Genomic DNA, 111634 nt, shown 5'->3' with positions numbered 1-111634 from the left:
GGTTCTTGTCATCAATCTTCCTCTGGACTAGGAGCTTCTCAGTGCAGGGACCTCAAGCCCAAAGGACACGTGCTCCTGGCTCCACTTTCTTGGTGGTATGATGTCCCCCTGTCTCTCTGCTGGCTTCTCTCGTTTATACCTCAAATGAGATTGGCTTAGGACAGTATCTAATCTTACAGATTGAGTCTTGCCTCATCAACATAACTGCCACTAATCCCATCTCTTTAACAACGTAGAGATAGGATTTACAACACACATGAAAATCACATCAGATGACAAAATGATGGACAATCACACAATACTAGGAATCATGGCCTAGCCAAATTGATACACATATTTTTGGGTGACACAATTCAATCGATGACACCAATTAATTCTTTGGAATCTTTGAAAGTGTAGACATGTGCTAATAATTTAAAAGAAACCTCACCCCCATTACCAGGCTAAGGAGTTTGGACTTCATCCATGGGTCATATGGAGTTAGGAAGCAGGTGAGAGGCAGAGTCAGATCTGTGCACAGAAACATCACTATGGAAGTAATGTGGGGGAAAAACTTGGGGGCAGGAGGAAGGACTAAAAGCAAGGAGGTCAGTGAGGAGAGTACTCACAGATCCAGGTCAAAGATAATGAAGACTGGGGACTTGAGTGACTGGAAGGAGTTTGGAAATGCTGCGATGAGAAATGAAACAGAAAAATAGGAACACAGTGTGAAGTTCCACTGAATCCTTGGCAGAGTGATTCTGTACATCGAAAGGTGTGCTGACCTTCTGTCTCCTGCTCACATGTAGATCCTCCATGTTTGTGATAGCCATCAGACTTCCCTGTTCGCTAACAAAGTTGGATGTTCAAACTTTGGAAGTCTCATTTCTTTTTTTTTTTTTTGAATTTTTATTCTGCTTTAAGTGAAAATTTAGAAATCAAGTCAGTCTTACATACAAAAATTTATATACACCTTGCTGTATACTCCTAATTGCTCACTCCTTCCCTCCACTCTCTTTTCATGTCTATTCCACCAGCCTCTGACCCCCCTGCTCTCTCATCTCCCCTCCAGATAGAAGATGCCAACATAGTTTCATGTATCTACTTGATCCAAAAAGCTCATTCTTCACAAGCATCATTTTCTATCCCATTGTCCAGTCCAATCCCTGTCTGAAGAGTTGGCTTTGGGAATGGTTCCTGTCTTGGGGTAACAGAAGGTCTGGGACCATGACCACTGGAGTCCTTCTAGTCTCAGTCAGACCATTAAGTCTGGTCTTTTTATTAGAATTTGGGGTCTGCATCCCACTGCTCTCCTGCTCCCTCAGGGGTTCTCTGTTGTGTTCCCTGTTAGGGCAGTCATTGGTGGTAGCCAGGCACCATCTAGTTCTTCTGGTTTCAGGCTGATGTATTCTCTGGTTTATGGGGACCTTTCTGTCTCATCGGCTCATAATTACCGTGTCTTTGGTGTACTTCATTCACCTTTGCTCCAGGTGGGTTGAGACAAATTGATGCATCTTAGGTGGTCACTGGCAAGCTTTTAAGACCCCAGACACCACTCTCCAAAGCGGGATGCAGAATATTTTCTTAATAGATTTTACTATGCCAATTGACTGAGATGTCTCCTGAGCCAATGGTCCCCAAACCCCCTCCCCTGCTACGCTGGCTTTTGAAGCATTCAGTTTATTCAGGAAACTGCTTTTGGTTTACTCCAGTTGTGCTGACCTCTCCTTTATCATGTGTTGTCTTTCCCTTCATCTAAAGTAGTTCTTATCTACTATCTAATTATTGAATACCCCCTCCCTCTCTTCCTCCCTCCTCCCTCTCAAAACCATCAAAGAATATATTCTTCTCTGTTTAAACTATTTCTCAAGTTCTTATAATAGTGATCTCATACAATATTTGTCCTTTTGCAACTGACTAATTTCACTCAGCATAACACCTCCCAGATTCCTTCATGTTATAAAATGTTTCATGGATTCATCACTGTGATGCATAGTATTCCATTGTGTGACTATACCATAATTTATTTATCCATTCACCCGTTGATGGGCACCTTGGTTCCTTCCATCTTTTTGCTATTGTAAACAGAGCTGCAATGAACATGGGTGTACATATGTTTGTGTAAAGGCTGTTACTTCTCTAGGATATATTTCAAGGAGTGGGGTTGCTGGATCAAATGGTAGTTCCATTTCTAGCTTTTCAAGGAAGCACCAAATCGATTTCCAAAGTGTTTGTACCATTTTACATTCCCCCCAGCAGTGTATAAGTGTTCTAGTCTCTCCACAGCCTCTCCAACATTTATTATTTTGTGTTTTTTGGATTAATGCCACCCTTGTTGGAGTGAGATAGAATCTTATTGTAGTTTTTTTGATTTGCATTTCTCTAATGGCTAATGATTGTGAGCATTTCCTCATGTATCTGTTCGCTACCTGAATGTGTTCTTTAGTGAAGTGTCTGTTCATATCCTTTGCCCAATTTTTAATGGGGTTGTCTTTTTGTAGTTGAGTTTTTGCAGTATCATGTAGATTTTAGAGATCAGGCGCTGATTGGAAATGTCATAGCTGAAAACTTTTTCCCAGTCTGTAGGTAATCTTTTTACTCTTTTGGTGAAGTCTTTGGATGAGCATAGGTGTATGATTTTTAGGAGCTCCCAGTTATCTAGTTTCTCTTCTGCATTGTTAGTAATGTTTTGTATACTGTTTATGCCATGTATTAGGGCTCCTAACATTGTCCCTGTTTTTTCTTCCATGATCTTTATCATTTTAGACTTTATATTTAGGTCTTTGATCCATTTTGAGTTAGTTTTTGTGCATGGTGTGAGGTATGGGTCTTGTTTCATTTTTTTGCAGATGGATATCCAGTTATGCCAGCACCATGTGTTAAAAAGACTGTCTTTTCCCCATTGAACTGATTTGGGGTTTTTGTCAAATATCAGCTGCTCATTTGTGGATGGGTTTATGTCTTGATTCTCAATTCTGTTCCATTGGTCTATGTATCTGTTGTTGTACCAGTACCAGGCTGTTTTGACTACTGTGGCAGTATAATAGGTTCTAAAATCAGGTAGAGTGAGGCCTGCCACTTTGTTCTCTCTCTCTCTTTTTTTTTTAATAATAATTTATTTGTTGTTGTTAGGAAATATACACAGCAAAGCACACACCAATTCAACATGGAGTCTCATTTTAGACATCTGAGTAGGTAAAACTCTGTCAGGTTGTTGTTAGGTGCAGACGAGTTGGTTCCAACTCATAGCCACCCTATGTACCACAGAATGAAACATTGCCCTGTCCTGTGCCGTGCTCACAATTTTGTTATGCTTGAGCCCACTGTTGCAGTCACTGTGTCAGTCCATCTCGTTGAGGGTTCTCCTCTTTTCCACTGACCCTGTACTCTACCAAGCATTATTTCCTTCTCCAGAGACTGATCCCTCTGACAACTTGTCCAAAGTACGTAATATGTAGTCTTGCCATCCTTGCTTCTAAGGAGCATTCTGGTTGTGCTTCTTCCAAGACAGATTTGTTCGTTCTTTTAGCAGTCCATGGTATATTCAATATTCTTCACCGACACCACAATTGAAAGGTGTCAATTATTCTGTCTTCTTTATTCATTGTCTTTCACATGTATATGATGTGACTGAAATTACCATGGCTTGGGTCAAGCGTACCTTAGCCTTCAAGGCAACATCTTTGCTTTTCAAAACTTAAAAGAAGTCCTTTGCAGCAGATTTGCCCAATGCAATGCATCTTTGATTTCCTGACTGCTGCTTCCATGGTTATTGATTGTGGATCCAGGTAATATAAATCCTTGACAATTTCAATCTTTTCTCCCTTTATTAGGATGTTGCTTATTGGCCCACTTGTGAGGATTTTTGTTTTATGTTGAGGTGCAATCCATGCTGAAGGCTGTGGTCTTTGATCTTCATCAGTGAGTGCTTCAAGTCCTCTTCAGCAAGCAAGGTTGTGACATCAGCATAACGCAGGTTGTTAATGAGTCTTCCTCCAATCCTGATACTCCATTCTTCTTCATATAATCAAGCTTCTTGGATTGTTTGCTCAGCATACAGATTGAATAAGTATGGTGAAAGGATACAACCCTGACACACACCTTTCCTGACTTTAAACCACGAAGTATCCACTTGTTCTATCCAGACAACTGCCTCTTGATCTATGTACAGATTCCTCATGAGCACAATTTTAAGTGTTCTGGAATTCCCATTCTTTGCAATGTTATCCATAATTTGTTATGATCCACACCTTTGCATAATCAATAAAACACAGGTAAACATCCTTCTGGTATTCTCTGCTATCAGCCAGGATCCACCTGACATCAGCAATATCCCTGGTTCCATGTCCTCCTCTGAATCCAGCCTGAATTTCTGGCAGTTCCCTGTAGATATACTGCTGCAGCTGCTTTTAAATGATCTTCAGCAAAATTTTGCTTGCATGTGATATTAAAGATATTGTTCCATAATTTCCACATTCAGTTGGATCACCTTTCTTGGGAAGAGGCATAAATATAGATCTCTTCAAGTCAGTTGGCCAGCTGGCTGTCTTCCAAATCTATTGGCATAGATTAGTAAGCACTTCCAGGGCTGCATCAGTTCGATGAAACATCTCAATTGATATTCCATCAATTCCTGGAGCCTTGTTTTTCACCAATGCCTTTAGTGCAGCTTGGACTTCTTCCTTCAGTACCATTGATTCCTGATCATATGCTACCTCTTAAAATGGCTGACCATAGACCAATTCTTTTTGGTATAATGACTCTGTATATTCGTTCAATCTTCTTTTGATGCTTCCTGCATCATTTAATATTTTCCCCATAGACCTTCACTATTGCAACTCGAGGCCTGAATTTTTTCTTCAGTTCTTTCAGCTTGAGAAATATAGAGTGTGTTCTTCCCTTTTGGTTGTCTGTCTCCAGGTCTTCACACATGTCATTATAATACTTTGTCTTCTCAAGCTGCTCTTTGAAATCTTCCTTTCGCTTTAGCTGCTTGACCTTCAAGAGCAAGTTTCAGAGCCTCTTCTGACATCCATTTTGGTCTTTTCTTTCTTCCCTGTCTTTTCAAAGACCTCTTGCTTTCTTCATGTATGATGTCCTTGACGTCATTCCACAACTCGTCTGGTCTTCGGTCATTAGTGTTTAACGCATCAAATCTATTCTTGAGATGGTCTCTGAATTCAGGTGGGATATACTGAAGGTCAGACTTTGGCTCTCATGGACTTGTTCTAATTTTCTTCAGTTTCAACTTGAACTTGCATATGAGCAATGGATGGTCTGTTCCATTTGGCCCCTGGCCTTGTTCTGACTAATATTGAGCTTTTCCATCATCTTTGCACAGATGTAGTTGATTTGATTCCTGAGTATTCCATCTGGGGAGGTCCATGTATATAGTTGCTGTTTATATTTACAAATGAAGAAATTGTTGGGCTTGCAAAATTCTATCATGGGCTCTCCAGCATCGTTTGTATCACCAAGGCCATCTTTTCCAACTACCAATCCTTCTTCTTTATTTCCAGCTTTCACATTCCAATCACCAGTAATTATCAATGCATCTTGATTGCATGTTTGATCAATTTAGACTGCAGAAGCTGGTAAAAATCAATTTCTTCATCTTTGGCCTTAGTGGTTGATGCATAAATTTGAATAATAGTAGTATTAACTGGTATTCTTTGTAGGCATATGGATATTATCCTATCACTGACAGCACTGTACTTCAGGATAGATCTTGAAACATTCTTTTTGACGATAACTGCAATGCCATTCCTCTTCAAGCTGTCATTCCTGCCATAGTAGACCATATGCTTGTCTGATTCAAAATGGCCAATACCAGTCCATTTCAGCTCCCTAATGGCTAGGAAATTGATGTTTATGCATTCCATTTCATTTTTGACGATTTCCAATTTTTCTAGATTCATACTTCGTACATTCCACGCTCCAATTATTAGTGGATGTTTGCAACTGTTTCTTCTCATTTTGAGTCATGCCACATTAGCAAATGAAGGTCCCAAAAGCTTTACTTCATCCACATCATTAAGCTCGACTCTACTTTGAGGAGGCAGCTCTTCCCCAGTTGTCTTTCAAGTGCCTTCAAATCTGGGGGGCTCATCTTCCAGCACTATATCAGACAATGTTCTCCTGTTATTCGTTAGGTTTTCCCTGGCTAATTCTTTTCAGAAATAGACTGCTGGATCCTTCTTCCTAGTCTGTCTTAGTCTGGAAGCTCAGCTGAAACCTGTCCACCAAGGGTGACCCTGCTGGTATCTGAATACCGGTGACATAGCTTCCAGCATCACAGCAACACACCAGCCCCCACAGTACGATGAACTGACAGACACATGGGTGAGGTAAAACTCTAGAACAGAAGTATTGCATGACATTATAGCTTTATTATCTGAAAGGTCAAAATACAATTGCATTTATTATGAAGCATTTTAAAGACTGATCCCATTGCAATAACCGTATGTTCATACTCTACTTAAGACTACAGAACTTTCATGTGCATGCATTACATATCGTATGGATATATGAACAATATATGGAGAAAACAGCATGCCCGGCCTATGGAGATGGATGCCTGGGATATACAGGCTCGGTCTTCCTGGTGAGTAGTAATCATTCAGACTAATCTGCCCATCCATTCTGGTTTGCACGTTTTGGTTTCTATTTCAAATTTCAGGCCTCGGGACACCTTCCTGGTATTTAACCCCCACAGGTGCATTGAGCTTGGGCAGGACAGAGAATTCTATTCCTAAAAATGAAATCAGCAGTATGTGCATCTAGAGCTCCCTGAACAATAATCTGTGCTTTTGCTGGCTGCAGGTTTTGCCCTCTCATGGAGTTATCCCCTCGTTCTCTCCCATCCCCTTCTCAGGAGCGCTCGGCAAGCATTCGGACAGGTCAGCCCACGAGGAGCTCAGTGCTGAGGTGAAGGGTGTCCAAACACAGACAAGAGCTGTTTATGCTTCTAAACAATCTCTCTCCCCACTGAACCCAGAGTTTAGTGGAAGCCGCAGAGTGAGCGGGGACTGTAATAACCTTTTGTCACACTCTGTCCTTCAGGATTCCCCAAAATAACAACAAGGCAGCGCACTTTAATTAAAATGATGTTGTTAGGTGCCCAACAGGCCTTATCAGTAACTTGTTACCAGTTGCAGTCAAGTGGATTCTGACACATGGTGACCACATGTGTGTCGGAGTAGAATCCTGCACCACAGGATTTACAATGGCTGAGTTTTTGGAAGGAGATCATCAGGGCTTTCTTCCGAGGTACCTCTTGGTGGACTCTAACCTCCAACCTTTCAGTTAGCAGCCAAGTGCATTAACTATTTATACCACTCAGGGACTATCAGTAATTACCATTTACATAAAACAATTATCAAAATATATCAGAGTAAAAATTTTTTTTAATGCCCTGGAAAACCTAGTATCTTAAATAATTAAACAGATACAAAGTCCATTGATTGTTCTAAAGTCCTACTTAAAAAAAAACCCAAACCTGTTGCCATCAAGTCAATTTCGGCTCATAGCAACCCTATAGGACAGAGTAGAAATGCCCCCACAGGGTTTCCAAGGCTGTAAATCTTTACAGAAGCAGACTGCTACATCCTTCTTCTGTGGAGCGGCTGGTGGGTTCAAACTGCTGGCTTTTCGGTTAGCAGCTGAGACCTTTAATCACTGTGCCACCAGGACTCCTTAAAGTCCTACTAAGTGCCTTTAATTTCTAACAAGCAGACCAGGAGCTTGAAGGCAGAAGATTCTGCCCTGTCAACAGGTTTATCTCCTCCATATTTAACTCAGGCCACAACTATCTTTGCTACCTTCATCAGAGAGCTCAAGGACCGGCATGCAGTGTTCTAAGTTCAAAGGGACAGGCGGCAGGGAGTATAGGGAGATGTAGAAACACCACCAGTCACATCCAGGAAAGAAAGAAAGAAAGAAGCAGGCATTTTAAGGGCAGGCAGGCGTGGGGAGCAGGGATGGTGTTGATCCTACAGGAATCTCCTAAACTAATGCACAAGGAGGAGGTTTGATTATCTAAAAATGTAAAAACATCTGAACAATGAAGGGTAACAAGACTGAAATATAAAGAAAGCAGCAGTGAGTGAAATGACTATTATAAGTAAAAGGACTAAAAACTTACTATTGAGAATATGCTAAACGTGACGCAAATTTTAAACTCAGCAGTGACACTGATGTGCTACTGAGAGGGTACTCAAAGGCAGAGCACAGCAAGCACTGTTACTTCACTAAAACACAAGGAAAGTCCGGGCGGCACCCATAATAGACTCCAGAAAGACGTGAGAGATAGAAGCATAGTTTTCATTGGGCAGGACTCCCCGGGTCTGTGTTGAAGATTCCTGAACTCATCTGTGTTCCTAATGTCTGGGATGTTTGTCAAAAGAAACCAGCATCTCTGCCTATGCGAACTGAAAAAGCCATCTCATTATCTTTGAATGAGATCAAAATACGAGGACACGCAGACAAGGAAATATAGATGGGAAAAGTTTAGCTTCACAATGATTACAGCAACACAAACAACAATGAGGTGTCATTAAATATACCCCATAAATTGACCGAATCATGTTTATGGCAATATACAGCTGATTGTCAGTGGATATGGACAAAGGACTCAGATATCTCTGACGATACTGGAAATCAGCTGAGCCTTTCTGGGGTGCAGCTGTGCGGTATGTGACAATAACCATAAAACTCTGACCCAGTGACTCCACTTTTGGAAATAGCTCCAAGGAGATAGCCCAAAGGTGGGAAAGGAAAACTGTGTACAAAGCCGTTTTTTGCAGTTGCTCTCTATACCAGGAGAGCACTTAAAACCAACCTCTCAACTAAAGGATGCCTTAGCAAACCAGAGCACGCAAGGCACACTGCGGGGCTCTGGGAGGCCAGCCCAAGTGTTACCACCGCAAACGATGTTCATGCACGGCTGTATACATGAAATAAGGGTGAAAGCAAAGGGAGAACATGATAGAATGAATATATGACCTGCAACTAGAAGAAAATGTGTATAGGTTCATACAGATGAATATCAGGAATGAATTACGAATGCTCTAAATAATAATGTCTAGAACTCTAGGAATTTCTTTGTTGTTGATATTATAAAGTTGCGCAATACAAATTTTAAATTAAAAAAATTTTTAATTTTTTAATTAAAAAGTGTTCTAAGGGACACTTAGAACTATCTATAGACACTGAGACGCACCCATGGTGAATACTATGGGTCCACAGCAGGTTAGTTCAGGACAAGGTTTCTGAATCTTGGTACTGTTGACATTTTGGACCAAATAATCCTTTGTTGCAGAGGGGGCTGCTGTTTACTGTAGGATATTTAGCAGCATCCCTGGCCTCTACCCATTAGATGCCAATAGCACTCCCACCCCCAGTCCTGACGATCAAAAATGTGCCCAGACATTGCCAAATATCTGGGGGTGGGGGCAAAAATCACCCCAACTGAGAACCGATGGTGTGGGTAATGAAGAGCCACCAGTCTTCCACCTGTGGGTAGTGGACAGGAAAGTTGTGAGGCCTGAGGGAGCCAGAGAGCGTGTGCCCCTTCTAAAGGGGACAGCGACTACTCAGCTGGATATCCGGAGTGGCATATCCTGTTTTAAAAAAGAAAAAAATCATCAGCAGTTAATTCAAATTTAAAAGAATCTGTGAGCCAATGTGGTGCAGTCAGAGCATCATTTCTGTGGACTAGTTCAGGGGCCAGCAAACTGTTTCTGTAAAGAACCAGAAAGTAAACATTTTAGGCTTTGCAGGATACTGTCTCCATTACAACTACTCAACTTTGCCTTTGTGGGGAAAACAGCCATAGGTGATACCTAAATGATGAGCATGGCTGTGTTCCCATAAAACTTTATTTATGGACACTGAAGTTTGAATTTCATTTAATTTTCACGTCACAAAATATTCTTCTTTTGATTTTGTTTTCAACCACTTAAAAACGTAAAAATCATTCTTAGCTCACTGGACGTACAAAGGCAGGCTGTGGGCCAGGTTTGGCCTGTTGGTTGCACTGTGCCGATCCCCAGCTGGAACGCGCCAGCAGCAGCAGCAGCAGCAACAGCTACGGGCATGGTGGAAAGGGGGACTAATCAAACCCAGGGTGGCCCGACAGACCCGCACTGGCTCTCCCCATGCACAGGGAGGGGCAGCAGGGGGTCCCTGCTGGACTGTCTCTCCTTTGTCACCTCCCCATCTCTTACCACTTCTGAAACTGACGGAGTGTTTTCACACTGCTGCCTCCTAAGAAACCAGCTATTTAAAAAAAAAATCCATTGCCATCGAGTCAATTCCAACTCAAAGTGACCCTACTGGAGTAATATGAAGCTACAGTCTTTTTTTTTTTTTTAAGCCACAGATTGATTTTTCTGTCATTCCATTTAAATTTTCTAGTATTAGTGTAAAAGAGGAGTCTCTGGGTGGTGCAAATGGTTAACACACTCAGCTGCTAACCAAAAGATTGGCAGTTCAAGTCTACCCAGAGGTACCTCGCAAGAAAGTCCTGGTGATCTAAAAAAAAAAAAAGTCCAAGAACTCAGCAACTGAAACCTTGTGGAGCACAGTTCTATTCTGACACACGGGGCGTCGCCATGATTTGAAGTTGACTTGATAGCAACCGGTTTTCAATTGTCAAGGAAAGGCCATTAATACATCCCTAACCTAGCTGTTTGCATTGTTCCCAGAGTCCCAGAAAACATCTTTAACAGGAACTTTATCCATTTTTATGACCTCGCTAAAACACATTTTCCTGTTTCCTGTGACCTCAAACCATCTCTTTGACAGTAAACACAGATAAAAAAAGCACAGGGGACCTTCTTCAGAAGCAGCCCAGGGCACCAGGAGTGGGGCCGTCAGGGACACAGTTCCAGGAGCAGAAGGTCACCGGTGGCTTTGGAGCCCTCAGGCCTGTGTCTTGTGCATATGCTCTGGGAACGAAGCGTGTGACCCACAGAATGAGGTCCTGGGATTCCAGGAAAACTGTCCCTGTTGTGGGCAGGAAACGCTGATTCCCAGGAAAATACCACGGGTCCCATCTGGAACAAAACACAGCATGCTGATTTTCTTACCTCTCAAAATAGCAATAGTAAATATGGAAAGTGACAGAGAGAGGCTGGTGGGAAGGAGAGCAAGGAATGAAAAGAAACAAGAAAAAACAAAAAAGGCAAGAAGCTGCTGGGAGTGATGGGAAAAAAGAGGTGGAAAGGAGGCAAGAAGGGAAGTGAGAAAGGGAAGCAGAGACGAGACCAAGCCTGGCAAGGAGTGTGGCCTTTGCAACATCTCAATGAATACACTTCAGGAATTAACAAGTGAGAAGGTGGGGCAGGTGAGAACCAGGAGAAACAGCTTCACCTAAGGAACCCACTCACAGGAGTTATTTGGGACCCCTCTCTTCCCCAGCCATCAAATTCTTGGATTTTGAGTTAGTCTCCTACAGGTGTGAGACAGGTAATATTGGGAGGAGTATTCCAGGTGTTCCCTTCCCCACACGCCTCGCACGGAACTTGAGAAGAACCCTGTCAGGGATTGAACTGTGCCCCCCAAATATATGTGTCAACCTGGGTAGACCATGATACCCAGTATTGTGTGTAACTGTTCACTGTTTTGTCATCAGATGTGATTTTCCTAAATGTGGTAAATCCTACCTCTACGATTTAGTTTTTTTTTTTTATGATGTTAATGAGGTGGGACAAGTGGCAGTTATGTCAATGAGGCAGGACTCAATCTACAAGATTAGGTTGTGTATTAATTCAAACTCTTTTGAGATATAAAAGAGAGAAGCAGCAGAGAGACATGGGGACCTCACACCACTACGAAAGTAGAGCCAGAAGCACGCGTCCTTTGGGGTTCCTGCGCTGAGAAGCTCCTAGACCAGAGGGAAGATTGATAATAAGGGCCGTCTCCCAGAGCTGACAGAGACAGAAAGTCTTCACCTGGAGCTGGCACCTTGAATTCTGACTTCTAGCCTTCTAGACTAGAATAAATTTCTGTTCTTTAAAGCCATTCACTTGTGGTACCTCTGTTACAGCAGCACTAGATGGCTAAGACAATCTCCCAGCTGGAGGTAAGCAGGAGGGTCAAGTTTTGGAAGGGAATGAGAGAACAGATGTGGGCATACCTGTACCTTTGGCTAGAACCTCCCTTTAATAAAGTTCACAAATCCAAAGGTAGGGGTAGACAAGGCCCCGTCTGGAACTAAGAGTCTGTGCCCCAGTCACAACAGTGGGGGACGGAGGAAGTATGGGAACAGATAAATCCTGCTGGCAGCATGGGTATCTGGTGTTCCCTTTGGTTTGGTCCGTTTCGACTCCCAGGCTTGGGTGTAAGACAGAGGGTCAGCAAGGACTGACTTAGAGTCCTGTTACCCAATGTCCGGCTGGGCCTCCTTCATCCCTTCCTCATCAGCAGTCAGTGCGCGGTCAACTAGGGGCAAAGAGTCCAGAGTGGGCCGGAGGGGCACAGGAGGTGCTGCAGACACTGAGATTTAACGAGGACTGGGGTCCTGGTGGCACAGTGGTTAAGTGCTCAGCTGCTAACCTAAAGGTCGGTGGTTCGAACTCCCCAGCTGCTCCCGGGAGAACGATGTGGCAGTCTGCTTCAGTAAAGATCACAGCCTTGGAAACTCTATGGAGCAGTTCTACTCTTTCCAACTATGAGTCAGACTCAACAGCAATGGGTTTGGTTTTTTGTGTTTTTTTTTTTTCATTTAGATGAATTAAAGTGAACCCCTGTAACTATGAATGTTAGCCTTTATGGGGAAATACAGATTTTCTTTGCAGATGTTATCAGTTAAGTCAATGACACACCAAGTAGGGTGGGTCCTAATCCCTTCTGAATAGTGTCTTATAAAAAAAAAAGGACAGACACAGAAACAGTGACATGGGAAAAACAGACCCCATGTGACCCCGGAGGCAGATGTATCCATAAGCAGCAAAGGAACACCAAGAATTGCTGGCAGCCACCAGAAACCAGGAGAGAAGTATGGAGCAGTTCCTCTCTCAGACTCCCAGGAAGAATCAATACAGTCATACCCTAATTTGTAGCTCCACAAACTGTGAGGAAAAAAAAAAAAAGGTCTTTAAAGCCATGTATTTTGTGGTATTTTGTAGTCCCTGAGTGATGCGAGTAGTTTGCAATTGACTACTACCCTAAAGGCTTGAACCCACCTGGCAGTGCGGCAGAAGAAAGGCCTGGCAACCTGCTTCCATAAAGATAATAAAACCACACTTGTTGCCACTGAGTCAACTCCAGCTCAAAGCAACCCTACAGGACAGAGTAGCACTGCCCCACAGGGTTTCCAAGGCTGTGATTTTTACTGAAGCAGACTGTCATCTTTCTCCCATGGAGCAGCTGATGGGTTTGAACCACTGACCTTTTAGTTAGCAGCCAAGTGCTTATCCATTGTGCCACCAGGGCTCCTCCCCAAGGAGGGTAGGGAGGGCCAAAGTTCTGACAGAGTCATCCAAAGCAACAGAGGAATCACCAAAGTGGACTGAGGTTACCTCAAAATATCAGGGGCTTGGGCTAGAGATTAAGTTTAAATATAGGAAAATAAAGTGATGTCCGAGTTGGTGGCTTGTGAAGTTCATGCCTGCTCCACAAGTATTGACTTTTCAAAGCTTTCCTGGGAATAACACCATTGGCCTTCCTGGCTGGCAAAATGTTGGGCATACTGCTTCCCTGGGCTGCTCACTCATTGCCTCCCGTCCCCCTGATCTCACCAGGCTCCCAATGACCTCCTCCAGGGCCATACAGGGATACAGGGATACAGCTACACACCAGGAAGTCACCTGGCATTGTCATGGTCAGGGTGCAACCCTGGTGCCAGCCACACAGTTCCCCATGTCTCTGCAGCAAATGCTGCCATCGGCACTTGGGCTACATGCTCTGTGCCAAGCTGGGTGGAGGAGGAGGGGTCCTCATGTTGTAACAGCGAAGTTGCTAGCACAGCATGTTCTCAGGCCCTGCTGAGCTACTTCTGGGAAGAGGCCTGGTAAGGGTGTATTCAGTAAGCATTCCAGGGCTCTGAGCCAAGGCGAGGGGCCAGGATCCCTGTATAAAAAGGTTCTGCAGTGTTTGGTGCTTTTCTGCTCCCAGGCTTGGATGTAAGATAGAGGGGCAAGGAAGGCTCCCGGCAACTGTTACCAGGGCTGGTGGAATGGCCTGGAGAGTAGGGTGGACCTGGGACCTAGAGTCCTGTTACCCAATGCCCTGCCTCGGGCCACCTTCATTCCTTGATTCATCAGCAGTCAGTGTGCAGTAAACTAGGGGTGAAGACTCCTGCTGGGGGGTGGGGGAGAGGTTGCCGCAGACACTGAGATTTAATGAGGGTTCTCATTAATGAAGAAATCCCTGGGTGGCTCAAATGGTTAAGCGCTCGACTACTAGCCCAAAGGTCGGCGGTTCCAACCTTACCCAGAGGCACCTTGAAAGACGGGCCTGGTGATCTGCTTTCAAAAGGTCACTGCCTAGAAAACCCTACGGATCAGTGCTACTCTGCACGTGTGGGGTCACCATGAGTCGGATTCAACTTGATGACAACTAACAACAACTCATGAATGAGGCACCTCAGTCACACCATCCGGAAGGCCCCCTCCACGTCCCCAGCCTCTACATTGAGAGTGAGATTTCAGGGCTGCCACAAGAGAAACCCAGAACCCAGAGAAGGCCAGAGTGAAGGGAGAGATTGTCCACTCCCACCAGACCAGCCAAGTGCCAATTAAACAGCTGTCTTTTGGCAACAGGAAATGTTAACCTTCTTTCCTTGAACTCTGAGGAACAGCCCCAGCAAAGGCTGTGACCATGACCCATTTCCTAGGGAAAGCCAGGTATATCCACGTCAAGGGCCCATTGGGCACAGAACCTGGGCCTGTCCTTTGACACTGATCTGTCCGAAGGCCTCAACGAGAGCTTGTTATCTGAAATAAATTGGTTTCCTCTACAAAGCCCTTTTTCTTCCAGCACAAAGTTACACATCTGTACCAACCAAGCTCAACTGGCAGCTCAGGGGCATGAGAGACTTTCTTTAACATGCAGAATGGGGAGGGGACCAAGGAAGGGCTTCTTGTCAAATCTTGATATCATCTCTCATCAAGAGTCATCTACACTGAAATGGACCGGGACTCATGTCATGGAGGCATTTAAAGTTCTCCCTTGGTTTGGTCTGGATGTTTTTCAGACATAAGAAATTCTCTTGTTGTCACTGAATTTTTCAAGTATGGATTTGATGCTCCTTCATCACAGAAATGGTCTGGCCCCAAACTCTGATCAAAGAGAAGTTGCTCTTTGGCTTCCAAGCAGGTCTCTTTTGGCATTCCCACACACAGGATTTGGGATTTTATGGGTAGAATTTTGGCTGAAATCAGGGACTCTTGGAAGCCCTTTACCAGGGGACAAGAAGGCATGTAGAGGGAGGTCACATATTCATTCTTTTCCCCTCCAACAATGTCTTTCTGATGCTTCAGAGGTTCTTCTGTGGAAACTTCTTCCAGAAAATTCTCAAAGCTCACCACCAACTTGTCAATAAGGTCACTAGGGGCATAACATGGTTTTAGAATCCCATTTTCTTCTGTGTTCACAGAGTTATCAAACTGAACCTTCTTCAGATTTAGCTTATTCTGGAAAAAGAAAAAGGGACACCCGAAATGGTCATTCAGGGGTTACATATAATGTAACCGAAAGGTCATTAGACTATGGACACCAAATACCCACACCTCCAGTATAGCCCCACCACCACCACCACCACATTCCTTCCAGATACTAGAAGTGGTGACCAGTCACCTCCGCATGACTTTCCATAAGAGCTTGACAAAAGTGGCCCATTTTCTGAGAAACAGCATGCTGTTTTCAAACAATTTTTTCTTCTGGAGAGCTCAGGGCTATATCCACACAATCCTATGTTCACAAAATTTCAGGTAAGTTGGGTACATCAAAATGTTGCACGGGGCAGTGTCTTTGTTATCTCTGTGTCCTCAGGTCTTAGCCTAGTATCTGGCATACAGTGGGTGATCAATAAGTGCTTGCTATAGAGGGCAGACCTACAAGTTATTCAAAACTGCATTTTAGCCATCAGACAACACTGGGCCTATGAATTCATTTACTCTCTTAATAACTTGTAAAAAGTAGGAAAACATAAGACAGATAAAGGAGAGGAGAAAATAGAAATAAAACTCATTGTAACAAAAAATGTCCACATTAAAAAACATTTCTCAGGTGAAAAGGGGCTAATATTAAAAATTTCTTTATTGGAGGGCAGCCCAAGATGGTGGTATAGTCAGACACCTTATAACATCCCTCTTAAAACAAAGAACTGAGAAAACAAGTGAATCGGATATAGATGACAACTTTGGAACCCCGAGCAGCAAAGGCAAGGCTGAAGAATTTGACTGAGTGCCAAGTGGAAGGAAAGACTGTACAAAAACTGAATTACAGATCGCCGGCACCCTACCAGCTGGACTTGCACAGCATGACCATACTGAGACAAAGCAAGCAGCGTTCCTAGTTGAAGATCTGATCACCTGGCACAGCCAAGCAGCAGTGACTCTGCAGCCACATCCAGAGCCAGGAAGGAGTGCTCCCCACCCTGTGAAAGTTAAGTGCACTCCCCTCACCCAATGTACCCACTCCAGCCCTCTGTGCTGAGGCCCACAGACCTGCGCTGTTCCCCCCACTCTCCTCATGCACCCTCCCTACAAGCAATCATGGTCTGGTGGCACCCACCATTGCCCTGACCGCTAAGCTGAGGGTGCACAGACCAGCGGCACCCTCCTCTTCACTCAGCCCCTCGTGCCAAGGACCTACAGACTTACACACTAACCTCTCCTCCCAACCACCAGCACCAGGGGCCCAAGGAATGGTGGCTCCCACTTTTTCACCTAGCCATATGCACTGGGGGCCTATGGACTGGCAGATCCCCTCTTCTGCCCACCCAACAGCAACACCCATTTTACCCATTGCCGTCGAACTGATTCCAACTCATAGAGACCCTATAGGACAGAGTAGAACGGTTTCCAAGGAGCGCCTGGTAGATTCAAACTGCTGACCTTTTGGTTAGCAGCCGTAGTTCTTAACCACTGTGCCACCAGGATTTCCCCCAATAGCAGTGGGGGCCTGCAATCTGATGGCACCTGCTTCTCTACTCAGCCACCTGTGCTAGGAACCCGTGGATGGGTGGTGGCCCCTCTTCTGCCCACCCACCCACACCAGGAGCTTATGGTCCAGTAGTGCCCCCTTTCCTGCCCACCCAACCACGCCAGGGGCCTGCAGACTGGCGGCGCCCACTCCTAAGCCCAGCCACCTGTGCCGGGGCCTGAGAACCCACAGCATCCTCCTCTCCACCTGGCCACCAGCACTGTGGGCCCAGAGACCGGCAGCACCTCCTCTTCTGCCCAGCCAACTGCACTGGGGACTTGAGGACCAGAGATGACAGCTCATTTATGTGCAGTCACCCCCACTGGGGGATGGTGGCTAGTGGAACATGCTGCTCTGTCCAGCCACTGGTGCTGGGAACCCACAAAGTGGAGACACTCGCTCCTACACCCACACAGCCACCAGTGCATCCTACTCCCTCCAGCCACCTGCACTGGGGGCTCAAGGACTGGTGACACACCCTCCCCTGCCTCATGCTCTAGTGGACCGGGGCACTCCCTTCAAGAAAGTGCCTCTGGACTGGTGGCATCCCACTTGCCTCGCCCCTCACACCATTCCCTGTAACTAGAAGCTTGGACCTGCTCCAACTACCCCATGCAGCCCTGACCACCTGAGTTCATCAGTGAGAGTTTCTGTATCACCCACCCGATGACCGACAACTTGGAGACCCTCGCCTTGACCATTTGGCAACTGGCAGTGTGCACATACAAAACCCAACATAGCAAACAGTGAGAATGCTCCCTGAACCCACACAAAGGCGACCAGCTAGACAGACACATCATCTCACTAGCAATGCCATCTACATTCTATAAGTTGCCCTATAAGACCAGCAAACAACCATGCTCACATACCCAACTACTGCCCCACTGACCCAGAGACAGGTGGTAAGAGCTCCAGGGAGGCCACGCTAGGGACCAGAGTAGCACACATGCCCTGCCAACTTGGATATATCAAAGCAAAACAAAAGAAAAAATTAGGATGCAACAAACAAACATACAATAAATAAATAAATATAATAGCACCTTAATGCCTCGGACACAACAGACAGTAACAAATCACACAAAAAGGTAGGACAAGATGGCCCCAGCAAGGTCTTAAATGCTAACAAGCGGCCATCTAAGATGCATCAATTGGTCTCAACCCACCTGGAGCAAAGGAGAATGAAGAACACCAAGGCCACACGACAACTAAGAGCCCAAGAGACAGAAAGGGCCACATGAACCAGAGACCTACATCATCCTGAGACCAGAAGAACTAGTTGGTGCCCAGCCACAATCGATGACTGCCCTGACAGGGAGCAGAGCAGAGGACCCCTGAGGGAGCAGGAGATCAGTGGGATACAGACCCCAAATTCTCATAAAAAGACCAAACTTAATGGTCTGACTGAGACTTGAGGAATCCCGGCGGCCATGCTCCCCAGACCTTCTGTTGGCACAGGACAGGAACCATCCCCGAAGACAACTCATCAGACATGAAAGGGACTGGTCAGCGGGTGGGAGAGAGACGCTGATGAAGAGTGAGCTAATTATATCAGGTGGACACTTGAGATTGTGTTGGCAACTCTTGTCTGGAGAGGGGATGGGAGGATAGAGAGAGAGGGAAGCCGGCAAAATTGTCAAGAAAGGAGAGACTGAAAGGGCTGACTCAAGAGGGGGAGAGCAAGTGGGAGTAGGGAGTGAGATGTATGTAAACTTATATGTGACAGGCTGATTGGATTTGTAAACGTTCACTTGAAGCTTAATAAAAGTTATTAAAAAAAAAAAAAAAGATGGCCCCAGCAAGTGACCAAAATAAAGAACCGGAAAGCCTTTCAGAGGAAGAAACAGTAATGGAACTACCTTATAAGGAATTCAAAAGACTAATATATAGGGTTCTGTCGATGGCACTGGGTTTCGTTTTTTTTGGTAAGAGATTAAGAAACAGATCAAGAAAAACAGAGACAAAACAAAGGAAAACACAGACGAAATCAAGAAAAACATAGACAAAGCAATAGAAGAATTCAGGAAAACAATACAAGAACAAAATGACAAATTAAACAGACAATTAGACACCATATACAAAATATAAAAATAGCACCTAGAAATCCAAAAGATTAACAAAAAAAAATTTCAGAAACAGATAACTCAATAGAAGGATATAAGAGCAAAGTTGAGTCAATGGAAGACAGAATCGGAAAAATAGCAGACAAATCCCTAGACACCAATTTCTTTGAGGAAAAATCAGAAAAAAAAGAATGATGAAAAAAGCCTCAGAATTATCTGAGAGACTATTAAGAGGAAAAATTTGCACATGATCAGAGTTCCAGGACAGGGGGAGGCCATGGAAAACACAAAGAAAATTGTTGAGTATTTGCTGGCAGAAAAGTTCCCTAATATCATAAAAGATGAAAAGATATCCATCCAAAAAGCTCAACAAACTTCATAGAGCATAGACCCCAAGAGAAAGTCACCAAGACACATCATAATCAAACTTACCAAAACCAAAGACAAAGAATCCTGAGAGCAGCTTGAGAAAAATGAAAAGTCACCTACGGAGGGGAACCAATAAGACTAAACTCTGATTACTTGGCAGAAACCACACAGGCAAGAAGGCAATGGGATAAAATACATAAAACCTTGAAAGAAAAAAACTGCCTACCAAGAAATATATATCCAGCAAAACTGACTCTCAAATACAATGGCAAAATTAAAACATTTTCAGATAAACAGAAATTAAGGGAATTTGTGAAAAATCAGACCAACCTTACAAGAAATATTAAAGGGAGTCCTTCAGAGAACCAATAGCATCAGACAATAACCTGAGATTAGGACACAGGACAGCATTAGCCAGATACCAACCCTGATAAAGAAGTCTCAAAAAAAAAAAGAAAAGAAAAACCTAAAAGACTGAAAACAGGGAACCAGATATGGCGATAAATAAATAAAGGCAACATAGAAACAAAAAGGTGGAATAAATGGTATAGTTATACAACTTTCATATGGAGAGGAAGTCGGCAATATCAAGGGATTAAAGATTACTTTGAACTTATGAAGATAAAGGTAAATTTCGAGGTAACTACAAAGAAAGCTAACAAACCTACTCATCAAAATAAAAAAGAAGAAAAACACAAAGACTCAGCAAACACAAAATCAACAGAAATGAAAAGAAAATACACAAACAAAAAGAACTCAGCACAGAAAATAAAATGGAACAAAGAAAATGTCAACACCACAAAAAAAAATCACAACAAAATGACAGCAGTAAACTCATACCTATCAATAGTCACACTGGATGTAAATGGCTCAAATGCACCAGTAAAGAAACAGAGTGGCAGAATCGATTAAAAACAAACAAAAAAAAACAAAAAACACTACCCATCAATATACTGTTTACAACAGACACACCTTAGACATAATGACATAAATAAAACTCAAAGGATGCAAAAAAAATATCAATAAAATAATTAAAAAAAGAGCAGGAGTGGCAATATTAATCTCAGATAAAACAGACTTTAAGGGAGTGCAGTATGGGAAGAAGACTCATTAACAACCTGCATAATGCAGATGACACAACCTTGCTTGCTGAAAGTGAAGAGGACTTGAAACACTTGCTGACGAAGATCAGGGTCTACAGCCTTCAGCAGGGATTACACCTCAATGTAAAGAAAACAAAAATCCTCACAACTGGACCAATAAGCAACATCATGATAAACAGAGAAAAGACTGAAGTTGTCAAGTATTTCATTTTACTTGGCAAGACACACAACATTTATCAGTTAAGTTCACCATTTTATATGGGTACGGTTCATGGTGCCCCAAAACAATTACAATAGTAACATCAAAGATTACTGATCACAGATCACAATTACAGATATAATAATAATGAAAAAGTTTGAAATATTCCAAGAATTACCAAAATGTGATACAGAGACACAAAATGAGCATGCGCTGTTGGAAAAATGGCGCCAATAGGCTTGCTCAACACAGGGTTGCCAGAAACCTTCAATTTATAAAAAGCACAATATCTGCAAGGCACAATAAAACTATGCATGCCTGTTCATAATTGTAGGTGCTGCATACTAACATAGACAACAGAGCACTCAAGGGGCACAGTCATAGAAACTTCTTAGACATAACCAAACACCTCATGGGATGAAGTTCCTAGGCTTGAAGGCAAAGGACCATAGACTCAGGGAACATCTCCATCAACTGGCACAACATAGTTTATAAAGATAATGTTTTGCCACTACTTTGGTGAGTAGTGTCTGGGATCTTAAAAGCTTGCAAGAGGCCATCTAAGATACAGCTATTGTCTCTTCCCATCCATAGCAAAGAAGAGTGAAGAAAACCAAGATGTTACCAATTGCCAATCTGACACAAAGGGTCCTTGTCTTTTCCTAAGTAAGAATACACGCGAAAGACAAACTTTATCTTCAGTAAGCTTTATTTTGCTTGAGTCAAGCAAAAGGAGTCAGTGGGAGACTAAGCCTCTCCAAAAGACTGACTCAAAAAGGGAAGTAAGGCTAGGGCTTATATGGGTTTGGTGGAGACAACAGAGTAATGAATATTTAGTGGGCTTCTTTTAAGGGGCAGGTACTTCTCAAAATGGCAATGCATGCTAATTATGTTGTGCACATATCTGGAATCCAAGATGGAACCTGCTGATATTCAAGATGGAGTCCTCTTGGCAGCCCTTGGCATCACTTATTATGGGATATAGCACAAGCACACTGATCTTCGGCACTACATTGCCACCTCTGGAGGGCTAAGGAAGGTTAAACAGCAGTCACACTTTGTTCTTCTGTACATGCGGAGCCTGTAAAGGGGGAAGGGACTAGAAAAACACTAAGAAGTAATTTAAGAATTGTTTCAACCTATTTCATGTTGACAAGTTGTGGTTCCTGTTTACCCAACTTCCAGATGGTAATCTTTTAAAAGGTCTTTTGTTCCAGCAGCACATTTAACCCTATCTGTCTCAAAGACTCAAGGGAGCAATTAGTCCAAAGGACTAATCGACCACATGAACCACAGATTACATGATCTCAAGACCAGAAGAACGGGGTGGTGCCCAGCTACCAATACCCACCAGTCTGACTGGGTTCACAACAGAGAGTCCTGAACAGAGCAGGAAAAAAATGCAGAAAAAAATCAAATTGCAAAAATGACCAGACTTACTGGTCTGACAGAGACTGGAGGAAACCTATGATATCCTTCTGACCTGGAACAAAAGCTATACCCAGAGACCACCTTTCAGCCAAACAACAAACAGACAGGGCCATAAAATAAACAATATCACCTGAGAGGAATGTGCTCCTTACAACAGTTATACAAACTCAAAAGGGCAACACTTTCCCAAAAGAAAAGATAAGAAAGCAGGAAGGGGTAGAAAATCTGGATGCAAGGAAACAGGGAAACCTGGGCAGAAATGGGGAGTGTGCTGACACATTGTGGGCAATGCAACCAACGTCATGGAACACTGAAGGTGCAAATTACTGAATGGGAAGCTAATTTACTCTGTAATTACACCTAAAGCACAATTTAAAAAATCTTTTTAAATTCCTTTATCAAGGCAAAAATAGGAACAGTCTTTCAATAATAAGGATCTAAAAGTATATCTGATTGGGCTTACTAATTTTTTTTTTTTTTAAGCAAGAAATCCAATCTAAAATCAGAAGTTTTCAATTTAAAAAATTTTGAAAAAGGAAGGTTTCTACTTACTTATAACCATAAAACCCCACTGCCTGTTAAGCAAAGTTTGACTATAACTTCCCCATTCTGAGAAACACAGTCTGAGGAAGACTGCCTCAGCCTGTGGTCAACTGTGCACATCAGTGTCCCCTCAGGCTCTAGGTGGCCTAGAGATTAAATTCCTCTTGGAAGATTTTAAATGGCCTCAAATCCTATGTTAATCAAAAGGTCGATGGTTTTAATCCATCAGAGGCACCTTGAAAGAAAGGCCTGGTGATTAACTTCCAACAGAACACAGCCACAGAAAACCCTATACAGCACAATTCTACTCTGAGGGACACGAGTGGGAATCGACTGGATGGCAACTGGTTTGGTGCTTTTTTGCTTGTTTGTTTAATCCTGTGGTGAGGCTTTCTCTCTCTTTCTAATTAGACCATCAGATCCTGACGGTGTGTATCTTTGATCTGTTTCATCCCTTACGGTACCAGTTCTATGCTGGCATACAGTGGGTCCTCTTGAGCCTGGGGGTGCCCTTTCCTCTTGTCCAAAGCAGGGGGTTAAAGTAGTTCATGGAAGGCCAATTCCATCTGCCCTGCCAATCGTTCCCTGGAACTTTTCAACCTTGAGTTCTCTTTGTGTGAACTCTGTAAAAAGCTCAGTCCACAACTTCTCCCACTTTCATCTAACTTGTCCATCTCCTGAAACTAGATTGCCCAAATGATTTCCTTAAAACAAGAACAGTTTACCTTGAAATCATCTTCACGCCACAAAGCTAGACTGCTTTCAGCAGGGTTAGGGATATCAGGCCAACACAGGTGTTTCAATTTGCTAATAAGAGATAAGATTTGAAAACAGAAAATGAATCCAAGAAGAAATTTATACACCTAGTATGGCTGAGCCCAAGGAGGGGGCTTTGTTAAAGGGACTTGTATGGTTTCCTCATTAAATAAGGGCAAGCCTCAGCCTGCTAAGGAGAGTGAAAAACAGTTTGGGTGGTGAAGTTGGAAGTCTGAGAAGGGAGGAGACCTCTCTTCATGCAAAGCTATTCCTGCCCTTACCCTCTCTCCTGCCCCTTCATTTCCACACCTGGTGCTGATATCTGAAATCACACCATCACAGCCACATCTCTGAGATTTATTCCTTAGGAATAGCAACACATTAAGTCTTACAAGCTACCCACACTTTAGTACCATGGTTCTCAAAGTGTGGCCCCAATCAGTTACATCAACATCACCTGGGAGCTTGCTAGAAATGCAAATTCTTGTTTTACACCCCAGGGCCACTGAATCAGAAACCCTTGGGTGGGTCTGATTCTGACACTTGCTAAAAATTAAGAATGAGTGCTTACGTGAGTGATAATATGAGAATTTGCACTGGTGACTTGGTTAAAACCTACCGGTGGGAACCAAAGTAGGGTTAAGACTGAGGCTGACGTTATTTTGACCACTAAGAGTAGCTGCTTGGCAGAGAAGCCTAAAACTGTTCAATTCTGGAGAAAGAGCTCTACTGAGGAGAGACCCCTGACCATCAGGGCATGCAGCACGAGGCTCATGGAGGGAAGGAAAGCACAAGACCTTGAAGACAAGCTTCCTTCCCCGCAGTGGCCAGGGCAGGCAGAACAAATGCCATTGCAGACAGCCCTCCAAGACTGCAGTACAAGCTAGGAACAAGTTTGTGCTGGGCATACAACTGGCCATTACTCAATGGGAACACAAATCCCTGCTCTGCCTGAGAGAGGCCAGTGGCCCTCAGGCCTCGTACTGCTGTCAGAGCCCCATCTAGACAGTGAGAGAAAGGGTCTCCTCTCCTAGTCTCATCTCAAATGGCAAACACACCAGATAAATCCTGTGTGGCAGCTAGCACTGCCCTGGCCTCAAAATGGCCTAGGCCTTGCATATAGGGCTGTGAAGGGCAGGGTTCTCTTGTTTGGTCAGAATTCTGATGAGCCACATGGTGTGGCCTATAATGATCTCTATAAATATTTACTAACTTAATAGATGAATAAACACCACCTTAACGGTAGAGTGCCCTCTCCTATTGCTTCCCACCTCTGATATAGAAGACAGCACTGTTGCCTATAAACTCACTTGGGTTTTTTCAGACCATATACCACCATCAGGATGATGAGAATAAGAAGACCTCCTCCAGCCAGAGAAGTTATAAGGACGATTTCAGAGACACCTTTGGAAAAAGGAGAACACAAAAGTCAGTAGTAGATTTTGCTCCTCATTTTCTTGACGTTTTTAAACCAAAGATTAACTTTGTCTTCTAATAACTTCGGCAACACATTTGTTAAAGCCGCAGAAACCCTGGTGGCATAGTAGTTAAGAGCTACGGCTGCTAACCAAAAAGGTCAGTAGTTTGAATCCACCAGGTGCTCCTTGGAAACCCTGTAGGGCAGTTCTACTCTGTCCTGTAGAGTCGCAATGAGTCGGAATTGACTCCATGGCAGTGGGTTTGGTTTTGGTTTGATACCTGTGGAAGCAACCCTGGTGGCACAGTGGTTGAGAGCTCAGCTGCCAACTGAAAGGTCAGAAGTTCAAACCCAGCAGCCGCTCTGTGGGAGAAAGATGTAGCAGTCTGCTTCCATAAAGAGTACAGCCTTGGAAACCCTAGGGGGCAGTTCTACTCTGTCCTGTAGAGTCGCTATGAGTTGGAATTGACTCAATGGCTATGAGATGGTTTCGGAATATTTTTATACCTGTGGATAAGAAGCCCTGGTGGTGCAGTGGTTAAGAGTTTGGCTGCAAACTGAAATGTTGGTGATTTGAACTCACCAGACACGCTGTGGGAGAAAGATGTGGCAGTCTGCTTCCGTAAAGATTACAGCCTTGGAAACCCTGTGAGGCAGTTCTACTCTGTCCTGTCAGGTTGCTATAGTCAGAATCAACTGGATGGCAATGAGTAATACCTGTGAGCATAATCCTGTTTGGGAATAGGGTTTTCTTTGTTATGTTAATAGACCATCTCAGTGTAGGTTATGTCCTAAACCTAATCACTTCTGATATAAGCTGCAGTACATGCAAGCACAAACAGAGGAAGACAGATGCCATGTATCGCCAAGGAACCAAGGTATGCCAGCGCTACAGAAGCTGACAGAGACGGGATCTTCCTATAGAGCCAATTCTCTTTTCCTAGAGCTAAGACCCTGAATTCAGACTTCTGGCCTCCTGTAAGGAAATAAATGCTGTCCTTTAATGTTAACTACTTATGGTATTTGTTTTACAGCAACACTAGGTAACTCAGACAGCATTCCTTATTAGTTTTCTTTTAATTCAATTCTTTTCAATTAAAAAAAAATTTTTAAACTCTGGGGTTTGTGGCTCCCCAAGCTAGTGTTTTTCTCCCTGCACAATATTGATAGGCACTACAATCACTGGAAACCCTGGTGGCATAGTGGTTAAGAGCTATGGCTGTCAACCAAAAGGTTGGCAGTTTGAATTCACCATGTGCCCCTTGGAAGCCTTATGGGGCAGTTCTACTCTGTCCTATATGGTTACTATGAGTCAAAATCGATTTGATGGCAGACGGTTTGGTTTTGGTTTATGATCACTAGGTCCATCCTCCTTCATTCATTCAGTAAATATTTACTGAGCACTAAACACTACCATATTTTTACACAAATAACATGCGTGTTATATGTTTTTTTGCCAGTTGCACAGCCCCCTCATGCAGTATTTTCCTAGGCGCATTGTATGTGTGGGCATGTTATTTGTGGGAAATGAGGCATTTTGGGTAAAGCAGCCCTGGTGGGGCAATGGTTAAGCACTCGGCTGCTAACCTGAACAAGAACATTTTAAATCTAATCGGAGGTGCTGCACTGGCATGACCAAAATGGCCGACAGCTAGTTCAATTCGGAAACCATTTTGTTGTTCTTCTTCTCCTCTAGATACATAATTCCTGCTTAGGCATTTTGCCTATGTACATTGTGAAGAAGTTCATCTCTTTGTTATACTCAGCAGAATGTTTCCAAGGAAATATATGATAAACATAGATAAGAAACTTTAACCAACATCTTGTGACCACCTTGTGATTTATGTATATGACTGATAAGAAAAATGAATATCCTGTGATTGTCTTGTAACTGCTGAAGCATAGTGCTTTAAATGTCAACCAACCAGAAAAATCCACTGTAAGTCCCTGATATTTTATTATAAAAGCTTCTTCAGAACCTCTGTCAATTGGGAGTGCTTCTGCAACCCTGTGGTTGCACTGTCCCGGTTTGAACTGTTATATTACCTCAATAGCGCTCAATTAACTTTGAAATTACCTTACAGAGAGGACTCCTCTTGTATTCTTTGACAAACCAAAAGTTCAGTGATTCAAACCCAGGCTATAATCTTTATGGGAGCAGATAGCCAGGTCTTTTCTCCCACAGATTCCCTAGGTAGGTTCGAACTGTCGATCTTTCAGTTAGCAGCCAAGAACTTAACCATTGTGCCACATGTGTTCCTTAATTTGTGCCTAGTGTTGTGAAAATACAACGATTTAAAAAAATTTTTAAAAGCAATGTCAAAAAGTATCTTAAGAAAGCAATGTTAGTCCTTAAAAACAGAACATGTTTTCTTTGTAACAACATATGCCATACTTTTATTTTCCAGAGTCACAAAGATATTTTTTTTCTTTTGGAAATGTGATAAACAAGGGGCTTTCAAGAATACTTTGAGGACACAATTTCCAGCTTTTATTTTATTGCAAATTTGGCATGTTCTTCCATTTTTTAATGTAAAAGGTTGTTCATTTTTAAAAAGTTTTAGTATATCCTTAAAATCAAATCTGTGTTACTCAAGAATTTGGCAAAAATTAACTTATTTCTTCTGTATCTCCTCTTCATTCTGTCTTCTCCTCTTGGGGAAGTCATCATATGATACTACATTATATTTTACATTATTTTTTAATTTATTAAATTTTTCTTGTTCTGTTTTTTAATATAAAAGCTGGTGAGTAGAACATACTATGCACCCCTTTGACCAAAAGACTACACAAATGATGAGATTAAGTCTCTTCCTTTGGGTTGGCAGTCCGTGTTCGACCAAGGTTTTCTCTCCAAGGCCCTATTGTGCACTAGCCTCCAACACATAGAAATTGGTGACTGAGATCTTGAAGACAGCCTTGAGGTGGGTGCTGATTTAGTGCTAAGGCTGCACTTGGCATTAACTTGATCCCTCTTCCTCTACATGATTTGAGGCTGTCCATGAAGAAGCAGCAAAATGACCAGTCTTTCCAAATTCAGCTCTCAATTTGCCTGCTCTCCATACTTCTTCCTTGCCCATAGCCCTTCCAAGATCAGTGAGCCAGGAAGCAGGATGGTTTTTCTCACTGAAGCACTGTGTCTTTTACTTGGCTTCCTCCTGCCTTTGAGAAAGGTCATCCTCAACTCACCTGAGGAAAACGTCCAGGAGGAGTACCTAGGGCTTGGAGGAAATACTTACGAATTGACAATGTTTTGAAGTTGATCCTGGTCCCGTTGGCTCCTCCAGCACTGGTCCTGGCCATGATCTGAACAGTGTAAGGGGTGTTTCGTGTCAGGGGCTCCAGGTTATACCTCAGGATGCTGGAGTTGACTGTCTTGGCTAAAGGAAAAATATGGAAGTCAGTCACCACAGCTAAGACTGACTGAAAACTGTGTTTTAGTAGCATAAAAATAAAATCGTCAGAACCTGGACTCCGAAGCCTGTACATCTCATATGCCAGCCCCTTGTTCTGTTCTGTTTCTGTTTAAAATAAGCCTATCAAGATGAATCAAAGATCTAAATATAAGTACAAAAACTATAAAACTCTTAGAAAAAAATAGGGGTAAATCTTCATGACCTTGAATTTGGCTATAGTTTCTTAGATATGATACCAAAAGCACAAGTAACAAAAGAAAAAATAGATAAATTGAACTTTATCAAAATTAAAAACTTTTCTGCATCAAAAGGCACTATCAAGAAAGTGAAAAAACAACCCATAGAATGGAAGAAAATATTTGCAAATCATATATCTGATAAGAGTCTAGTATCCAGAACATGTTAAGAACACTTACAGCTCAACGACAAAAAAATAAACAACCTCATTAAAAAATATGCAAAGGGTTTGAATAGAAATTTCTCCAAAGAAGACATACAAATGGCCAATACACACATGAAAAGATGATCAACGTTATTGGTCATCAACAACAACAATAACAAAAAAACCAAACCAGTAGCCACTAAGTCAATTCCAAATCATGATGACCACATGTATGTCAGAGTAGAACTGTGCTCCACACAGTTTTTAATGACTGATTTTCTTTGGAAGCAGATTGCCAGGCCTTTCTTCAGAGGCACCTGTGGGTAGACGCAGGCTTCTAACTTTTTGATTAGCAGCTGAGTGTGTTAACTGTTTCCAATACCCAGGGACTCCTTTTAGTCACTGTTGCTCTTGTTCTTGGGTGTTAATTCATAACAAGCCCACGGGACACAGTAGAAATGTCCCATAGGGCTTTCAAGGTTATGATCTTTACACAAGGAGATCATTGGGTCTTTCTCCCATGGAACTGCTGGTAGATTCAAACTGCCAACCTTTTGGTTAGCAGCCAGGAGCTTAACCATTGTGCCACCAGGGCTCCTTAAACCAAAAAAATACCAAACCCGTTGCCATTGAGCCGATTCTGATCCATGGCTCCTTAAACCAAACCAAACCAAACCCACTGCCGTTGAGTTGATTCCAACTCATAGCGACCCTATAGGACAGAGTAGAACTGCCCCGTAGAGTTTCCAAGGAGCACCTGGCAGATTTGAACTGCCGACCTTTTGGTTAGCAGCTGTAGTGCTTAACCACTATACCACCAGGGTTTCCCCAGGGCTCCTTAAGGGAATGCAAATCAAAACCACAATGAGATACCACTTTACACCCACTAGGGTGGCCATAATAATTTTTTTTTAAGGGAGCAGGGAATAAGTGTTGTTAAGGATGTGGCAAATTTGGAACGCTCATACATGGCTGAGGAAAATATAAAACGATGCAACTGCTGTGGGAAACATTCTGGTGGCTCTTCAAAAAGTGAACCATAGGGGGCGGAGCCAAGATGGCGGACTAGGCAGACGCTACCTCGGATCCCTCTTACAACAAAGACACGGAAAAACAAGTGAATCGATCACATACATAACAATCTACGAACCCTGAACAACAAACACAGATCTAGAGACGGAGAACGAACTAATACGGGGAAGCAGCGATTGTTTCCAGAGCCTGGAGCCAGCGTACCAGTCAGGTACGGCACAAGCACAGACAGCTGCTCCTCCCCCCCGAACTAACCCCGGGAGGGAGACCAGCCGGTTCCACAGGAGGCGTGGGATGCAGCCGGTAGGAGAAGTCCCCGGGAGGCAGTGACTGGTCTTGGAGCAGAAAGAGCAGCATCCGAGCCGGGGAACCGTCCCGCAGGGATTTGGACTGGACGCAGGTACGGCATAAACACGGAGAGTTGCTCCACCCTCCTGAACTAACCCCGGGAAGGGGACCAGCCGGGTTGTGCGGGCGGCGTGGGACTCAGCCGGTAGGAGAAGTCCTCAGGAGGCAGCGACTGGTATTGGAGCGGGGAGAACAGCGTCCCAGCCGGGACACTTGGTCACGGCATAAGCACGGGGAGCTGCTCCACCCATCTGAACTAACCCGGGGAGGAGGCCCAACTGGTTCTCGGAGGCGGCACAGCCACGCGGCTGGAGGGACGAGAAGTCCCCGGGAGGCAGCGACTGATTTTGGAGTCGAGAGTGCACCGTCCCAGTAGGGGAGCATTGACGCTGGGCGTGGGGCTGGAAGCGGAGGATCTGACCGTGACTCCAGCGGGCCAGACCCCCCGGGGGCAATCTCCACACAGCCAGCACACATAGGCGACGTGCCCGCGGGAATCTCAGATATAATAGTCATTCCAAGCAAGACAAGCAACTCTGGCTATATTCTGAGGTGCTACTCTCCTATCTCTCTGTTCCCTCCCCCACCCTCCCCAGGCGGCTTCATTAACATCTGAATAGCCTGAGCCAGAGGGAGAACTCTGATAGGGATCTGACTGCATTTTTTTTTAGCGGATTCTCTGGAAAAACTAGTTTCCCAGTGATGGCTCGGAGACAACAATCCATATCAAACCACTTAAAGAAGCAGACCATGACAGCTTCTCCAACCCCCCAAACAAAAGAATCAAAATCTTTCCCAAATGAAGATACAATCTTGGAATTATCAGATACAGAATATAAAAAACTAATTTACAGAATGCTTAATGATATCACAAATGAAATTAGGATAACTGCAGAAAAAGCCAAGGAACACACTGATAAAACTGTTGAAGAACTCAAAAAGATTATTCAAGAACATACTGGAAAAATTAATAAGTTGCAAGAATCCATAGAGAGACAACATGTAGAAATCCAAAAGACTAACAATAAAATAACAGAATTAGACAACGCACTAGGAAGTCAGAGGAGCAGATTTGAGCAATTAGAATGCAGACTGGGACATCTGGAGGACCAGGGAATCAACACCAACATAGCTGGAAAAAAATCAGATAAAAGAATTTAAAAAAATGAAGAAACCCTAAGAATTATGTGGGACTCTATCAAGAAGGATAACCTGCGGGTGATTGGAGTCCCAGAACAGGGAGGGGGGACAGAAAACACAGAGAAAATAGTTGAAGAACTCCTGACACAAAACTTCCCTGACATCATGAAAGACGAAAGGATATCTATCCAAGATGCTCATCGAACCCCATTTAAGATTGATACAAAAAGAAAAACACCAAGACATATTATCATCAAACTCACCAAAACCAAAGATAAAGAGAAAATTTTAAAAGCAGCCAGGGAGAAAAGAAAGGTTTCCTTCAAGGGAGAATCAATAAGAATATGTTCTGACTACTCAGCAGAAACCATGCAGGCAAGAAGGGAATGGGACGACATATACAGAACACTGAAGGAGAAAAACTGCCAGCCAAGGATCATATATCCAGCAAAACTCTCTCTGAAATATGAAGGCGAAATTAAGATATTTACAGACAAACACAAGTTTAGAGAATTTGCAAAAACCAAACCAAAGCTACAAGAAATACTAAAGGATATTGTTTGGTCAGAGAACCAATAATATCAGATATCAGCACAACACAAGGTCACAAAACAGAATGTCCTGATATCAACTCAAACAGGGAAATCACAAAAACAAACAAATTAAGATTAATTAAAAAAAAAATACACATAACAGGGAATCATGGAAGTCAATAGGTAAAAGATCACAATAATCAAAAAGAGGGACTAAATACAGGAGACATTGAACTGCCATATGGAGAGTGATACAAGGCGATATATAACAATACAAGTTAGGTTTTTACTTAGAAAAATAGGGGTAAATAATAAGGTAACCACAAAAAGGTATAACAACTCTATAACTCAAGATAAAAACCAAGAAAAACGTAACGACTCAACTAAGATAAAGTCAAGCACTATGAAAATGAGGATCTCACAATTTACTAAGAAAAACGCCTCAGCACAAAAAAGTATGTGGAAAAATGAAATTGTCAACAACACACATAAAAAGGCATCAAAATGACAGCACTAAAAACTTATTTATCTATAATTACCCTGAATGTAAATGGACTAAATGCACCAATAAAGAGACAGAGAGTCACAGACTGGATAAAGAAACACGATCCATCTATATGCTGCCTACAAGAGACACACCTTAGACTTAGAGACACAAACAAACTAAAACGCAAAGGATGGAAAAAAGTATATCAAGCAAACAATAAGCAAAAAAGAAGAGGAGTAGCAATATTAATTTCTGACAAAATAGACTTTAGACTTAAATCCACCACAAAGGATAAAGAAGGACACTATATAATGATAAAAGGGACAATTGATCAGGAAGACATAACCATATTAAATATTTATGCACCCAATGACAGGGCTGCAAGATACATAAATCAAATTTTAACAGAATTGAAAAGCGAGATAGATACCTCCACAATTATAGTAGGAGACTTCAACACACCACTTTCGGAGAAGGACAGGACATCCAGTAAGAAGCTCAACAGAGACACAGAAGATCTAATTACAACAATCAACCAACTTGACCTCATTGACTTATACAGAACTCTCCACCCAACTGCTGCAAAATATACTTTTTTTTCTAGCGCACATGGAACATTCTCTAGAATAGACCACATATTAGGTCATAAAACAAACCTTTGCAGAGTCCAAAACATCGAAATATTACAAAGCATCTTCTCAGACCACAAGGCAATAAAACTAGAGATCAATAACAGAAAAACTAGGGAAAAGAAATCAAATACTTGGAAAATGAACAATACCCTCCTGAAAAAAGACTGGGTTATAGAAGACATCAAGGAGGGAATAAGGAAATTCATAGAAAGCAACGAGAATGAAAATACTTCCTATCAAAACCTCTGGGACACAGCAAAAGCAGTGCTCAGAGGCCAATTTATACCAATAAATGCACACATACAAAAAGAAGAAAGAGCCAAAATCAGAGAACTGTCCCTACAACTTGAACAAATAGAAACTGAGCAACAAAAGAACCCATCAGGCACCAGAAGAAAACAAATAATAAAAATTAGAGCTGAACTAAATGAATTAGAGAACAGAAAAACAATTGAAAGAATTAACAAAGCCAAAAGCTGGTTCTTTGAAAAAATGAACAAAATTGATAAACCATTGGCTAGACTGACTAAAGAAATACAGGAAAGGAAACAAATAACCCGAATAAGAAATGAGAAGGACCACATCACAACAGAACCAAATGAAATTAAAAGAATCATTTCAGATTATTATGAAAAATTGTACTCTAACAAATTTGAAAACCTAGAAGAAATGGATGAATTCCTGGAAAAACACTACCTACCTAAACTAACACATTCAGAAGTAGAACAACTAAATAGACCCATAACAAAAAAAGAGATTGAAACGGTAATCAAAAAACTCCCAACAAAAAAAAGCCCTGGCCCGGACGGATTCACTGCAGAGTTCTACCAAACTTTCAGAGAAGAGTTAACACCACTACTACTAAAGGTATTCCAAAGCATAGAAAATGACGGAATACTACCCAACTCATTCTATGAAGCCACCATCTCCCTGATACCAAAACCAGGTAAAGACATTACAAAAAAAGAAAATTATAGACCTATATCCCTCATGAACATTGATGCAAAAATCCTCAACAAAATTCTAGCCAATAGAATCCAACAACACATCAAAAAAATAATTCACCCTGATCAAGTGGGATTTATACCAGGTATGCAAGGCTGGTTTAATATCAGAAAAACCATTAATGTAATCCATCACATAAATAAAACAAAAGACAAAAACCACATGATCTTATCAATTGATGCAGAAAAGGCATTTGACAAAGTCCAACACCCATTCATGATAAAAACTCTTACCAAAATAGGAATTGAAGGAAAATTCCTCAACATAATAAAGGGCATCTATGCAAAGCCAACAGCCAATATCACTCTAAATGGAGAGAACCTGAAAGCATTTCCCTTGAGAACGGGAACCAGACAAGGATGCCCTTTATCACTGCTCTTATTCAACATCGTGTTGGAAGTCTTAGCCAGGGCAATTAGGCTAGACAAAGAAATAAAAGGTATCCGGATTGGCAAGGAAGAAGTAAAGTTATCACTATTTGCAGATGACATGATTATATACACAGAAAACCCTAAGGAATCCTCCAGAAAACTACTGAAACTAATAGAAGAATTTGGCAGAGTCTCAGGTTATAAAATAAACATACAAAAATCACTTGGATTCCTCTACATCAACAAAAAGAACACCGAAGAGGAAATAACCAAATCAATACCATTCACAGTAGCCCCCAAGAAGATAAGATACTTAGGAATAAATCTTACCAAGGATGTAAAAGACCTATACAAAGAAAACTACAAAGCTCTACTACAAGAAATTCAAAAGGACATACTTAAGTGGAAAAACATACCCTACTCATGGATAGGAAGACTTAACATAGTAAAAATGTCTATTCTACCAAAAGCCATCTATACATTTAACGCGCTTCCAATCCAAATTCCAATGTCATATTTTAAGGGGATAGAGAAACAAATCACTAATTTCATATGGAAGGGAAAGAAGCCCCGGATAAGCAAAGCATTACTGAAAAAGAAGAAGAAAGTGGGAGGCCTCACCTTACCTGATTTCAGAACCTATTATACAGCCACAGTAGTCAAAACAGCCTGGTATTGGTACAACAACAGACACATAGACCAATGGAACAGAATTGAGAACCCAGACATAGATCCATCCACGTATGAGCAGCTGATATTTGACAAAGGACCAGTGTCAATTAACTGGGGAAAAGATAGCCTTTTTAACAAATGGTGCTGGCATAACTGGATATCCACCTGCAAAAACATGAAACAGGATCCATACCTCACACCATGCACAAAAACTAACTCCAAGTGGATCAAAGACCTAAACATAAAGACTAAAACGATAAAGATCATGGAAGAAAAAATTGGGACAACCCTAGGAGCCCTAATACAAGGTATAAACAGAATACAAAACATTACCAAAAATGATGAAGAGAAACCCGATAACTGGGAGCTCCTAAAAATCAAACACCTATGCTCATCTAAAGACCTCTCCAAAAGAGTAAAAAGACCACCTACAGATTGGGAAAGAATTTTCAGCTATGACATCTCCGACCAGCGCCTGATCTCTAAAATCTACATGATTCTGTCAAAACTCAACCACAAAAAGACAAACAACCCAATCAAGAAGTGGGCAAAGGATACGAACACACATTTCACTAAAGAAGATATTCAGGCAGCCAACAGATACATGAGAAAATGCTCTCGATCATTAGCCATTAGAGAAATGCAAATTAAAACTACGATGAGATTCCATCTCACACCAGCAAGGCTGGCATTAATCCAAAAAACACAAAATAATAAATGTTGGAGAGGCTGCGGAGAGATTGGAACTCTCATACACTGCTGGTGGGAATGTAAAATGGTACAACCACTTTGGAAATCTATCTGGCGTTATCTTAAACAGTTAGAAATAGAACTACCATACAACCCAGAAATCCCACTCCTAGGAATATACCCTAGAGATACAAGAGCCTTCATACAAACAGATATATGCACACCCATGTTTATTGCAGCTCTGTTTACAATAGCAAAAAGTTGGAAGCAACCAAGGTGTCCATCAACAGATGAATGGGTAAATAAATTGTGGTATATTCACACAATGGAATACTACGCATCAATAAAGAACAGTGACGAATCTGTGAAACATTTCATAACATGGAGGAACCTGGAAGGCATTATGCTGAGCGAAATGAGTCAGAGGCAAAAGGACAAATATTGTATAAGACCACTATTATAAGATCTTGAGAAATAGTAAACCTGAGAACAACACATACTTTTGTGGTTACGAGGGGGGGGAGGGCGGGAGGGCGGGAGAGGGTTTTTTATTGATTAATCAGTAGATAAGAACTGCTTTAGGTGAAGGGAAAGACAACACTCAATACATGGAAGGTCAGCTCAATTGGACTGGACCAAAAGCAAAGAAGTTTCCGGGATAAAATGAATGCTTCAAAGGTCAGCGGAGCAAGCGCTGGGGTCTGGGGAACATGGTTTGCGAGGACTTCTAAGTCAATTGGCAAAATAATTCTATTATGAAATCATTCTGCATCCCACTTTGAAATGTGGCGTCTGGGGTCTTAAATGCTAACAAGCGGCCGTCTACGATGCAGCAATTGGTCTCAACCCACCTGGAGCAAAGGAAAATGAAGAACACCAAGGCCACACGACAACTAAGAGCCCAAGAGACAGAAAGGGCCACATGAACCAGAGACCTACATCATCCTGAGACCAGAAGAACTAGTTGGTGCCCAGCCACAATCGATGACTGCCCTGACAGGGAGCAGAGCAGAGGACCCCTGAGGGAGCAGGAGATCAGTGGGATGCAGACCCCAAATTCTCATAAAAAGACCAAACTTAATGGTCTGACTGAGACTGGAGGAATCCCGGTGGCCATGCTCCCCAGACCTTCTGTTGACACAGGACAGGAACCATCCCTGAAGACAACTCATCAGAAATGAAAGGGACTGGTCAGCGGGTGGGAGAGAGACGCTGATGAAGAGTGAGCTAATTATATAAGGTGGACACTTGAGAGTGTGTTGGCAACTCTTGTCTGGAGGGGGGATGGGAGGATAGAGAGAGAGGGAAGCAGGCAAAATTGTCAAGAAAGGAGAGACTGAAAGGGCTGACTCAAGACGGGGAGAGCAAGTGGGAGTAGGGAGTGAGATGTATGTAAACTTATATGTGACAGACTGATTGGATTTGTAAACGTTCACTTGAAGCTTAATAAAAGTTATTAAAAAAAAAAAAAGTGAACCATAAAATTACCGTATGACCCAGCAAGTCCACTTCTAGATATTTCCCCCAAAACTGAAAAGAGATGTTCAAACAAAAACTCATACACAAATATTCGTAGCAGCAATATTCACAACAGCCAAAAGGTGGAAACAATGCAAACATCCATCTACTGACTATTGCATAAACAGAATATGGTATATCCATACAATGGAATATTATTCCATCATAAAAAAGAAATAAAGTAATAATACAAATTACAACATAGATGAACCTTGAAAACATTATGATAAGTGAAAGAAGTCAGACACAAAAGGTCACGTATTGTATGATTCTATTTAAATGAAATATCCAGAATAGGCAAATCCATAGAGCAAGAAAGCAGATTAGTGGCTTCCAGAGGCTGGAAGGAAATGGAAAGTGACTGGGTACAGGGTTTCCATTTGGGGTGATGAAGTTCTGAAACTGGAGAGTGGTAACTGTTGCACAACATTGTGAAGGTACTCAGCTACCACTGAATTGTACTTTCAAACAGCAAAAATGGCAACAACAAAAAATTATGATCCTATAAGGTCGCTATGAGTAGGAATCAACTCGATGGCAGTGGATTTTGGTTTTACGGCATTATATTGGGACCATGTGAGCAATTCTGGCCAACGGACTGTGAGCAGAAGTGTCGTGTGTCTCTTCCAGGCCACGGCACTTATAAGCCAATGTACCTCCTTCGTCTTGCCTGACACAGCAATGCTAGAGGCCTCGTGCCTCAGACGGAGGAGCTACAAGCAGATGGACCACCCAAACACATCAGACTGCAATGTGAACAAGAACAAAACTTTGCTGTGTTAAACAACTGAGATTTCAGGTTTAGGTTGTTACTACAGTAGCTTAACTGACTTAGGAATCAAAATAAAAAATGTATCATCAAAAGCAAAAGAGATCAGCCTCTTCCCCAGAGACTAATTGCCTGGTCTGAAGTTTCTTATACCCCAAAACCCATTAACTCGTTGCTGTCGAGTCAATTCCAATTCATGGTGATCCCACTTGTTACAGAGTAGAACTGCTCCATAGGGCTTTCTTGGCTGTAATCGTCACAGAAGCAGATCACCAGGCCTTTCTTCCTCAGAGCCTTTGGGCGGGTCTGAACCACAAATGTTTAGATTAGCAATTAATCATAAACTATTTGTGCAGCTCAGTGACTTTATACCCAAAAGGTCTTGATAAATGTACCTGGTGGTGCCAGGGTAGACTAATATTAACCTGGATCAAGAGGTTATTTCACATTTCATCAATTCAGTATAACTTTTAAGAATATTATCTGCTCTATTTTATAGCAGCATATATTCTTCAGATACATTAACAAAGGAAGGGCAAAATTATAAATGGACATTATCAATCTGTATTATAACTCAGTTCCAATCATCTTCATCATAAATTTAGTATGTAGCCTTGTATGAGATCCAAATTTTATTCCAGGATTTCTAACCAAAGAGAATAAAACTAGGACAGCCTTTATGAATTTTCCTTCCTGAAAGCAGAGCCCATCATCTGGAATCCACCTCTGAACCAATGTGGAAGGAACATGCTTCCTCCCAACCATAGGAGCCACTTCTATGGCAAGTGTATCCATAGGGTTTTTGGGGGGTTTTGTTTTTCAACCAGGCTATGGGTGCACTTACAAAATTCTTCACCACCTTCAGCTTGATAAAATATGGTGTAGTTGCTGATGAAGCCATTTCTCTCACTCTTAGGAATCTCCTTCCATGTTATTGTGACTGTCTTCACATCAATGTTTTCTGCCTTGGTCACAGGACCTTCTGATGGAACTTTAAAGGATAGAAAGCTAAAGAAACTCAATCATGCCCCAGCAAGTCCTTCCTCCACAAAAGCTCTGATGTACACCCAAATCTAGTCAGGCCGAAAGCACAGCGCTGGGGGTGTTAGATGGGAACCGAGTAGGGAATTAATGAATCCACTTGTTTGAGAAAATTGTCTTCTGCAGTCATCCATCATGAAAAGGAAGGAAAGAGGTGTCGACACCAGAGAAAAACTACTTTTTTTATGTATCTCTCACTACAATTTGGCACCTAGCTCTTTCATTCATACCTGTGAAATACAGACATTATCAAATAGTTCAAGAATATGCCTCCATGGGCTACTTTTGAAAGACAGGAGATTTTTTCCAATGTTGAATGGAAGGGTGCATTTGGAAGATGTTAACTTCCAAAAACATAAAGTCTGAGCATTTCACCAGTAAAACCCTTGTTTATTACTACACAATTAAAAATAATTTTCTAACATCCTAATATATAATGAACTCTGTAGGGCTCCTACATTGGTCTTAATTAAATGTTATTTCTGGTTGGAGCGCTATTTACCCTAAGTTTCTGTGTCACTTTGGGCAAGTTATTTCACCTTTCTGGGCCTCAATTTTCCATTTGGAAAATCAGGGGATTAGACTTGATTTCTAATGTCTACCCTGTCTTCGAAATTTAGTGAATCTATACCCTGACCACAATTGTGTCAAATGTAATAGCTTAATATAAGCCGAAGGTACAGCAGGGGTGGGCTACAAGAAGACCATGAATGAGCTCCAGGGATCCACAGCCTTATCTGAATACTGGGTAAGCCCCAATGTTTCCCTTCTCCCACAGGTTCCTGACCACACATACCTCCTTCCTTGACATAAGCCTGGGTAGAGTAAGGCTCACCCACTCGGTCCTGAGACAGTGGATACACAGAGATGTTATAGCACACGAAAGGTTTTAATTTATCTGTTAAAAAAAAAAAAGGGCAGGGGGAGAGCATTAAGTGCCAAGCATGGCATAATACAAGGAACTCTCTACTGAGAGTTATGGCTCTTAAGCAAGATATTCTATTTGTCTATAGTTTCCACATCTGTAAAATAAGGGGGTTAGGTTGGATGGTCTCTAATGTCTATTCAATATATAGAAAATTCTAAAGCATATACACACACAAACACTCAACTATTAGAACTAATAAATGAATTCAGCAAAATTACCGGATATAAGATCAACATACAAAAATCAGTTGTATTTCTATATAATCTGAAAATGAAATTAAGACAATTCCATTTACAATAGTATCAAAAAATATACATATCTATCTATTCCAGTTCAGCTCTAAGACTTCCTAACTGATTCTTAGAGCTAAATCTTGTACCTCCCTGTCAGAACCACAGAGCCATCCAGGAAGGGAGAAGTAAGAGATCAAGGCCCTTCTCTGTCACTGATTTTGTCATACGACCTGAAAGTGCTGCAGAATAAAGCTTAATCCTCTGTCAATAGCACACCACCCTGGAGAACTCAAACAGCATAATTTCTAGCTCCTCTGTCTTCCTGCATCCCTGCATGAGTATACTTATTAACATAAGAAAAAAAAAAACAAAACCCATTGCCGTCCAGTCAATCCAACTCAGAGCAACCCTGCAGAACAGAGTAGAATTGCCCCACAGGGTTTCCCAGCAGCTGCTGGTGGATTTGAACTGCTGACTTTTTGGTTAGCGGGGCTCCAAGATGCTATTAAATATTAAGAAGTGGTTGGACTGATAGGACTGAAAATATAAAGCCTTACTTGTGTCTACATGAGGCAGGAGAGTTTTTGTAAAGAAGGCCATTCCTTCCTTGCATCACGTACTTGGTGAAGGGGCCTAGCTCTTAAACAGCAATCAGAACATAAAGGAATGTTACGGATAGAAGACAGACAGGATCCAAGCTCTAGTTTTATCCACAGGATAAGCAAGGTATCTGGGAAGGAGTCTCTGATGATGGCGGGTGTTAAAACAGTGTTTTCCACCTGGAGACAGGCTGGGATCAAGGAACTAAGGAATTCAGTCAAGGAGCCTGTAAAATTACACTGACTCATTGGGGTAGGAAGATAGATGTCACAAAATTTCCATGAAAGATGAGAGAAGACCAGTCAGCTATAGTAGGATCAGAAATCTGTTTTGGAAGGGACACTTTTTGTATTTCAATTTTTATTTGCTATTGATCTTCCTTCCCATTGGGACACAATATAGCAGTGGTTCACTCAAGCTGGGCTACACATACTCCTGGACATACTCAAAGACTTTCCAAGGGTACCTGGGCGTGCCTGGGTCAGCTTTCATTTGTACTCTTGAGAACTTGCGTGTGGTAGAGGAGTTGGTGCCAGTTTTCCTCATCTATCTTCCACTTTACAAAAGAAAGCCACTCCTCTCACCCATGCCTAATTTGACTATAATGCATTCCCCCAGGGCAACTGGAAGTGTTGGTGTCAGAAAGCCTTCTTAATCAAGGCACTATAAACCTGTAAGGAGCTCTGGTGGCTCAGTGGTTAAGAGCTCGGCTGCTAACTGAAAGGTTTGGCTGTCTGAAGTCAGCAGCTGCTCTGGGAATGCATTATAGTCAAATTAGGCATGGGTGAGAGGAGTGGCTTTCTTTTGTAAAGTGGAAGATAGATGAGGAAAACTGGCACCAACTCCTCTACCACACGCAAGTTCTCAAGAGTACAAATGAAAGCTGACCCAGGCACGCCCAGGTACCCTTGGAAAGTCTTTGAGTATGTCCAGGAGTATGTGTAGCCCAGCTTGAGTGAACCACTGCTATATTGTGTCCCAATGGGAAGGAAGATCAATAGCAAATAAAAATTGAAATACAAAAAGTGTCCCTTCCAAAGACAGAAAGATGTGGCAGTTTGTTTCTATAAAGGTTACAGCCTTGGAAGCCCCATGGGGAAGCCCTATGGGGTCGTTATAAGTCAGATTAGACTCAATGGCAACAGGTTTGGTTTTGGATAAACCTGCAGTAGTCTTTATTTCCTCGCCTTACACATATTTCTACTAGGGCAGAGAATAGCATAAGAAACTGGATATTTTGACCCATGCTGGAATTTCTCAATTCAGATGTATTGTAGAGTGAAGTGGCAGGAGAGACGGAATTTTTGTTTAATGATCTTTCTACCTCCATTCCTTGTCTACTGTCAATTAAGGTATCATTCCTGAAGGTGAGTTTCCTAAAGGTACTGCCAAGAAAGATGAAACCATCTTGCTTGCCATCTCATCTTTTTTTTTTTTTTTAACAATATATTCAGACTCTTTAAAAACTATATTTTTGTGAAGACAAGGCTATAAGGAAAACTGTAAATAAGGTTCGCACTCTCACTCAGTCACCGAGCCCACTTTGGAAACCTTATGTGAATTAACATTGCTAAACGAAAAGCTAAGAATCAAGAATAACTATACAAAGTTCCCTGACTTCATCAAGCTGTCAGCTGACAGATCGTGAAACATCATTTTTGAAGGCAGACCACTTTGTAACTTTTGGCACCTGTCTCAGAAAGAGCTCAAAGAACTAGGTGGCACTGCTGTAACAAAGCTCCATCCAACCCTATCGACTTACGTACTGAGCAATGTTTTTGAACGTGTACATTTATAAAAATGAAAAATTGGAATAAAGTCGATGCTGAACGCTACCAGTAAAAAGTCATCATCAAAGGCTAAAAGAACTAATGGAGAAAACACCTCCTCCTCCTATTTCATTAGGAAATGTATTTCCAATGAAGTTTTACTTTTTATCTTTAATAATCTGTATCCAAATTTCAGTTCTACTCTGTCCTATAGGGTCGCCATGAGTCGGAATCAACTCGATGCCAACGGGTTTGGTTTGGTTTGGTTTATCCAAATTTCTAACATATGCATGTTGTTTTTATCAAGTGTGTGATGTTAATAATTGTAATGCAAATACAATCCAGCAGAAAATCTTTTCAGCAGTGCAGGTCCAGGATCACACAAAATTTTTTAAATGTTAGATTTCAACGCATACACAAATTTTTATTGCAGAGAAATATGATAGGATCATCAACAAAAGTCTTTGAAATATAAAATATAATAAAATACTGTCAGGAATGGAATTGAAAAACAAGTTCAAGGAGCAAAACGGATGATTAAAAAATTCTGACTCTTAAAGAACTTGTTAATGTATTTTTTTAAATGAGTGATGGTAGCTATCAAACCTCTGTGATATTTAGATTCCATCTGGTATATTTTTTTTAAAAGTGCTATAACAGTATTGTTTAAAATACTTATATCTTTTGCAAGATTTAAGCTTAAGATTAAAATAGGTTTAGGTCAAATTAAAAATTGTAAGGAAATACACAGTTTTTCAAAACTTTAGTAGAGAGAATGCAAGCCAGTGTTGAACACAGCAGGTAAGAGCTCAGATTCTGGAGTCAGGCAAACTTGGGTTTGGGATACTCTGCCACGTATCTATGTGTTCTTGGGTAAGTGTAAAATGGAGGCAATAACAGTCCTGACTTTAAAGGTTTTTATAAAAGTTAACTGAGGTAAGCCTAGGGTCCTGCACAGAGTCAACACTCAATACAATGTCATTATGATTGCCATCGTAACAGCCTGAACCAGCTGAGCTAAAAGAACTGTAGGGAAAATTTTGTGTCCATGTTGGAGCATCACTATCAAGGGGAATAGGGAATCTCAGAGGACCAGCAATACCTGCCCGGAGAGGATTTGAAGGGAAAGAGGACTCTCAAGGGGCAGGCCTGGGGCCTCTTGTTGAGCTCTCTCCCCACTCAGAGAGACCCTTTCTGGGCTAATTGGAGAGTCTGGAGTTTGTTGGTTAATAAGAAAGGTGGTTTCCTTTCTGTCTTTCACATTTATTTAAACTCATTTGGGACTGGCAGTGCTCTGAAGACTTCCCAACTCTGCCCTTGCTCATGGAGGCTTTTTCCTCACCCTGGCCTTAGGCGTACAGATTCCTTCATATGTCAGACCGAAAAAGAAAAAAAAAAAGACACTCACGGGCTTCCCTAGAATTTCAGCCACTGACAAATGTGCCCACAGCTTCCTGTCTCAGCCTTGCTAGGAAATGCCAACAAGTGTGTTGCTTCACTGAACTGCTGCACCAGCTTGCCAAATGCTATTAACCATATTTACAGTTCTTGAAGCCACAGTTAAAGATGAAAATGAAACTGAATTCTGCACAGAAGGTGTTTGAGGGTTCCACAGTGGCTACCTTGCTGGACTGTCCAGTTCCTAGCCTGAGATACAGATTCCCAGGCAAAGGTGGAGGGCTCTGAGTCCAAGTCTGGGAACCACTCAACCATCCATGTGTCCACCTCCGGATCAGAGCTTTGCCACTCCACCACCAGCTGGTCCCGAGTGAGGTAGGCCTGCATGGCCTCAATGCACCGAAATGCTGAAAGGCAAGAAAAGAATTGCTCCACAGCTACCCAGCTCATCCCCTACATGCACTAACCACACTGGCACCCATTCATTGCACAAAATCGCAAAGAAGATCATAGTTCAGCTTCTCCACTGCCCACTGCCGTACAGCTGATTCTGACTTATGGTAGCCCCGCGTGTTTCAGAGTAGAACTGCACTCTACAAAGTTTTCAATGGTCATAATCTTACACAAGTAGATTACCAGGCCTTTCTTCCATGGTGCTGCTGGGTGGATTTGGTTAGTAGCCAACCACAAACTGTTTGCAATACCAAAGAACTGTTCTCCACTGTAGCCTCCCCTTATTGTGCTATTTTCATCCCCTTTATTATCCCTTTTCCTTACCCCACACCTCTGATGATTAAGTGCCTTCTTAACCTATCAAAAAGTTACCTGTTCCCAGAAAAGGATCTCACTAGAGAGTTGATGACTAAAAAGACTTACCTTTCACAGGAGTCTCTGCAACTGAAAAGGAAACCAAATCTGAGACAAAGAATGAATCTCTAACAATAGAATTTCAAGCACCAGTAACTTCTCGGCTGCGGATCTGGGAGATGGTGACCCTAAAATCATACCTGGGAGATGCCTTCAAACCTCACTGGTCCAGGCTGGTCCCACACAAATTAGATATGGATTTCTATCCTCAAGCCAGTAAGAATAGTGTTTGCACCAGAAAGAATAACACCCATCCAAAGCGCTTAGATACGGACACATATGTAAATCTCAACGTTTTCTGCAGGCTTGGCAGAAAACTCATCTCTGGAAACAGACCACAAGGATTCCTTTAATAGAAAATTTGAGCAAGTGGCTTCCAATCCAATTTGGGATTTAATTAGGATCAGAGAGATATATTATTTAAAATTTCTGACTACTCAGATGAAAGCACTATTTAGAGCAATGGGGCCATCACTGTAAGTGCAGTGAGGCAGAAACAGAGGGCATGAGGTGGGTGGGGTTTAGGAAATCAGCATACATTTCTCCTCCCATCCGCTGATTACCATGCACAAGACAGCCAGCCTTCAAAACTGGAATCCACATGAAATATGTTTAAATGAGCATCAAAGACAATCCTAGATGGGGGCAGAAGAGTAGACCAATCAACCAGTTGCCACTGAGTCAATTCCAGCTCCACAGTAGAACTATGCTCCATAGGGTTTTCAATGGCTGTGATCTTTCAGCAGTAGATTGCCAGGCCTTTCCCCCGAGGCATCTCTGGTATATTCAAACCACCAACCTTTTGGTTAGTAGATGAATGTTTAACCATTTGCACCACCCAGGGACTCTAGAAGACGTTGTGTCCCTCAAATAAATCAAAAAGCTTTTTGAAGCTGGAATCTTGGGCCAAGTGTAGGAGTTTAGGTAGGGGCTGCGGGTGGTGAGTCTTGCTCTTCCTAAGCGATAAGTCCTAGCAGGCCGTGTGTATGTTTACAAGTCTCTGTTCTTGTAAGTCACCATCAATAGGTCATTTTCTAAAACGAGCTTTCATGAGACACTCCAGTCGCTGGTCCTAGAAGAAAGGCCAAGTGATTTGGCAATCTGAAAGATTGCTCTGAGGAAGAGCAAGGGAGGCATGAAGGAAATGTGAAGCTGAGTAGGAGCAGGGGCCAGCCAGGCAAGAGGGACAGAGCCAGGAAATGAATCTTACCTAACCCCTAGGACTCCCATTTCCCCCTCTTGCCTGCCCCTGTTCATAACCTCTATGGGTTCTCAGTTGCAGCTCCAGTCCAGGCTGAAAGTCATTGCTGGAGCCCTTGTAACCACCTAGTCTCTTACAGGAGACAACATTGGTGCTCCACCTAGGTTCTGTCAGAGTCCTTCTTATTGTTTTTGTGTATTTTGCTTGATTTGGCATAATTTTGAGAAGTAACTTACACTCCCAATTCCCCCTGCAGGCTCAGGCTGAAACCACCCTCTGCAGGAATTTTTTTTTTTTTTTTTTAATTGAACTTTAGATGAAGGTTTACAGAACAAATTAGTTTCTCATCAAACAGTACACACATTGTTGTATGACACAGGTTAACAACCCACGGCATGTCAACACTCTGCCTTCTCAACCCTGGGTTCCCTATTACCAGCTTTCCTGTTCCCTCCTACCTTTCAGTCCCTGCTCCAGGGCTGGTGCGTCCCTTAAGTCTTGTTTTGTTCCACGGGCCTGTTTAATCTTTTGCTGCAGGGTGGACCTCAGGAGTGGCCTCATTACTGAGCTGAAAGGATGTCCAGGGGCCATACTCTCAGGGTCTCCCCAGTCTCTGTCAGGCCAGCAAGTCTGGTCTTTCTTTTTGAGTTGGACCTTTGCAGGAATTTTATCTTAGATCACACTTTCGGTTCAGCTTCCCTCACTTCCTTTCCTAATCCTCCTGGAGGCAGTTTCTCCGTAAATCACTAGCACACAAATCCTGACCTGAAGACTAGAACAATTGTCAGTTCCTAACTCCAAACTCCTTCTTTCTACCAGTATTGGAATTCTGAGGAATAGGAGAAGTTGGATTCAAAGGGCCAAATGCGCTCCAGGGGCTGAGGGAAACAAGACCTGGCTCTGCTCCACAGGAATGTGGAAAAGGTTCAATTAAGCCATGAGCCAACCTTAAAGGGGTGGGCAACATTAAGTGTGCTGTGAGAGAAGTTTCCAAATTATCATTCTACTGAATATAAACTAATTACTGATTCCTTCCATCATTCAACAAGAACTTTTTGAGCAATGACTCAAATACAATACCTCCCCAGGTGCAGTGGGAAATACAGAAGGTAGAAGATCCTTCCTGGGAGAAGGGAAAGGGGTTTTGAGCATGAACATCAGTTATTTCTTTTGATTTGCGTGAAAGCAATCACTCACAATCTATCACAGTTTGCAGATACTGGTGGTGGCTCACCTTTGCCAGTTCTCCTAGCCCAACCCGGTCTCTACCCCAACTCAGTCCCAACCTCCTACTCAGTGGCTGTGCTATTCTAGGCCTGTCTCAGACCACTGCCTACTGGCTAAGATCTTGTAGAACTCAGAAGACATTCAGGTCAGAAGGAATCTAAAGGATTATCTCTGCTAATCCCTCATTTTGCAGATGGGAAAATGGAGGGCCACAGGGGTAAAGAGCCAGCTCAGTGTCACACAGTATCTGTGACCAGACCTCTAAGTCACTTTGATAATACAAAGTCCAAAATTCTGGATAAAGTATATCGTACGTGTTTGGAATCATGCAGACCTGACCTTGAGTCCCACCTGAGAGACTTTGAGCAAATAACTAAGCTTTCTTGAATCTTAGCTTCATCAGCTATAAAATGGATCTAATAGCACATACCTCGTAATGTCATTTTGAGGGTGAAGCTATATCATCTAGCAAAATGATGCACACTTAAAATAATTATTATTATAACTATTCTCTAATTAATCCTATTTCATTAAACAAAGTTCTGTAGAACACTACTTTCTTATATGTCTAGAACAGGAGTCTGTAAATGCTTTTTGTAAAGGGGCAGATACTAAATATTTTAGGATTTGAGGGCCAGATGGTGTCAGGCACAACTACTCAACTCTCCCACTGTTGTGTGAAAGGAGTCACTAACATTAACAAACAGGTGTAGCTGTGTTTCAACCAAATTTTGTTTACGAAAGCAGATGTCAGGCCAAATGCCACCCATAGGCCATAGTTTGCCGACCCCTGGGCTAAAGCAGTTATAACTGATGATCATACTGATACTTCTGACACAGAGCAAGTACCTTTACAGCTGGGGAAAAATACTAAATGAATTTAGCATGAAGTTTAAAGTATACTTCATAATAGTCTTAAAATTGTTAATCCACGTCAGTAGAAATTTAATTTCTCAGAATTTTTACTAAGAATGAAAATAATTAGCACTAAACAAAACATTTTTCATGCACAATCCCATTTAATCCTCACAACAGCTCTATGAGGTAGGTACTATTATGTAATACCCACATTTTACAAGTAGGTTAAGGCTTAGAAAAGCAAGGTAACTTGCTCAAGGTTACATGATATCTAGTGGAAGAGCAAAAACTGGAACTCAGGGCTGTTGGACTCTAAAGCCCAGCTTTTATCCCCTACCCTTTACGGTCTCCCATTCCTGGGCCGCACCAGGAAACTTAGATTACAAATTAGCAGGACCTCCATTAACAAAGAATGTGCATTTCAATGACATAATCATTTGTAAGAAACTTCATCACTAGGAGTACTGGATGGGCAGGAACTAGGCTGTCAGGAACTAGGTACTTTGGGGGATACTATTAAATACTTTTTTTTTTTTTATTAAATACTAACAAAAATAACACCAGGAGCCCCTGGGCGGTGCAAATAGTTAACACACTTGCTGCTTGCTGCTAACTCAGAGGCTGGAGGTTTGAGTCCACCAGAAGCACCTCAGAAGACTGGCCTGGTGATCTACTTCTAAAAAATTAGTAATTGAAAACACTATGGAGCACAATTCTACTCTGACACACATGGGGTCTCTATGAGTTGGAATCAACTCAATGGCAACTGGTTTTTAAAATAATATCAAGTATAGCTAAAAACACAACATATCCAGGAATTTTAAAGTGAGGAAAGGGAAGAAATGGGTTAAGTTTAAGAAGCAAAGAAAGAAGAAAGCTGGTAGTGTAAGTGCCCGAAACAGTCCAGGTCTAAGTAAACAGGGAGAGGTGGTTGCTTGGAGAGTGCATTTGTTACAACAAATAGTTACTGAGTACCTGTTTTTGCCAACTGCTCTATGCCCATTCTAGGCATTGGAAATTAAGTAAACTAAATAGACAAAAATACCTGCCCTCAAGGAACTTACATCATTGAGGGCAAGATAGATGATAAAATAAATGAGAAAATCTGAAGAATGAAAGATAGCAATAAGTTTTATAGAGAAAAATAAAGCACAGGAGAGGAAACTCATTGCCTAGAATCTTTGAAAAAGAATCAAAGAAGGTATTTTATTCCAAAACAGGATATAAAATATGAGTTTGTCTAAAATGTCTAGGAACAGTAAAATGTTAAAAACTACTTGGTCAACAGTGTAATGAGCCAATTTATTAGCATGTATAAACATCAGAGTTTTTCATGATTTGGTAGGTGGATAGGAGAGGAAAAAGAGAAGAAAACAGGAAGATGAGCATTAAGCCAAGGTTGAGAACGTGCTCAATAACCATCCAGAGGAGACGATTTCAAAAGAGAGGCTACAGCCCCTGAGGACAAATTTGACATACCTCACTGTTTTTTATATGTCTCAACCTCAGTTTACATTCAGTAAGACCATTACAAATAAAAGCTGCAGGTAGAACTTTTAAGCTTATGACTTTGTATTGCATGATTTATGAAGTCTCTGCTAACACAGGCTTTGTTCCAAAAGAACTTCATTTCAAAAAAAGAAAACAAGGGGCTCATTAATTACCAACATTGGTAATTCTGTTCTCCCCCTCCCTCTAAAATATAAGTCTCCATTCTATTTCCATTTTGACTCAAGAGAAACAGATACCCTTGAGGAGATAGGGACTGCTCCTTCCCGGATTGGGATGGGGCCAGGCATCTAAATAAGAAGTTCACACTCTACTTACACTTTTCATGAATAGCAGGAATCCTCAGGGTAGCCACTGGAGACTTCCCAATAGAATTGTAAGAATTTACAGACACACAATAAGTCTCGCCTCCTAGATTCAGTTCAAGTTGCTGATTAGTTGTGTTCATTATCTCTGTGAGGTTAGTGCTGTTTTCTGGAAAGTACCATATATTGTAGCCAAGTGTCTTCTCCAAGATTGGTGCTCCTCTTGCCGCCTGAACCCAAAGGAAACAAAGTTTATTGCCAACAACAAAAGAAAAACATTGAGACAGAGGTAAAGGGTGGTGGTGGTTGGGGGTGGGGGTGATATTAACTACTGGAGTTAAACAGCAATCAGGAAATTAGCCTCCAGGGATGAATAACGTACCCCGCGCACTGTACTATTAAATCTCTCAAGCTCCAGAAGAGGGGATTTATGAAATGATACCTTGGCATCAGCCCTTAACAGAAGTCTGATTCCATGAGGCAAAGCTAGGGAAATGTCCAAGCTAAACTAAGCAAGTCACCCCCATTTTCTTCTGGCTATGCCTTTCTCTCTATCCCATATGAGCAGAGGAGTATAAACTAAAAACTAAGGCATTCCCTCTAAACCAGTCCCAACTCTGCTCTGGCCCTGGGTCAGCTCTTACCTACAAACATACAAGAGTTGGAGAGTTTCTCTGTCCTTGCCTTTAATCTCTACACCTCCCGCTCTAATCTGAAGCCCAGGGCCTCCTATACGGATCAAGAAAGCCATTTTGCTTACCCCTGAATCAGGCAACCCAAGCAATCTAGCTAAAAGGACTAAAACATTCAGGGTGGTACTACTCCCAAACCCTTGAGAAGAAAAAGGTGGCTCCAGGGGCTTCAAGACAAACTCTTGTCTTCAACCTGAACCCACTAACTAGACGTTCTGCTTAGGAGGCAGCATGTGGAGTATTTTCCTGGAATTACAGAGCTTCCCAGTTGTTCACTTTCTGTTACTGATTATACACAGTAATCATGGCAAAGGTAGGAGGATGCTCCAACTCTGAAGTAATTGGGATTGGAAAGCAATTTGGCAAAGTGGGGTCATTTTTCCATTGTCAAATGGATTTTAAACTTGCCTGGACTTTAACAAGTGTGAGATAATATTTCCTGAGAATTTTGGAGACATATACTAAAGAGTTTCGGGATCTCACTCTTCTCTCCTCTTTCCTCAACTTCTCCATCTTCTCTTTGTTTCCTGGGTTTTTTTTCCCCCTCCTCTGTTTGCATTTTTCATTGCCTGTTTATTACGTCTTCCTTTTTTCTGATCTTCTCTTATTTCCTATCCCTCCCTTCTTCTCAGTGAATGACCCACCAACCTTTTCCTTTATTCTTCATTCCCAGGACCATTGAGCTCTTCTTCTGCCTCTGCAATATCTGTTTCCGTGCTTTTGCTCAGCAAGCACTGACCTTGAGGACATCTGATCAGTGCTCTTCTCAGACTTGAGGGTGGGGGCTACAGAATTTTACACTGTTTTTTAGGGAAGGCCAGCCAGGTTTTCTCAAGAAGGTTGAGGTCCCTCCTGCATTTGCACTTTGTCCCTATCCTAACTACTAATGTTTCAGACCAAAGGAAGGGGTAGGCTAGGGTCTGTAATGCAAAGTTGGGGCATCTGCAAGATGAACTGTGTGGCTATTTTAGTCTGGGAAAACTGAAATATTTGGGGCATTATAAAGTATTAAAAGAAAGGAAAATCAAGAGATGAAAGGTTACTTTCTTGGAAGAGTAAGAGATCAAGGGTTTTCAAACTAAATGTATGAATGAATAAATAAAACGCAGAAGAAGTTCACCTTCCACAACAATTGCACTGGCCTTCTTCCATCTGCCTCAGCTGGTCTCAGGACTCTCCACAGATCCAGGCCAAATGGAGCTGTGAGGAAAAACGAGTGAGGTGCTCAACTTAGGCAGAAAGCAGTTACAACAGGAAATGGTGAAAGTTAGCTGGGCTGCCTTGAGACAACACAGTTGGGAAGCATTCACTTAAGAGAGTCAGTAGGAGTCAGGAAAAAGCAGGGGGATAGTCAAAGGATTGGAATCAACCAAAGATAAAAAAAAAATAAAACTGCTTTCGAGTCTGATGATACACTGAAGGTAAAAAGAAAATACAGTAGACCCCATTGTAATATAATTTATCACATCAATCTGGATTTAAGTATGACCCTTTCATCTTCTCTAAGATATAAAAGAGGGAAATGACACAGATAAGGATGGATATATATATATAAGACCATGTATATATATATATATATATATATACATATATATATAGTTATGGATTGAATTGCATCCCCCCAAAATACGTGTTGTAAATCCTAACCACTATACCTGTGGTTATAATCCCATTTGGGAATGGGTTTTCTTTGTTATATTAAGAGGCTGTATCAGCATAGGGTATGTTTTAAGCCAATTGCCTTTGAGACACAAAAAGAGCAGATTAGGCACAGAGAAGCAAGAAGAGATTGGGGAAGATAGATGCTATGCCATATGAAGGTCTCTGTCTTGGTCATCTGATGCTGCTTTAACAGAAATACCACAAATGGATGGCTTTAACAAGGAGAAATTTATTCTCTCACAGCATAGTAAGCTACAAATCTAAATTCAGGGTGTCAGCTCCAGGGGAAGGCTTTCTCTGTTGGCTCCAGAGGAAGGTCCTTGTCTTCAATCTTTCCCTAGACTAGGAGCTTCTCTGCACAGGAACCCTGGGTCCAAAGGACGCACTGTGTTCCCAGCACTGCTTTCTTGGTGGTATGAGGGTCCCCCACCTACCCCCCTACTCTCACTTCCCTTTGCTTTCATCTTTTGTAAGATAAAAGGTGGTGGAGGCCACTCCCCAGGGAAACTTCCTTTACATTGGATCAGGGATGAGACCTTAGTAAGGGTGTTACAATCCCACCCTAATCCTCTTTAACATAAAATTACCATCGCAGAATGGAGGACAACTATACAATACTGAGAATCATGGCCCAGCCAAATTGGCACACACATTTTTTGGGAGACATAATTCAATCCATGACAATCACCAAGGAGCCAAGGAACAAAAGCTGAAAAAACACAAGGACCTTTCCCCAGAGCAGAGACAGAGTCTTCCCCTGGAACCGACATCCTGAATTCAGACCTCTAACCTCCTAAACTGTGAAAAATAAATTTTTGTTCATTAAAGCCACCTACTTATGGTATTTTTGTTATAGCAGCATTAGATAACTAAAATATATAAAGTACACACACACACACACACATATATAGCCCTGGTGGCGCAATGGTTAAGCATTCAGTTACAAACCGAAAGGTCAGCGGTTTGAACACACCAGCAGCTCCGCGGGGAAAAAAGACCTGGTAACCTGCCCAGGAAACCCTGTGGGGCAGTTCTACTCTTTCTTATAGGGTTGCTATGAGCCAGAATTGACTAAATAGCATCTAACAACAACAATATATACATATACATGTATGAGTGTATATACACGTGTGTATATGTGTGTATGTATGTGTGTATATATATACATATATATAAAAACAAATGAAACCCATTGTCATCAAGTGAACTCTGACTCACAGTGACCCCATAGGATTTCCAAGGCTATAAATCTCCACGGAAGTAGAATCTCCACATCTTTTCCTGTGGAGCTACTGGTGGTTTCAAGCCACCGACCTTTTGGTTAGCAGTCGAGTGCTTTAACCACTGCACTACTAGAGCTCCATAGACATATATATACACACACACATACATACATACCAAAAACCAAACCCATTGTTGTCAAATCAATTCCAACTCATAGCGACCCAATGTATATAAGAAAAAAATTAAATAAGAAAAGAACAAAGAAGTAATCACCATTAGCTCCCTCCCTGAGCTCTGAATTTAAGGCTGAACTCCTCGGCAGCAAAAGTAAAAAAGTATCATGTTGAATTGTATCTTTCTCATGGTCTGATAAAAAGGAACCATAGAACATCATATGAAGAGGCAACTATTTTATAATTTATGGGCACTGAACTCATAAAGGAAATTTATGTAGATCCACTCAACACAGATACTGAGTAACATAATGGCCAATGTCTATAACCACAGTTGAGCCAAAGTACAGAAATATCACATATGTTCATTTCTCATGGTTGTCTTCTATAAAAAACAAGGGCCTAATGTTAAATCTTGACTCATGCATTCCTTCAGTGAACTTAGATAACATCGTCCAAGTACGTTGGCTTTTGATGATCTAACCATATGAGGATAAAGCTTACAGACACAAAGAATATTTATATCTAACCTGATCTCTGGACTAAAGCTCTCAAATATTATGCCCCAAGCAAGTTACAGCAAGTGGTGGGTCAATGGCAATTTATGGTTGAATGGTCTGACATGTGCCTAAAGTCAAAATTCTGGGCTGCGAATTAAAGAATGGCCTGCACACTTTACCCACGAGAGGAAAAAAGATAGAGTTCTGAAGTTCTGACCAGAAGGCTTTGTTGTTGTCGTTAGGTGTCGTCGAGTCAATTCTGACTCATAGTGACCCCTTGTACAACAGAATGAAACATAGCCTAGTCCTGCGCCATTCTCACAATCCTTGTTATGCTTGAGCTGAGCCCATTTTTGCAGTCACTGTGTTAATCCATCTCATCGAGGGTCTTCCTCATTTTTGCTGACCCTCTACTTTACCAAGCATGATGTCCTTCTCCAGGGACTGGTTCCTCCTGATAACATGTCCAAAGTACTTGAGACAAAGTCTCGCCATCCTTGCTTCTAAGGAACACTCTGGCTATACTTCTTCTAAGACGGATTTGTTCATTCTTCTGGCAGTCCATGGTATATTCAATATTCTTCACCAACACTATAACTTAAAGGCATCAATTCTTCTTTGGTCTTCCTTATTCATTGTTCACCTTTCTCATGCATATGGTGCAATGGAAAATACCATGGCTTGGTTCAGACACATCTTAGTCCTCAAAGTGACATCTTTGCTTTTTAACACTTTAAAGAGGTCTTCTGCAGCAGATTTGCCAATGCAATACATTGTTTGACTTCTTGACTGCTGCTTCCATGGGTGTAGATTGTGGATTCAAGGAAAATGAAATTCTTGATAGCTTCAATATTTTCTCTGTTTATCATGATGTTGCTCATTGATCCAGTTGGAAAGATTTTTGTTTTTCTTATTTTGAGGTGCAATCCATAGTGAAGGCTGTAGTTTCTTATTTTCATCAGTTAGTGCTTCAAGTCCTCTTCACTTGCAGCAAGCAAGGTTGTGTCATCTAGATATTACAGGGTGTTAATAATTCTTCCTCAAATCCTGATACCACAATCTTCTTCATATAGTCTAGCTTTATGGATTATTTGCTCAGCATATAGACTGAATAAGTATGGTCAAAGGATATAACCCTAATACACACCTTTCCTGACTTTAAACCATGCAGTATTCCCTTGTTCTGTTCAAACAACTGCCTCTTGGTTTACGTATATGTTCCTCATGAGCACAATTAAGTGTTCTGGAATTCTCATTCTTCGCAACGTTATCCATAATTTGTTATGATCCACACAGTCGAATGCCTTTGCATAGTAAATAAAATACAGGTAAACATCTTTCTGGTATTCTCTGCTTTCAGCCAAGCTCTATCTGACATCAGCAATACTATCCCTGGTACCACATTCTCTTCTGAATACGGCTTGAACTTCTGGCGGCTCCCTGTTGATATACTGCTACAACTGCTTTTGAATGATCATCAGCAAAATTTTACTTGTGTGATTTAATGATATTGTTTGATAATTTCCACATTCTGTTGGATCACCTTTCTTTGAAATGGGCACAAATATGGATTTCTTCCAGTTGGTTGGCCAGGAAGCTGTCTTCCAAATTTCTTGGCATAGATGAGTGAGCACCTCCAGCACTTCATCAGTGTTTGTTGAAACATCTCAATTGATATTCTATCATTTCCTGGAGCCTTATTTTTCACTAAGGCCTTCAGAGCAGCTTGGATTTCTTCCTTCAGCACCATCAGTTCTTGATCATATGCTATCTTCTGAAATGGTGGACCATCAACCAATTCTTTTTGGTACAGTGTCTCTGTGTATTCCTTTTGTCTTAGTTATCTAGTGCTGCTATAACAGAAATACCACAAGTGAATGGCTTTAACAAACAGAAATTTAATGTCTCACAGTCTAGGAGCCTAGAAGTCCGAATTCAGGGCACCAGCTTCAGGGGATGGTTTTCTCTCTCTGCTGGCTCTGGTGGAAGGTTCTTGTCACCAATCTTCCCCTGGTCTAGGAGCTTCTCAGAGCAGGAATCCCGGGTCCAAAGGATGTGCTCTTCTCCTGGCACTGCCTTCTTGGTGGTATGAGGTCCCCATTAACATATCTGCAGCTAATCCCGCCTCATTAACATCATAGAGATAGGATTTACAACACACAGAAAAATCATATCAGATGAGAAAATGGTGGACAATTACACAATACTGGAAATCATGGCCTAACCAAGTTGACAGGTATTCTTTGAGGACACAATTCAATCCATGACACCTTCCATCTTCTTTTGATGCTTCCTGTATCATTCAGTGTTTTCCCAGTAGAATCCTTCAATATTAATGCTCGAGGCTTGAATTTTTTCTTAAGTTCTTTCAGCTTGAGAAATGCTGGGTGTGTTCTTCCCTTTTGGTTTTCTAACTCCAGGTCTGTGCACATGTCATTATAATACTTTGCCTTCTCGAGTCACCCTTTGAAATCTTCTGTTTGGCTCTTTTATTTCATCATTTCTTCTGTTCACTTTAGCTACTTGACATTCAAGAGCAAGTTTTGGAGTCCCTTCTGACATCCATTTTGGTCTTTTCTTTCTTTTCCTGTCATTTTTAACGACCTCTTGCTTTCTTCATGTATGATGTCCTTGATGTCATTCCACATCTCCTCTCCTCTTCGGTCATTAGTGTACAATGCGTCAAATTGGTTCTTGGGATGGTCTCTAAATTTAGGTGGGATATACTCAAGGTCATATTTTGGCTGTCATGGACTTATTCTAATTTTCTTCAGCTTCAAGTTGAACTTGCATACAAGCAGTGATGGTCTCTTTCTCAGTCAGCCCCTTGTTCTCACTGATAATAACGAGCTTCTCCATTATCTCTTTCCACAGATGTAATCGATTTGATCCCTGTGTATTCCATCTGGCAAGGTTCATGTATATAGTTGTCGTCTATGTTGTTTGAAAAAAGGTATTTGCAATGAAGAAGTCATCAGTCTTGCAAAATTTTATCATGTGATCTCTGGCATCATGTCTATCACCAAAGCCATATTTTCCAACTTCCAATCCTTCTTTGTTTCCAACTTTCACATTCCAATTACCAATAATTATCAATGCATCTTGATTTCATGTTTGATCAATTTCAGACTGCAGAAGTCAGTAAAAATCTTCAATTTCCTCATCTTTGGCATTAGTGGTTGGTGAGTAAATTTGAATAATAGCTGTATTAACTCATCTTTTTGTAGGCGTATGGATATTATCCTATCACTGACAGCACTGTAGTTCAGGATAGATCTTGTAATGTTCTTTTTGATGATGAATGCAATGCCATTCCTCTTCAATTTGTCATTCCCAGCAGAGCAGACCATATGATTGTCTGATTCCATTTCAACTCACTAATACCTAAGATATTGATCTTTATGTGTTCCATTTCATTTTTGATGACTTCCAGTTTTCCTAGATTCATACTTCATATGTTCCATGTTCCAATTATTAGCAGATGTTTACGGCTGTTTCTTCTCATTTTGAGTCGTGCCACATCAGCAAATGAAGGTACCAAAAGCTTGACTCCATTCATCTCATTAAGGTCAATTCTACTTTGAGGAGGCAGCAATTCCATAGTCATATTTTGAGTGCCTTCCAACCTGAGGGGCTCATCTTCCAGCACTATACCAGACAATGTTCTGCTGGTACTCATAAGGTTTTCACTGGCCAATTTTTTCAGAAGTAGACTGCCATGTCCTTCTTCTTTGTCTTAGTCTACAAAAGCTCTGCTAAAACCTGTCCACCATGGGTGACCTGTTCATATTTGAAATACCAGTGGCACAACTTCCAGCATCACAGGAACATGCAAGGCACCATAGTATGACAGACTGACAGAAACATGGGAAAGGCTTATAATTTGGAGAAGAGAAGAAATGTCCTTAACTGAAGCCGTAGTTGTTGTGCTCTGAATCTTTTCTTGAGAAAGCCACATGGCTGGAGACAATGCAACTAGGCCCCCAGGGAATGTGGTCTACTACTGAAGCAGAGATTTAAACTAATTTAGTGCTTAGACTATCTTCGGAGATCTTTTAAATTTCACGTGATTGAGTGTTTTAAAGTGGAAATACTGAACCCCAACAAAAGACAACCTTATAATGTAGAAAAATGTGCCAGTGAGCAATTAAGTCAATAAATTGTCTCCTTATCAACGGACAGTCACAATTCTGAAATTACTCTTGTAGAAGCCAAAGTGTGGGTAACACAGTCTGCCTGTTAGGCCCAGGGTCTCCCAATGTGAGGACATGAGTTTTAGGAACTTGTGGAATGTCCATTCTCTTTCTGTGTGGTTTAGGTGATCATTATAATTTCATTTAAATTGAGTATAAGGAAATTAGAACTTTTAGACATTATATATGACTTCATCTGCATTCTATCAAAGTGTTGTCTTAAATGCTCTTCCAGGAGTTTTTTGATTTTCCAAAGGTTTTAACTGAATCACAAGATAGAATGGCCAGGACTTGACTTCCTCAGACATAGAGCTAACAGGTTGGTTTCAGCCTGTCTACATGCCAATGAAATTTACGCAGAGGCAGTTTCTCCCAGAAGACAGCCTTAGCAAGGGGCTACAAAGTCATTAGACTTGAAAGGTGACTCACAAATTGGAATGACTCTCACTCTATCTGTCCTTACAGAATCTCTGTTTCAGTTACGTGAATAGTCAGACTCAAGAACAGTAATATTGAGAATAAGAAAAAAAAATCTAAAAGCAAAGTGTTCATTTCAATCCAGTCCCAAATACCCATTTCAAGGATAAATACAGACAAAAATAAACTAATTATTAAATACTCAATCATTCCAGTCACTTAATTAGAAATATGAGTAAAATTCTCCATAGATTTATCTCATAGGGTAGTCACTTAGTTGAGATAGATGGTGACAATAAATGAGTTTTATCAGTTACTTTTCTCTTTCACCGAGGCCACTATTTCTTGCAGATATGGCCCAAAGAGGAACGGTCTGCCCAATATAGACTTCCCACAGGTGCAGCTTTTAGTAACATCCGTGCCTGATTAGCATGTACATCTTCTATGATTATTACAGCCAATTCTCCATTGAGCTGATCATGGATTTACAGTTTATTGTACCTATGAAAGAACAAAATTTAATTTTTTTCCAATCACCCAAAATATCTACCTATTCAAAACTATCAATCATTTGGACTAACATAGTAGCAATTGGATGTTATGCTGTTTCTATTAAAATATGGGAATCCCCACAACACTACCAATCAGACACATAAGATACATACTGGTTCCTTTGCTAAAACCAAAAAAAAAAAAAACCTATCGCTGTTGAGTTGGTTCAAACTCATAGCAACTCTACAGAACAGAACGGAACTGCCCCCACAGGTTTTCCAAGGAGTGGCTGGTGAATTTGAACTGCTGAACTTCTGGTTTGCAGACAAGCTCTTTAATAACAGCTAACTTTTATCAAGTGTCATCATGCTACCGCTGTTTCGCAAATTATAGCTGCCTGCTGCAAACAGCCAATTCTTGAGACGGGGTGAGGTGGATAGCAGGAGCTTTATTATATATACCGGTTTACGGAGACAGAGGAAACCCTGGTGGCGTAGTGGTTAAGTGCTACGGCTAATGACCAAAAGGTCAGCAGTTCAAATCCACCAGGCATTCCTTGGAAACTCTGTGGGGGCAGTTCTACTCTGTCCTGAAGGGTCGCTATGAGTCAGAATTGACTCGACAGCATTGGGTTTGGTTTTGTTTTGGATGGAGACAGAGGGGAATGATCTCCTGCTAAAGCTGTCTGTCTTGAGAAACTGCAGTCCAGCTGGGGTTTTATAGGGAAAAGAGGACATGAGTTTTAGGAACTTGTGGAATGTCCATTCTCTTTCTGTGTGGTTTAGGTGATCATGTCTCAAACATGTTGATCTTTCCCTGCCATTATCCCATTAACCCAGGGGGTGACTGGTGCTATCCTGAGAGCATCGTCCTGTTTGACAGCCTTAGATCGATATCGCTTGTTTTTCTACAGTCCTAGGGGAAATATTGGCTAACATTTAACCTTTATAGGAGTTAACAGCAAACTCATACTTGGAGACAGAGACAGACTAGGGAAAGTAAAAATGGCACAGGTTCTGTTCAAGATACGGCTGAGCAGCCTGTTCCAATCATGCTAAGCATTTTGCCTGAATTATGCTTAAGTCATTTGAACCTCACACCCATACTAGGTACAACAATATTATTATCCTCATTTCTGAAGCACAGAGAAGTTAAGCAACTGCTCAGTGCCACAAGCTTTTAAGTGATAAAGCCGGAATTTGAGTCTAACTCTGTTTTGTGTAGCAGGCATTTATATGTTTAAATGTAAGTAAATAACCCTAATAATCAATACATTCGAATCCAAAAGAAAATACGTAGCGCCTAACATTTAGAAAGCGAGCCCTGATGGCACAGTGGTTAAGTGCTTGGCTGCTAACCGAAAAGTCAGTGGTTGGAACCCACCAGCCACTCCATGGGAGGAAAGACCTGGACAATCTGTTCCCGTAAAGATTACACCCTAGGAAACCTTATGAGGCAGTTCTACACTGTCATGTAGAGTCACTACGCATCATAATCTACTTGATGGCAGAAGGTTTGATTTTAGTTTTAACATTAAGTATAGAAAGTTTTAAACAATTGGAAAGGTTTGAGGTGGTGCATATTAAACAACCTGCATTTCACCGTGAAATAGGGAAACAAATGACATGAATTGGAAAAGAAGACATTAGGATTTGTTGGGGGGAGGGGCTGCATTTTCATCCATTTCATCTGGGTTACTAAAAAACTGAAGACATAAATGCAAAAGTTCTCTAATGTTGACTTTGATAAATAAGGTTGATTTGATTCAATTAGCAAACAGCACAGAGAACACTAGTGTTTTACTAATTAATCTTAACCAAGAGAGCTGAAATAATCAATCAGCTGAAATAGTAAATCTTGGCTGAGCAAAACAAGGTCACCCCTAGCAAAGCATTTAATCACCCAGACTGCAGGCTGGCAGGTGTAGCACAAGAAGCTGTAGGGGCTTCATTGTGAAGGGAGGGCTCAGCCAAGACATAGACAAAAGGAACTGACTATTCCAACATACTGTAATCTTCGGGCCATTTTTTACTATACAATTAATGTGCTGTTTGATATATCTAAATTATTATATTTGTATTCATTGGACATTTTAGATGATGTCTATAGAATGTGTTCCCAAATATTGAATGTGATTTTTACCAAACGTTTACATTAAATCCATATCTGGATTAGTTGTTTTAACCATGCATGTATTTTTATTTATTTAAAACTTATATGCCCCTGACCATGTGTGAGGCACTGTTCTAAGAACTTAAACACATAATGAATGGAATTTTCTGTGACCTTTTCCCATACTACTACCAGGTTTAGGAGTTAACTGAATGGCATAGAAGAATGGAATCTCTGGATGAGAAGGAGGCCAATTAGCCCAATTCTTCGTCTGCTACATGAATTCCTGTTTTGGAACCACACCCAGCAAGGCGTGGTGAGACTAAACATGAACACCTCCAATGAGAGGTTCAGGTAAGTCTCTGGAAATTCAGAAAGCATCTGATTGTTCCAGACATCTGACCCATGTGGGTAAACACATCACACATCTATTAATACTAACTTGTGGTCCCATGGGAAATTCAACCAGAATCCAGAGGAATAAATTGTTGCCATATAGACCAGGGAACACAGAAGTTGATCCCAGATATTACCTGAGGGGGACTTGACTATGAGAATGAATAAGAACCGCCTGAATCATGGCCACGAGGGAATTCATGGTCCAAAATCCACATCTCTTACAAACAATGTTAAAGCCTGAGAGGAAGGTTAGAAGAGTCTCCATTTTTTGTATTTATTTCCACTTTTCAGAAGTTGTGTGGGCATCACCAAGCATTCAGTTATTAATCATTCATTCATTGTATTAGTCTGAATTATGGCCTCCAAAGATATCCAGGTCATATGAATGTTACTTTATATGACAAAAGAAACTCCGACAATGTGATTAAGTTAAGGATCTTGAGATGGAAAGAGTATCCTGAATTACCTGGGTGGACCCTAAATGTAATATCAAGTCCTTATAAGGGGGAGGCAGAGGGATATTTGACACAAAAGAGGAGAAGACAGTGCTGTGATGATGGAGGAGCAAAGATTAGAGTGATGAATTTTGAAGATGGAGGAAGGGGCCACAAATCGAGGAATACAGGCAGCCACTAGAAGTCAAAAAGGGTAAGGAAACAGGTTTTCCCTCAGAGCTTTCAGAAGGAAACAGCCTTGCTGACACCTTGACTTTATATAGCCCAGTGAAACTAATTTCAGACTTCTGACCTCCAAAACTGTCAAAGAATAAATCTGTGTTATTTTAAGCCACAAAGTTTGTGGTAATTTGTTATAGCAGCCTTGGGAAACTAATACATTCATCAAACATATATTGCTCATCCACTGGGGTTCAAGCACTAGGCAAGGCTCTTGATTCACAAAGAATAGTGTCTGCCCACTAGGCTCCCCCACCACCTGAGAGCCCCTGTGCTATCCTTGGCATAATGGAAAAGGCACAGCTTTGATAAACTTGGTCATCTTGGGTTAAACTTGGGTTAGAATAATAGGAATAATGATTGATTACTGAGTGGCCATGAGCACATTTATTTAACATCTCTGAAACTCAGCTTCTTTATCTCCAAAGCACGGCAGGGTGGGGGGGTGGGGTTCTTGGGAGGGTTAATAATAATAGGAAACCTGGAATTTATTGAATGTTTACTATGGGGTGAACACATTATTTTATTTAGTCCTTACAATAATACCAAAACCCAGGTACTACTATTGACCCAATTGTACAAATTATATTCCAATATAGAAAAGGGGAAAAAATAGGGAACTAAAGTTTAGAGATTGACCTGCCATCTTGCCTAAAGCCAGGTTGGGATTTAAGCCAAGCCCACCGACTGTCCTTAATAACTACATCTGACCAGAGGCTAACTAAGGTGTCCAGGTAGGGTGTGTGCCCTGAGTGCCACGTTTTGTGTCCTGAGAACTGCTTAAGGTGGGGCACCAATGAGCAGTTTCTATGGGCCATCACAGTTTCCATCACTAGCTATGAGAGATCATTCAGCAATTTAACACTAATTGCACTAGGCGCTATTTTCCTTACATAGGCCCCTGCATCTGACTCATAAGTGCTCAATCAGTGTTCATTCCCTTTCTCTTTCCTGCCTTCATGGTCATCGAATAGACTTTTGCCTTTTGGAGGCTTGGGTTTATGTGAACCTGGACTGCTAAGAGAACTAACACCAGCAGAAGAGGGTAGGCTTACTCCTGTGGGATAAGGTGGGTATAGTGCATGCCCTGTGGGCAGAGACCAAACAGACTCTCCAGGCTCTGGGATTCCATGATTACTGAGTCCGGCACTCGACAAAACCAGAAAAGGCTATACCCAGGCACCCTCACCCACAGCAGGCACAAAGGAATTTCAAAGGACCTTGTTCCTCAGTTGTTCCCGTTTTTTCTTGGCTCCAGTCACTCCAGAACCTTGACTCCTCAGCCGCACATCGTAGAGTTACGACATATTCCGTAAAAGCCTGCAGCCCTGTGAGGTTGTATGTTTGGATTGTATGCGCATCACCCTTGGTGAAGTTGACTTCCAGCTGAAAGGCAAAGACAACTCTGAGCTGAAAGGGAGACAGTACATGTTCTCTCCATTTTTCCTCTTCACTCCCCAACCCACTCTTACCTTTTCAGAACTAGTAACACTGCATCTCAAATTTTAAAAATACATTATTTTTTTATATAAAATTTATTTTTTATATTTTTTATATAAAGTTTATTTTTCATATATAAATAAACTTCCACATGTGCCTGGGGAAATGTGCACCTAAAAAGATATAAACCGCCCCATGAGCCAGCACCTCCCTTCCGATTTCCTGTCTCTAAGCATGTGATCAGGTGCCAATTAACCAGTAAGCAAGGCTCATTTTTGTGTACTTACTAATCTGTAGGGCAGAATTTCACATCAAAGATGTGGTGAATAACAGGTGAAATCGTGCCCTACAGATTAGTAAGTAAGCGCAAGTAAGCCTGTGGTACCTTGCTTATTGGGTAATTCATCCCTAGGTGGGATTCATGCCTCTGGACTGGGGCTGAATGAGCAATCCTTAATGCTTGTTGTTCTGGAAGATGCAAGATGAAGCCTTGTCACCAAGGGCATCCTTGGCAGGGGCTTAAACTCTGGGGGTGACTCCAACACCTAGAAATGCAGCCTCATGGAACGATAGGTGACAGAGACCTTAAAGGCATCAACCATCACGTCATAGATGAAATCCAAAAGAATTAAGTGTTGTCCATAGACAACCTCAGCATTTGTTACTGGAAGAACTACCATCAGGACACGTATTTCCAAATGTTGGCCTTTGGGTGATCACTTAAGCTGCTAAATGACTTGGCAGCCTGGATGTATACATTGATTTTGACACCCTTTGAAGGATGAGGGTGACAAACACACTACTTCTCTCTAGACCTCAGTTTCCTCATCAGTAAAATGAGCATGTTGCACTCGATAATCTCTAAAGTCCTTTCTGGACCCAGCCCTCCAAGAAAAACTAAAAATTCAACCATTCCTGTCTAAGCATGGTCATAGTTGCTGTAATACAGTTTTGGCTGTTGGTTTATATAAACAAAGTGACTTGATTAATAAAAATACACTGCATTAATAGGCATATCCATTTATTAGTATGCATACTGCATAGTCTCACGGAACCTTGCAAGAGAAGGAAGTCCTGATATTATGTGTATATACAGCTATGAAAAGTACATAATTACATGTTTGAGCCTAAAGGAAGTTGAGCAAATGGAGGAAGTATGTCTTTGGGAGAAGGCTGAGCATCCCAGCTGCAGTTGGACACGTCTGGTCTCCCAGCCTAGTGAGATGGACTCAGAGAAGGAGGGAGGATTCAGTGGTGATGGTAAATTCTCTGCTGAATCCCAGGCTCCTGGAGTACACTATTCCAAACAGCCCCCTGGAGATGTTGTGGCAACAGATGAGGGTTGTGGGGAGCATAATTTGGGACAAGCCATCATTTCTGGGGAAGCATCCTCCCCAAGTTACCTTACTTAAAGGGTACAGCTGCGACAGGATGAAGACCTCTAGGAGAGGCACAACCACATTACCTCCATATGTAATACAAAATAAAAACAATAGTAATTCATAAAATAAATGTCAGAAGTCTAATAGACTTTTATCTTACTTTGTATGCTTTTTCAAAAACATCACGTTCTTCAAAAACATGTTTCTAATGTTTCTAATGCTTTGCTGGTACTCTCAGCACATGCTTGGCCTGCCTGGTGGGTCTCCTCACAGCCATGCTCAGAAAGCTTTGCCCAGTGTAAACATTTAAGCCTTTTCTTACCAGCCCCAAACTTGGAAGAAACAAAAAGCTGCTCATTATTTTAAACAATGTGCCTCTAAGTCAACACTAAGCCCACTGTCAACAAGTCAATTCCAACTCATAGCAACCCTCAAAGAACAGTGTAGAACTGCCCCATACGGTTTCTAAGGCTGTAATCTTTACAGAAGCAGACTGTTACATCCTTCTCCTGTGGAGTGGCTGCTGGGTCCAAACTTCTGACCTTTCAGTTAGCAGCCAAGCACTTTACCATTGTGCCACAAGGGCTCCTTTAAGGCTCCTTTAACTTGGCTTTTTGTCCAAGCTAGTGCCTTTGGCCCTCACAGAGCCCAGGATCAACGAATCCTTCATATTCAGCCTTAGATCTAAAACTTCCCCAACTCAACATATGCAACGGAATCCTACCCAAACACTAATTAGCTTCATCTGGTTTGTTTCTGACACTCTATACTTTGTGCCAAATCCTAGCTCATCCAAAGTTTTAAGAAATGAGTCAAAAGTTTTGGTGCAAAGCCTAACTCAAACTCTCAAAAAGAGTCTTGAGATCCCTTTGTAAGGCAGTCACATGGTTCCATTATGTAAAGGTGGAAACACTTTAGCGCTACAGGAAGGTGGCTTGGAGGTTGCAGTGTAGTCACATTGACAACTGGACTTGGAATCAGAACCTTGTGATCTTGAACAAGTCATTTACGCTCTCTAAATCTCGATTTCTTAATCTGTAAAAAATAAAGACAGCCATGCCTATTTAAAGATATGCAAAGATTAAATAGTTTGGGGTATAAAAAAAGCACTTTGTAAACCATATAACATCTTGCAAATATGGGTCTTGATATATGGACATGTTAGAATTTTAACATAGTTTTATAAGGTTTAATTCAACTAAACAAACATTGATTGAGCACAGGCATATGCCAGGCAATGGGAAAGCAAAGATGAAAATCAAGGTGCCTGTCTCTGAGTAGCTTACAGTCTAATGTGGAGAGAGATAAGTTTAAATGATTGTGCTAGTGGTCAAATGCAATGAGAGGGCATGCACAGAAAGAAGGCTCAGGCTCTCAGAAGGAAATATGTCAACACTAAGTCCGGAAAGATGAATAGATTTAGCAAGGTTTGGAGTAGGAAAAGAAGTACAAAATTAGAGGATGTTCTAGGTGGAGGCACAGAATAAGGAAAAGACATGATGCAAGGGAAACAAGCAATTCAGAGTTACTAGAAAAGCAAGGATGATGAAAGATGAGGTGGGAGGAGTGAGTAAGGGCCCAGGTCTTGGGGAGTTAAGTATTTGGATCTTATTCCATAGATAATGGAAACCATCAATAGAAGGTTGGGTCGGGTCTAGTTGGGTTTAGAACTGAAAAGGCTTGATTGTGCTTGAAAGCTGAAAGGAGAGAGAGGATACTGCACATTTCACCTTCCTTTCCACATTCTCTACGAGAACAGAAGGGACATCTCATCTCAGGAACTTAAAGGAAGGAGGCAAGGGTGAGTGCATACATAGCTGAGTTTGTCAAAGAGGTAGGGGTAAAGGATGTAGAGAGTTGGGGTGGTTCATACCTGCTGGTCTCACTTAGTCTAGTAATTTTTCCAGAAGGACATAGATCCTGGTTTGTTTTTCTTGCTTAATAATGCACTTTAAATCCTATTCTAGCAGCTGCAGTGACTCTGAACCCAGACAACTAGAAGGAATCAAGGGTTACTAGCTCACAGACCACTCCAGAAGTCCCTAAGTTTCACTGAGACCGTGAAGCATGGTGTGAAAGAAGATGAGCTCTTTGAGCTTGTGCTGTGTCACGGACTGTCACGTTTAGGGGTTTCCTTTTGGGTTACAGAAACTATAAATCAGTGAGTCGGGTGTTACATGTCATCAGGTTCTGGGAAAATTATTCCCGAGCTAAGAAAGGACGCTGCAAGGAGAAGTGGCCAACATCATCTCTTTGAACACAGAAAAAGTGAAGCTTAACTAAATTTCTTTTCTGGAAGAGTTCTAGACTAGGAAAGGATCCAATAAACATAGTGTCTATGAGTTTCAATGAAGGAAAGAGTCTCATGATAGCCTCATGGACAAGACAAAAGTAGGCATATTTGTGGGAGCCTGAATAAGTGACCACACACAAAGAAGGAAGGGTGAAAAGGCTGATATCTCTGGATAGTCTCTACTGGTTTACCACAGGGCTCTGAGGTAGTCAATATTTTTATTAATAATTACATAAAGGTATAGAAGTGTTATCAAATCAAAGATATTGAAAAGCTGGAAAGGTAACCATAAGTTTTGGGTGACAGCATAAAGATATTAAGTAGGCTGGAATGATGGATAAGACCAACATGAAGAAATTCAACAGAAACAAATAAAATGCCTAGACTTATTACTTGGTTAAAAACTAACTATACAAATTATAAGATAGTGAGACATTGTGGATGGCAGAGATTTTTGAAAATTTAATTGATTTAATTGGCTACAAGCTCAATTAGAACCAATAATGTTAGGTGGTTACAAAAAAACAACAACAACAAAAGTTGATATAATGTCAAGGTGCATTGATGGAAAGAGGAGAATGTCTTCGTGACTTTGAAGTAAGAAAATATTTTTTAGGACATAAAAGCATTAATCACTAAGAAAAAAATGATAAAATTTGGCAGTATTAAAATTAGGAAGTTCTGTTCATTGAAAACCACCATTAAGAGAGTAAAAAAGCAAGCCACACAGTAGAAGATGTTAGCTATACACACAAAAAATAAAAAGACTCATAGCCAGGATATACAAGGAACTCCTACGCATCAATTTAAAAATGGACAGACAACCCAATAGAAAAATGAGTAAAATACTTGAATTAGTACTTCACAAGGAAAAAATGCACACGGACAAAAAAATATATGAAAAAGTGTGCAACCTCAATGAAAGGGAAATGCAAATTAAAGCCATGATTCCATTATGTTCATACAATGGAATACTACATTATTTTCATAATGAAAATGTGTAAACTACAGAATTATATAAAACTAGTTGCCATCAAGCTGATTCTGACTCCATGTGTGTCAGAGTAAAACTGTCCACCACAGGGTTTTCGATGGCTGATTTTTTGGAAGCAGACTGTGAGGCCTTTCTTCCAAGGTGCCTCTGGGTGGATTTGAACCCCCAACCTTTCAGTTAGCAGCTGAGCATGGTACCTGAGCAAGTAACAGGGACTCCCAGGATTATATAACATGGACGAATCTTAAAAAGACAATATTGAGAGAAAGAGGCCAAATACACACAAAAGTATGGATGTAATTTATATAAAGTTTCAAACTATATTGTTCAGGGATGCATGCTTAAATGGTAAAACCATAATAAAAAGAAGTGATTATCATGAAAATCAGGATAATAGTTAGCTCTAAGGGGAGGAGGGAGTTGTAATCAAGAAGGGGTTTTGGGGTGCTAGCAATATTCTACTCTTGGTGGTTGTTATATGAACATTGGCTTAATAATTTGTTAAACTTAACATGTATGTTTTGTCACTTTTTAATGTTGTATTTCATAATTTTACAAAAGTTTCAAAAATTAAAAAGGAAAGGACTATGCCATAGAATCTCCAACCGACCAAAGTAGCTAGACATAAACCAGGGTAGAAGGCAAAATTTTTTTTTCACTCATTAATGTTTCTGTGCTTAGAATGCAAAATGTCTATAATAAATAGAACATTTTTTTCCAACTGGAAAACCCAAATGGTAAACAGAAGAAAAGTGTTCACTACTGCCTGTCTTCTACTATCAATGTAGAAAGTGAAGATGATGACTCTAGGTCAACAAAATTTGTCAATGATTCTCTCTTCCTTGAGCCCCCTAATAAAAATACTACAATGACATAACTTACCCACTTGGTACTATTTACCATCCTGAATCGAAGCATGTAGTTTACAATAGATGAAACAGGCGCCAAACTAGGCCTTCTCCATGTTATTTGAACCATTCGTTTGACACCCAAAGCTGGTTTCACATAGTAAACCTCAGGTGGCTCGGTTTTCACTGAAAATAAAAACCATATAGTTCTTATATTTCCAAAAAGACAAGAAGGTCCTAATAAGGTCCACACAAAACTGAAAGAAAAAAGTAAAGAAAAAGCCTAGATACAAAATGACAGTGCATTGTTTGTAGTCCACCACATGCAGGTGACGTTAGGAAGGAAGTACAAAAAAGGAATGCCCAATGAAGACAGGACACATTCCTGTAATTTTTCTGCAAAGCAGCCTTTTGCTGATTAGATCAGATTCTATGCCAAGAAGAAAAGAAAGAAGAGGAAACCACTGGACTTCTTAAAATTAAAATTTTTTGTGCTTCAAAGGACACTGTCAAGAAAGTGCACAAACCACAGAAAAAAAGAAAATATTTGCAAATCACATATCTTTATACGCAATACATAAAGAACTCTTAAAGTCTAACAATAAAAAGACAAATAACCCAATTTTAAAAAGCACAAAGGATGTGAATAAACACTTATCCATATAAGATATACAAATGGCCAATAAACACATGAAAAGATGCTTGACATCACTAGTCATTAAAAATAAAAACAAACCAAACCCATTGCCATCGAGTCAATTTGACTCATAGTGACTCAAACTGCCCAATAGGGTTTCCAAGCAGTGCCTGGTGGATTCGAACTGCCGACTGTTTGAGTAGCCGCCGAACTCTTAACCACTACACCACCATCACTTCACACCTACTAGGATGGCTATAATAAAGAGGATGATAATAAGTATTGGCAAATTTGTGAAAAACTGAAACTCTCATATTTGCTGGTGGGAATATAAAAGAGTGTGACCACTTCGGGAAAGTTTGGCTGCTCCTCAGAAAGTTAAACATAGAGTTACCACATGACCCAATAATTTCACTTCTAGGTATATACCTACATAGCCAAGAAAACTGAAAGCATACGTCCACACAAAAACTTGTACACGAATCAGGGACTAGCAAGACGTCTCTTGGTTGTCATTCTTTTTTCTCATTTGGTTAATATGCTTTGTCTTCCCTTCCCTTCATTCCTTCCTTCTTTCCTTATTTTCTTTCTTCGTCTTCAATAAGAAAAAATTTTCTGTATATCCATAACACACACACACCTACCATATCCCTGAGCTTTGATTCTACTTTTGAGTTCACAGATAACTATTTTTTTTAAAAAAGGATATCTTTTAATAAAAGATTGTATAAAGATACCAAATAATACTTACCTATGGTATCTAAACTCCACGCTGTCGTTTCAGATTTAATTCTACCATCTGCATTTTGAGCTTCCACCTCAATGTTGCAAATATTTGGGTTTGTTACATTTGGATAGAAAAAAACACACGAAGCATGGTTTTCACTTGTACAAATCTCACTTTCTTTTCCATAAAAGCTTTGAAGAAAAAAGCAATTCAACATGAGTTTCGTACAGCAGTTTGAACACAGCCCTACTTAAGACATTATGCATATTATTTCTTAGTTACACTCTGGGTTTCTCTGAGAAGTGTACAATTCAGTATCTGGGCCCCACTCTCCCAATTCCTTCCTCACCTGCAAGGACAGATAAAAGTTTCCTGCTTTCAGCCAGTTTGAGATGTCATGAGCCACGGAACCTCCAGTAAGCCCATGCACTAGCAATGTATTTCCTACTATAAGAAATAATCAACAGACCACAGAGAATCCCAGAGTCTGCCTTGAGAATTTATTCTTAACAAAAAAACCCAGAATTCATTAAATAATTATGGTAGACAGAATTTAAAATGATTTTTAATACATCTATATTTACTGCTCTGAAAAGATGTGCATATGCTTTTGTTGGGGAAAGAAGCACGATCCATATCATCCACAGAACAGTCAGGTCTTTTATTTTTATAAACTTTAATAAACATTTACGTAACTACGCATAGAGAAAAGGGATATAATAGCATATGTCACATGGGTAATGGCTGAAAACAGAGAATACCAGAAAGATGTTTACCTGTGTTTTACTGACTATGCAAAAGCATTTGACTGTGTGGATCGTAACAAACTATGGATGACATTGCAAAGAATGAGAATTGCAAAACACTTAACTGTGCTACAGTGAACATCAGTGTACATGTATCTATTCGTGTGACAACTCTTATTTCTCTAGGACATATTCCTAGGAATTCGATTGCTAGATCATAAGGTATTTCTACTTCTAGCTTTCTAAGGAAGTGCCATATTGTTTTCCAGAATGGTTGTATCATTTTGCATTCCCACCAGCAATGCATAAGAGTTCCAATCTCCCCCACAGTCTCTCCAACATCTGTTATTTCCTGTTTTATTGATTCCTGCCAGTAAGGCCAGGGTGAGATGGTATCTGACTGTGGTTTTGATTTGCATTTCTCTGATGGCTAGAGATTGTGAGCATTTCCTCTTGTGTCTGTTGGCCGCTTGAATGTCTTCTTTGGTGAAGAGTCTGTTCTTTATTTTTGCCCATTTTTTAACTGGATTATTTGTCTTTTTGTTATAGAGGTGTTGGATTTTCTTGAAGATTTTACAGATTAGATCTTTGATTTGTAATAGCCAATTTTTTTTCCCAGTCTATGAGTTCTCTTTTTACTCTTTTGGTGAAGTCTTTTGATGAGCCTAAGTGTTTAATTTTTAGGAGATCCCAGTTATCTAGCTTATCTTCTGCAGCTTGTGTATTGTTGGTTGTGGTTTGTATCCTGTTAATGCCATGTATTAGGGCCTCTAGCATTTATCTTATCTTTTCTTTTGTGAACTTCATAGTTTTTGGCTTTATATTTAGGTCTTTGATCTATTTTGAATTAGTTTTTGTATATGTTGTGAGGTGTGGGTCCTGTTTCATTTTTTTTGCAGGTGGACATCCAGTTTTGCCAGCACCATTTTTTAAAAGGACTGTCTTTACCCCATTTGATAGACTTTGGGCCCTTGTCGAAGATCAGGTGACCACAGGTGGATGGATTTACATCTGGGTTCTTAATTCTGTTCCATTGGTCAACGTAGCTTGTTGTCGTACCAGTACCAGGCTGTTTTGACTACCGTAGCTGTATAGCAGGTTCTGAGGTCACGTAGTACGAGTCCTCCTACTTTATTCTTTTTCTTATCCGGGGCTTCTTCCCTTTCCATATAAACTTAATGATAAATTTTTCCATCTCTTTAAAGAATGTTATTGATATTTGGATCAGTATTGCATTGTATTTGTAAATCACTTTGGGTAGAATTATTATTTTCATAATGTTAAGTCTACCTATCCATGAGCATGGTATGTTTTTCCATTTACGTAGATCTCTTTTGGTTTCTTGCAGTGGCGTTTTGTAGTTTTCTTTGTATAGGTCTTTTACATCCCTGCTTAAATTTATTCCCAAGTATTTTATTTTTTTAGGGGCTATTATAAATGGTATTGTTTTCCTGATTTCCTTTTCATTGCTCTCTTTATTGGTGTATAGGAATCCAACTAATTTTTGTATGTTTATCTTGTATCCTGCGCTCTGCTGAATCTTTCTAAAAGCTCTAGTAGTTTTCTCGTGGGGCCTTTTGGGTTTTCTTAGTATCATATCATCTGCAAATAGGGACAGTTCAACTTCTTCATTACCAATTTGGATGCCCTTTATTTCTGTTTCTTGCCTTATTGCTCTAGCTAGGACTTCCAGCACTATCTGTCCCCTTATGGGTACATTTAGGCCATTTACATTCAGTGTTACTATTGATAGACGTAAGTTTATTGCTGTCATTTTGTAGTGCTTTTTTTTTTTGTGATGCTAATATTTTCTTTTTTCCTCTTACTCTCCTGTGCTGAGTTCCTCTTGTTTGTGGATTTCTTTTTTATTTCTTTTGTTTTTGTAGATTGTTTTTATTGAGACTTCATGTTTTTCTTCTTTATTTTGATGAGTAGGTTTGTTAACTTTCTTTGTAGTTACCTTGAAATTTACCCTTATTTTCCTAGGTTTGAACCAGTCTATTATTACTTGGTATTGCCTTGCCTTCCTCTCCATTAGAAAGTTCTATACCTATACTGTTTATTCCCTCTTTTATTGTTCTGACATTGTTGTTATTTACAGATTAACCTCTCTGGTCCCTGTTGTAATTCTTTTGGTTTTGGATAGTCCTTGAGAGTTCACTTCCTCGGTTGGTATCTGGTTGGTACAATCTTGTGTCCAGATTCAGGCTGTGGTCTGATGTTGTTTGTTCTCAGACCAAAGGACTCCCTTTAGTAATTCTTATAAGTTTGGTTTTGTTTTTACATAGCCCCTTAATTTCTGTTTATCTGGAAATATCCTAATTTCACCATCACAATTGAATGAAAGTTTTGCAGGATATATTATTCTTGGTTGGTCATTTTTTTCTTTCAAGGTTTTATATATGTTATCCCATTACCTTCTTGCCTGCATGGTTTCTTCTGAATAATCTGAGCTTAGTCTTATTGTTTCTCCTCTGTTTGTGACATTTTGTTTTTCTTGAGCTGCTGTCAGGATTTTTTCATTGTCTTTGGTTTTAACAAGTGTGATTATGATATGCCTTGATGTTTTTCTTTTGAGATCTATCCTATATGGGTGTGTTGACATTCTTGGATGGTCAGCTTTTCATCATTAATGATATTAGGGAAGTTTTCTGTCAGCAATTCTTCAACGATCCTCTCTGTGTTTCCCATTTTCTCTCCCTGTTCTGGAACTCTGATCACTCTCAAATTTTTGCTTTTGATTGTATCCCACATAATTCTCAGGTTTCTTCATTTTTCTTTGCCCTTTTCTCTGATTTTTCCTCAGAGTTGTATCCAAGTGTTTGTCTTCAATTTTGCTGATTCTGTCTTCCATCATTTCAAACCTACTCCTCAGCCCTTCTATGACATTGCCCGTTTCTGAAATCTTGTTTTTTATCTCGTGGATTTCTAATTGTCACTTTTGCATGATTTCTAGTTGTGAACTTATTTTGGCATTTCATTCCTGTATTATTTTCCTGAATTCTTCCATTTTTTTGGTCTGTATTCTCCATGAATTTGTCTGCCTTTTCCAGAAATTTGTCTATTTTTTCCTCATTTTTATCTGGTTTTGCTTCAACTTTTTGATCGCTCTGAATGTTGGAGATCTGAATTCCCTGTCAGGTAGTTCTAGTGCCTTTTCTTCGACTGGAAAGTCATCTGGTGTTTTATTTTGGATGCCTACTGGAACCATCTTGTCCTTTTTTTTTTTTTTAATGTTTGGATATTGTCTGCCGTCTTCGGGACATTCAGTAGTTATTTTCTTTGTGTCTTGATTGTAGATCTGTTTGTTTCATCCTGCTTTTTTGTTTTATTTGGTTATGTCTGAGCAGGTGGGCTGTGCATTCTTTGTTGTTTGCTTGTCTGTAGACATGATGCTTTTCACCTCCTTGTCCAATGGGCAGGGCCAATCACTCAGCTATGGTGCAGCAGGGCAGGTCCAGCCGAAGGGGAGATGCTGGGATGGGTTGTTTGTGGCATGTGCTAGGGCTGACAGGGCAGGCCAGGAATTGGTGCTGGGTAGGTTCCAGTAGGCCGTGCCTATGCTGCTCGGGAGTGTGATGTTCAATGCATGGTGCAGGTAGGCAGGAAGGAGTGGGAAGGTTGTGATCTGTGGAGCTAATATAGGGGTGTGGGAAAGAGGAGAGAGAGAAGAGAGAAACAGGAGCCAAAAACAAACAAGCAAACAAAGAAAAAAAAAGGTGCTAAGAGAGCTTGCCATTGAAGTGGAGAGATGAGAAACTGAGAAATGGAGAAAAGCAGAAAGAAAGAAAAAGGCAAAAAGACAGAAAAAAATAACCAGATAAAAATTTGAAAAAGAAAGAAAGAAAAGCCCCCCAGGAGTCCTAGAGTCTCACAGGTGGGGCTGCAAAAACTGATAAAGTGGCCCCCAGTCTGTGCAGTATAGCCTGGCTAGAGCAGGTATAGAAGTCATACAGCAACAGGTATGCAGGAGACAGGAAAAGAAGGTAAATGTAGAGAGATGAGAACTGAGAAACAAAGCAAGGCAGAAAGGGAAAAAGAGAGAGAAAAGAAAAAAACAAAAAAAGCTCTAAGCTTCCTGGCTGGCTGTGGTGGTTCTGCCGGCCAGGAAGTGCACCTGGGGATCCCATCTACATGGCTGCACAGACTAGGGGAGTGGCTTCTAAGCCAGGCAGTGCAGCCCAGCTAGAAGGGGCTCCCAAGCCACAAAATGAAAAAGAAAACAAACAGAACAAAACAAGCAAAAAAAATGCCCCAGGGATCCCACCAGCATGGTGTCACAGGCCAGGGGAGTGGTTCCCCAGTCGTGCAGGACTTCACAGCCTTTCAAGAAGAAGCAAAGATGGCAAAAGAAGGTGGTGGGAGGCACAGAAGAAACCGAAAGAAATGGAAAAAACCAAAACCAGCTCAGTTGTGGGTGAGACAAATCCAAGTGGCCTGGGTGGAAGCAGTTGCTTCCCAGCCAAGAGACTGCAGCTGGCAGGAAGCAGAGGAGGCTGAACAGGGTTGGGGGAGAATAGTGGGGGTTAGGAAAGCATATAATGCTTGTTACCAGGTGTTGTGTCTCCTGCTGGGAACTTCGTGAAGCTGCTTTCCCATACTCCCTGTCCGCTGATCTCCAACGTGGGTGGGGCAAATCTAAGCGGCACAGACAGTGCACTTCCTGGCCGGCAGAACCACCACAGCCAGCCAGGAAGCTTAGAGGTAGAGCAGTGGGGAGAGGATTGGGGATGGGAAAGTGTATATCTCTGGCTACCAGGTGCTCTGTCTCCTGCTGGGAGCTCGGTGAAGCTGCTTTCCCATGTTCCCTGTCCGCCAATCCCTGACAGGAGTCTAAGATGGTGGATCTGTGCTACTCCTCACTCTCTGTCATCTGTCAGTTTCTTATTCCATTCGGCGCTTGGCTGAGTTCTTTATCTCTTCATTTGACACTTCAGGTTCCAATAATGACATTTGTCTCTACTTTACTTAGTTTTTTGGGTCTTTGCTGTGGAGGTATGATGTGGTGCTTCTGTCTATGATGCCATGTTGGCCAGAAACTCAGGTTGAATTTTTTAACATTAACATATATTATTATTTTTAGAAAATGCATTAAAGCTATATTCCTAAATAAATATTTAAAAGCTACTGCGCTACAGCTTAATGAAAACAAGTGCATATATTGGTAATAATCAGATGGATAGGTGTCGAGCTATGGTCCACATGGCCCTGGGGATGGTGGACAAGATGGAAAGGGTGAGAGCAGCAAAGGGGACCACCAAGCAGGGTGTCAGTGTTTGTGGTAACAGGCAGAGGGAACGGAGCTTGGACACAGGAATCTTGGAATCTTGAAACTAGAAAAGACCTCAAAGGTTGTCTTTGGTTGCTGGCAGTGCAAAAATGGCCCCCTGGGTTATGCTGTACAGTGGTTTCACGTACAGGCTCTGGAAGCCAATTGAGTTTGAATCCTGGCTTTGCCTCTTAGTAACCCTTTGCCTTGGGAAAATATCTTACCTCTCTGTGCCTTTTTTGCATCTGTAAAATGAAGACAGTACTATGCCTATAACACAGGGATTGTCATGACGGTTAAATGAACTAACACATGTAAAGCACTTTAAAAATGGCAGGCAGGAAGGCAGAGTCAAGATGGCGGAATAGACAGCTGCTTCTATCCAGCCCTCTTTACAACAAAGACCCAAAAAAACAAGTGAAACAAGTATATTTGTGACAAGCTGGGGGCTCTGAGCATCAAAGGCAAGCTTGGACAAGGAACTGAGGGGCAGGGGGAGGGAGAGGCCGTTCAGAAGTGGAGAAGAGTTACTGGACCTGAATCGCAGGGAGCACTCAGGCACCATTCCTGGGACGGCGGTGGTGGCGGCAGTAGCGGTGGGCGGGTAATAGCATTCGGCCACAGTTTCCTCAGGGATAAGCAGCCAGCCACACAGCCTATTCACATTTCTGGAACCTGAGGAGAACCGCGTTCTCGGCAAAAGCTAAGTACTTACGTATATTTTACCGTGCCCCCTCCCACCCCCAAGCTGGCTTCAGTGGCTGAATTCCTGGGACTGAGATAGACCCTGGTGAGCACCTGGAGCCATCCTCCCAGCCTTGGGGAAGGAAAAAATTTGCAGTTGGCAGAAAAAGATAATTTGCTAGCTCCATTAACCGGGGGAGCTCAGGACAGAAGCGGCTCCTGTCCATGCATAAACTGTGCATGGGCCTTGAGCACCTTTCCCTTCTGCATGGACCTGTGTGGGCCTATTTTGGGAGAATAGGCCCTTGTTGGCAAACTCCTACCATTTCAGCTGTGTGGTGGAGAGGTGGGTGTTTGAGGTTTGACATTGCTTTGCCTATTAAACAAGGTCCTCACCTACCCACATCAGGGACCTAAGGACTGGTAGCTCCACTCACATCACCCAGCCACCTGCAACAGGGGTCCAAAGATAACTGGTACCTCCCAGCCCTTACAGCCAAAAACTTTGAGTGCCCACGGTCCCTCTCTAAAACCCACCCACCAGCATGCTCTAGGGAACAGAGACACGTTTTCCTCAGAGACACTTGGGGGTTGGTTCTCAGCCCCCTGCCTTGTTCAGAGCATGACCCCCTGCTGCAATCACATACCAGTATATATGCCAATCACCCCTGCCCCTCTAAGACTGTAGGACAGAGCCTGTACCACATACTTGATGGTCAGCTACCTGGAAACCTGAGCTGAATTCATACAAGAAAACGGAATGGACTCCTAGACTGATATACCTGATAACAGCTCTAGCCAGCTAGGGACAGGACACCAGACCTCCAAAGGTGAAAATAATCAAGCTAGCTCACTCAAGCAACCCATAGGGGTATACCAAAGCAAAACAAAGAAGGCAGCTATGACACAGTAAGCAAGCATAAACTAAATACAATAACTTATAGATTGCTCAGAGACAACAGCCAATATCAAGCCACATAAAGAAACAGACCATAATCACCTCAACAGGCTCTCAAAACAAAGAATCCAGGGATTTTCTAGATGAAAGTGCATTCCTGGAATTACCAGATGCAGAATACAAAAGTTTAGTACACAGAACCCTTCAAGGCATCAGGAAGGAAATGAGGCAATACGTGGAACACGCCAAGGAACACACAGACAAAGCAACTGAAGAAATCAGAAAGATTATTCAGGAACATAATGAAAAGTTTAATAAGATGGAAAAATCCATAGACAGACAGCAATCAGAAATTCAGAAGATTAACAACAAAATTACAGAATTACATAACTCAATAGGAAGTCAGAGGAGCAGAATTGAGCAAGTAGAAGCTAGAATTTCTGAACTCAAAGATAAATCACTTGGCAGTAATGTATTTGAAGAAAAATCAGATAAAAGAATTAAAAAAAATGAAGAAAGCTTAAGAATCACATGGGACTCTAACAAGAGAAATAACCTATGAGTGATTGGAGTAACAGAACAGGGAGGGATAATAGAAAATATGGAGAAAATTGTTGAAGATTTGTTGGCAGAAAACTTCCCTGATATAATGAAAGATGAGAAGATATCTACCCAAGATGCTCATCAAACTCCACATAAGGTAGATCTTAAAAGAAAGTCACCAAGACATATTATAACCAAGCTTGCCAAAACCAAAGATAAAGAGACAATTATAACAGCAGCAAGGGATAAACGAATAGTCACCTACTAAGGAGAGCCAATAAGAATAAGCTTGGACTACTCGGCAGAAACCATGCAGGTAACAAGTCAATGGGGTGACATATTTGAAAAATTGAAGGAAAAAAATTGCCTGCCAAGAATCATATATCCACCAAAACTGTCTCTTAAATATGAAGGTGAAATTAAGACACTTCCAGATAAACACAAGTTGAGGAAATTCGTAAAAACCAAACCAAAACTACAAGAAATACTAAAAGGAGTTCTTTGGTTAGAAAATCAATTAATATCAGGTATCAAGCCAAGACTAGAACACTGGGCAGAGCAACCAGAAGTCAACCCAGACAGGGAAATCCAAAAAAACAAAGCAAGATTATAAAAAAAAAGAAAGGGAAAAAAAAAGCCCAAAACAGGGTAACAGCGATGTTATTATATAAAAGAAGACAACATTAAAATAATACAGAGAGACTGAGAAATGTAATCATACACCTTCCATATGGAGAAGAAGATATGGCAATACAAAGAAATAAAAGTTAGTTCTAAATTTAGAAAAATAAGGGTAAAAAATAAGGTAACCACAAAGGAGACAAACAATCCTACTCATCAAAATAAAATACAAGGGAAAAACACAGACTCAGCAGAAACAAAATCAATAACAACAAATATGAGGAAAGGACAATATATAAAGAAAATCTACTCAGCACATAAAATCAAGGGGGAAAAAGAAACTGTCAACACACAAAAAAACACATCAAAAGGATGGCACTAAATTCATACCTATCCATAATTACCCTGAATGTAAATGAACTAAATGCACCAATAAAGAGAAAGAGAGTGGCAGAATGGATTAAAAAACAAGATCCGGCTATTTGCTGCCTACAAGAGACACACCTTAGACTTAGAGACACAAACAAACTAAAACTCAAAAGATAGAAAAAAATATACCAAGGAAACAACAATCAAAAAAAGCAGGAGTGGCAACATTAATTTCTGGCAAAATAGACTTTAGAGTTAAATCTATCAGAAAGGATAAGGAAGGACACTATATAATGATTAAAGGGACAATACACCAAGAACATATAACCATATTAATTATTGATGCACCCAATGACAGGGCTGCAAGATACATAAAACAAACTCTACCAGCATTGAAAAGTGAGATGGACAGCTCCAAAATAATAGTAGGAGACTTCAACACACCACTTTCGGTGATGGACAGGATATCCAGAAAGAAGCTCAATAAAGACACGGAAGATCTAAATGCCACAATCAACCAACTTGACCTTGTAGACATATACAGAACACTCCATCCAACAGCGACCAAGTATACTTTCTTTTCTAGTGCACATGGAACATTCTCTAGAATAGTCCACATATTAGGTCATAAAGCAAGCCTTAGCAGAATCCAAAACACTGAAATATTACAAAGTACCTCCTCTGACCATAAGGCCACAAAAGTGGAACTCAATAACAGGAAGAGCAGGGAAAAGAAATCAAACACTTGGAAACTGAACAATACCCTGCTCAAAAAAGACTGGATTATAGAAGACATTAAGGATGGAATAAAGAAATTCAGAGAATCCAAGAGAATGAAAACACTTCCAAACAGGACCTTTGGGGCACAGCAAAAGCAGTGCTCAGAGGCCAATTTATATCAATAAATGCACACATCCAAAAAGAAGAAAGGGCCAAAATCAAAGAATTATCCCTACAACTTGAACAAATAGGAAGAGAGCAACAAAAGAAACCCACAGGCACCAGAAGAACACAAATAATAAAAATTAGAGCTGAACTAAATGAAGTAGAAAACAGAAAAACAATTGAAAGAATTAACAAGAACAAAAGCTGGTTTTTTGAAAAACTCAACAAAATTGATAAACCACTGGCCAAACTGACAAAAGAAAAACAGGAGAGGAAGCCAATAACCCGAATAAGAAATAAGATGGGAGATATTACAACAGACCCAACTGAAATTAAAAGAATCATATCAGATTACTATGAAAAACTATACTCAAATTTGAAAACCTAGAAGAAATGGATGAATTCCTAGAAACACACTACATACCAAAACTAACACAGAGGTAGAACAACTAAATAGACCCATAACAAAAGAAGACATTGAAAAGGTAATCAAAAAACTCCCAACAACAAAAAAGCCCTGGTCCAGACAGTTTCATGCAGATTTCTACCAAACTTTCAGAGAAGAGTTAACACCACTACTACTAAAGGTATTTCAGAGCATAGAAAAGGACAGAATACAACAAACTCATTCTATGAAGCCACTATATCCCTGATACCAAAACCAGGTAAAGATACCACAAGAAAAGAAAATTATAGACCTATATCCCTCATGAATGTAGATGCAAAAATCCTCAACAAAATTCTGGCCAATGGAATTCAACAATATATCAAAAAAATAATTCACCATGACCAAGTGGGATTCATATCAGGTATGCAGGGATGGTTCAACATTAGAAAAACAATTAATGTAATCCACCACATAAATAAAACAAAAGACAGGAATCACATGATTTTATCAATTGATGCAGAAAAGGCATTTGACAAAGTTCAACACTGATTCATGATAAAAACTCTCAACAAAATAAGAATAGAAGGAAAATTCCTCAACATAATAAAGAGCATTTATACAAAGCCAACAGCCAACATCACCCTAAATGGAGACAGCCTGAAAACATTCCCACTGAGATCGGGAACCAGACAAGGATGCCCTTTATCACCACTCTTATTCAATATTGTGCTAGAAGTCCTAGCCAGACCAATTATGTTAGATAAAGATATAAAGGGCATCCAGATTGGCAAGGAAGAAGTAAAAGCATCTCTATTTGCAGATGACATGATCTTGTACACAGAAAGCCCTAAGGAATCCTCCAGAAAACTACTGAAACTAATAGAAGAGTTCAGCAGAGTACTAGGATACAAGATAACCATACAAAAATCAGTTGTATTCCTCTACACCGACAAAAAGAACATCGAAGAGGAAATCACCAAATCAATGCCATTATTGTAGCCTCCAAGAAGATAAAATACTTAGGAATAAATCTTAGCAGAGATGTAAAAGACTTATACAAAGAAAACTACAATACACTTCTGCAAGAAACCAAAAAAGACTTACATAAGTGGAAGACCATACCTTGCTCATGGATAGGAAGACTTAACATTACAAAAATGTCTATTCTACCAAAAGCGATCTATACATTTAATGCAATTCCGATCCAAATCCCAAGGACATTCTTTAATGAGATGGAGAAACAAATCATCAACTTCATATGGAAGGGAAAGAGGCCCTGGATAAATAAGGCATTACTGAAAAAGAGGAACAAAGTGGGAGGCCTTACTTTACCTGATTTTGAAACCTATTATACCGCCACAGTAGTCAAAACAGCCTGGTACTGGTACTACAACAGATACATGGACCAATGGAACAGAACTGAGAATCCAGAAATAAATCCATCCACATATGAGCAGCTGATATTTGACAAAGGCCCCAAAACAGTTACATGGGAAAAAGACAGTCTTTTTAACACATGGTGCTGGCATAACAGGATATCCATCTGCAAAAAAATGAAACAAGACCTATACCTCACTCCATGCACAAAAACTAACTCAAAATGGATCAAAGACCTAAATATAAAATCTAAATGATAAAGATCATGGAAGAAAAAATAGGGGCAACGTTAGGAGCCCTAATACATGGTAGAAACAGTATACAAAACATTATAAAGAATGTAGAAGAAAAACTAGATAACTGGGAGCTCCTAAAAATCAAACACCTATGCTCATCCAAAGACTTCACCAAAAGAGTAAAAAGACTACCCACAGACTGGGAAAAAGTTTTTAGCTATGACATTTCTGATCAGCACCTGATCTCTAAAATCTACATGATACTGCAAAAACTCAACTGCAAAAAGACGACCCAATTAAAAAATGGGCAAAAGATATGAATAGACACTTCACTAAAGAAGACATTCAGGTAGCTAACAGATATATGAGGAAATGTTCACGATCATTAGCCATTAGTGAAATGCAGATCAAAACTATAATAAGATTTCACTTCACTCCAACAGGGCTAGCTAGCATTGACCCAAAAACACAAAATAGTAAATGTTGGAGAGGGTGTGGAGAGACTGGAACACTTATACACTGCTGGTGGGAATGTCAAATGGTACAACCACTTTGGAAATCCATTTGGCACTTCCTTAAAAAGCTAGAAATAGAACTACCATAGGATCCAGCAATCCCACTCCTTGGAATATATCCTAGAGAAATAAGAACCTTTACACGAACAGATATATGCACACCCATGTTTATTGCAGCACTGTTTACAATAGCAAAAAGATGGAAGCAACCAAGGTGCCCATCAACGGATGAATGGATAAATAAATTATGGTATATTCACACAATGGAATACTACGCATCAATAAAGAACAGTGAGGAATCTGTGAAACATTTCATAACACGGAGGAACCTGGAAGGCATTCTGCTGAGTGAAATTAGTCAGTTGCAAAAGGACAAATATTGTATAAGACCTTATTATAAGAACTTGAGAAACAGTTTAAACTGAGAAGAAAACATTCTTTTGTGGTTACGAGAGGGGGAAGGGAGGGAGGGTGGGAGAGGGGCACTCACTAATTAGATAGTAGATAAGAACTACTTTACGTGAAGGGAAAGACAGCACACAATACAGGCGAGGTCAGCACAACTGGACTAAACGAAAAGCAAAGAAGTTTCCTGAATAAACTGAATGCTTTGAAGGCCAGCGTAGCAGGGGTCTGGGGACCATGGTTCAAGGGGACATCTAAGTCAATTGGCATAATAAAATCTATTAAGAAAATATTCTGCATCCCACTTTGAAGAGTGGCGTCTGGGGTCTTAAACGCTAGCAAGCAGCCATCTAAGATGCATTAATTGGTCTCAACCCACCTAGATCAAAGGAAAATGAAGAACACCAAGGACACAAGGCGATTATGAGCCCAAGAGACAGAAATTGCCATGTGAACCAGAGACTTACATCATCCTGAGAACTAGATGGTGCCTGGCTACAGCCGATGACTGCCCTGATAAGGAACACAACAGAGAATCCCTGAGGGAGCAGGAGAACAGTGGGATGTTGTTGTTAGGTGCCGTCGAGTCGGTTCCGACTCATAGCGACCCTATGCAAAACAGAACGAAACACTGCCCGGTCCTGAGCCATCCTTACAATCATTATTATGCTTGAGCTCATTGTTGCAGCCACTGTGTCAATCCACCTTGTTGAGGGTCTTACTCTTTTCCACTGACCCTGTACTCTGCCAATCATGACGTCCTTCTCCAGGGACTGATCCCTCCTGACAACATGTCCAAAGTGTATAAGACGCAGTCTCGCCATTCTTGCCTCTAAGGAGCATTCTGGCCATGCTTCTTCCAAGACAGATTTGTTTGTTCTTTTGGCAGTCCATGGTATATTCCATATTCTTCACCAACACCACAATTCAAAGGCGTCAACTCTTCTTCGGTCTTCCTTATTTATTGTCCAGCTTTCACATGCATATGGTGTGACTGAAAATACCATGGCTTGGGTCAGGCGCACCTTAGTCTTCAGGGTGACATCTTTGCTCTTCAACACTTTGAAGAGGTCCTTTGCAGCAGACTTATCCAATGCAATGCGTCTTTTGATTTCTTGACTGCTGCTTCCATGGTTGTTGATTGTGGATCCAAGTAAAATGAAATCCTTGACAACTTCAATCTTTTCTCTGTTTATCATGATGTTGCTCATTGGTCCAGTTGTGAGGATTTTTGTTTTCTTTATGTTGAGGTGTAATCCATACTGAAGGCTGTGGTCTTTGATCTTCATTAGTAAGTGCTTCAAGTCCTCTTCACTTTCAGCAAGCAAGTTTGTGTCATCTCCATAACACAGGTTGTTAATGAGTCTTCCTCCAATCCTGACGCCCCGTTCTTCTTCATGTAGTCTAGCTTCTCAGATTATTTGTTCAGCACACAGATTGAATAGGTATGGTGAAAGAATACAACATTGACGCACACCTTTCCTGACTTTAAACCAATCAGTATCCCCTTATTCTGCCTCTTGATCTACGTAAAGGTTCCTCATGAGCACAATTAAGTGTTCTGGAATTCCCATTCTTCGCAGTGTTATCCATAGTTTGTTACGATCCATGCAGTCGAATGCCTTTGCATAGTCAATAAAACACAGGTAAACATCCTTCTGGTATTCTCTGCTTTCAGCCAGGATCCATCTGACATCAGCAATGATATCCCTGGTTCCACGTCCTCTTCTGAAACCGGCCTGAATTTCTGGCAGTTCCCTGTCGATATACTGCTGCAGCCATTTTTGAATGACCTTCAGCAAAATTTTGCTTGCGTGCGATATTAATGATATTGTTTTATAATTCCCACATTTGGTTGGATCACCTTTCTTGGGAAGAGGCATAAATATGGATCTCTTCCAGTCAGTTGGCCAGGAAGTTGTCTTCCATATTTCTTGGCATAGACGAGTGAGCACCTCCAACGCTGCATCTATTTGTTGAAACATCTCAATTGATATTCCATCAATTCCTGGAGCCTTGTTTTTCGCTAATGCCTTCAGAGCACCTTGGACTTCTTCCTTCAGTACCATCGGTTCCTGATCACATGCCACCTCTTGAAATGGTTGAACATCGGCTAATTCTTTTTGGTATAATGACTCTGTGTATTCTTTCCATCTTCTTTTGATGCTTCCTGCGTTGTTTAATATTTTCCCCATGGAATCCTTCACTATTGCAACTCAAGGCTTGAATTTTTTCTTCAGTCCTTTCAGCTTGAGAAACACCGAGCGTGTTCTTCCCTTTTGGTTTTCCATCTCCAGCTCTTTGCACATGTCATTATAATACTTTGTCTTTTTGAGAGGCCCTTTAAAATCTTCTGTTCAGTTCTTTTACTTCATCAATTCTTCCTTTTGCTTTAGCTGCTCGACACTCAAGAGCAAGTTTCAGAGTTTCCTCTGACATCCATCTTGGTCTTTTCTTTCTTTCCTGTCTTTTCAGTGACTTCTTGCTTTCTTCATGGATGATGTCCTTGATATCATTTCAGAACTCATCTGGTCTTCAGTCACTGGTGTTAAATGCGTCAAATCTATTCTTGAGATGGTCTCTAAATTCAGGTGGGATATACTCAAGGTCATATTTTGGCTCTCGTGGACTTGCTCTGATTTTCTTCAGTTTCAGCTTGAGTTTGCATATGAGCAATTGATGATCATTTCCACAGTTGGCCCCTGGCCTTGTTCTGACTGATGATATTGACCTTTTCCATCATCTCTTTCCACAGATGTCGTCAATTTGATTTCTGTGTGTTCCATCCGGTGAGGTCCATGTGTATAGTCACCGTTTATGTTGGTGAAAGAAGGTATTTGCAATGAAGAAGTCGTTGGTCTTGCAAAATTCTATCATTCCATCTCCAGCATTGTTTCTATCACCAAGACCATATTTTCCAACTACTGGTCCTTCTTCTTTGTTTCCAACTTTCCCATTCCAATCACCAGTAATTATCAATGCATCTTGATTGCATGTTCGGTCAATTTCAGACTGCAGCAGCTGATAAAAATCTTCTATTTCTTCATCTTTGGCACTAGTGGTTGCTATGTAAATTTGAATAATAGTCGTATTAACTGGTCTTCCTTGTAGGCATATGGATATTATCCTATCACTGACAGTGTTGTTCTTCAGGATAGATCTTAAAACGTTCTTTTTGACGATGAATGCAACACCATTCCTCTTCGCGCTGTCATTCCCAGCATAGTAGACTATATGATTGTCCAATTCAAAATGGCCAGTACCAGTCCATTTCAGCTCACTAATGCCTAGGATATCAATGTTTATACGTTTCATTTTATTTTTGATGATTTCCAATTTTCCTAGATTCATACTTCGTACATTCCAGGTTCCAATTATTAATGGATGTTTGCAGCTGTTTCTTCTCATTTTGAGTCGTGCCCCATCAGCAAGTGAAGGTCCTGAAAGCTTTACTCCATTCACGTCATTAAGGTCGACTCCACTTTGAGGAGGCAGCTCTCCCCCAGTCATCTTTTGAGTGCCTTCCAACCTGGGGGGCTCATCTTCCAGCACTATATCAATGTTCTGCTGCTATTCATAAGGTTTTCACTGGCTAATGCTTTTCAGAAGTAGACTGCCGGGTCCTTCTTCCTAGTCTGTCTTAGTCTGGAAGCTCAGCTGAAACCTGTCCTCCACGGGTGACCCTGCTGGTGTCTGAATACTGGTGGCATAGCTTCAAGCATCACAGCAACACATCAGAGCAGTGGAATGCAGACCCCAAATTCTCATAAGACCAGACTTAATGGTCTGACTGAGACTAGAGGGACCCTGGTGGTCATGGACCCCAGACCTTCTGTTGGCCTAGGACAGGAACCATTCCCAAAGCCAACTCTTCAGACATGGATTGGACTGGACAATGGGTTGGAGAGGGATGCTGGTGAGGAGTGAGCTTTTTGGGTCAGGTGGACACTTGACACTACGTTGGCATCTCCTGCCTAGAGGGGAGATGAGAGGGTGGAGGGGGTTAGAAGCTGGTGAAATGGACACGAAAAGAGAGAGTGGAGGGAGAGAGTGGGCTGTCTCATTAAGGGGAGAGTAATTGGGAGTGTGTAGCAAGGTGTATATGGGTTTTTGTGTGAAAGACTGACTTGACTTGTAAACTTTCAGTTAAAGCACAATAAAAATTATTTAAAAAATGGCAGGCACTTAGTAAGTAGTTAACAAATGTGAGATAATACTATTATTGTTATTACCGTTACTATAGTTGAACATTTTTGTGTTTGCCCATGATGTAACCTTGAGATATATCCTTTCTCCCCTACCCCATACCTGCAGATCTCCTTCAAGTCTCAGTTCAAAAGCCACCCCCTCCAGGAGGGCATCCCCAACTCCTCCTCTTTTCCCCAAGGCAATATAAATTCCTGTTGTCTTGAGCATCGGTAGGTTTTTGTTCATAACACTGACCCACCCTAATATGTTCTCAGGGTTGACTGTTGTTAGGTGCCATTGAGTCGGTTCTGACTCATAGTAACAAAACACTGCCAGGTACTGTGTCATCCTCATGATCATTGTTATGCTTCAGCCCATTGTTGTAGACACCGTGTCAATTGATCTCATTGTGGGTCTTCCTCTTTTTCGATGACCCTCTACTCTACCAAGCGTGATGTCCTTCTCCAGGGATTGATTCCACCTGATAACATGTCTAAAGTACGAGAGATGTAGTCTTGTCATCCTTGCTTCCAAGGAGCATTCTAGCTATATTTCTTCCAAGACAGATTTTCATTCTTTTGGCAGTTCATGGTATATTCAGTATTCTTCACCAGCACCATCATCCAAAAGCATCAATTCTTCTTCAGTCTTCCTTATACATTGTACAGCTTTCCCATGTCTATGAGGTAATCGAAAACACCATGGCTTGGGTCAGGCATGCTTTAGTCTTCAAGGTGATGTCTTTTCTTTTTAAGATTTTAAAGAGGTCTTTTGCAGCAGATTTGCCCAGTGCAATGTGTCTTGATTCCTTGAGTCCTGCTTCCATGGATGTTGATTGTGGATCCAAGTAAAATGAAATCCCTGACAACTTCAATCGTTTCTCTGTTTATCATGATGTCGTTTATTGGTCCAGTTATGAGGATTTTTGTTTTCTTTATGTTGAGGTGTAATCTATACTGAAGGCTTTGGTCTTTGATCTTCATCAGTAAGTGCTTCATGTTGTCTTCACTTTCAGCAAGCAAGGTTGCATCATCTGCGTAAATGCAGGTTGTTAATAAGTCTTCCTCCAATCCTGATGCCATGTTCTTCTTCATATAGCCCAGCTCCTCAGATTATTTGCTCAGCATACAGATTGAGTAAGTATGGTGAAAGGATACAACCCTGAAGCACAGGTTTGACTATCCACAGGGAAATCCTACCATTCTACCTGGAAGAAATATTCTAGGTGATAAACTCACAAAAATACAAGCCAGTCTAGGAATACAAGAAGTCTAGGCAGGCCTGGGGCCATCAACGGGAAGTGGGTATAATGGTTCCAGGGTATTCTACATGCCCAACTGGTGACTATAATGACAATCCATAAAGAGAGATGAAGGAAAAAGCAGAAAAATAGAAGTGAGTCAATTAACGTTTCCAGATTTTCATTCTATTGCTACTTCTTGTCCAACATGGAGCCTAGAACTAACACTTCTGTGAAAAGATAAATCATTTGGACCATGTGTTATTGGGCCTTTATCATTCTTAATTTCTAAAGCAGGGGTCAGCAAACTGTAACCTACAGGCCAGATATGGCCACCTCCTGTTTTTATATGACCCACAAGCTAAGGACAGTTTTTACATGGCTAAAATGTTGCGAAAAAAAAAAAGAGAATATTTTGTGGCATGTTCAAATTACATGAAATTCAAATTTCAGTATCTATAAGTGAGGCTTTATTGGAACATAGTCACACATATTGTCTATAGCAGTTTGTGTGCTACAACAGTAGTGTTGTGTAGTTTTGACAGAAACTATATGGATTGAGAAGCCTAAAATGTTTACTACCTAGCCCTTTACAGAAAAAGTTTGCCAATCCTTGTTTTAAAGTATCTCTTTGACAAAGATACTCATTAACATATAGATACTGTTAAGAATATTATTTGCTTTTCCCTTTCTTCTGCTCTAAAACATACAGTATACTTCCCTTATAACACCAGTTACCAATTTATGAGGAGTAAAGTGGTTAAGAGCAGCTAACCAAAAGTTCGGCAGTTCAAATCCATCAGCCACTTCTTGGAAACCATATGGGTAGTTCTACTCTGTCCTATAGCATCACTATGAGTCGGAATCGACTTGACAGCAATGCAATAATGACTGATGAAAAACACACACACACACAGAGTACATATAAAGATCTTGTATAGAAAAAAAAACTTGGAACTACAGATTCTCTTTTATAAACAGCAAAAGACTTAAAGATCATCTTATAATGACTCCTGACATGGATCCTCTTATTCCTAAGGAAGCATGAAGGAAGTAATGGGCTTTATGAGCTATTTTCAGAATTTTAAAAAATCCCTGTGCAAACTCACTAAGACATCTAACTTTTGGCCAGGATTGTTAATAAATTAGAATAAAAAGGGATCCTTGAGAGAGTGAAAAATTTGGAAATCACTGTCCTAGTAGAATACTGTTTGACAAGGGTTACACAGCAAATTAGTGGAAGACTGAGTTAATTTTGCTTCTTGGTGCTGAATTTATCCTACTTACTATGTCTGGATCTGTGAAAAATGAATTGTGCTATAACACTTTCTGAAAAGAGAAGGAGCATAATTGAATATAGTAAGTAAACAGATTTTTCTGCTATGCTTACAACTGGTCACTAAGCCAATCAGGCAATCCTAAGAGCAGGCCATAATGTGGCTGTATCTTCCCTCAACTCTGTGTCTGCAGACCTGTCAGTATGGCTTTAAATAACCAAGAAGTCACCCCAGCCACCAGATGCAGCATAAAGCTCACCCAGAAGCTGTCATTGAGAAAGTGTTTTACTTCATAAGTGACTTGAATCATGACAAACCAGGAGACTCTGCCTCCTCTCCTTACTCCCACTAATAGCACACAAGCTTCTCCTACTTACCAAGTTCTGTAAACTGTGTACCATGTGTCATAGGCTTCCTTTTCTGGACTCCAAGTGCAAGTTAAATTGCACCTATAGTAGAAGATGCAAGAAATGTTCTCAGGCTTATGTGGCAGAGCTAAAAAAAAAAAATTACACAGACACAACAATTTCAGTTCATGATAGATACTGTCACCATGGAATATTTTTATGAAAGCAGATGAATTGAAAGCTAGGTTTGTTGGTTAGCTGTTAGGTACCATTGAGTTGATTTGTTGTTGTCTTTGGGTATCAATAATTTGTTGTTGGGTGCTATCGAGTCGATTCCAACTGATAGCAGCCCTATGGGACAGAGGAGAACTGCCCTACAGGGTTAAGGTGTAATCTTTATGGGAGCAGATCACCAGGTCTTTTCTCCTGTGCAGCCACTGGGTGGGTTCGAACCACTGACCTTTCTGTTAGCAGCCAAGTGCTTTTCCCTTATCAGGTCTATGGAAGGTATCTAATTCCATTTCTCCAATTATTACCTTTGAAGAGTTAGATTTCTAGTTAAAAATAAACTTTCTATATTCATACTCAAAATTAACATTTGAGAAGCCAAAATTAAAGCACCAGGCAAATATAAAGTGTTAGTGAAATACTAAGTAAAACATCAAATGGCAGAACCATTCCAGATAATTGGGTAGTGAATGATGTGGCCAGAAGAAAAAAATACAAATTGCTTAACTGTGCCACACTTAAACCTTACAAATCAATATTTTTCCCTAGAAATGTGTATAATAGAAAAAATTTCTGATATCTTTAGCTGCATTTTCCCATCTTACCAATTTTGTTCCTTCTGGTTCCCCACCCAGTAGTATCCATCCCTTCATAAGAAGAGTAGACACTGCCATCTAGAAAGGAATCTGGACCTTCAAGGAGCCCATAGGTAGAATTCAAGGGTCTATAAACTTCTACGGGAACTTACGTCCTTGAAATGCAGAATTTCTTCCCATTGTGAATGTAGGTAACAAACTATAATGATATCAGTACTTGTGACTTTGTCATCACTAAAAATCACAGTTATTTTCATACTACATTACAGTTGTTGCAGATACCTTCAAATATCAAGAACCACTGTCACTGTTTATCAGTTACGGTAATTATTAGACATAAATTAAGGTAATCATTAGGTTGCGCAGCGGTTAAAAGCTCAGCTGCTAACCAAAAGGTCAACAGTTCGAATCCATCAGCTGCTCTTTAGAAACCCTACGGGGACAGTTCTACTCTGTCCTATAGGGTCGCTATGAGTTGAAATTGACTCGTCGGCAACAGGTTTTTTTTTTTTGTTAGTATTTACTGTGTTAACAAAAAAGCACATATATTACTATGTTACAAATTTGTTACCTCCTGTTTTTTAACAGGGAGTCAGTAGTAAAGCATTCTAGGATGAGTGGCATTCATTATTTTGTTTAAGTTTGGAGATTTTCTGATTTTTAAAAAGGCTCTAAATGTGTGTGTGTATGTGTGTATACATTTATACATTTTGGTCAGTGAAATGAGTATTGTCCACATTGGTAAAGGGGCCACTGTCAATGACAAGAGTGAGGGAGAGCTAAGTGTCTCCAATGTTGTCCCAACATTTTTGGCTCTTTCCAGAGAGGCTGCCTTCCTCTGAGTCTTGCACATGAGCTGGGCACCTGAAGCACCCACCTGTCAGCAGTTGTCACACAAACTTTCTATCTTTGGTATTTTACATGTTGAAAACCAAGGACAAACTGGTGCTCTCCAAACCAAATGCTTAAAAAGACCAAAAGTTAACTGGACTTGAACCAAACAATACGGCACATTACATACATGGAGATTAGAAGCTGGACTATTAACTTATTCCTTAAAGAGCACACACAGCTTGAAACCTTCACTGCTGGATCCTTGGGTCAGCAAACAGGATATTAACAAATTTGACACCTCACCGCCGCCAATGGGATGTGCAAAATCCTGCCAGAGGGTCAGCCAGCAAGTCCCAGGAGAAGTGACTCTCTCATTGTCCAACTCAGGCATGTCCTGTTTCCAGGGCTCAGAGATAACACGGGCTCTGTGTGTGTGTGTGTGTGTGTGTGTGTGTGTGTGCGCACGTTTCCTAAGTCCTTCAGCCAAGTCTAACAAATATTCATATATTGTAGCCTTCCCCTCAACCTTCATTTCACTAATACCCAAAAATGACACTAACTCTTAGCAAGATTTCAAAATTGATCTTTTCCTGTCAAACAGAAAAAGAAGTCTTTCCCTGTCTCCTCATAATATTCTTTGGTCTTATACTATTCTCATTACAGCCTCCTCAGGATACCAATTTTATTTCCTTCTTCATTCTCACTCTATCTTGCATTGGCTGACTCCAAAGTGAGCCAGCTGAAAAACCAATATGGGAATGCAGGAATCCAAATATCCTGCCTGCCTCAGTAAATCCTGGTCTTTCCTGCTTTTCCCTGAATACTCCTCCTTAGCTCCTTCAGAAGCTTTAATTAACAGATATTAAACATTGTAGGCCAGAATAGGAATTAAATATCTGGATTCCAGAATCGTAAGTGTCACCAGGTATCAGGAGAAGAGAAAGTGACTCTATAAATGATTTTCCACTCAACCTGGGCTATTTTTATAGGGCTACATGTGTTTTGCCATTGTCTTTAAGGTACTGCTTGGCATATGGCAGGAGAGAGCAGTATTCTTGCAGAGGCCACTTTATATTGGGATTACAGAGATTTGTGGTATATGCAAAACAAGTACTCATCAATATTTCCAGTGCTCATCAGTATCTCTTCTTCCTTGTAATTAAACAGGCAATCAGTGTGCCTATTTTAACTCTAATTCAACTAATCTCTAGCCAGAATATCAACTCTCCATCAGAAGGCTGTCACAAATGTGTAAAATTGTTACAAAGCAATGAAGGGCCCTTTACCTCTGTCATACTTTCTCCAAAAAAACATAATCCCAGCCTAATCACAAGAAAAGCAACAAACAAGCCCAGTAAACGAATAATTTATTTTATAAGGATCAGTACAAAGCTGGTTCCTCTGAGGCAGGGTTGAAGATGTCCCAAATGTCTAACTTTTCCAAGCTGCTGTATCACTCTATCATGTCTAACATCAACTACTCCCTCTCACCTCAGTACTTTCCCTCTTGTCTTTGGGTTCCCTAATTCGCTGCAATGTCTCACAAAACTCACAAACTGTATAATGGAAATGGCTCACGCAGTTGTGGAAGCTGGCAAGTCCCAAATTCGTGGGTCAGGCATAGACTTCTCCTTGATCCTCAGTCTCTGCCCAAAGGCACTCAGCTTTCTTGCTCCATGGGCCAGGAAGCCCACTGCACCGTCTCCTGCGGGTCTTTCCTGTGGGTCTCTCCTTCTTTGCTGATGCTGGGATCTCTCTCTCTGCTCTGGAATTGGCTCTCTTTTAAGGAAAAACTAACTAATCCCCTTGGTAGGCCACAATTACCCTACCACACAATCATGTGGGTGGGAGTTACAAGACCATGGCTAGAAAGGCAACACAAAAAAGTAATTGATTGCACCCATATTGGGGGACATTCCACAGGATACTTGGCCAGTACTCCTCAAGACTGTCAAGGTCATGAAAAACAAAGGAAGACTGAGAAACTGTCACAAACCAGAGTAGCCTGGGGAGACATGACAACTCAATGCAATATGTACCCTGAATTGGGTCCTGGAGCAAAAAGAAAATACTAGTGGAAAAAAAATGGTGAGATAAAGTCTTGAATTTAGTTTATAGTAATGTATCAACCAATATCAGTTTTTTATATTTGACAAGAATACCAGGATATTATACGATGCTAACAATTGGGGAAAACTAGGTGAGAGGTGTTTGGGAAGTCTTTGTATTATCTTTGCAACCTTTCTGTAAATCTAAAATTATTCAGAAATAAAAATATTTATTTCGGAACAATGGAGAACTGAAGGCTAGATGTGTCACTCCCTTCTATCAATACTTTCTCCACACCTTCAAATAAAACACAGCTATTTCTTTATTTCTAGAAATAAGGCGAAATATTCATTAACTTTCCTCTAAGAAAGAATGGAAGAGTATGCATTACCTCTGTTCTTGCTCATTAGAGAATTTCCCTTTTGTTTTCAAAATTAAAAAGATGTTCTAAATCTCCCTTTTGCTCTCTAGGTTCATATCACCTCGGTGCTGTTGCAAAGTGTTTTGAACAATGTCTTGAAATAGAAAAGGGCAGGCCTGAGCAGACGCCAAGGAAAGGATATTTCAGGTGGGAAGTGGGGTAGAAACCGGAACCTGTTATGTAGGAGATGGTATATTGTAAAGAGTGATAAGAAGAGAAGGAGACAGAGATAAAAGATAGGAAAAGAAAAGAAATAGTAATTTGATGGGAGCCACAATGCACATAATTAGAAATTTAGACTGTGTAAGTAGCAATTTCTGGTTCCTGGGCTGGCCAAGAGAGGTTAGATGGAAGGATGAGACACTAGCCTACCTGCCCCTATTGTCTACAAACCTCCTGAGTGCCACAGGTGTAACCCCAGGGAACTGACTGCAGGCAGGCCATGCCAGAACTGAGGTCTGGCATACATTTTCACTCTCTGGGTCACTACCGCCCTCTTGGTGACTCCCAATTACTTCATAGTATCTAATCTACCTTATCAATGCCCAACCCCCACTTCTATCCTTTTCTCTGGTTTTAATTAAAAAAAAAAAAGATGTGATCAAACTAATGGATCTCAGATCTGCAAGACATTGTGCAGATAGTAGGCTCATTGGCTTCAACTGGAACTTGTAGAAATATGTTGCTTCATCATTTCCCTTTACATTCTTGGAATTTATGGCAAATAGTGTGAAAATTGTATTTTTGTATATATGTGTGTGTTTTATATGAAGCATTTACTATTGCTCTAAAACCTTTTGGGGGTCACATCTTCCTTTGATAATATGATAGGCCATTGTGCCAGATAATCACAGCCACAGGTATACATGCACATACACACACACACACAAATTCAGAGGGTTCACAAATTCTCCGTTGCCATCTGTGGATGTCCATGGTTCAAGTGTTCCTTTGTTCCGAAGTTAACAATTCTTGTCCAGAGAAGGTAACAGGAATCACATGACCCATAAAAGGACCCAAGCCATCCTACCTGCCAGGCTGAAACTGTAGAGTAGAGGGAATATCCACAGTGCCGAGGCCCACATCATCCCTGAGTTACCACAGGCAGGCTGGGGAGACAGCTGAAACTGTCATCAGTCAAGAGTTAGTTTGCTTCCTATCTCTTTCAATAACTCTATTTCTAGTTACATTAAACAGATTCTAGGCCTTGGGGAAGTGAAGGGTTATTTGTTTATTTGGCTATTGTCACATAGATTCCTTCACAATTACTCCACAATTACATCAACCCCAGTCAATGTTTTAAAAATGTGCAGTTACAATGAATTTTCCTTTTATCCATAATCCACTCCACTATGTAACATGCAAAGTACACCAGCTGCCAAGAGTATGTGCCAGGAAAAAAGTACTGTGAGTCTGTATGGAGCTGAGGGCATCCTCTGGCCTCTACCTCAGTTCTGGAGCTAACCAGCCAAGTGGAACAACTCATAGTTTCCCAAGATACCCATGTTATTTCTTATCTTGTTTTTGTACATGCAGTTACCCCCACCCAGAATATCCTTCCCACCCTATTCCTGGGAAATTAATCCATCCTTCTAGACTCATCTCAAGGCTGGCCTTCTCTGAAAGGATGGAGTCAACCAATTAGTCAGTCCCTTCTTTGTGCCCCCGTCCCTACAACTACACATCGGCTGTATTTCCACTATAGTACTTGTTACACAGGATAGTATCTTGCCATATATACAGGGAGCTCCTGAAAGTAGAACCTCTCTTACTCATCTCTGAAGTCCCAGCAGTTAAGGCAGTGCTTGGTACATGGTTGTTGTTGTTGTGTGCTGTAAAGTCAATTCCGACTCATAGCAACCCAACAGAACAGAGTAGAACTGCCCCATAGGGTTTCCTAAGCTGAAATCTTTACGGAAGCAGAATGCCAGGTCTTTTCTTGCGTGGAGCAGCTGGTGAGTTCAAGCCGCTCACCTTTTAGTTAGCAGCTAAGCACTTAACCATTGCACCACCAAGGCTCCTTGGAACATGGTGGACACCCAATATCACCTGTTGAATGTAATTATTAACTAAAAAAAAAAAGCAAAAATAAAAAAAAACAACACTGCTGGCTCCTCATCTCATGCTAGGTGAGATTCGGAAGTGGGAGGGAATATATTTACATAAAGCAAATATAAAAGCAGTAACTCATTTGCAGAAGAAACAAATGATGTTACGTTTTCTTCTGACATCATTATAGGAAAAAAAGAATTCTCGACAAAATAAATCATTCCAGAAGAATTCACATGCAGCATTTCTGGCAAAAACCACAGGGATGAAATTTCTCATCTACAAACCAGTTGAAATACCTACCTAATTGAAAATGCCTTAGGTAATAAAGCAGAAGGAGAACTTGGATCTACAACGACAAAAATATCATCATGAAACAGTAAGAGGTTGGTTACATTTTACTGCCTAATGTTTATCAATAGCAGTAGTTATTCTCTCAAAAAATAAGTGTTTTGATTTAAATGAGTATGAAAATGAAGGGGAAACTTTAATTTTTCAATGAAGAATAATTTTTTTCTTTAAAAAATTAATAGTAAATATTTCTTGACTCCTTTACAGTGAGAATACTCAACTCTTACTTGTGTGGGAGGAGGGGAACTTTAGAAAAAAAATCAACACATTATACCCAGAAAGAAAGCTGGAAAAGTTGCAGTAGCTGAAGATGTTGGTGTCCTAGAAGTTGGGACTGCCTGGATTCTAGCTCTGGCACCCTCATGAATTAGCTGGTGACCAGCTACCAAAACCCACTGCTGTTGAATCATTCCACTGAGCCACCAGGGCTCCCAGCCTCACTCAATCCCTCTGAATTCCTCCCAGACCAGTAGGATTTGGTTTATAGCTTTACTCTGATTCATCATTAGAAGGACCCTCTGTTCTTATTCTCTTTTAAACAAAGATTTGGAGCCTACAGTGATAATAGTAATAGTAATAATAATGGCCTTATGTTTACAAAACACTTTCACATGTATTATCTCATTTGATACCTGTCACCTTTGAGGTAAATGGGGCAGATATTTTTTAGCTTGAATTATATGAAATTGCTACTTTCATAAGTAAAAACAGACTAATAGTCAATTTCAGCCTAATAAACTAATAAAACCAAAAAAAACCAAACCCATTGCCGTCGAGTTGATTCCAACTCATAGTGACCCTATAAGACAGAGGAGAACTGCCCCATAGGGTTTCCAAGGAACGGCTGGTGGATTCAAACTGCAAACCTTTTGTTTAGCAGACAAGCTCTTAACCACTGCACCACCAGGGCTCCAATAAACTAACAGGGTCCTTAATTTTTTGGATGACAAAATTGATTAAGTGCTTGCCCAAGAAGAAATGAAGAGCTGCCAGTTAATTACAGTCACTTTCAAAGTCTATAAATTCATTTGGGCTGCCTTCATACAAAAAGCATTCCGACATGGCCAGCAACAAACTAGCAAAAACACCATCATGACATAATAGTGAGAGCTAATAACCTGTTGCCATCGAGTGGATTTCAACTGACAGCAACCTTGTAGGACAGAGTAGAGTTGCCCCATAGGGTTTCCAAGGTGGTAATTTTTACAGAAGCAGACTGCCACATCTTTCTCCTGTGGAGTGTCTGATAGGTTTGAACCACTGACCGTCTGGTTAGCAGCCGAGCACATAAACACTGCACCACCTGAGCTCCTTAGTGACAGCTAATAACCACCCCCCCCAGAAAAAAAAAAAAAAACCCATTGCCATTGAGTCGATAGTGACCGTATAGGACAGAGTAGGATTGCCCTAGAGGGCTTCCAAAAAGCGTCTGGTAGATTCAAATTGCCAACTTTTTGATTAGCAGCCAAACTCTTAGCCACTATGCCACCAGGTTTTCTGTGATAGCTAATACTGAGTGCTAATTACATTGCACACATTATATCCTATCCTTCCAATATTCCCATTAAAAAAAAAACCAAACCTAGTGCCGTCGAGTCGATTCCGACTCATAGCGACCCTATAAGACAGAGTAGAACTGCCCCATAGAGTTTCCGAGGAGTGCCTGGCGGATTCGAACTGCCGCCCCTTTGGTTAGCAGCTGTAGCACTTAACCACTATGCCACCAGGGTTTCCAATATTCCATAGAGTTGGTATTATCATCTCCAGTTTACATATATGGAAATTGATGCTCAGAGATATTAAGTAATCAGTCCAAAAATCATATAGTTTATAAGTGGCCTAGCTAACCCTTGACTGTCTTATCCTAAAGCCTATACTCCTTGCTCTAAAATTCTATGGTAACTATTAGTGAATTACCTTCCTGCTGTGAAAGACCAAGACACACAAGGCTTTTCCTCTGAGTTTCCTAGGTCTAATTTTTTCTAGCCTAGAGTTTCCTGAAAGATACATATATTATGTTCAGAAATTTTCTCCAACGCTCGAGCTCTGACCCCATAATTCTCACCCCCAACATTTTTTAACGGTAACCACCAACAAGATTAGATTCCCTCTGTCAACTCCCAGTCTAACAAAGGAATAATTCATGTGACAGGATTTGACACAGAATCTCACCGAAGAAACAGAAAAAGACCCTAACATATTAGAAAAAGAGGCTGAATTTGCAACCGTTTGAGTTATTAGACCCTTCTAAATAAATGTTGCACTCACCTCTACATACTACGTGGTGCCCCACAGATGTCCTGCCAGTTCAAAGGACCCTCGTCGAAGGCATTCCTCCCCCTACAGCACAAGTCAGGATGGAGAGGGCAAGGTGGACTTTAATTTATCCACATAAAGATGTGTGAATATTTCCTTTCTGGTTATCTAGGGGATTTCTTCTGCTTTTAAGCCCAGCCCGAGCCAGGGTGGCTCTTACCCATTTATGCTGGGAAGTTGAGTACATTATTGTGATTTAAAAAAAAAAAAAAAAAAAGCATAAAAACTTTTAAAAAAAGACTAAATTTTGAATTGGCATTTTCTATCCAGGAAGTCCTTGCCACTATGATAATGGATAAAATGTTGAGAGTGCCTTTAGCCTGAAAGGAAAAATACATGAAAGTGTAATTATCTTTCAGTGAAGAAGGAGATGAAGGAAAGAAAGTAATGGTAGCTTACTCTAAAAAGGACTCTACAATTTTTTTTTATGTCTAAAGGAAAGCACAGTGAACTAGGAGTCAGAAGCCCTGGCTCAGCCACTAGTAATAATAAGGTCACTAATAATCCATGGGGTTCTTACTATGTGTCAGGCACAGTTGCTAGGCACTTTAAATCACTCATCTCATTTAATCTTCACAATATTCCTATGACATACATAGTATTTTTTATTCCCATTTTACAGATGAGAAAACTGAGTCTAAAACAACTGAGAAACTTGGCCAAAGTGGTGGAGGCAGGAATTGAACCAAGGCAGTCTGACTCTTGGTTTCCTATAAATCAAAGTGTTAAATTAGATGACCTCTGGGATTCCTTAAAGCACTATGACTTTACCTTTTTACAACCTTTTGCAACTGACTGACAAAATCATAAAGAATAAACGCAGTAGGGAAGAGATTATGATGCAAAAGGAACGAAACCCACTCTATGCGTTAGAACAAGGTATGCTTTCCTGCCTTTTTTTTTTTAAACCCATTCCCCATCTTCCTCAGACAATGGTCCACTAAGTAGGAGAATTTAGCAAAAATAAGGAGAGGAAAGAGACGTAGTCTTCTACCTACTAAGTTATGAGATGTTAAAAATCCCATTATGATGAACTATGTAGGATAGCTAAACTTTGACATTTGTTGATCAGGAAGGTGTGCAATGCTAAAAATAGCATTTTTTCATTTTTCAACCACTACATATTAAACACATACGCATAATGAGGCATCCTGGTGGCACAGTGGTTAAAGTGCTAGTCCGCTAACTGAAGTCAGTGGTTCAAACCCATCAGCTGCTCCTCAGGAGAAAGATGTGGCAGTCCGCTTCCATAAAGATTTACAGCTTTGGAAACCCTCTGGGGCAGTTCTACTCTGTCCTATAGGGTCGCTGTGAGTTAGAATTGACTCAACAGCAATGGGTTTGGTTTTGGTATATGCATAACACCTGACTAAAGGTGTTGCATATAAAATACAATTCTGGTTAAGACACGCCTGACTCAACATATGCATTTATCTTCACTCCCTCAGGAAACGCCACAAAAATTATAGGAAAAGTATACCCAAACCCAGTGCCATCGAGTCGATTCATACCCAAACCCAGTGCCATCGAGTCGATTCATATCCAAACCCAGTGCCATCCAGTCGATTCCGACTCATAGCGACCCTATAGAACAGAGTAGAACTGCCCCCATAGAGTTTCCAAGGAGCGCCTGGCAGATTCAAACTGCCGACCCTTTGGTTAGCAGCCATAGCACTTAACCACTACGCCACCAGGGTTTCCAGGAAAAGTATTAAAAAAGAAAAAAAAAAAAGCCACAAAAACAAAAAGAACAGGAAAAAAGACAACAGCAAATAAGAGATGTCAACAAACTTTTAGAAAATGGAAAGTGGATCATGTCGTAACTGAACTGGTAAAGATGAGAAAGTTGAAGCTTGAAAATGCTTGCAAAAGAGACGCCAACAAGAAGCAAGCATAATTGTGTCTTGGACTCTCATAAAGGCTCAGGAATTTGAGACATCAGGAAGGTACCTCTGGAAAATGAAAATAGAAAGACTGATTGAAAATTTGAGAAGAAACAAACCCCTAACCCCTTCCCAACCCCACAAAGCCAAATTGACTAAACTTCTTCCACCCCAACGACACTGAGGAAAAAAAAATTTGGAGGAAACAGGGTGTCTTAGTTATCTAAACCAAAAAACTAAACCAAACCCGCTGCCATCGAGTCAATTCCGACTAATAGTGATCCTACGGGGCAGAGTAGAACTGCCCCATAGAATTTCCAAAGAGCAGTTGGTGGGCTCAAACTGATAACCTTTTAGTTAGCAGCTGAGCTCTTAACCACTGCTCCACCAGGGCTCCCTTAGTTGTTTAGTGCTGCTATAATAGAAATACCACAAGCGGATAGCTTTAACAAACAGAAATTTATTCTCTCAAGGTTTAGGAGGCTAGGAGGCCAAATTTAGGGGCCAGCTAAAAGGCTTTCTCTGTCAACTTTGAGAGAAGCCTGGCTTTCCTTAGAAATCTCCAACTCTTGGCATCAATCTTCCCCTGGGTCTAGGAGATCTTTGGCGCAGGGACCCCCAGTCCAAAGGACACACTTCGTTCCCGGCTCTTCTTTCTTGGTGGTAGTAGGTCCCTCTGTTTCTGCTCAAGTCTTTTGCCTTTTATCTTTTGTAAGGTAAAAGGTGATGCAGGCCACACCTCAGGGAAACTCCCCTTACATCAGATCGTGGTGGTAACCTGAGCAACCTGAGTTTTGCATCCCACCCTAATCCCCATTAACATGACCTAATCCTGCCTCAGTAATGCACAGCTCACTCTCAAATAGGACCATAACCACAGGCATTACCCATTGCCCCCGAGTCAATTCCAACTCATAGTGACCCTATAGGACAGAGTAGAACTGCCCCACAGAGTTTCCAAGGAGCACCTGCTGGATTCAAACTGCTGACCTGTTGGTTAGCAGCCATAGCTCTTAACCACTACGCCACAAGGAACATCATAAAATGAAGGATAATCAAATCACAAAATGGAGGACAACTACACATACTGGGAATCATGGCCTAGCCAAGTTGACACCTATTTTGGGAGGACACAAGTCAATCCATGACACTGGAGCAATATAGAGAACAGAATTAAAAAAAAAAAAAAAATTTAACTGTAAATTAAATCTTCAGAGTAAAATAAGAAGACTATTGTGCCCATAAAATATTAATAGGATGCTATGAAAAAGGAATAATCAAAGAACAAGAAAGAAATCTTGGAAATTAAAAATGTAAGAGCTGAAATATTAAGGTTAGAAAACAAAATTGGGGAAACATTGTAAGACAGAAAGAAAAAAGACAAAGAGATGAAGAATAGTCATACATCTGACTACGAGCAGTTCCAGAAAAAGAAGACAGAGGACTGGAGGGGAAAAAACCATGAGAGAAGTGGGTGGGGGATTGATAAGAGAGCTAATCCTTGTCTTCCATTATAGGAAATTAATAATGTTCAAAATTTAAAAATAAAAAATTGCAATATACACATATTCTTTATAAATATGGAAGTAAACCCCAGAAAAAAATGACTACAAGAATTGAAAGTGATTTTTTCTGGGAAGAAAGTTGGGAGGTGTACCAATACCAGTTTCTTAGTTTTGACAAATATACTGTAAGATTTAACAATAAGGGAAACTGGGTTAAGCCCATATAGGAATTCCCTGTACTATCTCCGCAACTTTTCTATAAATCTAAAATTATTTCAAATAAAAAGTTTATTCAAAAGAAAAAATCCAGAAAGTACATTAGTGCACCTGCTTGAGTAAACAGGTTTATCCATACTCAATTCCCATGAAAATGATGCTATAAATAAACATTTAATAACACAAAAAAATGTTCACGGTATGTTGTCAAGTGGGAAACAGTGGACTACAGAAATGCATGATCCCTTTTGGGTTAAAAAATAAAACTGTTAACAGAGTATCTCTGAGAGGTAGGATGACCAATGAGCTTTATTGTGTGTGTGTGTGTGTGTGTGTGTGTGTCTATGATCCAGATTTACTAGAACCGGAATGAACAGTTATAGCAACAAACAAAACCCGAAGAGCAGTGGTTCACTCTGGCGGGTCAGGGTAAGGACGTTTATGCATACCTAACCATTCTTAAATGCAGAGTTCAAAGGTCAAGCGTTAAAAAGTCAGGGAGTAACAGTGTTGGCTTTTCAAAATTAGGGACTATTTTGTTACATCATAAAATGAAGAATTTTAAACGTGTAAAATGGACCCATGACTGGATATGTCCATGTGATAGGGAAGATTGATGTGGACTGAGGGGTGGGGTGACTTGAACATGTAGGGCAGCAGGAGCATGTTGATGACAGATAAACCACGTAGTGGCAGCAGGAAAGGAAGAACTGGGGCAGATCTGAGTAACAGAGAATTCGACAGCACATTATCAGACAGAACTGGTTGGAATGGATGATTAACTGCATTTTACAAAGTCACACTGAGGTTGGAGGGGAACAGACTCAATGCATGTACTTTCAACTCAACTGCACAAGCATTCCTCAATGCCAGGTCCTGTGGTGACACTGCAGAAACAAAACTGAGTAAGGTGGAGTCCTCCCCTAGGAAAAGTTCACAATGTAAGTGGGAAAAAAGATCTGTAAACAAAGTGCTGTAAAACAGAGTGGCAAGTGCTGTCAAAGAGGTGTGTATAAAGTGCTAAGGAAATGGGAAAGGGGGCCATTAATTTCTCCCTGAAGGAAATGGAAAAAGTCACTAAAAGAAAGGGACAATTTAGCGGAACATGTTGTCGGGGGAAAAAATGTACAAAATGATAAAATAACAAATATTCCTGGTAGAGGTGTGTAATTGCCAGACATTACTGGCACCTGGGATGGGGCCTAGAACCCATGCTAGAACCCTTGACTACCCACCTGGCTGGACTGGGTCCCAGGTTATATCTAATTCATAGGCCAGGCTGATCCATCAGTTCTCTCACCTGGGAAGTGGGACCCAGTCAGCTCGATGGTGGTGAACAAAAAGACTATCAGGCCATGGGTGCTGGCAGCCATGTTTTAGATATACAAGAAAAGGAAGTATGTTAAGAAGAGAGAAAAGAAAAGATGAAGGTCCACATGATGATAGACAGTTCAATACCCAACCAACTTCCCAGGTGCCACGGGGAACGCATGAGGCTCTGTTGTATTAATCTGCTCTTGGATGTCTATGGCATACCCTGTTATATTGTTGTAATAATCTGCTGCCCGTTTGAGTTAGATTGAGCCAGTTTTTCTTCCTTGCCCCAGAAGGAAGATTACAGTTAACAATGATGCTTGGGAGTAATTTGGCTTTAAGAAACTATAAGGATATGGAAATAAAATAGAAATTACTAAGCAAATGAATAATTTCAAAAATTAAACTGATCAGGAAAAAGGACACAGGTAGGAAATTTTAGTAATAAGGAATCCCTCTGAATAGAAAACAAACAAGTTTTCTTTTATAATATAGCACGTTGACTATTTCTGGATCCAGACTAGATATTCAAACCAAAGGACAGGATGAAAGGGAAAAGAGGACATCAAATGGTCCAGAGACAGAAATAAGCACAGCTCTACTGAACACCGTTTACCACCCCTCCATGGGGGTAGGTCTGTGGTCACTCTGCCTTGGAGTAGTTCTCAATATCTTACATGCCAGATTAATTACTTGATTCCTTTGGTCTTTAAACATTTATTGGCATCTTGTCATTACTGGGTGCTGGGGAGTTGATTTTCAATTCATAGCAGCCCCAGAGTGGAACTGCCCATAGAGTTTTCTAAGCTGTAATCTTTACAGGAGCAGATCACCAGGTCTTTCTTCCACAGAGCCGTTTTCAGATATTAGCCTAACACGTAACCATTGTGCCACCAGGGCTCCTTTTTTTTTATTAGCATCTACTACACGCCTCCCCACGCATCTGTCAGTTTGTTGTGCTGTGAAGGCTTGTGTATTGCTGTGATACTGGAAGATAAGCCAGCAGGGTCGCCCATTGTGGACAGGTTTCAGCAGAGCTTCTAGACTAAGGCAGACTAAGAAGGAGGACCTGGCCATCTACTTCCGAAAAAATTGGCCAGTGAAAATCTTATGAAGAGCAGCAAAACATTGTCTGATATAGCACTGGAAGATGGGCCACTCAAGTCGGAAGGCACTCAAAGTATGGCTGGGGAAGAGCTGCCTTCTCAAACTAGATCCACCTTAATGACATGGATAGAGTAAAGCTTTCCAGACTGTCATCTGCTGATGTGACACGACTGAAAATGAGAAGAAACAGCTGCAAGCATCCATTAATAATGGGAACATGGAATGTACAAAGTATAAATCTAGGAAAATCCAAAGTTGTCAAAAATGAAATGAGGTGCATGAAGATCAGTATCCTAGACGTTAGCAGGCTGAAATGGACTGGTGTTGGCCATTTTGAATCAGACAATCATATGGTCTTCTATGCTGGGAACGACAACCTGAAGAGGAACAGTGTCACATTCATCCTCAAAAAAAAAAAATTTCAAGATCTATCCTGAAGTACAACACTGTCAGTGAAAGGATAATATCTACACGACTACAAGGAAGACCAGTTAATACGATTATTATTTGAAATTACACACCAGCCACTAACACCAAAGATAAGGAAATTGAAGATTTTTACCAACTTCTGCAGTCCGAAATTGATCAAACATGCAATCAATGTGCACTGATAATTACTGGTGATTGGAAAGCGAAAGTTGGAAACGAAGAAGAATCTGCAGTTGGAAAATACGGTCTTCATGACAGAAATGAAGTTGTGGCAGCAGCATGTGTGGTGGCGCTCTTACAGGTGGTAGCTGCAGTGTACATGGATGGTGGCGGCAGTATACATAGTAGTGACAGCGGCTTGGGAGGTGTGCTGGTATTGGTGGTGCCTGCAGTATGGCTGATGTCAATGGTGGTGGGTGGTGGCAGTTTGGGTTGTCAGAAGCGTGAATGCCTTCGAATTATGGCTGAGAATATTGAATACACCATGCACTGCCAGAAGAACCAGTCTGTCTTGGAAGAAGTACAGCCAAAATGCTCCTTGGAATCAAGGATGGCGAGACTTTGTCTCATATACTTTGGGCATGTTATCAGGAGGGACCAGTCTCTGGAGAAGGACATCATGCTTAGTAAAGTAGAGGGTCGGTGAAAAAGAAGACTCTCAACCAGATGGATTGACATAATGGCTGCAACAATGGGCTCAAACATAGCAATGATTGTGAGGATGGCACAGGACCCGGCAGAGTTCCATTTGTTATACATAGGTCACTTTGAGTTAGAATTGACTCGACAGCACCTAACAACAACATGTGCCAAGGATTGTGATACAAAGATGGAAAGATCCTACTCATTGATAGTCAGTGGGCTCACAGTATGGCAGATGCAGAAATGGGCAATGACTACAGCAATATGAAAAATACAGGAATGAGAAAAACACAAGAATATTCAGGGCAATCATTTAACGTTGCCTGGGAAGTTCAGAGAAGGCCGCACAAAGAAGGAAACACTGGAGCTGAATCCTCAAGAATGAGTAGACAGGCACACAGCAGCATCATGAGGAAGCGAAGGAAAGGCATTCTAAATACAGAGAATGTACAAAGTCTGGAAGGTGGAGAGAATGTAGTTTACACCAAGAGCAGCAAGTGGTTCAACACGTCCACTGTGTTAGTCAGGGACCACACAATGAAAGCAGGGATTTTTTTTTCTATTTATTGCTCAATCCCTATTGCTAAATTCAGTGGTCAGTTAAGAGAATATAAGTTCCACGAAGGCTGTTATTTGTCTTTTTTTTTTTTTTTAATCACTGTTAAATTCATCTGGCTACATCCCAGATCAATTCCCAGACCTCGTCTTACTGACCTTTTAGTAGCATGTAACAGCACTGATCACACTCTCTTGGATACTCTGTCTTCTCTTGACTTCCAAGCAATGGTGTGCTGGTAAATGTTTAACAATAGGATCCCCAAGAAAAAATTTAAAAGCCTTGATTTCTAATATTTGCTGATTTCTGTAGCGTAACTATTCTCACCGTGGGCAATTTCAAACTACCAGTGTGATGTCACTGAATGAGGAGTTGAAGAGATGTGCAGTAGCCCACCATTATAAAGTATTTCTACCACACAGATATAACAGATGTAAATAACCTCAAAAGAACAGGTATTAGAAACAATATTATTATTATATTAGAAATAATTAGGGTATAATGAGTTTTGACTATTACTGTTGTTTTTAGTACAAATTATTTAATTTTAAGTTTATATAATTTAATTTTTAATAATGACCATGCTTGACAACCAGCTTCCTAAACTCCTGAAAATTTAACAATCAGCCTTCAAGAGCCAATACAAGCTAGGTCCAGCCCACCACTACTTCCATGGCACCAGCTCCCCTGGTTCTCCTCCTGCCTCCCTAGTGCTTCTTTCAGTCACCTGTACTTGGGCCTCTTCTTCTCCCTGACCTCTACATGTTAGAGCACCCTGAGGCTTAGATGAAAGGGGGTAAGGGAACAAGGAGGGATGGGAGAGGGAGAGAAAAAAAATCAGAAAATCTAGAATTTAACTATATTTAATTTTAGCATATTTATTAAGCTTTGACATTTTGAAAAACAGTTTTATTTTACTATTTAAATAGTGCTTATAGCAGCTAGAGCTATGCTATCCAATACGGTAGCCACTACCTAGATGCTGCTATTGAGCACTTTAAGTGTGGCTGGTCCAAACTGAAATGTGCTGGAAGTGTACAATATACACTGGAATTCGAAGACTTAGTACAAAGAAAGAGTGTAAAATTCTCATTAATAATTTTGTATTGATTACATATTGAAATGATAGCATTTTTGTTAGGTTAAGAATATATTATTACAATTAATTTTACTTTTTTAAAGACATTTTAATGTGGCTCTCATTGTATTCTATTGGATTGTGCTGATCTAGAGTTTTAATCCAAAACTGCCTCTACCTCTCCTCTCCCCAACTCCACATCCAAAAATCGTCAGCCATCCTATTTCTCTTATGTCTTCAGGGTTTATAAGTTTTACATTATGAATTTCATGCTTTATTATAAAACTTAAGCATCAATAAATAGCATTTATGATATTGTGATTATATAACCAACAAACAGAGCAAAATCGTTTTGTACCAGTAGAAAAAGAAACATTATCCATGCCCCTCAAACTGTAGTGCTTGACTGAGTATACTTCAAGAATCAAAGTCAATTGGGCTCTCTTTTCCTAAACTCCAGCAGTTTCTCAAAATCACACCACATTTTAGTTTGCTTCCTATTTGGATACTGACTTGCTAGTACAGTTCTTAATTTTTCCTGAAGTTTTATTTTCATTTTTCCTATTGACACTAGGAGCATATACCTTCGTCTAATACTAAAATCATCCAAGTTTTTCATCTTAAGTTTTCTTAAAGTGAATCCACTTTCTGTTTGAAAATTCTCTTCTTGGAGCCAGCTGGGTGAGGTTTTGGCAGCAGGAGTGGGAACGCAGTGGGAAGAGGAGTGAGTGAAAGTGAGAGAAGGGAAGTAGCACGTCTCTTGAAAAAGCTTAACTCTGAAATGAAGGATAAGAAAAAGGATATGATGGCAGACACACCACGAAGAGAATGTATTTGTTTGTCCCTAGAAGCATGGGAAAGGAACTGGAGGTGGACAGAGGAGATATGGGAGAGACCGGATAGAGCAAGTTCTCAAGAGCCAGGATAAATGGAGTCATCACTGGAGAGGAAGAGAGATCCTCTCAGATTTAAAAATGGGTTTGAATATAGATTCCTTTGTAGATTGGAGCCCTTTCCACCTGATGGGGCTCTGTCTCCCCATTACAATAGGAGAAATGGTCTTCTGCTAAGAGGAAGGGGCTGAGACAAGAAGTGTTAGTGTAAGGACAGTGGTAACATTTTGGAACAGCTACTGAGACAGACTAGGGACCAGATCCTGGTGAGGACAAGGATGGCTCCGTAGTATCCATTCTTATTCTCAAACGCTCACTGCTGAAAAAACCCTACTTCTTATGGAACTCATCTGAAAACTTCAGCTCTTTGATATTATTTCAAGAGGATACAAGACGTATGGTGTTGAATCAAGGAATATTTTCCTGGCACAGCTCAAGTGGAGGCTACCTATGTTACTGTTTCTTAAAACTCCCTCCCTCTTTCTGCTTTAAGAATTATAAACCCATTGCTATCAAGTCAATTCCCACTCCTAGCAACCCTACAGGACAGAGTAGAACTGCCCCATAGGGTTTCCAACGAGCCCTGGTGGATTCACACTGGCCACCGTTTGGTTATCAGCAGCAGCTCTTAACCACTACACCACCAGGCAGGAGCTAATTACACAGCAATTTGCATATTAATAACTACCGTTCTATTAAAATTATAAGACTCACCGGTAGCTTTTCTTATCAGGGTTTCTCAACTGAACCACAAGATACAGAAAATAATTTTTTTTCTTTTTACTCTTTATTTTTATTTTTTTCTTTTATTGTACTTTAGATGAAGGTTTACAGAATAAACTAGTTTCTCATCAAACAGTTAGTACACACATTGTTGTATGACATTGGTTAACAATCCCACGACATGTCAACACTCTCTTCTCAACCCTGGGTTCCCTATTACCAGCTTTCCTGTTCCCTCCAGTCCCTGCCCCAGGGTTGGTGCACCTTTTAGTCTTGTTTTGTTCCACGGACCTATTCAATCTTTGGCTGAAGGGTAAACCTCAGGAGTGACCTCATTACTGAGCTGAAAGGGTGTCCAGGGGCCATACTCTCGAGTTTTCTCCAGTCTCTGTCAGGCGAACAAGTCTGGTCTTTCTTTTTGAGTTAGAATTTTGTTCTACATTTTTCTCCAGCTCTGTCCGGGACCCTCTATTATGATCCCTGTCAGAGCAGTCAGTGGTGGTAGCCGGGCACCATCTAGTTTTACTGGACTTAGTCTGGTGGAGGCCATGATAGATGTGGTCCATTAGTCCTTTTGGACTAATGTTTCCCTTGTATCTTTTTTTCTTTCTTCCTTGTTCCCGAAGGGGTGAGACCAGTGGAGTATCCTAGATGGCCGCTCACAGGCTTTTAAGACCCCAGATGCTACTCACCAAAGTAGAATGTAGAACATATTTTTTATAAACTGTGTTATGCCAACTGAGCCAGATGTTCCTCGAGATCATAGTCCCCACAGCCCTCAGCCATGCAATTCAGTATCTCAGGATGTTTGGATGTGTCCATGGAGCTACCATGACCTTGCCTCATACAGGTTGTACTGGCTTCCCCGGTATAAAACACAGAAAAACAATTTAAGTGACTATTTGATTTTACCAAGAATGGAACATAATTAGCATTCTAGGTGTGCAGAAGTTAATTCATATTACATACAATGTAAAATTATATAAATGTATGACTTTAGGACATTGGCTTAATTGTCTCACAGAACCCCAACTGAGAAAGGCCAGTTGAAGAGGTGATAAACATATAAGAGATGGACATCCAAAAAGGTAGTTGGAACTTCTGAATTTTGAGCAATTACAATATCCTTGAAATACATCTGTGATCTCATAAACTGACACCTTGAGGGATAACACTCCTTTAGATTGATAAATTCTGGTTTATTTTTTTTTTAAATAAATCTCTAAACTGTATAGTTATACTTTCTATAATTCTCACCCCAACATTAAACCTGCAAGAAGCAACAATCCCAGCTCCACAGCTTGAGATCTTACTTAATAGGCTAATCAGGGATTGTGGCTGTGGTTCCACTAAATCAACAAAGAAAAATTGCAGTAAAGTGCTAAAACTTCTGGGTACACAATCCCACTTCGTAAGAACGGTGATGTGAATGAGGCACTTTAAAGTGAGGTTTCTGTAAAGTCTCCTTTATGAAACATAATAGACTCAAATAACAACTTTCCAAGGAAATTTTAAAGAGTGAACTCCATTATATTACCATGCCGAGCACTAATGTGGTATAATGCTTTCTGGGAAACTCTACAAGCCTGTCAAGTATTCACCTCATTAATTAAATCTTCAAAATGCTTCTTTAAGACTCATGAATGGAAAATATGATT

At 40.8% G+C, this 111634-nt stretch overlaps 1 protein-coding gene across 1 annotated transcript; it reads right to left on the bottom strand.

Annotated features, from left to right (window-relative positions):
* Window positions 1–15072: 15072 nt before the first annotated feature.
* Window positions 15073–96032, bottom strand: IL31RA (interleukin 31 receptor A). Its single transcript, XM_049863907.1, has 14 exons — window positions 95945–96032; window positions 90817–90934; window positions 70823–70989; window positions 69469–69620; window positions 63698–63863; window positions 51752–51831; window positions 49953–50169; window positions 44197–44379; window positions 39841–39942; window positions 38848–38994; window positions 28248–28388; window positions 24902–24995; window positions 23561–23642; window positions 15073–15617 (listed from the first exon to the last, which is right to left on the bottom strand). The coding sequence occupies exons 1-14, from the start codon at window positions 96000–96002 to the stop codon at window positions 15141–15143; spliced, it is 2184 nt and encodes a 727-aa protein (XP_049719864.1). The 5' UTR covers window positions 96003–96032; the 3' UTR covers window positions 15073–15140.
* Window positions 96033–111634: the final 15602 nt, after the last annotated feature.

The sequence above is a fragment of the Elephas maximus genome, chromosome 2 (genome assembly GCF_024166365.1).
Source record: "Elephas maximus indicus isolate mEleMax1 chromosome 2, mEleMax1 primary haplotype, whole genome shotgun sequence".
Classification (NCBI taxonomy): Eukaryota; Metazoa; Chordata; class Mammalia; order Proboscidea; family Elephantidae; genus Elephas; species Elephas maximus.
Note: the sequence above shows the minus strand (reverse complement) of the source record. Positions and strands in the feature narration are given on the sequence as shown.

Coding starts and splice junctions, on each gene's coding strand:
- IL31RA (XM_049863907.1), bottom strand. CDS start 96,002: ATGATGTGGGCCTCGGCACTGTGGATATTCCCTCTACTCTACAGTTTC. Junction 28,389..38,847: donor TGAAGGTGGTGAAGAATTTT/GTAAGTGCACCC, acceptor TTTTTCCTTTAG/CCAAGACAGTCAACTCCAGC. Junction 24,996..28,247: donor CTTCAAAACATTGTCAATTC/GTAAGTATTTCC, acceptor CTTTTTCCAAAG/GTGTCTCTGAAATCGTCCTT.